The sequence below is a fragment of the Syngnathus typhle genome, linkage group LG21, assembly GCF_033458585.1.
Source record: "Syngnathus typhle isolate RoL2023-S1 ecotype Sweden linkage group LG21, RoL_Styp_1.0, whole genome shotgun sequence".
NCBI classification, from domain to species: domain Eukaryota; kingdom Metazoa; phylum Chordata; class Actinopteri; order Syngnathiformes; family Syngnathidae; genus Syngnathus; species Syngnathus typhle.
In genome coordinates, this window is record NC_083758.1 from 1719466 (window position 1) to 1863644 (window position 144179).

A 144179-nucleotide genomic window follows, 5' to 3' on the forward strand; every position below is an offset into this window, starting at 1 on the left:
CTTGTGTAGACCTTACACAACCAATCGACTATTTCTTCTAAATTTAGCTTTGAAATGTTGTTATTTAATCATTTTGCTTCATCCAATCCCAGAAAGCAAGTTCCTTCCATCTCTCAAATTTGGTTTCATCAGGGATAGGCATTAATGCAGTGTGGACCAGTTCCTGCCCACAAAAAATTGCTTGCCTTTCTTTTCTTCTTATTTTCTTTTCAAAATTGCTTTTGTTTTGCGGTGCAAATCAATTCTTTTGTGCACCTACATTAGCCAATTTCAACACATAACACTGACGGCACACAGACAACACAAAAACTTACAGCAGAGACACAGCTCACAAACGATACAAACAAACAACGCTGCGCAAACGTCATCCTCTATTTTGACGTTTCGGTTATACTTTTGTTTTCTCATCAGTGCCTTTTATCCTTCATGCAAATATTGTCACATCTTCCTCAAGCATCACCCTGCTTCAAATATTCAAACATTCTCTGAGAAACTCACACTTTCCTTGCTTCGCCCGCAGCCACAGCACCGCTCGTGCGAGGGGTGGGGGCGCAGCATCAATGTTGATTGGTCACAGGCTGGCCATTTCCTGCAACAACCATGATGCCGGCCCACCGCCCACACGAGCATAGCAAAGGCCCACGCGGACAGCCCCGCCCCGCGACAACGCGCGAGCGCAGGCACGCTTATCAGTTTCACCTTCTCAAAGGGCAGGCCAACTTTGCCGTTGCCCTCCCCTATCATGTTCACCTTCAACATCTTTCAGTCTTCTACACAACATTTGCTGTCTCATTCTCGTCCTATCAAGCCACCATTCTAGTCACTTTCTGCCACACACGTCTTATTTTCTCTACTGCCACACACTGCTCATCTTAGTTTCTCCAACAAACTTAAACACATCATCGTCCACTTCTCAATTTCCCTATTATTGCTCAACAGCCTCCAGAACATTCTCCATTACTGATTTCTTCCACAGAACACATCTCACTCGGACTCATACACACACCCATTCATGAGGATCCTCCGCGCGCACACGCACACACACACCAGCACAAAAGGATGACGCACAACATATAAGAACACATAGAAGCACTAAGAACATCTTTTTGCTCGTATTACTTGTCTGATTTATTCTCTATTTCACTTTTAGAAACTACGTGTAATTCTTTTCTATTTATTTAGCAAATTTTAACTTCAATGTTTCTTTATCTTACTTTATCCTTTTAACATAAATATCTCCTTATATTTAAGCTAATTTTCTCCTTAATTTTGGCAGCCAGGTTCCCACTTCATTACATGGAAACCTGATCTGATTTGATTTTGGCCTAGTCATAGTGTTTCTGTTAATTTGTGCAGTCACGTGCCATGTGACCGTTTTCTCCGCAATTCCAGCATTTTATTGGAGGTTGCACAACTTCTCTTCCTCGGCCTCTAAAGCCTCCTTTAGACATTGCTCGCCCTCTCTGGCCTTTCTGTCCTCTGCCTGCATTTTGGTAAAAAGTGTCACTATCCTGATCTACCAGAAAAGTGTGTTTTGAAGCTTTCATTTGTTTTCGTTTTTGTTTGTCTATTACTACTTTTTCCGCATGGAGGGCATGATTTATGTATTCCTCCCGCTATGATCTTTAGTTTTGAATTTGTAGCATGTGTTTTCTCTACGTGCTTCTCTACTTTCTCTAGACTTCTCCCTTCTTCTCTAACTCTGTAAATTTTGGTTTTCTCTTGCCTGCCTACTGTTAGGCCCAGTCTCATCATCTTCCTACCTGCAATACAGTGCTTTCTGAGCTCTCTCTCTTTCCCTCTCTTTCTCTCTCTCTCTTTCTCTCTCTCCCAAAACACTACATCATCAGATGCCTTCTTTAATTTCTTTAAGATTTATTTATGTTGTTTTGTTTATGGCACCTCTAAGTCCTAATAATTTGGTTGTCCCTCAAATTTATATTTTTTAACCCATTTATCGAAATCTTTTTTTTAATCGGTTGGGATCCTGCCTTTCAATTATTTTCCAATCTTTGCATTTTAGTTCATGTCGGGGTAGGGACTTTCGCTTACTATTTAAGAGGAGCGCTCAAATGAGATCACTCTCAGTCAAACCGTTCACAAGCATACCACGCGCGTTTTTTTTAAGAACAGAGGAGTCTGCCCCTCCTGCTGCGGAATTTAACTAACATAAAACGTTAGGGGGCTCCACATCCGCCCCTGCAGAATTTAACTGTTTCTAGTTGTACTTGATAGGGTCTAGAATTCTCAAGGTTTTTTTGTTTTGTTTTTTTTTAATAACAGAGGAGTCCGCCCCTCCTGCTGCAGAATTTAACTAGCTTGAAAGCTAGGGGGCTCCACATCCGCCCCTGCGGAATTTAACTGTTTCTATTTAATAGAATTAATATTCCTACTCACGGTCTGCTGATTCTCTTCCTCGGAAGATCTCGTCAACCCTCCCGGTGTCCAGCCGGACTGATCGAGACAGTCCCGTCAAAGGGCTTTTGTTTTACCTCGGCCGAGGATTGTCACCTGCGTCGAAGAGCCCGCTGCAACCGTTCAAGGCGTGTCGAGATCCCGGACGAGCCCCCAATTTCTGTCAGGTTTATTTCAATGACTGAATAACTATTAAGAGAAGAGCAACAGCAAACAAACCACAAGTGAGACAGAAATATTAAGTCTTTTCTCGCGAGGAGTGCAGTACAGATAGCTTAATACAATCTCTACACACACTAAATATCTGTAGGCACTCCCGCTCTTTTTATTTGGATTTGCCCTACCCACAGTGTGAGACAAGCCCCTAAAGAAAGGAGGGGGAAAGCATGTGGGCTTTGCCTCGTAAGGAAAAATCACTAGGTGTTTACATACTAATAAAGACATCTGGGAAGAGGAGTTTGAGTGGACTGGATACAGAAGAGAAAACCTTTGACCTCAAGTAAAAACATAGCAAGGGAAGTTTTACGACATTGTGTAGGATGCAACAAACTAAGTTATTTATTACTGGTTATATACATTCCAACCTAATCCTACGATCAAGATAGTTAGGAAACCCTGACTTTAATGGTCACTTGGAGGTTCATCTGGGGTGCAAGACAGCAATGAGGCATGTTGTCTAACAAAGTGGTCTTTGTTAGAAAGGAACTGTCCTTCCGTGGTACATCATAAAAACAGCAAGGCCAAACAGCAAGCATATAATGCAGTAATATTGCGGTAAGGCATTGATTAGAGAACGCATGATAACATATATATACATTTTTCTAACAATTCCCTCCTGTTTATCATAAGTTCTCAGAGACCATCTTATCACCTAAAAGCGGCCATTTCAAAAAAGATTTTCAGCCGTAAGAACACAATTCATAAGAACAAATTTACACCCGGGAGGAGATTGATCAATGTCAGAGTCGGGAAACAAACCGGACAGGTTTACCAGAGGAGCCTCAAATATGGAGCCATCACTAGAGCGACAACCCTCGTCAGTCGCAAAGTCGTTCCCTTGGAGCAACGAAAAAGTCTCAGCTGCTGGAGAGATAGCAGTTGTAATTAACCTGTTAATTAGAGACCGGAGACACGGAATACAACATCATCCACACAAGGTCAAAACAGCAGAAAAAAACGGCACGGGAGACTAGGACCGAGGAAACCAGGGTACGGTACTGTCTGAACACGTTTAGCCAGTCGTTCCAAACCTCCGTGTTCACTCCACTGCGTTCCTTCATTTTCCCATTCAAGGTCCTCAGGCCCTCAAGGGCCTGGGACAGGCTTCCATCAGCGGCAGTATTATTTGGAATGAATGTGCAGCATTGCTCACCAAACATGGCGCAGACACCACCCTCTTTTGAGAGTAGCATATCAAGGGCCATTCGGTTCTGGAAAGCCATGAGGGAAGTCGCGGCCAGTTGGGAGTAGACCGCCCTGAAACCCGCCTCGGTCCAATTTCCAAGCCTCTGCACGTTGTAATGGATGTAGTTGATCCTGTCGACATTTTTGTTAAGAGTACACCACCAACACAGGGTGGATTCAAAACCAGCTGCTATCTGATTCACCAGCTTACACTTATCCGGTACTCCTCTGGGAACACCAATTGCATCAATTTCGGTCAGATCATCGTCGGCTGTCAAATTCAAAGATATTTTGGTTTTTACCAGCTTTTTCTTTTTTCAGATCTTGGGATGTTGATACATATACAATTTAGCTTGACTACATTCTCTGAAAGCAATGGCTTCTTTTTTCTTTCTTCAATGGATATTACTATAAAGAATGCTCTGTCACACATTTCATAATCCAATATACGTGATAGATTTCACACAATCTTTGATCAATGGTGACGGTACAACATAAGGCAATGGTCACAAACCCATACATATGACATATTAAATTTTGTTTGTCTTTACAGCTTGTTTTGCCATTAGCAATCAATTGCTCCGTTTAGCAGTTTACTCTAATACTAGTTACCTGAAACAAATTATCCACATTCACTTTAGATATATTCATCCCATTCTTTAACATCTACAGCGGTTGTTGACAAAGTACACATATAAACATCATACTTTCATGGCAGTCCAGATCTGACACAGCAGATCATCCTGCAAAGGTCAAATTGATCTTTTAAATCGCTACAATGCAGCATAATTTTTTTTGGAGTGATCAATATAAGTTGTTCACTCATCTCTCCCCTACTCATTATGACTTAGTTCCCACAAATACCATATTGCTGAAGTTAACAAAGTGGCAACAAAGATAGCCACCTTACATGCAATAACGTCATTGTTCCATTTTCTTGTTCCCGGCATTTCTCTAAGAGGTAAGGCTCCCTTTGGGTCACTTTTTCCCGATTGAACGTCGTTACCTCAAAAGAAATTACCCTTTTGTAATTTCCAAGGACTACCTCAACTGACCTTTCTGCTATTTTAATGGCAGTTGATGTAATTATCAATATTCAATGTGGCCCTTCCCCCTTGGAAGAACACCAGCGTTTTGTTTTCAATGCTCTTAATGAGAACGTGCTTTGTTCTTTTTGACTTTAATATATTAATTATAAATATAAAATGTAAATGCCAAATTTAAATCATCCTTAGTTTTCCACTTGGTTTTAAAACATGGTAATCTATATTGTCGCCCAAACAATTTTTCACACGGGGTTAAACCCACAGTACTTGTAAAATGTATGTACAGCTTGACCAGGTCTAAACATTTTGTCCATGATCTTCCATTTTTCCCATGCACATTTTCACACTTTATACCAGTTCTGTCACGAGAATTAATTTTCAAAATCCCATATCTCGGTATTATTATTATTATTATTATTATTATTTTTACATAACGTTTTTGCCACTGTTAAGGCATTCAGTGTTTTTGTTGAAGCCAATTCAAACCATTTTGAGAATGCATCTATTATGACCAGGCATTATAACCCTGTGGATTGTGTTTAGCACATGTTAAACAAGCTCTACGATTTTTTTTAAAATTTTTATTTTATTTTCTTTTGTTTTGAAAATGTTTTGAATATGAATCAAATCCGTATGTTGTATAAAGCTGACTGACCTGCCCCACTATCCCTCCTCTTGAGCCATGCGACACACAACCATGGCTCAATATTGCTGCCCGCTTGTATAGGTTTTTTGGAGGATAGGTCAGTCCTCTGGTCATTTATAGATGCCATTCTCTACTCTTGCCCCTCTCTTTGTCCATGATTGAATTTCAATCTATGGACTTTGTCGGTGCACATCTTTAAAAATGTTTCAGTAATTCAATCCGCTTCTTGTGTGTATAAAATTTGAAGCGTCTTTTGCACTGCAGCTATGCGGTTCCGTCCGCAAGCTTGTTACCTCTTGACACCTTATCAGTCTCGTGCGTGCCCTGCACACGTGCACATAGCTATTTGTCGTGGCAATTGGACTGCTTCCACAACTAGCTTAGTTGTAGTTTCTTGTAGTTTCTTTTCAATCAGTTTCTCATCGTTTATCACAAGAATCTTAGTAATTTGAACAAAAGTCAAAAAGTATGTTTTATTTTACTCAATTGTACGATTTAGAGAATCCATATGTAGTAAAGCGTTGTATTACTACATATGATTTCATCTTCATTTAATTTTGACACACCTTTCAAAATGCTTCTCAGTGTCCCAGTGCACACATGCTTTGCGTGTGTAACTGGTTGTCTCAACCCGTGTTCCACATCCTAATCTTTCCTTCCTCAAAGTGTCAAACCAATCCACTAATTGGAAAAGATAAAAGTCAACAAATTAACCATCAGTAAATTAATATAATAGTTAATTGTTGTTGTTTCTTAACTGTAACTAACTCAATCACTCTCTTATCCTCAAATGTAAAAACTTGTGTAGACCTTACACAACCAATCGACTATTTCTTCTAAATTTAGCTTTGAAATGTTGTTATTTAATCATTTTGCTTCATCCAATCCCAGAAAGCAAGTTCCTTCCATCTCTCAAATTTGGTTTCATCAGGGATAGGCATTAATGCAGTGTGGACCAGTTCCTGCCCACAAAAAATTGCTTGCCTTTCTTTTCTTCTTATTTTCTTTTCAAAATTGCTTTTGTTTTGCGGTGCAAATCAATTCTTTTGTGCACCTACATTAGCCAATTTCAACACATAACACTGACGGCACACAGACAACACAAAAACTTACAGCAGAGACACAGCTCACAAACGATACAAACAAACAACGCTGCGCAAACGTCATCCTCTATTTTGACGTTTCGGTTATACTTTTGTTTTCTCATCAGTGCCTTTTATCCTTCATGCAAATATTGTCACATCTTCCTCAAGCATCACCCTGCTTCAAATATTCAAACATTCTCTGAGAAACTCACACTTTCCTTGCTTCGCCCGCAGCCACAGCACCGCTCGTGCGAGGGGTGGGGGCGCAGCATCAATGTTGATTGGTCACAGGCTGGCCATTTCCTGCAACAACCATGATGCCGGCCCACCGCCCACACGAGCATAGCAAAGGCCCACGCGGACAGCCCCGCCCCGCGACAACGCGCGAGCGCAGGCACGCTTATCAGTTTCACCTTCTCAAAGGGCAGGCCAACTTTGCCGTTGCCCTCCCCTATCATGTTCACCTTCAACATCTTTCAGTCTTCTACACAACATTTGCTGTCTCATTCTCGTCCTATCAAGCCACCATTCTAGTCACTTTCTGCCACACACGTCTTATTTTCTCTACTGCCACACACTGCTCATCTTAGTTTCTCCAACAAACTTAAACACATCATCGTCCACTTCTCAATTTCCCTATTATTGCTCAACAGCCTCCAGAACATTCTCCATTACTGATTTCTTCCACAGAACACATCTCACTCGGACTCATACACACACCCATTCATGAGGATCCTCCGCGCGCACACGCACACACACACCAGCACAAAAGGATGACGCACAACATATAAGAACACATAGAAGCACTAAGAACATCTTTTTGCTCGTATTACTTGTCTGATTTATTCTCTATTTCACTTTTAGAAACTACGTGTAATTCTTTTCTATTTATTTAGCAAATTTTAACTTCAATGTTTCTTTATCTTACTTTATCCTTTTAACATAAATATCTCCTTATATTTAAGCTAATTTTCTCCTTAATTTTGGCAGCCAGGTTCCCACTTCATTACATGGAAACCTGATCTGATTTGATTTTGGCCTAGTCATAGTGTTTCTGTTAATTTGTGCAGTCACGTGCCATGTGACCGTTTTCTCCGCAATTCCAGCATTTTATTGGAGGTTGCACAACTTCTCTTCCTCGGCCTCTAAAGCCTCCTTTAGACATTGCTCGCCCTCTCTGGCCTTTCTGTCCTCTGCCTGCATTTTGGTAAAAAGTGTCACTATCCTGATCTACCAGAAAAGTGTGTTTTGAAGCTTTCATTTGTTTTCGTTTTTGTTTGTCTATTACTACTTTTTCCGCATGGAGGGCATGATTTATGTATTCCTCCCGCTATGATCTTTAGTTTTGAATTTGTAGCATGTGTTTTCTCTACGTGCTTCTCTACTTTCTCTAGACTTCTCCCTTCTTCTCTAACTCTGTAAATTTTGGTTTTCTCTTGCCTGCCTACTGTTAGGCCCAGTCTCATCATCTTCCTACCTGCAATACAGTGCTTTCTGAGCTCTCTCTCTTTCCCTCTCTTTCTCTCTCTCTCTTTCTCTCTCTCCCAAAACACTACATCATCAGATGCCTTCTTTAATTTCTTTAAGATTTATTTATGTTGTTTTGTTTATGGCACCTCTAAGTCCTAATAATTTGGTTGTCCCTCAAATTTATATTTTTTAACCCATTTATCGAAATCTTTTTTTTAATCGGTTGGGATCCTGCCTTTCAATTATTTTCCAATCTTTGCATTTTAGTTCATGTCGGGGTAGGGACTTTCGCTTACTATTTAAGAGGAGCGCTCAAATGAGATCACTCTCAGTCAAACCGTTCACAAGCATACCACGCGCGTTTTTTTTAAGAACAGAGGAGTCTGCCCCTCCTGCTGCGGAATTTAACTAACATAAAACGTTAGGGGGCTCCACATCCGCCCCTGCAGAATTTAACTGTTTCTAGTTGTACTTGATAGGGTCTAGAATTCTCAAGGTTTTTTTGTTTTGTTTTTTTTTAATAACAGAGGAGTCCGCCCCTCCTGCTGCAGAATTTAACTAGCTTGAAAGCTAGGGGGCTCCACATCCGCCCCTGCGGAATTTAACTGTTTCTATTTAATAGAATTAATATTCCTACTCACGGTCTGCTGATTCTCTTCCTCGGAAGATCTCGTCAACCCTCCCGGTGTCCAGCCGGACTGATCGAGACAGTCCCGTCAAAGGGCTTTTGTTTTACCTCGGCCGAGGATTGTCACCTGCGTCGAAGAGCCCGCTGCAACCGTTCAAGGCGTGTCGAGATCCCGGACGAGCCCCCAATTTCTGTCAGGTTTATTTCAATGACTGAATAACTATTAAGAGAAGAGCAACAGCAAACAAACCACAAGTGAGACAGAAATATTAAGTCTTTTCTCGCGAGGAGTGCAGTACAGATAGCTTAATACAATCTCTACACACACTAAATATCTGTAGGCACTCCCGCTCTTTTTATTTGGATTTGCCCTACCCACAGTGTGAGACAAGCCCCTAAAGAAAGGAGGGGGAAAGCATGTGGGCTTTGCCTCGTAAGGAAAAATCACTAGGTGTTTACATACTAATAAAGACATCTGGGAAGAGGAGTTTGAGTGGACTGGATACAGAAGAGAAAACCTTTGACCTCAAGTAAAAACATAGCAAGGGAAGTTTTACGACATTGTGTAGGATGCAACAAACTAAGTTATTTATTACTGGTTATATACATTCCAACCTAATCCTACGATCAAGATAGTTAGGAAACCCTGACTTTAATGGTCACTTGGAGGTTCATCTGGGGTGCAAGACAGCAATGAGGCATGTTGTCTAACAAAGTGGTCTTTGTTAGAAAGGAACTGTCCTTCCGTGGTACATCATAAAAACAGCAAGGCCAAACAGCAAGCATATAATGCAGTAATATTGCGGTAAGGCATTGATTAGAGAACGCATGATAACATATATATACATTTTTCTAACAACTATCTTCCACTATCTGTCCTATTCACTCCCTCCTTCTGAGGCTTGGCAACGCCCATGCCTCACACCTTGACAAACTTTTTGGGAGGATGTGTTCTTTACTTCATATGATTCCATCATTTAATTTGACTTTCTTTCCAAAACGCTTCTCAATTTCCCAGTTCACACATCTTCTGCATGTGTTACTGGTTCTCCAGTTTTTCTCCAGTCAATCATCAATCCAAAAGCTATGTTTTTCATTCCAGCATTCAACTTACTCAAAACCACTCTTTCAGCAAAGTCGCTCTACCAATTCTCCATAGCAGTCGCCAACAGCTCCAACCATTCAACCTGTATTTTCCCATCATTCAAGGCAATCATTCATCAATGCTCATTTGCATCTCACACACAGTCTCCAAAAAGGAGTCTCTCCATCACATTGGTCTCAACTCATCCAAGCTCACCACACAACACTCATATACCACCCCCAACTCAAGGTTCCCGATAGAACAATCCACCAAAAAAAACTCAACTCATAAAAACCACTGGCAAATCAATCCGAAATTTTCTTTGCTTTTAGATTTAACAAACTCAATTTCTCAGATTTAGCTCGCATATAATTTTATAACACCATCAATCAATTATTCCCATTAAATGTAGCATTGCAATGTCTCAAATTCACAATTTTGCCTCTTCCAATTCCTGAAAGCATGCTCTGTCGCTTCTCCTTCAAATTTCTCATGAGGGCTCAACACTCAACATGCACCAGTGTGGATCAACTCCTGCTCGCAAACACATTTTTCTCTCCTTCTCTCATTTTTATCTTTCCAAATCGTTTCTGTTCTGCGGTGCAAATTGGATAGACCACAGTCTAACAAATTTCTTCACACTGAAAGTTTAGCCAATTTTCATCATTTTAACACACATGCACAGCTCTCGCGCGCGTAGGGCAGGTCCCAGCACCAATGATTCGCCACAGGCTGGCCATTTCCCGTGGTCGACCATGAGCCAGTCCCTCCCACGCACACAAGGACAGTACACTCCAATTTTTTTTATTTATCTTCAAGTTGCATTCATTTACCATTTGATTTGCAAATTCTAACTTCCGTGCACACACACAATTTGATCCCTGGTAATTTGTCGTTGGGCATACAAACAGCATTGTCATACTTCTTGCATGGACAGGAGCTCTAATAATCCAAAAAATGTTCCAATAATCAGACAATGACATGTTTTGCTGTCATATGGGCATCTATTCCTTCTTTCTCTGTATTAGCATGAGGGGTCAAAGGAGAGGAAGCTTGTCATGCTGTAAATGTGATTTTTCCTCTGCCTCTTCCTCTGCCCCTTGACTGGCACCGTTTTTTTTCTTCTAAAACACTCTATTGACCAGTGTCCACGTTTCCCACAGTTCCAACAGTTGTCAGAATCTGATGGGGGTTTTGAATTATATGGTGACCTTCGGCCTTGTTGGTCTCTCTCTCTTTCTCTCCCCTTTGGGAACTTTGGAAGAAGATCGTTGTATCTTCATTTAGATCATTATCATCATCTAGATGAAATACATCAGAACATTTGCCTTTTTGGATAACTTTTTCAGCATGCCTGTCCCACTGCATAGTTGTTGTATACAAGTTTTGCACACGAGCGGAATGGCTTTCTTGCTCTTCTGCTTGAGCTGCGGCTGGAGCCGTGGCCGGGACAGTGCGCCTGCGCACTGTGGCCTCATTGTCTTCCGGCCTGACAAACATAGTCGCAGCACTTTTCAACTTTCTGTCTTTTGGATTTATTCTCTTCTCTCTTGTGAAGCATTCAACCATATTTTAGCACAAATCAATTCTTTCTCTTTTCTTTTCTTTTTCAGTCCCTCTGACTTCCTATTCACACTCTCTTCCAAGACATCAACCACTATCTTCCACACTTCAACTTTCAACTTCCCTTCTACTCCATACTTTTTCTTCCACTTCGGCATGTATTGCATACAGTTAACAAATTTACTCGCCATGTACTTCTCATCTCCATCAAGAGCTAGGGATCTACTGTTTTTATTTGCCATCTTAATTTGGTATTTTAGGTTTATACAATTATTATTATTATTATTATTATTATTATTATTATTATTATTATTTTTCTGTGAGGATCCTCAATGCAAGTTTAAATTGACCTTTGAACAATTACTAGCCTGTATTATTTTCGTGGATCAATGCTAGAACTGCTATTTAGTCAATTTATCCTACCAATCACACTTTCTCAACCACACAAATTTCTTATCCCTGCCAACGCGAAGTCCTCTTTTAAAAATAAAAGAGCTGCTTCATCCGGATAGGGGACTCTACAACACCCCTTCCTTCCCTGGGAACTAAAGACAACCGTCCAGTTACCCAGCCCTGCCAACGCGAAGTCCTCTTTTTAAAAAATAAAAAGAGCTGCTTCATCCGGAGAGGGGACTCTACAACACCCCTTCCTTCCCTGGGAACTAAAGACAACCGTCCAGTTACCCAGCCCTGCCAACGCGAAGTTGTCCCCTTAGAACAGTGGTTGTCAAATCAGGGTACACGGAGGTACGTGAGATTTGACAAAAATATTTTGAAAACCACTGCTCCAGAAGAGCCACTTCATCCGGAGGGGGACTCTACAACACCCCCTCCTTCCTCAAGACTTCTTATCCTCTGTCTTGCCTATTTTTATTCCTGTGCACTTTTACGCGTTTCACAACAACACAATCACACAACTTTAGGGTTTTAACTTACTTGTCTCCTTGGTTCGCTGTTCAGCCGGGTCCCGCCAATCCACATCTGTCAGACGAAGGCAGACCTAAGATGCTGGCCCAGCGAAGAAGTTCTCTTCCCAGGACTTTCTTTTCCAGGTCCTCCTAATGGACGCTGGCTTGTCGACAATGCAGCACGTCTTCCTCCGTCAGTCAGATGGTGGGTATGAGGGTCCCGGGTTTCGGCACCAAAATGTTAGAGTGGTGCTCACTCTAACTTATTTTGCAAGAACCACTCGGAGACAAGTTAGTCGTTTTGGGCACCTGCAGGCGGAGAGTCCATTCGTCACTGTGCGTACAGCAATGATCGAATGACGTCTGACTCTCGCTTCCCACAAGACCATCTTTATTAAGAGAAAAAGGGTGGGGGTGACCATAGACTGAATAGACAAGTAAAAAAGGCCCTTGACCTCTAGATTAGCAGGGCAGGGGATGTTTTACGACATTGTGTAGGATGGAACAAGCTAGGTTATTTATTACTGGTTACACACCAACATAAGCATAAAACTAATCTACCAAGGTTATTCATTACTGGTTACATACATTCCAACATAATCATATGATCAAGATAGTTTTGGAAAACCCTGACATCTCCCTCCTGTTTTATCATACGATTATGTGAACCAGATCAATAAAACATAAGTAAGAAAATATAAAGAAGAATAGTAAAAACAATAATAAAAAAATCAATAAAAAAAACTGAGATGACAGCGAATGGGCTGGGGAGCGTGTAGGGTGAAACATGACAAAAACAACAAACAATGATAGCAACAACTCCCAGTGAAGATGAGGACTTTCCTCAATACTCCAGATTAAACTTATTGTGTGATCTAAAAACCTGCTGGCCGATGTTAATACGCAGGAAAAGTCTCACACGGTCCCTCTGCCTTAGGCGACCATAATGCTATCAATAAGAAAATATAAATAAAGCCATGATCCGTTCCGAATGAAGTAGGACCCGTCCAATGGTACAGCCATGTTGGCAGGAGAGCCCATACACCTTGAAATGGCTCTCCCATCCTGGCACACAGCGGTGATGTCCAAAGCTCCCATCCAGTTCCCTCCTGGAGAACAGTTGTCGTGAATGCATCCGTGGGTCTTGTTTTCTTGGATGAAACACGTGTAGTCCATTCCAGGTAGCGTCCTGGTTTAGGCCACTTGTGGCATCTGTCGTCCTCCAACAGTCACATTGGGATTAATCCAAAATAGTTTGATCCCAGATTCATTCCTGCGAGTCCAGGGCGGTAGGGGTAGCGTCACTGACTGACAGTACGGTGTTGATATCAATCTCCTCCCATGGATGCCATACATTTCGCTTCAGTGACATTCATTGCTCTGGCCTCCAAGTGAACTTGTGTGGAGCAAGGGGAGTTTTTGGAAACACAGATAACATCCCTCCTGTGTGTGCGCTCTCACAGCGACCTTCACATACCAGTACCAAGCGTTGGTTTCGTATGGGTTTCTGGGGTCTCATGACCAGTCCTCAAAGTTCTCATCGTGTGACCATCGTTTCCCACGGTCAACATTATCACTTGGTCTGTTCAGATGTGTCCATAGACCATAGCATGCTCCAACCACAACGCAGCAGAGGATCCACCCGGCATGTGGAGCCCCGTTGCTACTAAGATGACAGGAACACCGAGACATCCCCCCGCCTAGCGGAGTTGGGATCGTTGTTTGCAGACTTCGCCACCGTCCCAAAATGAGGGGTCCAGCACTCCTTGTAGCTTGCATTGGCTAAGGTGAATCCAGCCGGGTCGTTCAGCAATCTTCACTGCGGAGGGGGGTAGTCAGCAAGACTTGGAATGGTCCCTCCCACCATGGCTGGCCCAGTTCTTTCTTTTGATGACCTTGATGTAGACCCAGTCTCCTGGATTGATGGGGTTGTCGACCTGTGAGGAGGAAAGATCAGGCGGCAGTAAATTTGCATTTGACACATCCTCCAGCCTGAGGGCCCTGATCATGCTACCTATGTTCTTCATCTGCTTTTTGCAACTCCTGTAGTCAATTGTAATGCCCTTTTTAACGAGGCAGATAGGAGTGTTTGAAAGAAGAGTTTGAGCACTTCCTAATGATTCCTCCTAACCAAAGACCGTTTATGACAGGGGCTTTCCCATTTATTGCCTCCTGTCTTAAAGGAGATTCCCTTATCCATGCCGTCTTCTTCCTAACACTTTCGCACACACACAGGGTGTGCACATAAACGCACACACACCGAGCGCGCACCCAAGGCTCAGACAAACGACAACAGCCTGACACAACTTTACAGAGATTACGCACGAACACAGAACACAGAACACAGACAAAGGGATTCCATACATCTCACATGTAGCTCCTTTTGATAGAACCTCCTATTGGTAACTGTATAGCGGACTGTTCCGCATATAATCCCTTACTCAACTCCCTTGCTTCTACTTTTCCATGTCGGTGCAGTCGTAAGTGATCCCTACTGCAGTCATTGTCTTGTTGACTGTCGCCTTGTGCGACTCCTATGCATGATTGTGTGAAAGTCAAAAATTTAACGTATCCAACATTCTGACCACCCAAACTCCACCGTGGTGCAACGAATTTACTATTTTATTGAGTAGGTACATTGAGCAACCTAGCTTCCTCTTGACTGAATTCACTTTAGTCCAAATGTCCTATTCTAAAATGTATCTAACTCAATTGCTCAATTATTGCTGTTTTGGGGGTGGCGGCTGCACTGACTACAACTTGAAGGCCCTGCAGCGCATAGTGAACACTGCTGGTAAGATTGCTGGTGCTTCGCTCCCCTCCTTGAAGGACATTTACACCTCCCATCTCACCCGCAAGGCGACCACGATTGTGAGTGATGCGAGTCACCCCGCTCACTCTTTGTTCGAGCTTCTGCCCTCTGGGAAGAGGTACAGAAGCCTGCGCTCCCGCACCTCCAGACTCTCAAACAGCTTCATGCTCCAGGCTGTTAGGATCCTGAACTCGCTCCCCCGTTCTGCGTAGCGTCCTGTACTTTTACTGTCTGGACTGTCTGAATGCACACTGGCTCTTATTATTTATTATTTGTTATTTCTCTTATTTATTGTTTGTGCCTTTTTGTTTATGATGTTTTTTACTTTTGCGCTATGCTTGCTGGCTCCGTTATTTATTGTGTTATCTGTTTATTTATTATTTATTCATCACTCTTACTATTGATTGGTAGAATTTTTGCCTTCTTGTTTTTATATTGTGTCGCGTACATGTATGTCTATCGTGTTATGTGTCTCGTCACCGTGGGATAGAGAAAAACGTAATTTCGGTCTCTTTGTGTGTTGTGACATGTGGAGAGATTGACAATAAAGCTGACTTTGACTTTGACTTTGACTTATGCCTGATGAGCCAAAACATCAGATCTCGCTCTTGTTTCCTACCGTTTTAGCCTATTTGTCCTATCCAAATCTGTTCAGTCTCCGATTATGATGAGTTTCTCTGTAGCTCTACGCATTATTCAATTTTTTATCAAATCTCCTCAGTTCTGTCAAACCCAGTGCACAATGAAGCTCCTTTCCACTTTACCCCAAGCCCCACGAAGTTTCAGCACCGCCACAGCACGGAGTGCGATTTGGTCGTTGGACATTTCAAGTCCATATCTTTTGCCGCACCTCACCCTCTCAAGATGGTGTTCTTTTGTTGTTGAGTCAACCCATTCATCACTCTCGAATGAGTCCATTGTTCAAATGTCCATTTTTTCTTCAACATTGTGAGTTCCTCCACTTCTCACTGTCTTTTCTCGTCCCCGAGGATGTCGTCTTTTCTTCCCGAGTGTACTTGTCCCCCTACAAGTACAACAATAGTCTTTCTTTGTCCTTGCCAAAGGTCAAAGGTGCCTCAAAGCCAGGCACCGTTTTGTAGACGTCCATGGCTGCAGGCAGAGTCTCGGGATTGAGTTTTCAGGGATCCTGGCACTGAGAGTGACAGACTGGGACATCAAACTTGTAACCAAATGTAGCTGCTGCCATCAATTCGCTAGTAACGTTTGTTTACCAAACTTCAAATTCTCCTAGTAACAGCGATCTCGTCTTTATATTGTAAGTCCTGCAACTCATCCTATTTTCGAGCTACGTTCTGTCTATAGTTCCTATTTAATGAGACAGTACATTGTCTTCAGTATCATTATTTAAAATTAACTCAACGAGGTCTGCGTTCCACATCTAGCCCTGATCTATGTCTTGACCTCTCAAACGTTATTACCTGTGTCATGCTTGCTCAAAAATGTGACTTAGAATATGGTGTTGTGAATTTCCAATCTCCCTGATCAAATTGGATCCCGCTTCTTAGCTCTTCTTTCTCATGCTCCTGTTAGCCTGCAACTGTCCAAATTAATAATGTTGTTTTCTTTTAACTGTCTTTCTGTTGAACCTCTAAATCTCTCTTGTTGCTAACCTATCTGCACCAGGAAGGGTCTTAAAGAAAGGACCAACAGATTACTCCCAATATCTCCTCATTATTTATGAGTTAGCCTCCCTTTCCTCACTCGGGTGCATATCTTGTCAGTTGTTAATGGAAACCAGATGTCTCGTGCCAATGAGATCATGGACCAAGGCCCAAACAATCCCGCACGAACCTGACCCGAAACATGATCCGGTCACACTTAGGCTTACTAGTGAGATATACATTGCATGATACCAGAATAGAATTTTACCACAGTATGACACTAAATGTATTAGAAAATCCATATGTCGTAAAGGTTTGTATTATTACTATTGTCAGGTTTATTTCAATGACTGAATAACTATTAAGAGAAGAGCAACAGCAAACAAACCACAAGTGAGACAGAAATATTAAGTCTTTTCTCGCGAGGAGTGCAGTACAGATAGCTTAATACAATCTCTACACACACTAAATATCTGTAGGCACTCCCGCTCTTTTTATTTGGATTTGCCCTACCCACAGTGTGAGACAAGCCCCTAAAGAAAGGAGGGGGAAAGCATGTGGGCTTTGCCTCGTAAGGAAAAATCACTAGGTGTTTACATACTAATAAAGACATCTGGGAAGAGGAGTTTGAGTGGACTGGATACAGAAGAGAAAACCTTTGACCTCAAGTAAAAACATAGCAAGGGAAGTTTTACGACATTGTGTAGGATGCAACAAACTAAGTTATTTATTACTGGTTATATACATTCCAACCTAATCCTACGATCAAGATAGTTAGGAAACCCTGACTTTAATGGTCACTTGGAGGTTCATCTGGGGTGCAAGACAGCAATGAGGCATGTTGTCTAACAAAGTGGTCTTTGTTAGAAAGGAACTGTCCTTCCGTGGTACATCATAAAAACAGCAAGGCCAAACAGCAAGCATATAATGCAGTAATATTGCGGTAAGGCATTGATTAGAGAACGCATGATAACATATATATACATTTTTCTAACAATTCCCTCCTGTTTATCATAAGTTCTCAGAGACCATCTTATCACCTAAAAACGGCCATTTCAAAAAAGATTTTCAGCCGTAAGAACACAATTCATAAGAACAAATTTACACCCGGGAGGAGATTGATCAATGTCAGAGTCGGGAAACAAACCGGACAGGTTTACCAGAGGAGCCTCAAATATGGAGCCATCGCTAGAGCGACAACCCTCGTCAGTCGCAAAGTCGTTCCCTTGGAGCAACGAAAAAGTCTCAGCTGCTGGAGAGATAGCAGTTGTAATTAACCTGTTAATTAGAGACCGGAGACACGGAATACAACATCATCCACACAAGGTCAAAACAGCAGAAAAAAACGCCACGGGAGACTAGGACCGAGGAAACCAGGGTACGGTACTGTCTGAACACGTTTAGCCAGTCGTTCCAAACCTCCGTGTTCACTCCACTGCGTTCCTTCATTTTCCCATTCAAGGTCCTCAGGCCCTCAAGGGCCTGGGACAGGCTTCCATCAGCGGCAGTATTATTTGGAATGAATGTGCAGCATTGCTCACCAAACATGGCGCAGACACCACCCTCTTTTGAGAGTAGCATATCAAGGGCCATTCGGTTCTGGAAAGCCATGAGGGAAGTCGCGGCCAGTTGGGAGTAGACCGCCCTGAAACCCGCCTCGGTCCAATTTCCAAGCCTCTGCACGTTGTAATGGATGTAGTTGATCCTGTCGACATTTTTGTTAAGAGTACACCACCAACACAGGGTGGATTCAAAACCAGCTGCTATCTGATTCACCAGCTTACACTTATCCGGTACTCCTCTGGGAACACCAATTGCATCAATTTCGGTCAGATCATCGTCGGCTGTCAAATTCAAAGATATTTTGGTTTTTACCAGCTTTTTCTTTTTTCAGATCTTGGGATGTTGATACATATACAATTTAGCTTGACTACATTCTCTGAAAGCAATGGCTTCTTTTTTCTTTCTTCAATGGATATTACTATAAAGAATGCTCTGTCACACATTTCATAATCCAATATACGTGATAGATTTCACACAATCTTTGATCAATGGTGACGGTACAACATAAGGCAATGGTCACAAACCCATACATATGACATATTAAATTTTGTTTGTCTTTACAGCTTGTTTTGCCATTAGCAATCAATTGCTCCGTTTAGCAGTTTACTCTAATACTAGTTACCTGAAACAAATTATCCACATTCACTTTAGATATATTCATCCCATTCTTTAACATCTACAGCGGTTGTTGACAAAGTACACATATAAACATCATACTTTCATGGCAGTCCAGATCTGACACAGCAGATCATCCTGCAAAGGTCAAATTGATCTTTTAAATCGCTACAATGCAGCATAATTTTTTTTGGAGTGATCAATATAAGTTGTTCACTCATCTCTCCCCTACTCATTATGACTTAGTTCCCACAAATACCATATTGCTGAAGTTAACAAAGTGGCAACAAAGATAGCCACCTTACATGCAATAACGTCATTGTTCCATTTTCTTGTTCCCGGCATTTCTCTAAGAGGTAAGGCTCCCTTTGGGTCACTTTTTCCCGATTGAACGTTACCTCAAAAGAAATTACCCTTTTGTAATTTCCAAGGACTACCTCAACTGACCTTTCTGCTATTTTAATGGCAGTTGATGTAATTATCAATATTCAATGTGGCCCTTCCCCCTTGGAAGAACACCAGCGTTTTGTTTTCAATGCTCTTAATGAGAACGTGCTTTGTTCTTTTTGACTTTAATATATTAATTATAAATATAAAATGTAAATGCCAAATTTAAATCATCCTTAGTTTTCCACTTGGTTTTAAAACATGGTAATCTATATTGTCGCCCAAACAATTTTTCACACGGGGTTAAACCCACAGTACTTGTAAAATGTATGTACAGCTTGACCAGGTCTAAACATTTTGTCCATGATCTTCCATTTTTCCCATGCACATTTTCACACTTTATACCAGTTCTGTCACTAGAATTAATTTTCAAAATCCCATATCTCGGTATTATTATGATTATTATTATTATTATTTTTACATAACGTTTTTGCCACTGTTAAGGCATTCAGTGTTTTTGTTGAAGCCAATTCAAACCATTTTGAGAATGCATCTATTATGACCAGGCATTATAACCCTGTGGATTGTGTTTAGCACATGTTAAACAAGCTCTACGATTTTTTTTAAAATTTTTATTTTATTTTCTTTTGTTTTGAAAATGTTTTGAATATGAATCAAATCCGTATGTTGTATAAAGCTGACTGACCTGCCCCACTATCCCTCCTCTTGAGCCATGCGACACACAACCATGGCTCAATATTGCTGCCCGCTTGTATAGGTTTTTTGGAGGATAGGTCAGTCCTCTGGTCATTTATAGATGCCATTCTCTACTCTTGCCCCTCTCTTTGTCCATGATTGAATTTCAATCTATGGACTTTGTCGGTGCACATCTTTAAAAATGTTTCAGTAATTCAATCCGCTTCTTGTGTGTATAAAATTTGAAGCGTCTTTTGCACTGCAGCTATGCGGTTCCGTCCGCAAGCTTGTTACCTCTTGACACCTTATCAGTCTCGTGCGTGCCCTGCACACGTGCACATAGCTATTTGTCGTGGCAATTGGACTGCTTCCACAACTAGCTTAGTTGTAGTTTCTTGTAGTTTCTTTTCAATCAGTTTCTCATCGTTTATCACAAGAATCTTAGTAATTTGAACAAAAGTCAAAAAGTATGTTTTATTTTACTCAATTGTACGATTTAGAGAATCCATATGTAGTAAAGCGTTGTATTACTACATATGATTTCATCTTCATTTAATTTTGACACACCTTTCAAAATGCTTCTCAGTGTCCCAGTGCACACATGCTTTGCGTGTGTAACTGGTTGTCTCAACCCGTGTTCCACATCCTAATCTTTCCTTCCTCAAAGTGTCAAACCAATCCACTAATTGGAAAAGATTAAAGTCAACAAATTAACCATCAGTAAATTAATATAATAGTTAATTGTTGTTGTTTCTTAACTGTAACTAACTCAATCACTCTTTTATCCTCAAATGTAAAAACTTGTGTAGACCTTACACAACCAATCGACTATTTCTTCTAAATTTAGCTTTGAAATGTTGTTATTTAATCATTTTGCTTCATCCAATCCCAGAAAGCAAGTTCCTTCCATCTCTCAAATTTGGTTTCATCAGGGATAGGCATTAATGCAGTGTGGACCAGTTCCTGCCCACAAAAAATTGCTTGCCTTTCTTTTCTTCTTATTTTCTTTTCAAAATTGCTTTTGTTTTGCGGTGCAAATCAATTCTTTTGTGCACCTACATTAGCCAATTTCAACACATAACACTGACGGCACACAGACAACACAAAAACTTACAGCAGAGACACAGCTCACAAACGATACAAACAAATAACGCTGCGCAAACGTCATCCTCTATTTTGACGTTTCGGTTATACTTTTGTTTTCTCATCAGTGCCTTTTATCCTTCATGCAAATATTGTCACATCTTCCTCAAGCATCACCCTGCTTCAAATATTCAAACATTCTCTGAGAAACTCACACTTTCCTTGCTTCGCCCGCAGCCACAGCACCGCTCGTGCGAGGGGTGGGGGCGCAGCATCAATGTTGATTGGTCACAGGCTGGCCATTTCCTGCAACAACCATGATGCCGGCCCACCGCCCACACGAGCATAGCAAAGGCCCACGCGGACAGCCCCGCCCCGCGACAACGCGCGAGCGCAGGCACGCTTATCAGTTTCACCTTCTCAAAGGGCAGGCCAACTTTGCCGTTGCCCTCCCCTATCATGTTCACCTTCAACATCTTTCAGTCTTCTACACAACATTTGCTGTCTCATTCTCGTCCTATCAAGCCACCATTCTAGTCACTTTCTGCCACACACGTCTTATTTTCTCTACTGCCACACACTGCTCATCTTAGTTTCTCCAACAAACTTAAACACATCATCGTCCACTTCTCAATTTCCCTATTATTGCTCAACAGCCTCCAGAACATTCTCCATTACTGATTTCTTCCACAGAACACATCTCACTCGCACTCATACACACACCCATTCATGAGGATCCTCCGCGCGCACACGCACACACACACCAGCACAAAAGGATGACGCACAACATATAAGAACACATAGAAGCACTAAGAACATCTTTTTGCTCGTATTACTTGTCTGATTTATTCTCTATTTCACTTTTAGAAACTACGTGTAATTCTTTTCTATTTATTTAGCAAATTTTAACGTCAATGTTTCTTTATCTTACTTTATCCTTTTAACATAAATATCTCCTTATATTTAAGCTAATTTTCTCCTTAATTTTGGCAGCCAGGTTCCCACTTCATTACATGGAAACCTGATCTGATTTGATTTTGGCCTAGTCATAGTGTTTCTGTTAATTTGTGCAGTCACGTGCCATGTGACCGTTTTCTCCGCAATTCCAGCATTTTATTGGAGGTTGCACAACTTCTCTTCCTCGGCCTCTAAAGCCTCCTTTAGACATTGCTCGCCCTCTCTGGCCTTTCTGTCCTCTGCCTGCATTTTGGTAAAAAGTGTCACTATCCTGATCTACCAGAAAAGTGTGTTTTGAAGCTTTCATTTGTTTTCGTTTTTGTTTGTCTATTACTACTTTTTCCGCATGGAGGGCATGATTTATGTATTCCTCCCGCTATGATCTTTAGTTTTGAATTTGTAGCATGTGTTTTCTCTACGTGCTTCTCTACTTTCTCTAGACTTCTCCCTTCTTCTCTAACTCTGTAAATTTTGGTTTTCTCTTGCCTGCCTACTGTTAGGCCCAGTCTCATCATCTTCCTACCTGCAATACAGTGCTTTCTGAGCTCTCTCTCTTTCCCTCTCTTTCTCTCTTTCTCTTTCTCTCTCTCCCAAAACACTACATCATCAGATGCCTTCTTTAATTTCTTTAAGATTTATTTATGTTGTTTCGTTTATGGCACCTCTAAGTCCTAATAATTTGGTTGTCCCTCAAATTTATATTTTTTAACCCATTTATCGAAATCTTTTTTTTAATCGGTTGGGATCCTGCCTTTCAATTATTTTCCAATCTTTGCATTTTAGTTCATGTCGGGGTAGGGACTTTCGCTTACTATTTAAGAGGAGCGCTCAAATGAGATCACTCTCAGTCAAACCGTTCACAAGCATACCACGCGCGTTTTTTTTTAAGAACAGAGGAGTCTGCCCCTCCTGCTGCGGAATTTAACTAACATAAAACGTTAGGGGGCTCCACATCCGCCCCTGCAGAATTTAACTGTTTCTAGTTGTACTTGATAGGGTCTAGAATTCTCAAGGTTTTTTTTTTTTTTTTTTTTTAATAACAGAGGAGTCCGCCCCTCCTGCTGCAGAATTTAACTAGCTTGAAAGCTAGGGGGCTCCACATCCGCCCCTGCGGAATTTAACTGTTTCTATTTAATAGAATTAATATTCCTACTCACGGTCTGCTGATTCTCTTCCTCGGAAGATCTCGTCAACCCTCCCGGTGTCCAGCCGGACTGATCGAGACAGTCCCGTCAAAGGGCTTTTGTTTTACCTCGGCCGAGGATTGTCACCTGCGTCGAAGAGCCCGCTGGAACCGTTCAAGGCGTGTCGAGATCCCGGACGAGCCCCCAATTTCTGTCAGGTTTATTTCAATGACTGAATAACTATTAAGAGAAGAGCAACAGCAAACAAACCACAAGTGAGACAGAAATATTAAGTCTTTTCTCGCGAGGAGTGCAGTACAGATAGCTTAATACAATCTCTACACACACTAAATATCTGTAGGCACTCCCGCTCTTTTTATTTGGATTTGCCCTACCCACAGTGTGAGACAAGCCCCTAAAGAAAGGAGGGGGAAAGCATGTGGGCTTTGCCTCGTAAGGAAAAATCACTAGGTGTTTACATACTAATAAAGACATCTGGGAAGAGGAGTTTGAGTGGACTGGATACAGAAGAGAAAACCTTTGACCTCAAGTAAAAACATAGCAAGGGAAGTTTTACGACATTGTGTAGGATGCAACAAACTAAGTTATTTATTACTGGTTATATACATTCCAACCTAATCCTACGATCAAGATAGTTAGGAAACCCTGACTTTAATGGTCACTTGGAGGTTTATCTGGGGTGCAAGACAGCAATGAGGCATGTTGTCTAACAAAGTGGTCTTTGTTAGAAAGGAACTGTCCTTCCGTGGTACATCATAAAAACAGCAAGGCCAAACAGCAAGCATATAATGCAGTAATATTGCGGTAAGGCATTGATTAGAGAACGCATGATAACATATATATACATTTTTCTAACAACTATCTTCCACTATCTGTCCTATTCACTCCCTCCTTCTGAGGCTTGGCAACGCCCATGCCTCACACCTTGACAAACTTTTTGGGAGGATGTGTTCTTTACTACATATGATTCCATCATTTAATTTGACTTTCTTTCCAAAACGCTTCTCAATTTCCCAGTTCACACATCTTCTGCATGTGTTACTGGTTCTCCAGTTTTTCTCCAGTCAATCATCAATCCAAAAGCTATGTTTTTCATTCCAGCATTCAACTTACTCAAAACCACTCTTTCAGCAAAGTCGCTCTACCAATTCTCCATAGCAGTCGCCAACAGCTCCAACCATTCAACCTGTATTTTCCCATCATTCAAGGCAATCATTCATCAATGCTCATTTGCATCTCACACACAGTCTCCAAAAAGGAGTCTCTCCATCACATTGGTCTCAACTCATCCAAGCTCACCACACAACACTCATATACCACCCCCAACTCAAGGTTCCCGATAGAACAATCCACCAAAAAAAACTCAACTCATAAAAACCACTGGCAAATCAATCCGAAATTTTCTTTGCTTTTAGATTTAACAAACTCAATTTCTCAGATTTAGCTCGCATATAATTTTATAACACCATCAATCAATTATTCCCATTAAATGTAGCATTGCAATGTCTCAAATTCACAATTTTGCCTCTTCCAATTCCTGAAAGCATGCTCTGTCGCTTCTCCTTCAAATTTCTCATGAGGGCTCAACACTCAACATGCACCAGTGTGGATCAACTCCTGCTCGCAAACACATTTTTCTCTCCTTCTCTCATTTTTATCTTTCCAAATCGTTTCTGTTCTGCGGTGCAAATTGGATAGACCACAGTCTAACAAATTTCTTCACACTGAAAGTTTAGCCAATTTTCATCATTTTAACACACATGCACAGCTCTCGCGCGCGTAGGGCAGGTCCCAGCACCAATGATTCGCCACAGGCTGGCCATTTCCCGTGGTCGACCATGAGCCAGTCCCTCCCACGCACACAAGGACAGTACACTCCAATTTTTTTTATTTATCTTCAAGTTGCATTCATTTACCACTTGATTTGCAAATTCTAACTTCCGTGCACACACACAATTTGATCCCTGGTAATTTGTCGTTGGGCATACAAACAGCATTGTCATACTTCTTGCATGGACAGGAGCTCTAATAATCCAAAAAATGTTCCAATAATCAGACAATGACATGTTTTGCTGTCATATGGGCATCTATTCCTTCTTTCTCTGTATTAGCATGAGGGGTCAAAGGAGAGGAAGCTTGTCATGCTGTAAATGTGATTTTTCCTCTGCCTCTTCCTCTGCCCCTTGACTGGCACCGTTTTTTTTCTTCTAAAACACTCTATTGACCAGTGTCCACGTTTCCCACAGTTCCAACAGTTGTCAGAATCTGATGGGGGTTTTGAATTATATGGTGACCTTCGGCCTTGTTGGTCTCTCTCTCTTTCTCTCCCCTTTGGGAACTTTGGAAGAAGATCGTTGTATCTTCATTTAGATCATTATCATCATCTAGATGAAATACATCAGAACATTTGCCTTTTTGGATAACTTTTTCAGCATGCCTGTCCCACTGCATAGTTGTTGTATACAAGTTTTGCACACGAGCGGAATGGCTTTCTTGCTCTTCTGCTTGAGCTGCGGCTGGAGCCGTGGCCGGGACAGTGCGCCTGCGCACTGTGGCCTCATTGTCTTCCGGCCTGACAAACATCGTCGCAGCACTTTTCAACTTTCTGTCTTTTGGATTTATTCTCTTCTCTCTTGTGAAGCATTCAACCATATTTTAGCACAAATCAATTCTTTCTCTTTTCTTTTCTTTTTCAGTCCCTCTGACTTCCTATTCACACTCTCTTCCAAGACATCAACCACTATCTTCCACACTTCAACTTTCAACTTCCCTTCTACTCCATACTTTTTCTTCCACTTCGGCATGTATTGCATACAGTTAACAAATTTACTCGCCATGTACTTCTCATCTCCATCAAGAGCTAGGGATCTACTGTTTTTATTTGCCATCTTAATTTGGTATTTTAGGTTTATACAATTATTATTATTATTATTATTATTTTTATTATTTTTCTTTGAGGATCCTCAATGCAAGTTTAAATTGACCTTTGAACAATTACTAGCCTGTATTATTTTCGTGGATCATTGCTAGAACTGCTATTTAGTCAATTTATCCTACCAATCACACTTTCTCAACCACACAAATTTCTTATCCCTGCCAACGCGAAGTCCTCTTTTAAAAATAAAAGAGCTGCTTCATCCGGATAGGAGACTCTACAACACCCCTTCCTTCCCTAAGAACTAAAGACAACCGTCCAGTTACCCAGCCCTGCCAACGCGAAGTCCTCTTTTTAAAAAATAAAAAGAGCTGCTTCATCCGGAGAGGGGACTCTACAACACCCCTTCCTTCCCTGGGAACTAAAGACAACCGTCCAGTTACCCAGCCCTGCCAACGCGAAGTTGTCCCCTTAGAACAGTGGTTGTCAAATCAGGGTACACGGAGGTACGTGAGATTTGACAAAAATATTTTGAAAACCACTGCTCCAGAAGAGCCACTTCATCCGGAGGGGGACTCTACAACACCCCCTCCTTCCTCAAGACTTCTTATCCTCTGTCTTGCCTATTTTTATTCCTGTGCACTTTTACGCGTTTCACAACAACACAATCACACAACTTTAGGGTTTTAACTTACTTGTCTCCTTGGTTCGCTGTTCAGCCGGGTCCCGCCAATCCACATCTGTCAGACGAAGGCAGACCTAAGATGCTGGCCCAGCGAAGAAGTTCTCTTCCCAGGACTTTCTTTTCCAGGTCCTCCTAATGGACGCTGGCTTGTCGACAATGCAGCACGTCTTCCTCCGTCAGTCAGATGGTGTGTATGAGGGTCCCGGGTTTCGGCACCAAAATGTTAGAGTGGTGCTCACTCTAACTTATTTTGCAAGAACCACTCGGAGACAAGTTAGTCGTTTTGGGCACCTGCAGGCGGAGAGTCCATTCGTCACTGTGCGTACAGCAATGATCGAATGACGTCTGACTCTCGCTTCCCACAAGACCATCTTTATTAAGAGAAAAAGGGTGGGGGTGACCATAGACTGAATAGACAAGTAAAAAAGGCCCTTGACCTCTAGATTAGCAGGGCAGGGGATGTTTTACGACATTGCGTAGGATGGAACAAGCTAGGTTATTTATTACTGGTTACACACCAACATAAGCATAAAACTAATCTACCAAGGTTATTCATTACTGGTTACATACATTCCAACATAATCATATGATCAAGATAGTTTTGGAAAACCCTGACACTCACCTTATATCTTTATTAGGTAATGCACTCTGAATTTAATCAGGACCCGAACCGATGTCTTTAATCACTTTTATTCATGAAACAGAGGGCCATCAACTTGCCCCTCTGTCTGCATATTCATTTCCCTGAACGTCACTCCTTCACTACGTCATCACGTAGGCCCACAGTACAATATCAGTACATGACATCCCCCCTTTCCTTAGAAATAAACTGTACCATCACATACTAATATTGACCATGTAATTTACATCATCATCTTTTGCTAACCGAACATTGTATTGTCTAACTTTTCTGATGTAACCCATAAACATTTTTTTCTCTTAAACAGTGAACAATATATTCAGACACAACCCTTTACTTTTACTTTGTCACAAAGTCTTTGAACTTTGCTGGTATCTTTTTGACTCTCTGGGGCCTCATTTCAGGTTCCTGAGCTTCCTCTTGTGGTGTCTGGTTGCAACTGTCCACATTTCTGCTCAGTACATTTTCCTCCCCTTCAGTAAAAGTCTTCGGTGTGTCATGTCCTTCAGTATTCTCATATGATTGGTATTTCTTCACGTGAGTGGTATTCCGGTGGTAGCGAGCTCCAGTTGGGGATTCAATTACCACTTGACTTCCAGTTTTACTCACGACTCTATGTGGGGTTGGATTGAATGGTGTTGTGAATTTGTCCTGTTTGTCCTGTTGTACCAGTACTGTGTCTCCAATGTCCACATTTGAGTACTGGGCTCCTCGTCGTTCATCAGCATAAAGCTTTGCTTTCCCTTTTTGTTCAGCATCCCTGTCACGAACATCTAGAGCCGTTGTTTTGGACTCAGAGAGGTCAGGCAACTTTCCTCTCATTTTCCTGTTGAAAAGAAGTTCAGCTGGACTTTTCCCTGTCGTGGGGTGTTCAATGCTCCTGTAAATAGTTACATATTTCCTCAGTTCACGTTTCCAGTCCAGCCCTTCTGCCTGTGCAATCCTGATTCTCTTCATCAGTGATGCATTTTGACGTTCCACTTCTCCATTGGCTTGTGCCCATTTTGGTGGTGTTCTCACATGTTTGATTCCATTTGTTTCACAGTATTCCCTGAACAAGTCAGATTTGAACTGTGGTCCATTGTCCGATTTGATCGTCACTGGTAGTCCATGCCTACTGAAAATGTCCTCAATTCAGTCAATAACTCTGTCCGTGGTTGTAGACGTCATTATTTCATACTCATAGTAGCGACTGTAATAATCTACTAAAACAAATATAGACTGATTGTTTGGTAGTGGTCCTAACAGATCTACAGCCACGTCTTGCCATGGTCGATCTGGTAAGATTGTGTTCCTCAAAGGCTCAGGTGGATCTGGTCTGGCCACTATTTGACATCCATGACAAGCTTTACAGTATTTTTCCGCTGCCTTATCCATGCCAGGCCACCACACTTTTGTTCTGAGATGTTGTTTTGTCCCTACAATTCCTAAGTGTCCTTCATGAGCTAATGCAAGTGCTTTTGCTCTGAGTTTTTCTGGTAAAACTATGCGGCTTCCACGTAACACAATGTATCCAATCACACAGAGTTCATTTACAATGGGTGCATATTGTTTACATTTTTCGAAGTGTCCAATTTCAATTGCATTTCGCACCTCCGTCAGCTCTGGATCTACAGCAGAGGCTTCTTCTACCTCTCGTGTGGTAAGCGCCTTTGGTGTTGCATTAACTGCAATGAATCTCACATACTCTTCAGATTCATGTTCATGTATTCCTTTTGTCCCTGTGTCTGACAACAACCTAGATAAAGAATCAGCAATATTTTGTTTTCCTGCGATGTGCACCACCCGAAAGTCATAAGGTTGAAGTCTGAGGACCCATCGCTCTATACGAGCACATGGTTTGGATCTTTTACTGTATACGACTTCTAATGGCTTGTGGTCTGTGATTAAGTCAAACCTACGTCCGTACACATATGGATGTAGCCTTTCGCATGCCCAAACTAATGCTAGGGCCTCCCTTTCTGTTTGTGAGTATCTGCGTTCACAATCTGTCAGACTACGACTAACGTAGCACACTGGTACCTCCTCAGAATCTTGTTTTTGTACAAGCACTGCGCCTAACCCTACAGGACTTGCATCTGCGATTATTCTGGTAGGAGCCTCTTTGTCAAAATAAGCTAAAGTACCCGCCCCGGCTAGTTCAGTCTTTAAAGTCTGAAATGCTCGTTTTTGTTCTGGTCCAAACACAAATGTAGTCTCTTTCCTGGTCAATCTCCTCAGTGGTTCAGAGAGCGTTGCAAACTGGGGTATAAATCTACTGCTGAATCCTACCAGTCCTAGGAAACTTTTCACTTCAGCTGCCGTTTTTGGTTCTCTGGCATCCTTAACAGCTCTCACTCTCTCCTCAGTTGGTCCAATGCCTTTCTGGGTCAACAATATGCCCATGAAAACAAGTCTGTCCATGTTAATTTGGCATTTTTCCACATTCAGTGTTAATCCGCATTCTGAAAGTCTTTTCATGACTGCGTGCAGGCGCTTGTCATGTGTCACCTGGTCTGGAGCGTGGATGATCACGTCATCTGAGATGTTCTCCACACCCTCGATGCCTGCTAGTGCATTGGCTATCTCGTGCTGGTATTGCTCACTAGCGGACGAGACTCCAAATATCAGTCTTTTGTACCTGTAAACACCATTATGCACAGCAAACGTTGTTATTTCTCTGGACTCTGGGGTTAGCTCTAACTGATGGTAGCCCCATTTGAGATCAAGCTTACTGAATATTGCAGAACCATTCAGACCTTGCAGTATTTCATCCACTGTAGGGATGGGGGTATCTCTCCCTCACAATAGCCTCATTAGCTTTTCTCATGTCTAAACACATCCTAAGGTCTTTGTCATGTTTCTTTGGGAGAATCACTACCGGATTTACCCAGGGAGTAGGACCTTCAACCTTCTCCACAATGTCCATGTCCATCAGTTCCTTGATTTTCTTCTCGACTGCATCCCTCAAATGATAGGGTATCCGTCTCAGTGGTTGAGCGACTGGTTTCACATTTGGGTCTATGTACAGTGAGATTTGTTTGGTGTTTAATTTACCTACTCCTTTGAACACATTTGAATACTGTTGTTGCAGAATACTTTTAACATCTGTGATTGCTGCAACGTTTTCCCCTATTTTTAGTACTCCAAGCTTAATAGCTGTCATTTTACCAAGGAGTGGTTCACCATTACCTCTAATCACAATGAATTCAGCTTCTTCAGTCCTGTCACCTATCTCGATTACACATTTGAAAGCACCTTTGACAGATAGTGTCTGGGTTGAGGAATATGCATACATATTTCTCTGCTCTTTGGGCACATATGATTCACATTTTATGTTTTCAGCTTTTAGCTTCTCCCAAACATTTTCTCCCATGACATTACTCGTTGCCCCAGAATCTACTAACATTTTTAACTCAACTCCCCCTACACAAAATATTAGTCTTTCAGGCATTTCACAGTCTTTCACCATAAATGCATAGTCATTGTGCACAGTCTCTACAGCATTAACGTTTTGCTTCTTTTGTCCTTTGGTACGACACATTTTTGAGAAATGGTCCTTACCGTTGCATTTATGACATGTTTGTCCACGTGCTGGGCATTTGGGATCCTTACCCATGTGGTCAGTGTAGCCACACCTGTAGCACTGCTTCTCTGCTTTATTGTCATCACAATTCTTCAATTTACCTTTTGGCCTTGTGAACTTTCCTTTTTTCGTTGTGATACGACTGATCGTTTCCCCCTCTTTCTTGATACTGCTCCCATTCATTGCTGCTAGTTGCTCTTCCACTCGCTCACATTGCGATGCCAACTCCAACGTGCGAGCCAAAGTCAAACCAGGTCCATCCTCGAGAAGCTTTCTCTTCACGTATCCAGAACAGCATCTGCTCAGGATAGCGTCTCTAATTTGATTGTCCTTGTCTCCTTGAAAGTCACAGTCCTTCGCAGGCTGACGTAAACGTGTACCAAACTGTTGCACCGTTTCTCCCTGATTTTGGAACAACTTGTGGAAGGATTGGCGCGCGTACGCTGCATTCACTTGGGGAACAAAGTAGGAGTCAAGTGTCCTTACTGCTGCCGCGCAGTCGGTCACCTCACCCGTGTTTGGTAAAGTGAAGAAAACATCCTGCACGTCCTGTCCCGCCAAATGCAAAAGTAGAGCGCGTCTTCTTTGTTTAGTAGCATTGGTCGTATCCTCGTTCATTACCAGTCCTTTACCGTCAGCATACAACTCGAAAGATGTTAGCCATCGTGTCCATCTTGGCCCGAGAGTAGCTGGATCAGTGCAGCAAACAAACGGTTGTAGCTCCGACTTAGCCATGTTAGCTCAAACTTAAACTTGCTCACGAAAATCGTCGTCGTTATCTCCTCTTCCTTAGAAGGTGGACGTCATCCTCGTCGCCATTGTTGTGTGCTCACCTTATATCTTTATTAGGTAATGCACTCTGAATTTAATCAGGACCCGAACCGATGTCTTTAATCACTTTTATTCATGAAACAGAGGGCCATCAACTTGCCGCTCTGTCTGCATATTCATTTCCCTGAACGTCACTCCTTCACTACGTCATCACGTAGGCCCACAGTACAATATCAGTATATGACAGTTCATGACGGTTCATCTTAGGCGGCAGCAAGAATTTACGTAACTGTTCTAAAATATGGTCAAAATGTCTTTTTTTGCTTGAGATTTTCCTATCATTGTTCCAGGATCTTTTAGTACAATTCTTGTTCTCCAAATGTTAAGAAAATGTCATTTTCAAAACTCGTTCAGAAAAAGAAGTATATATATTTTTCTGCGGTAATGTTGGAGATTTTCAATAAATACAAATTCATACCGTTTTAGGGTTCTCAGGAGAAAAGAGGCACTGCATGATGGGCATGTTTTGACTTCATTTATCGGTTTATTATAGTTGCTGGCATCACCACTAGACGGCGACTCTAGGAAAAAGGAGGTGAACAAAGACGTGGAGGCAGTAGAAAAAGAAGCAAGGCATGATGGTCATGTTTCTGAATCTATTTTTTACTTAATTTAAAATGTTTTGGTTTTGAATGACTAAAGGTGTACTATGTTAACAGTTCTACGAATGCTGTCTCATCCACTGAATACGTGTGCTCACACTTTTGTACCAAATTAGCCTCTGACTGTAGATGGTGTGCGCGGTGGAAACGTCGGCCCCGGCCATGTATACAACTCATACTTACCTGGCAGGGGAGATACCATGATCAAGAAGGTGGTTCACCCAGGGTGAGGCTCAGCCATTGCACTCCGGTTGTGCTGACCCCTGCGAATTCCCCAAATGTGGGAATCTCGACTGCACAATTTCTGGTAGTGGGGGACTGCGTTCGCGCTCTCCCCTGATTCTCCTGTACAATACAAAATCCCTCACACGAAGCCAAATTTCATGGTTGCCACATACTGAGCGATGGTGCATCAAGCTGTGCTCTGCAACTGTGCACCTACTTGCCGAACTTCATTCAACAAATTAGTAATTGCAAAATAAAATGTAATTACTACGTTCCCGACCCGTTATTGATACGAACGTATATGATATAACTTTCATATAACCTGCTTTCTGGAATAGCCCCACGGATCATTTCCCGTTCTCCATTTACCTACACTATAAAGAAAAACTAATGGCCAAAAGGTACGTGGACCCAGACATACAACTGATTTTTGCACCCCCTACTCTACTGGTCAAATCAAGAGTAGTTTACATCACAGTCTGTTAGCTTCATTCTCACAGGATAAAGCAGAGGGTCAATGACGTCATTGATTCAAGTTCATGGCGGCTGGCAGCAAGGATATACGAAAAAATATGATCAAAATGTCTTTCTTTAAATCAGAAATTGTGCCAGAAATTTTTAGTACAATCCTTGTTCTCAAATTTTTAAGGGAATGTCATTTTCTAAACTTGCTCAGAAAAAGAAATATTTATCTTTCTGCGGTACTGTTGGAGATTTTCTATAAATACAAATTGGGTAGCACGTCCGCCTCACAGTTAGGAGGGTGCGGGTTCGATTACACCTCCGGCCCTCCCTGTGTGGAGTTTGCATGTTCTCCCCGGGCCCGCGTGGGTTTTCTCCGGGCACTCCGGTTTCCTCCCACATCCCAAAAACATGCTTGGTAGGCCGATTGAACACTCCAAATTGTCCCTAGGTGTGAGTGCGAGTGCAAATGGTTGTTTGTCTCTGTGTGCCCTGCGATTGGCTGGCAACCGGTTCAGGGTGTCCCCCGCCTACTGCCCGATGACGGCTGGGATAGGCTCCAGCACGCCCGCGACCCCAGTGGGGACTAAGCGGTACAGAAAATGGATGGATGGATGGACAAATTCATATGGTTCTCAGGTGAAAAGAGGCAATGCATGATGGGTATGTTTTTACTTCATTTCTTATGCTGCCACCACCACTAGATGGCAACTCTAAGAAAAAGGAGGTGAACAAAGGCGTGGAGGCAGTAGAAAGAGAAGCAAAGCATCAGTTTATGGGTATTTACGAGGGTATTTTTATATTAATACTTTAATAGCTAAATGGCTCCTATTATTGTTCCTTACATATAGTATAATTTGTGGAAAATATATTAATTTATTGCTCAATGCATAATCAATAGTTTTATATTTGAATGGGTGGATGTCACCAAAAGCTGTCCCTAAAGCTTAACCAATTTGGTCTGTAAACTTTAGCAGAATTAATAACTACAAGGCAGGACTATTAACTATTTCCCATTGACAAGTATAGGTGGCTCCGCTTTCGCAGAGCATCAAAAAATTGAGATGAACTCTCATTGTTCCTCCCCACGGAAATCTTTAGTAAAAGGCGATCGGTGAAATTGCAGCAACCATTCCTTCTAATACAAACAATAGACGTTCATAGATTTACTACATTTAGAAGGACTCAACCTAAATAGACAGTTTAAACGAGTATTTTGTGTTCATCAATGTGTTTTTTCCTTGAAACATTGTTGGCGCACAGGATTATGGATACCTGATATTTCAAACAGCGTCACCTATCGATTGGGCAACTATTTTGAGTGTGAGTTTTGAACGTATAAACAGTTGTATGTCTTGGTCCGTGTACTTTTGGTATGAGAGAAATGGAAATGATCCGATTTCCGTGTGTTATTTTCAAATGTGTAATTTCAGATTTTTATTCAACACAAATCGGGAAACAAAAGACGATCGTAATTTCCTCAAATGAGTGTTAAGAAATGCTGGCGTGGATTGGAATGCGATTCACCTCCACTGCGATGGTGGCGTTCGAGGGTTAATGTAAATTGCCACAGCAGGAAACAGGAAGTAGTTTGGCGAAGTGGGCCGCGTGTTTTTTTGCTGCGTGTTTTTTTCCCCGTCAAAATGTTCGTCAAACAGCTATCTTGCCTTCGGTCCCGAAATGTATCCAAAGATCCGATTGTTTTTGGCGAATGACCAATTCGTTTTGTTGGTCATTAAAAGCTATTCCCATCAGGAGCTCAGTTCATCGTTATTCTTTTGGGTCAACGTGAACCACGTGACACTAAACCTCCACGAACACACGAAAATCTGCAACCGATGCACAGGTTGAAAACAGCCCGGTGACGCATTATCATTCCAAACTCTTAATAGTTGAGGTTTGTTACGGTGGTCGGTACGTGGCATTAGTATGACTCAATATATTTAAACCGTAACTTGAATTGGTAGTCTCTTTATTTAAGTAGTTTTCTCAGACCAACTTTAAGTTATCGCTTCTCGGCCTTTTGGCTAAGATCAAGTGTAGTATCTGTTCTTATCAATTTAATATCTGACACGTCCCCTATCCGGGGAACATATATTAAATTGATTTTTGGAACTGGGAGATGGAATTAGGGGCTTGCTCTGTCCACTCCACGCATCGACCTGGTATTGCAGTACTTCCAGGAACGGTGCACCCCCCTCTGCTGGTCAAATAAAGGATAGTTAAGTCAGGAAGCCATTAGAATCGGTCCGCTTCATTCTCACAGGATAAAGCAGAAAGTCAATAACGTCTTGAAAGGGTTTGATTCAATCAAGTTCATGACCTTTATCTAAATGTGAATAGCAGAAGAATTCTATCCTTTACAACAAAATAGAAAACATATCGGCCCTACGATTGGCTGGCCACCAGTTTATGATGTCCAGTGGGGATGGGCGATACCGATGATTTTGGAATCGATCCGATACCAAGTATTTCCTACCCAAAATACCCGATATTCGATCCGATATCGATACCGGAAGTGTAATTTCCCGCCCAAAAAACGATTTAAATGCAGTGGCATTCTTGCTCTTGGAGAGTCATCTATTGAATTTTGTAGAAAAAAGTATTACGTCACGTGAATTATTAACCTTTTTAGACATTAGTGCATTAGTGGAATATGCATATTAATAGTATAACTTTAATAAAAAGGAGCTATTCTTTACTTTTCTCTCTCTCTCTCTCTCTCTCTCTCTCTCTCTCTCTCTGTTGTTGGGAAAAAGTTTTGTCTTTTAGTATAATCTAAAAAGAGACATGGTACCAACAGAGATGCAGGGCTTAATCGTCATGAGCAGCAAAACTATCAATTTGTAAAGCCACTGGATACTTACATTTAATATTGTAATACTTTAGTGTTGTTTATAGGAAGTGGAGTTACAAATAAAACGTATGGCGTTCGACCACAAATTGAAAAGGGGAAAACTTTATTTATAAATGACTGACTAAAGCGTAGTAATTATTGCTTCAAATAGCACATCAACCACAAATGCTTACAATTTTTGGTTAGCACCTGATACCTGGATATGTCTTGCCTTTCTGAAACGCTGCTTCTAAGGTACTTTGATACCTTAGCCTCGGTGTGGCTGCAGGGTTTTCCGTCGCTGCCTTAGTGTCTGCGGCACGTTTCAACTGCAGCTCTTCATGAACCGTGGGGTGAATTTTGCTTAAATGTTTTGTCAAGTTTGTGGTGTCGCCACAATATTTAATTGTTTTGTGACATATTTCACATTTTGCCTCGTTGTTATTAAGTAAAATATAATATCCCCAAACCAGACTTCTCTTGCGTTCGGACTGGGCCGCCGCCGTGGCCATGCTTGTTTGTGTTTGTTTGGATTGGAACGGGAGGCGGAGGAGGAGGGCTTGGCTTGTGAGAAAAGGGGGCGGGAGCAAAGCAGAGCAGGACACGCCGGTGCAGCAGGCGGAAGGAAAAGTAGTGCTAGCATGAGTGCAAGTCGTCAAATTGGAGCAGAAAAAAATGAGGAAAAATATAATTAAATAATTGTAAGTATCGATATTTTAGCTAGGGAGATCGATACTCAAAAATGAGCAGCCTGGATCGATATATCGATACTTTTGTATCGATCCGCCCATCCCTATGTGATAGGCTCCAGCACGCCTACTAACCCCGTGGGGAGAATCAGTACAGAAATTGGATGGATGGGCAATATAAAATATTCTCTCTGGTGTCTGCAAGCGTTATCAGTACTCACGGCGGGTGGATTCTGAAACGTGTCTGCAATGTAAAGTTGATTGTTTGGCTACCATAGGCATTTTTAAAAGCCTCTATGTCAGGGGTCACCAAACTACGGCCCGCGGGCCGGATACGGCCCGCGGGACCGATTAATCCGGCCCGCCAACCCTGAATAAATTGTATTATTAAACTTTTTTTTTCTTTTTTTTTTTGCTCATTTTGCCTGCAATGACTGCGTTTCCCCAGTAGATGGGGAAGCTCGCCTGCGCATTTACTACCGGAAGCCGTGTCAGAAAGCTCGGTGCACACTCACAAGTGCGTGTACTGACATGGCGCACTCGCGCTCTATTTGTATCAGTCCCGAATTTAGAGCGTGGGCTGTGACGACAGCATTCTTGTAATTTGCGCGCTGAGCTTTCAGATGCAGTTTTGCGCTAAAGCCACCCACAAACCTTCCCCTGGAATCCTTCCGTTAAAATGTCGCCCAAGTAAAGCAGGGTGAACACAGTGCCGAGCGTTTAAAAGTGTTGCCAATTTGGCTCGACGTACGCGACGTGACGTTCAGCCACATGAACGTCAACATCTACCCGTCACAGATCGAGGTAAACGGACCAACACCTCGGATCTCGCCTAAGAATTGCCACAACAAATTTTACTCCAGACTATGACGCACTATCAAACTAAAAACTAAAAAGACAGCGGTGTCTACAAGCCTACTGGAACCTACAAAAGGATTATAAGGAAGGAACACAAGAACTTTAAGAGACTGCTCATATGTGTCAGAGAGGTTCTGCTCTGACAACTGAGCTGAACTTTTATCTGTTAAGATTGTGCATGGCACAACAGAAAGTTAATGTTCCATGGTTTTTTTTCTATGAAGAACCCAGAGAGAGTTATTTAGTTATTATTTATTTCCTGTTTTTTCTGTGAAGAACTCAGAGAGGGTTTAGTTATTATTTATTTCATTAATAGTGTTATTATTTGTTTCCTGACTTTTTTTCTGTAAAGAACCTGGTAAGGGTTATTAAATAACCGTTATTTGGTTATGTGTGGCTTTCTGGAAAACAATAATTTTTTAAGCTCCCCTACGATCGTCACACTTTTTCTGTTACAAACTGCCACCGGCCCGCCATCAGAGAAGGGAAAGGTTATGTGGCCCTCACAGGAAAAAGTTTGGGGACCCCTGATGTAAAGTAAAGGTTTTAAAATTAACATAGAGGCTTTTAAAAATGCCTATGGTAGCCAAACAATCAACTTTACATTGCAGACACGTTTCAGAATCCACCCGCCGTGAGTACTGATAACGCTTGCAGACACCAGAGAGAATATTTTATATTGCCCATCCATCCAATTTCTGTACTGATTCTCCCCACGGGGTTAGTAGTAGGGGTGTAAATCGCGGGTTTTGTCACGATACGATATAATATCGATATAAAGAACTACGATACGATATTTGTCGATATCTTAAAGCCTGCTGCGATTCATTCACGATATATCGCGATATAGTGCTCTACGATCGATTTTTTTTTTTTAATAAAAAATATAGAACACTATCCTGATTTATAACAATTCATACGCAAAATCAACAAGGTACTGCAAACTCTTTATTTAGGAAATTACAAGAGTATTGTAGTATACAAATTCCTTACTTTAACACTGAACTTTGATGTCGTGTTTTTTTTTTAAATGTGTGGCGAGATTTGTGCTCCCTGAATATTTGATCACCGCATGGCAGGATTTACAAACTGCACGTGTCTTGGCCGTTGAGCCATCTTTTCTTTGGAATCCAAAGTGCTTCCAAACGAATGACTTGAAGCCTAAAGGGGAGCAAATTTCCTCGTCTTTTTGGACACTAGCCATAGCAGCAGCCCAGGAGCCGCGTACTAGTTGTCCCCTCCCCTTTCACGTGCGTGATCTGCTCACAACACAACAACGCCGGGCGCACTGCTCCCGAAAAGAGGAAGCAAGCAACAATGAACTGGATTTCAAAATAAAGTCGCGTCTAATGTCCGAGGTCAAACACGGCGATATAAATCGATGTTTACCTTTAGCATCGATGCCAATAAATCGCAGAGCATTATATCTATTAATCGATGTGTATCGATGTATCGTTACACCCCTAGTTAGTAGGCGTGCTGGCGCCTATCACATAGGGATGGGCGGATCGATACAAAAGTATCGATATATCGATCCAGGCTGCTCATTTTTGAGTATCGATCTCCCTAGCTAAAATATCGATACTTACAATTATTTAATTATATTTTTCCTCATTTTTCTCTGCTCCAATTTGACGACTTGCACTCATGCTAGCACTACTTTTCCTTCCGCCTGCTGCACCGGCGTGTCCTTCTCTGCTTTGCTCCCGCCCCCTTTTCTCACAAGCCAAGCCCTCCTCCTCCGCCTCCCGTTCCAATCCAAACAAACACAAACAAGCATGGCCACGGCGGCGGCCCAGTCCGAACGCAAGAGAAGTCTGGTTTGGGGATATTATATTTTACTTAATAACAACGAGGCAAAATGTGAAATATGTCACAAAACAATTAAATATTGTGGCAACACCACAAACCTGACAAAACATTTAAGCAAAATTCACCCCACGGTTCATGAAGAGCTGCAGTTGAAACGTGCCGCAGACACTAAGGCAGCGACGGAAAACCCTGCAGCCACACCGAGGCTAAGGTATCAAAGTACCTTAGAAGCAGCGTTTCAGAAAGGCAAGACATATCCAGGTATCAGGTGCTAACCAAAAATTGTAAGCATTTGTGGTTGATGTGCTATTTGAAGCAATAATTACTACGCTTTAGTCAGTCATTTATAAATAAAGTTTTCCCCTTTTCAATTTGTGGTCGAACGCCATACGTTTTATTTGTAACTCCACTTCCTATAAACAACACTAAAGTATTACAATATTAAATGTAAGTATCCAGTGGCTTTACAAATTGATAGTTTTGCTGCTCATGACGATTAAGCCCTGCATCTCTGTTGGTACCATGTCTCTTTTTAGATTATACTAAAAGACAAAACTTTTTCCCAACAACAGAGAGAGAGAGAGAGAGAGAGAGAGAGAGAGAGAGAGAGAGAGAGAGAGAGAGAGAGAAAAGTAAAGAATAGCTCCTTTTTATTAAAGTTATACTATTAATATGCATATTCCACTAATGCACTAATGTCTAAAAAGGTTAATAATTCACGTGACGTAATACTTTTTTCTACAAAATTCAATAGATGACTCTCCAAGAGCAAGAATGACACTGCATTTAAATCGTTTTTTGGGCGGGAAATTACACTTCCGGTATCGATATCGGATCGAATATCGGGTATTTTGGGTAGGAAATACTTGGTATCGGATCGATTCCAAAATCATTGGTATCGCCCATCCCCACTGGACATCATAAACTGGTGGCCAGCCAATCGTAGGGCCGATATGTTTTCTATTTTGTTGTAAAGGATAGAATTCTTCTGCTATTCACATTTAGATAAAGGTCATGAACTTGATTGAATCAAACACTTTCAAGACGTTATTGACTTTCTGCTTTATCCTGTGAGAATGAAGCGAACCGATTCTAATGGCTTCCTGACTTAACTATCCTTTATTTGACCAGCAGAGGGGGGTGCACCGTTCCTGGAAGTACTGCAATACCAGGTCGATGCGTGGAGTGGACGGAGCAAGCCCCTAATTCCATCTCCCAGTTCCAAAAATCAATTTAATATATGGTCCCCGGATAGGGGACGTATCAGATATTAAACTGATAAGAACAGATACTACACTTGATCTTAGCCAAAAGGCCGAGAAGCGATAACCTAAAGTTGGTCTGAGAAAACTACTTAAATAAAGAGACTACCAATTCAAGTTACGGTTTAAATATATTGAGTCATACTAATGCCACGTACCGACCACCGTAACAAACCTCAACTATTAAGAGTTTGGAATGATAATGCGTCACCGGGCTGTTTTCAACCTGTGCATCGGTTGCAGATTTTCGTGTGTTCGTGGAGGTTTAGTGTCACGTGGTTCACGTTGACCCAAAAGAATAACGATGAACTGAGCTCCTGATGGGAATAGCTTTTAATGACCAACAAAACGAATTGGTCATTCGCCAAAAACAATCGGATCTTTGGATACATTTCGGGACCGAAGGCAAGATAGCTGTTTGACGAACATTTTGACGGGAAAAAAAACACGCAGGAAAAAAACACGCGGCCCACTTCGCCAAACTACTTTCTGTTTCCTGCTGTGGCAATTTACATTAACCCTCGAACGCCACCATCGCAGTGGAGGTGAATCGCATTCCAATCCACGCCAGCATTTCTTAACACTCATTTGAGGAAATTACGATCGTCTTTTGTTTCCCGATTTGTGTTGAATAAAAATCTGAAATTACACATTTGAAAATAACACACAGAAATCGGATCATTTCCATTTCTCTCATACCAAAAGTACACGGACCAAGACATACAACTGTTTATACGTTCAAAACTCACACTCAAAATAGTTGCCCAATCGATAGGTGACGCTGTTTGAAATATCAGGTATCCATAATCCTGTGCGCCAACAATGTTTCAAGGAAAAAACACATTGATGAACACAAAATACTCGTTTAAACTGTCTATTTAGGTTGAGTCCTTCTAAATGTAGTAAATCTATGAACGTCTATTGTTTGTATTAGAAGGAATGGTTGCTGCAATTTCACCGATCGCCTTTTACTAAAGATTTCCGTGGGGAGGAACAATGAGAGTTCATCTCAATTTTTTGATGCTCTGCGAAAGCGGAGCCACCTATACTTGTCAATGGGAAATAGTTAATAGTCCTGCCTTGTAGTTATTAATTCTGCTAAAGTTTACAGACCAAATTGGTTAAGCTTTAGGGACAGCTTTTGGTGACATCCACCCATTCAAATATAAAACTATTGATTATGCATTGAGCAATAAATTAATATATTTTCCACAAATTATACTATATGTAAGGAACAATAATAGGAGCCATTTAGCTATTAAAGTATTAATATAAAAATACCCTCGTAAATACCCATAAACTGATGCTTTGCTTCTCTTTCTACTGCCTCCACGCCTTTGTTCACCTCCTTTTTCTTAGAGTTGCCATCTAGTGGTGGTGGCAGCATAAGAAATGAAGTAAAAACATACCCATCATGCATTGCCTCTTTTCACCTGAGAACCATATGAATTTGTATTTATAGAAAATCTCCAACAGTACCGCAGAAAGATATATATTTCTTTTTCTGAGCAAGTTTAGAAAATGACATTCTCTTAAAAATTTGAGAACAAGGATTGTACTAAAAATTTCTGGCACAATTTCTGATTTAAAGAAAGACATTTTGATCATATTTTTTCGTATATCCTTGCTGCCAGCCGCCATGAACTTGAATCAATGACGTCATTGACCCTCTGCTTTATCCTGTGAGAATGAAGCTAACGGACTGTGATGTAAACTACTCTTGATTTGACCAGTAGAGTAGGGGGTGCAAAAATCAGTTGTATGTCTGGGTCCACGTACCTTTTGGCCATTAGTTTTTCTTTATAGTGTAGGTAAATGGAGAACGGGAAATGATCCGTGGGGCTATTCCAGAAAGCAGGTTATATGAAAGTTATATCATATACGTTCGTATCAATAACGGGTCGGGAACGTAGTAAGTACATTTTATTTTGCAATTACTAATTTGTTGAATGAAGTTCGGCAAGTAGGTGCACAGTTGCAGAGCACAGCTTGATGCACCATCGCTCAGTATGTGGCGACCATGAAATTTGGCTTCGTGTGAGGGATTTTATATTGTACAGGAGAATCAGGGGAGAGCGCGAACGCAGTCCCCCACTACCAGAAATTGTGCAGTCAAGATTCCCACATTTGGGGAATTCGCAGGGGTCAGCACAACCGGAGTGCAATGGCTGAGCCTCACCCTGGGTGAACCATCTTCTTGATAATTGTATCTCCCCTGTCAGGTAAGTATGAGTCGTATACGTCGCCGGGGCCGACGTTTTCACCGCGCACACCATCTACAGTCAGAGGCTAATTTGGTACAAAAGTGTGAGCACACGTATTCAGTGGATGAGACAGCATTCGTAGAACTGTTAACATAGTACACCTTTAGTCATTCAAAACCAAAACATTTTAAATTAAGTAAAAAATAGATTCAGAAACATGACCATCATGGCTTGCTTCTTTTTCTACTGCCTCCACGTCTTTGTTCACCTCCTTTTTCCTAGAGTCGCCGTCTAGTGGTGATGCCAGCAACTATAATAAACCGATAAATGAAGTCAAAACATGCCCATCATGCAGTGCCTCTTTTCTCCTGAGAACCCTAAAACGGTATGAATTTGTATTTATTGAAAATCTCCAACATTACCGCAGAAAAATATATATACTTCTTTTTCTGAACGAGTTTTGAAAATGACATTTTCTTAACATTTGGAGAACAAGAATTGTACTAAAAGATCCTGGAACAATGATAGGAAAATCTCAAGCAAAAAAAGACATTTTGACCATATTTTAGAACAGTTACGTAAATTCTTGCTGCCGCCTAAGATGAACCGTCATGAACTGTCATGTACTGATATTGTACTGTGGGCCTACGTGATGACGTAGTGAAGGAGTGACGTTCAGGGAAATGAATATGCAGACAGAGCGGCAAGTTGATGGCCCTCTGTTTCATGAATAAAAGTGATTAAAGACATCGGTTCGGGTCCTGATTAAATTCAGAGTGCATTACCTAATAAAGATATAAGGTGAGCACACAACAATGGCGACGAGGATGACGTCCACCTTCTAAGGAAGAGGAGATAACGACGACGATTTTCGTGAGCAAGTTTAAGTTTGAGCTAACATGGCTAAGTCGGAGCTACAACCGTTTACTTGCTGCACTGATCCAGCTACTCTCGGGCCAAGATGGACACGATGGCTAACATCTTTCGAGTTGTATGCTGACGGTAAAGGACTGATAATGAACGAGGATACGACCAATGCTACTAAACAAAGAAGACGCGCTCTACTTTTGCATTTGGCGGGACAGGACGTGCAGGATGTTTTCTTCACTTTACCAAACACGGGTGAGGTGACCGACTGCGCGGCAGCAGTAAGGACACTTGACTCCTACTTTGTTCCCCAAGTGAATGCAGCGTACGCGCGCCAATCCTTCCACAAGTTGTTCCAAAATCAGGGAGAAACGGTGCAACAGTTTGGTACACGTTTACGTCAGGCTGCGAAGGACTGTGACTTTCAAGGAGACAAGGACAATCAAATTAGAGACGCTATCCTGAGCAGATGCTGTTCTGGATACGTGAAGAGAAAGCTTCTCGAGGATGGACCTGGTTTGACTTTGGCTCGCACGTTGGAGTTGGCATCGCAATGTGAGCGAGTGGAAGAGCAACTAGCAGCAATGAATGGGAGCAGTATCAAGAAAGAGGGGGAAACGATCAGTCGTATCACAACGAAAAAAGGAAAGTTCACAAGGCCAAAAGGTAAATTGAAGAATTGTGATGACAATAAAGCAGAGAAGCAGTGCTACAGGTGTGGCTACACTGACCACATGGGTAAGGATCCCAAATGCCCAGCACGTGGACAAACATGTCATAAATGCAACGGTAAGGACCATTTCTCAAAAATGTGTCGTACCAAAGGACAAAAGAAGCAAAGCGTTAATGCTGTAGAGACTGTGCACAATGACTATGCATTTATGGTGAAAGACTGTGAAATGCCTGAAAGACTAATATTTTGTGTAGGGGGAGTTGAGTTAAAAATGTTAGTAGATTCTGGGGCAACGAGTAATGTTATGGGAGAAAATGTTTGGGAGAAGCTAAAAGCTGAAAACATAAAATGTGAATCATATGTGCCCAAAGAGCAGAGAAATATGTATGCATATTCCTCAACCCAGACACTATCTGTCAAAGGTGCTTTCAAATGTGTAATCGAGATAGGTGACAGGACTGAAGAAGCTGAATTCATTGTGATTAGAGGTAATGGTGAACCACTCCTTGGTAAAATGACAGCTATTAAGCTTGGAGTACTAAAAATAGGGGAAAACGTTGCAGCAATCACAGATGTTAAAAGTATTCTGCAACAACAGTATTCAAATGTGTTCAAAGGAGTAGGTAAATTAAACACCAAACAAATCTCACTGTACATAGACCCAAATGTGAAACCAGTCGCTCAACCACTGAGACGGATACCCTATCATTTGAGGGATGCAGTCGAGAAGAAAATCAAGGAACTGATGGACATGGACATTGTGGAGAAGGTTGAAGGTCCTACTCCCTGGGTAAATCCGGTAGTGATTCTCCCAAAGAAACATGACAAAGACCTTAGGATGTGTTTAGACATGAGAAAAGCTAATGAGGCTATTGTGAGGGAGAGATACCCCCATCCCTACAGTGGATGAAATACTGCAAGGTCTGAATGGTTCTGCAATATTCAGTAAGCTTGATCTCAAATGGGGCTACCATCAGTTAGAGCTAACCCCAGAGTCCAGAGAAATAACAACGTTTGCTGTGCATAATGGTGTTTACAGGTACAAAAGACTGATATTTGGAGTCTCGTCCGCTAGTGAGCAATACCAGCACGAGATAGCCAATGCACTAGCAGGCATCGAGGGTGTGGAGAACATCTCAGATGACGTGATCATCCACGCTCCAGACCAGGTGACACATGACGAGCGCCTGCACGCAGTCATGAAAAGACTTTCAGAATGCGGATTAACACTGAATGTGGAAAAATGCCAATTTAACATGGACAGACTTGTTTTCATGGGCATATTGTTGACCCAGAAATGCATTGGACCAACTGAGGAGAGAGTGAGAGCTGTTAAGGATGCCAGAGAACCAAAAACGGCAGCTGAAGTGAGAAGTTTCCTAGGACTGGTAGGATTCAGCAGTAGATTTATACCCCAGTTTGCAACGCTCTCTGAACCACTGAGGAGATTGACCAGGAAAGAGACTACATTTGTGTTTGGACCAGAACAAAAACGAGCATTTCAGACTTTAAAGACTGAACTAGCCGGGGCAGGTACTTTAGCTTATTTTGACAAAGAGGCTCCTACCAGAATAATCACAGATGCAAGTCCTGTAGGGTTAGGCGCAGTGCTTGTACAAAAACAAGATTCTGAGGAGGTACCAGTGTGCTACGTTAGTCGTAGTCTGACAGATTGTGAACGCAAATACTCACAAACAGAAAGGGAGGCCCTAGCATTAGTTTGGGCATGCGAAAGGCTACATCCATATGTGTACGGACGTAGGTTTGACTTAATCACAGACCACAAGCCATTAGAAGTCGTATACAGTAAAAGATCCAAACCATGTGCTCGTATAGAGCGATGGGTCCTCAGACTTCAACCTTATGACTTTCGGGTGGTGCACATTGCAGGAAAACAAAATATTGCTGATTCTTTATCTAGGTTGTTGTCAGACACAGGGACAAAAGGAATACATGAACATGAATCTGAAGAGTATGTGAGATTCATTGCAGTTAATGCAACACCAAAGGCGCTTACCACACGAGAGGTAGAAGAAGCCTCTGCTGTAGATCCAGAGCTGACGGAGGTGCGAAATGCAATTGAAATTGGACACTTCGAAAAATGTAAACAATATGCACCCATTGTAAATGAACTCTGTGTGATTGGATACATTGTGTTACGTGGAAGCCGCATAGTTTTACCAGAAAAACTCAGAGCAAAAGCACTTGCATTAGCTCATGAAGGACACTTAGGAATTGTAGGGACAAAACAACATCTCAGAACAAAAGTGTGGTGGCCTGGCATGGATAAGGCAGCAGAAAAATACTGTAAAGCTTGTCATGGATGTCAAATAGTGGCCAGACCAGATCCACCTGAGCCTTTGAGGTACACAATCTTACCAGATCGACCATGGCAAGACGTGGCTGTAGATCTGTTAGGACCACTACCAAACAATCAGTCTATATTTGTTTTAGTAGATTATTACAGTCGCTACTATGAGTATGAAATAATGACGTCTACAACCACGGACAGAGTTATTGACTGAATTGAGGACATTTTCAGTAGGCATGGACTACCAGTGACGATCAAATCGGACAATGGACCACAGTTCAAATCTGACTTCTTCAGGGAATACTGTGAAACAAATGGAATCAAACATGTGAGAACACCACCAAAATGGGCACAAGCCAATGGAGAAGTGGAACGTCAAAATGCATCACTGATGAAGAGAATCAGGATTGCACAGGCAGAAGGGCTGGACTGGAAACGTGAACTGAGGAAATATGTAACTATTTACAGGAGCATTGAACACCCCACGACAGGGAAAAGTCCAGCTGAACTTCTTTTCAACAGGAAAATGAGAGGAAAGTTGCCTGACCTCTCTGAGTCCAAAACAACGGCTCTAGATGTTCGTGACAGGGATGCTGAACAAAAAGGGAAAGCAAAGCTTTATCCTGATGAACGACGAGGAGCCCAGTACTCAAATGTGGACATTGGAGACACAGTACTGGTACAACAGGACAAACAGGACAAATTCACAACACCATTCAATCCAACCCCACATAGAGTCGTGAGTAAAACTGGAAGTCAAGTGGTAATTGAATCCCCAACTGGAGCTCGCTACCACCGGAATACCACTCACGTGAAGAAATACCAATCATATGAGAATACTGAAGGACATGACACACCGAAGACTTTTACTGAAGGGGAGGAAAATGTACTGAGCAGAAATGTGGACAGTTGCAACCAGACACCACAAGAGGAAGCTCAGGAACCTGAAATGAGGCCCCAGAGAGTCAAAAAGATACCAGCAAAGTTCAAAGACTTTGTGACAAAGTAAAAGTAAAGGGTTGTGTCTGAATATATTGTTCACTGTTTAAGAGAAAAAAATGTTTATGGGTTACATAAGAAAAGTTAGACAATACAATGTTCGGTTAGCAAAAGATGATGATGTAAATTACATGGTCAATATTAGTATGTGATGGTACAGTTTATTTCTAAGGAAAGGGGGGATGTCATGTACTGATATTGTACTGTGGGCCTACGTGATGACGTAGTGAAGGAGTGACGTTCAGGGAAATGAATATGCAGACAGAGCGGCAAGTTGATGGCCCTCTGTTTCATGAATAAAAGTGATTAAAGACATCGGTTCGGGTCCTGATTAAATTCAGAGTGCATTACCTAATAAAGATATAAGGTGAGTGTCAGGGTTTTCCAAAACTATCTTGATCATATGATTATGTTGGAATGTATGTAACCAGTAATGAATAACCTTGGTAGATTAGTTTTATGCTTATGTTGGTGTGTAACCAGTAATAAATAACCTAGCTTGTTCCATCCTACACAATGTCGTAAAACATCCCCTGCCCTGCTAATCTAGAGGTCAAGGGCCTTTTTTACTTGTCTATTCAGTCTATGGTCACCCCCACTCTTTTTCTCTTAATAAAGATGGTCTTGTGGGAAGCGAGAGTCAGACGTCATTCGATCATTGCTGTACGCACAGTGACGAATGGACTCTCCGCCTGCAGGTGCCCAAAACGACTAACTTGTCTCCGAGTGGTTCTTGCAAAATAAGTTAGAGTGAGCACCACTCTAACAGTGAGCACACAACATGAACTTGAATCAAATCCGATCAAGACGTCGTTGACTTTCTGCTTCATCCTGTGAGAATGAAGCTAACGGATTGTGATGTAAACTACTTTTTATTTGCCCAGTAGAGGGGGGCGCACCGCTCCTGGAGGTACTGCAATACCAGGTCGATGCATAGAGTGGACGGAGCAAGCCCCTATACCATTTCCTGTTGCGAAAATCCAATATATACATGGTCCCCGGATAGGGAACGTATCAGATATTAATCTGATAAGAACAGATACTACACCTGGTCTTAGCCAAAAGGCCAAGAAGCGATGTACTGAAACTGGTCTGAGGAAACCACTTAAATAAAGAGACTGTGGTGTGCAAGGACTGGAGTCGGAGGCGGAGTGATAAATGACGGTGCCAACGGCAGTTGTTTTAATGACATTTATAATTAGCTTCTCTCAACCACGGGCCGACTCTTTTCCCTTCGAGATCCTAACACACACTCCTCAAACAGGAAACTCCCACACGTGTAAAACATCCCACCGGAACTCGGCAACGTGAACTTAGGTTCCGGGTGAATTATGTCAACCCACTACACAAGCCCCCCCAGAATTCACCCATAGTCAAAATCCCCGCGCCGGAAAGGAACGACAGCCCGACCACAGCGGGTGTAGGTGGCAGGGGCTGGCAGGGGGTCAAGGGTAGGGGGCGCCGCCGGAAAGACCGCTGGGCTGGACGGTCGCGTTGTCGGTCGGGCAGGTGGGAGCTCGGTCAGGTCGGAGGGGCGAGGCGCTGGGGGGCGTCCGCGGCGTGGGGCCTGCGCCAATTCCAACGTCCGGGAAACATCCACGTGGGCAGGCTTAATCCTATCAACCGAGATAGTCTCAGGCCTACCGCCGATGTCCACGACCATGCTCTTACTCCCGTGCTGCAAGACCTTAAAAGGCCCGTCGTAAGGCGGACGCAACGGCCCGCGGTGGGCGTCGTGGCGGATGAACACAAAACCCGCCGAGCGTAGGTTGGTGGGCACCCGGGAAACAGGGGTGCAGTGCCGTGACGTGGGGACAGGTGCGAACGTCCCGGCAACTTCCAGCAGGGCGGACCGCTGCCCTGCCGCCGACCAAGGCGTTGTGGCGTCTGGAATGAAGTCCCCTGGAACTCGTAGTACCTGGCCGTAGACGAGCTCAGCGGACGAGGACTGCAAGTCCTCCTTAGGGGCCGTCCTGAGGCCCAGCATGACCCAGGGAAGTCTGTCCACCCAGTTGCCATCCACCAGACTGGCGCGTAGAGCAGCCTTCATGGAGCGGTGGAACCGCTCGCACAGCCCGTTAGCCTGGGGGTGATAAGCGGTGGTGCGGTGCAGCTTGACGCCCAGGCCTCCAGCAACCACATTCCAGATCTCGGAAGTAAACTGTGCACCCCGGTCCGAGGAGAGGTCTGAAGGTGTTCCAAAGCGCGCGACCCATGTGCCAATAAACGCCCGGGCCACGTCAGCAGCCGAGGTTGAGGAGAGGGGGACGGCCTCAGGCCAACGGGTCGTCCTGTCCACCATGGTGAGGAGGTAGGTGAAACCATGGGAAGGGGGGAGCGGGCCCACAAGGTTGATGTTGACGTGGTCGAACCTCCTCTCGGGGACAGTGAACGGCTCCAACGGGGCCTTGGTATGGCGGTATACCTTCGCACGCTGACAAGCCACACACGAGTCGACCCAGGCCCGCACGTCCCTCTTCAACCCTTTCCAGACGAACTTCTGAGCCACCAGCCTCACGGACGCTTTTCTGCCAGGATGGGACAGGCCGTGTATCGCCTCAAAGACAGCCCGCTGCCAGCCGGCAGGGACAAGTGGTCTAGGCTGGCCGGTGGAGAGGTCGCACCACAGCCTGACTCCTGAGTCGCCAACCGCGACCACCTCCAGACGCAGCCCAGTGTCAGAGTCTTTGAGCGACTGGATCCCAGGATCTGAGGCTTGGTCAGCACTCATACTTGAGTAGTCGAGCCCCAGCTGAACCGTGTGGACGACCGCTCTAGAGAGGCAATCGGCGACCACGTTGGACTTGCCGGCGATGTGTCGGATATCTGTGGTGTACTCAGAGATAAATGACAGCTGACGCTGCTGGCGGGCGGACCAGGGCTCAGCCACCTTGGACATAGAGAACGTGAGGGGCTTGTGGTCGACGAAAACCGTAAACTCACGGCCTTCCAGGATGGAGCGGAAATGGCGGATCGCCAACCAGACGCCGAGTAGCTCCCTGTCGAATGTGCTGTATTTGCGCTCCCTAGGGACCAGCTGGCGGCTGAAAAAGGCGAGCGGTTGCCAGGCGCCACCAACCCACTGCTCAAATACAGCACCAACTGCGTAGTCAGATGCGTCGGTTGTGAGGGCGACCGGGGCTCCAGGCGACGGGTGGACCAACAAGGTGGCCTGGCACAGCGCAGCCTTAGTATCCTCGAAAGCTTTGATCCTCTCGGGGGTCCAGTCGATGTCCTGGTTGGGGGTCTTACCCTTAAGGGCCCCATACAGTGGGTGCATGATGTGGGCCGCCCGGCGTATGAATCGGTGGTAGAACGTAACCATCCCAAGGAACTCCCGGAGCCCCCGGGCCGAACGTGGGCGGGGAAAAGCGGAGACTGCTTCCACCTTTGTCGGCAAGGGGGTGGCCCCATTACTGCCGATGAGATGCCCAAGAAACTGGATCGACGGCACCCCGAAGACGCACTTCGCCGGGTTAATGATCAGGCCATGCTGGTCGAGCCTTGTGAAAAGGGCCCGCAGGTGTGCCGCATGCTCCTCCTCCGAGGAGCTGGCGACGAGGACATCGTCCAAGTAGACGAAGATGAAAGGCATGTCCCTAAGCGCAGAGTCCATCAACCGCTGGAAGGACTGGGCCGCGTTTTTCAGGCCGAAGGGCATCCTAAGAAACTCGAAAAGCCCGAAAGGAGTCACCACCGCCGTTTTAGGGATGTCAGCAAGGTGCACCGGGACTTGGTGATAACCCCGCACCAGGTCCACTTTGGAGAACAGGTGCTTCCCTGCTAGATGTATCGAAAAGTCCTGAACATGGGGGACCGGGTAGCGGTCGGGCGTGGTGGCATCATTGAGGCGGCGGTAGTCGCCACACGGGCGCCAACCACCGTCCAGCTTAGGCACCATGTGGAGTGGGGAGGCCCACGGGCTGTCAGAGCGGCGAACAATGCCAAGGCGTTCCATGCTGGCGAACTCGGCCCGAGCAATTGTCAGTCTCTCCGGGTTGAGCCGTCGGGCCCTACCGTAGATGGGGGGGCCTTTGGTCTCGATGTGGTGCTCGACCCCATGTTTAGCTGTGGTGGCGGCAAAAGTGGGCCGTGTAAGGCTGGGGAACTCTCCGAGGAGTTTCTGGTACATGTCGCCCTCGGAGAGCGAACTGGAGAGACCCACATAATTCCCCTCATCGCGGACACATGCGAAGGAGGAGAAGGTTAACGCGTCCACCAGGCGGCCGTTCTTAACATCCACGAGCAGTCCGTGGGCGCACAAAAAATCTGCGCCAAGCAGGGAGAAGGAGATGTCGGCAGTGACAAAGTCCCATGTGAAACGCTGACCCCCGAAACATATGTCCACAGTCCTTGTGCCATACGTCCTGATGGGGGTGTCGTTGGCGGATGTTAAGGGCGGGCCGTGCAACCCTCCAGCAGCGTCGTCCACTGTAGCCGTCAGGACGCTTCTCTGGGCGCCGGTGTCACAGAGGAATCTGCGACCAGAGAGGGAGTCCTCAACGAACAGCAGCCGGTTCTTTTTGCCTGCGGTCACGGCCACTCTTGAGCGCAGGCTTTGGCGTTTCCCGTCGTGTCGAAGTTGCAAGGGGAGCGGCACCTTTTAGCCTTGGCGCCAAAACGTGCATGGAAGTAGCACAAACCTGTGCTGGTGCGGCTGTCAGTTGCAGCGCGTCCTCTGCCAGGGGAAACGCCAGCGCTCGGGGACGTGTAGCTGCGTGTTGGGGCCAGCACACCAGGGGCGAAACGCTGGGTGGCCAAGTAGAAACGGTCCGCTTCCTCCGAAAGAGCACGCGGCTCCGTAATGGTCGTATTTGCGAGGGCCGTTTGGACGTGCGGCGGCATATGTCGCAGAAACAGTTCAATGAAAAGAAAATTCGGCTCTTCCCCACCCAGCAGGTTTAACATCATCTCCATGTGTTCAGAGGGTTTGCTGTCCCCCATGCCTTGAATAGCAAGCAGGCGCCGGGCTCGTTCGGATCGCGACAGTTCAAAAATCCTGAGGAGATAAGCCTTGAGCCCTGCATATTTATCCTGGGCCGGAGGGGAAGTGATGAAACTTACGGCTCTGGCTGCGGTGGAGCTTCCGAGTGCCGAGACAACGTGGTAGTAGCATGTGGCGTCATCCGTAATTCCCCGGAGGGCGAACTGAGCCTCCGCCTGTGCGAACCATGCACGTTGCTGCAGAAGTCTCCCAAAACTCAGGCAGCCTAAGGACGGCGGAATGCGCCATGCCGTCTCGCTCGGTATTCTGTTCAGTCCCGGAATCCTCAGCGGGACTGATGTCAGGGTCACCAGTGTGGTGTGCAAGGACTGGAGTCGGAGGCGGAGTGATAAATGACGGTGCCAACGGCAGTTGTTTTAATGACATTTATAATTAGCTTCTCTCAACCACGGGCCGACTCTTTTCCCTTCGAGATCCTAACACACACTCCTCAAACAGGAAACTCCCACACGTGTAAAACATCCCACCGGAACTCGGCAACGTGAACTTAGGTTCCGGGTGAATTATGTCAACCCACTACAAGACTACCAATTCAAGTTACGGTTTAAATATATCGACTCATACTAATGCTTCTTTTCCTGCGCATCACGTGATTCCCGTTTCTTTTTGTGGTCAGGTGCGGAAGTCAACGCTGCTGCCATCTAGCGGTGTAACGGCATATACGCTTTAACAAATAATAATCACTCGCAGGGCACACAGAGACGAAAAACCGTCCGCACTCGCACCTACGGGCAATTTGGAGCGCTCAATGGGCCTATCATGCATGTTTGGGGGAAATGGAAGGAAACCAGAGTGGAGAACGTGCACAATGCAAACAAACAGGTCAGGGAGTTGGAACCGAACGCACCAGAGCAAGCATGGACTCACAACGACACGTTTAGAGTGTAAACGTTTCCATAGAATTGCCAAACACCAAATACTTGTTCGAACTATACATCTTAGTTGAGTGTTAAGGCCTCCTAAATTTGGCAAATATATGAAGATCTATTTTTATTAAAAGGAAATGGTTGCTAGTGTGACACCGCCTGTTACTTTGGTGAGACCAGCAATGGGGTGGCCCGTTTGGACAAGCCGAAATCAGTTCACTCTTGTTTCTCTTCAGATCGTATAAATCTTTCGCCTTTTACTAAAGATTTCCGTGGGGAGGAACGACAAGAGTATATCTCAATTTTTTGATGCTCTGCGAAAGCGGAGCTTCCTGTACTTGTCAATGGAAAGTAATCAAAATTCCTGCTTTGTTGCCATTAATTCTGCCATAGCTTACAGGTAACATCCACCCATTCAATTATAAAACGATCTAATATGAGCAATAAATTAAAATATTTTCTACTAATTATACTATATGTAAGGGACAATAAACAATTTAGCCATTAAAATATTTATTATTAAAGTTAATTCAGATTTGTGTCGAAGTTGTAAAGATTTAAGCCGTGTAAATGAATACAGCCATAAGTACTTCAGTACAAAAGTACTTCAGAAATACATAACAGGCTTTTGTTAGTTGAACTAATACGACGATACTGTTAATCGACTGAGTTGAATATCAGGAGTACGCCACTACATTATCTTAATTTTTATTTAACCAATTTCAAAGAACTACTCTGATCATGTCCCTCCCCTCAATGCTCCACTAGGAAGCATAGAACGCTCATCAAAAGTGGAGAATCTATGATATAAACATCATTATTCTCCGCTAGCTTCACGCTCAGGAAGGAACATCATTTCTCATCATCGTAGTTGGCGAGACCGTTCATTTTAGAAACACATATCTCAAGTTAATAACTATAGAAATGATCCCTGAAAGTATAGTCTTAATTCATCAACGAGGGGCGGCGGGAAGTCATCTGCGAGTGTACCATTTTTACCCAGAGGGCAACCACGACTAGTAAAGGACTATGTTTAGATTGTAGGGGTGTAACGATACATCGATACACATAAATTAATCGATATTATGCTCTACGATTTATTGGCATTGATGCTAAAGGTAAACATCGATTTATATCGCCGTGTTTGACCTCGGACATTAGACGCGACTTTATTTTGAAATCCAGTTCATTGTTGCTTGCTTCCTCTTCCGGGAGCAGGGAGCAGTGCGCGGCGTTGTTGTGTTGTGAGCAGAGCAGGCACGTGAAAGGGGAGTCGACAACTAGTACGCGGCTCCTGGGCTGGTGCTATGGCTAGTGTCCAAAAAGACGAGGAAATTTGCTCCCCTTTAGGCTTCAAGTCATTCGTTTGGAAGCACTTTGGATTCCAAAGAAAAGATGGCTCAACGGACAAGACACGTGCAGTTTGTAAATCCTGCCATACGGTGATCAAATATTCAGGGAGCACAAATCTCGCCGCACATTTAAAGAAAAAACACGACATCAAAGTTAAGTGTTAAAGTAAGCAATTTGTATACTACAATACTCTTGTAATTTCCTAAATAAAGAGTTTGCAGTACCTTGTGGATTTTGCGTATGAATTGTTATAAATCAGGATATTGTTCTATATTTTTTATTAAAAAAAAAAATATCGATCGTAGAGCACTATATCGCGATATATCGTGATTGAATCGCAGCAGGCTTTAAGATATCGGCAAATATCGTATCGAAGTTCTTTATATCGATATTATATCGTATCGTGGCAAAACCCGCGATTTACACCCCTATTAGATTGTATTAGAAAGAGTGCCGACGTCATTAGGGTATTTGGCAACACAGCCATCATTGGCTGAGCGCTCGATCACGTACCCACGATCCTTTGCGTCAATGTTTAGAACAAGCAATTTTTTTAACACTTGTTGTGTTACAAGTATACTTGTTTAAATTGTCTAAATTGTAAGGCTTTAAAACTGACTGTGTATACTAGGCTTTTGTTTTAAACATGAAGGCTTTTATTTAAAAACGACCATGTAAAGTAAAGGTTTTAAAATTAACATAGAGGCTTTTAAAAATGCCTATGGTAGCCAAACAATCAACTTTACATTGCAGACACGTTTCAGAATCCACCCGCCGTGAGTACTGATAACGCTTGCAGACACCAGAGAGAATATTTTATATTGCCCATCCATCCAATTTCTGTACTGATTCTCCCCACGGGGTTAGTAGACGTGCTGGAGCCTATCACATAGGGATGGGCGGATCGATACAAAAGTATCGATATATCGATCCAGGCTGCTCATTTTTGAGTATCGATCTCCCTAGCTAAAATATCGATACTTACAATTATTTAATTATATTTTTCCTCATTTTTTTCTGCTCCAATTTGACGACTTGCACTCATGCTAGCACTACTTTTCCTTCCGCCTGCTGCACCGGCGTGTCCTGCTCTGCTTTGCTCCCGCCCCCTTTTCTCACAAGCCAAGCCCTCCTCCTCCGCCTCCCGTTCCAATCCAAACAAACACAAACAAGCATGGCCACGGCGGCGGCCCAGTCCGAACGCAAGAGAAGTCTGGTTTGGGGATATTATATTTTACTTAATAACAACGAGGCAAAATGTGAAATATGTCACAAAACAATTAAATATTATAATCAAAGTACCTTAGAAGCAGCGTTTCAGAAAGGCAAGACATATCCAGGTATCAGGTGCTAACCAAAAATTGTAAGCATTTGTGGTTGATGTGCTATTTGAAGCAATAATTACTACGCTTTAGTCAGTCATTTATAAATAAAGTTTTCCCCTTTTCAATTTGTGGTCGAACGCCATACGTTTTATTTGTAACTCCACTTCCTATAAACAACACTAAAGTATTACAATATTAAATGTAAGTATCCAGTGGCTTTACAAATTGATAGTTTTGCTGCTCATGACGATTAAGCCCTGCATCTCTGTTGGTACCATCTCCCTTTTTAGATTATACTAAAAGACAAAACTTTTTCCCAACAACAGAGAGAGAGAGAGAGAGAGAGAAAAGTAAAGAATAGCTCCTTTTTATTAAAGTTATACTATTAATATGCATATTCCACTAATGCACTAATGTCTAAAAAGGTTAATAATTTACGTGACGTAATACTTTTTTCTACAAAATTCAATAGATGACTCTCCAAGAGCAAGAATGCCACTGCATTTAAATCGTTTTTTGGGCGGGAAATTACACTTCCGGTATCGATATCGGATCGAATATCGGGTATTTTGGGTAGGAAATACTTGGTATCGGATCGATTCCAAAATCATTGGTATCGCCCATCCCCACTGGACATCATAAACTTTGTATTAGAAGGAATGGTTGCTGCAATTTCACCGATCGCCTTTTACTAAAGATTTCCGTGGGGAGGAACAATGAGAGTTCATCTCAATTTTTTGATGCTCTGCGAAAGCGGAGCCACCTATACTTGTCAATGGGAAATAGTTAATAGTCCTGCCTTGTAGTTATTAATTCTGCTAAAGTTTACAGACCAAATTGGTTAAGCTTTAGGGACAGCTTTTGGTGACATCCACCCATTCAAATATAAAACTATTGATTATGCATTGAGCAATAAATTAATATATTTTCCACAAATTATACTATATGTAAGGAACAATAATAGGAGCCATTTAGCTATTAAAGTATTAATATAAAAATACCCTCGTAAATACCCATAAACTGATGCTTTGCTTCTCTTTCTACTGCCTCCACGCCTTTGTTCACCTCCTTTTTCTTAGAGTTGCCATCTAGTGGTGGTGGCAGCATAAGAAATGAAGTAAAAACATACCCATCATGCATTGCCTCTTTTCACCTGAGAACCATATGAATTTGTATTTATAGAAAATCTCCAACAGTACCGCAGAAAGATATATATTTCTTTTTCTGAGCAAGAAAATGACATTCTCTTAAAAATTTGAGAACAAGGATTGTACTAAAAATTTCTGGCACAATTTCTGATTTAAAGAAAGACATTTTGATCATATTTTTTCGTATATCCTTGCTGCCAGCCGCCATGAACTTGAATCAATGACGTCATTGACCCTCTGCTTTATCCTGTGAGAATGAAGCTAACGGACTGTGATGTAAACTACTCTTGATTTGACCAGTAGAGTAGGGGGTGCAAAAATCAGTTGTATGTCTGGGTCCACGTACCTTTTGGCCATTAGTTTTTCTTTATAGTGTAGGTAAATGGAGAACGGGAAATTATCCGTGGGGCTATTCCAGAAAGCAGGTTATATGAAAGTTATATCATATACGTTCGTATCAATAACGGGTCGGGAACGTAGTAATTACATTTTATTTTGCAATTACTAATTTGTTGAATGAAGTTCGGCAAGTAGGTGCACAGTTGCAGAGCACAGCTTGATGCACCATCGCTCACCTTCTTGATCATGGTATCTCCCCTGCCAGGTAAGTATGAGTTGTATACGTCGCCGGGGCCGACGTTTTCACCGCGCACACCATCTACAGTCAGAGGCTAATTTGGTACAAAAGTGTGAGCACACGTATTCAGTGGATGAGACAGCATTCGTAGAACTGTTAACATAGTACACCTTTAGTCATTCAAAACCAAAACATTTTAAATTAAGTAAAAAATAGATTCAGAAACATGACCATCATGGCTTGCTTCTTTTTCTACTGCCTCCACGTCTTTGTTCACCTCCTTTTTCCTAGAGTCGCCGTCTAGTGGTGATGCCAGCAACTATAATAAACCGATAAATGAAGTCAAAACATGCCCATCATGCAGTGCCTCTTTTCTCCTGAGAACCCTAAAACGGTATGAATTTGTATTTATTGAAAATCTCCAACATTACCGCAGAAAAATATATATACTTCTTTTTCTGAACGAGTTTTGAAAATGACATTTTCTTAACATTTGGAGAACAAGAATTGTACTAAAAGATCCTGGAACAATGATAGGAAAATCTCAAGCAAAAAAATACATTTTGACCATATTTTAGAACAGTTACGTAAATTCTTGCTGCCGCCTAAGATGAACCGTCATGAACTGTCATGTACTGATATTGTACTGTGGGCCTACGTGATGACGTAGTGAAGGAGTGACGTTCAGGGAAATGAATATGCAGACAGAGCGGCAAGTTGATGGCCCTCTGTTTCATGAATAAAAGTGATTAAAGACATCGGTTCGGGTCCTGATTAAATTCAGAGTGCATTACCTAATAAAGATATAAGGTGAGCACACAACATGAACTTGAATCAAATCCGATCAAGACGTCGTTGACTTTCTGCTTCATCCTGTGAGAATGAAGCTAACGGATTGTGATGTAAACTACTTTTTATTTGCCCAGTAGAGGGGGGCGCACCGCTCCTGGAGGTACTGCAATACCAGGTCGATGCATAGAGTGGACGGAGCAAGCCCCTATACCATCTCCCTGTTGCGAAAATCCAATATATACATGGTCCCCGGATAGGGAACGTATCAGATATTAATCTGATAAGAACAGATACTACACCTGGTCTTAGCCAAAAGGCCGAGAAGCGATGTACTGAAACTGGTCTGAGGAAACCACTTAAATAAAGAGACTGTGGTGTGCAAGGACTGGAGTCGGAGGCGGAGTGATAAATGACGGTGCCAACGGCAGTTGTTTTAATGACATTTATAATTAGCTTCTCTCAACCACGGGCCGACTCTTTTCCCTTCGAGATCCTAACACACACTCCTCAAACAGGAAACTCCCACACGTGTAAAACATCCCACCGGAACTCGGCAACGTGAACTTAGGTTCCGGGTGAATTATGTCAACCCACTACACAAGCCCCCCCAGAATTCACCCATAGTCAAAATCCCCGCGCCGGAAAGGAACGACAGCCCGACCACAGCGGGTGTAGGTGGCAGGGGCTGGCAGGGGGTCAAGGGTAGGGGGCGCCGCCGGAAAGACCGCTGGGCTGGACGGTCGCGTTGTCGGTCGGGCAGGCGGGAGCTCGGTCAGGTCGGAGGGGCGAGGCGCTGGGGGGCGTCCGCGGCGTGGGGCCTGCGCCAATTCCAACGTCCGGGAAACATCCACGTGGGCAGGCTTAATCCTATCAACCGAGATAGTCTCAGGCCTACCGCCGATGTCCACGACCATGCTCTTACTCCCGTGCTGCAAGACCTTAAAAGGCCCGTCGTAAGGCGGACGCAACGGCCCGCGGTGGGCGTCGTGGCGGATGAACACAAAACCCGCCGAGCGTAGGTTGGTGGGCACCCGGGAAACAGGGGTGCAGTGCCGTGACGTGGGGACAGGTGCGAACGTCCCGGCAACTTCCAGCAGGGAGGACCGCTGCCCTGCCGCCGACCAAGGCGTTGTGGCGTCTGGAATGAAGTCCCCTGGAACTCGTAGTACCTGGCCGTAGACGAGCTCAGCGGACGAGGACTGCAAGTCCTCCTTGGGGGCCGTCCTGAGGCCCAGCATGACCCAGGGAAGTCTGTCCACCCAGTTGCCATCCACCAGACTGGCGCGTAGAGCAGCCTTCATGGAGCGGTGGAACCGCTCGCACAGCCCGTTAGCCTGGGGGTGATAAGCGGTGGTGCGGTGCAGCTTGACGCCCAGGCCTCCAGCAACCACATTCCAGATCTCGGAAGTAAACTGTGCACCCCGGTCCGAGGAGAGGTCTGAAGGTGTTCCAAAGCGCGCGACCCATGTGCCAATAAACGCCCGGGCCACGTCAGCAGCCGAGGTTGAGGAGAGGGGGACGGCCTCAGGCCAACGGGTCGTCCTGTCCACCATGGTGAGGAGGTAGGTGAAACCATGGGAAGGGGGGAGCGGGCCCACAAGGTCGATGTTGACGTGGTCGAACCTCCTCTCGGGGACAGTGAACGGCTCCAACGGGGCCTTGGTATGGCGGTATACCTTCGCACGCTGACAAGCCACACACGAGTCGACCCAGGCCCGCACGTCCCTCTTCAGCCCTTTCCAGACGAACTTCTGAGCCACCAGCCTCACGGACGCTTTTCTGCCAGGATGGGACAGGCCGTGTATCGCCTCAAAGACAGCCCGCTGCCAGCCGGCAGGGACAAGTGGTCTAGGCTGGCCGGTGGAGAGGTCGCACCACAGCCTGACTCCTGAGTCGCCAACCGCGACCACCTCCAGACGCAGCCCAGTGTCAGAGTCTTTGAGCGACTGGATCCCAGGATCTGAGGCTTGGTCAGCACTCATACTTGAGTAGTCGAGCCCCAGCTGAACCGTGTGGACGACCGCTCTAGAGAGGCAATCGGCGACCACGTTGGACTTGCCGGCGATGTGTCGGATATCTGTGGTGTACTCAGAGATAAATGACAGCTGACGCTGCTGGCGGGCGGACCACGGCTCAGCCACCTTGGACATAGAGAACGTGAGGGGCTTGTGGTCGACGAAAACCGTAAACTCACGGCCTTCCAGGATGGAGCGGAAATGGCGGATCGCCAACCAGACGCCGAGTAGCTCCCTGTCGAATGTGCTGTATTTGCGCTCCCTAGGGACCAGCTGGCGGCTGAAAAAGGCGAGCGGTTGCCAGGCGCCACCAACCCACTGCTCAAATACAGCACCAACTGCGTAGTCAGATGCGTCGGTTGTGAGGGCGACCGGGGCTCCAGGCGACGGGTGGACCAACAAGGTGGCCTGGCACAGCGCAGCCTTAGTATCCTCGAAAGCTTTGATCCTCTCGGGGGTCCAGTCGATGTCCTGGTTGGGGGTCTTACCCTTAAGGGCCCCATACAGTGGGTGCATGATGTGGGCCGCCCGGCGTATGAATCGGTGGTAGAACGTAACCATCCCAAGGAACTCCCGTAGCCCCCGGGCCGAACGTGGGCGGGGAAAAGCGGAGACTGCTTCCACCTTTGTCGGCAAGGGGGTGGCCCCATTACTGCCGATGAGATGCCCAAGAAACTGGATCGACGGCACCCCGAAGACGCACTTCGCCGGGTTAATGATCAGGCCATGCTGGTTGAGCCTTGTGAAAAGGGCCCGCAGGTGTGCCGCATGCTCCTCCTCCGAGGAGCTGGCGACGAGGACATCGTCCAAGTAGACGAAGATGAAAGGCATGTCCCTAAGCGCAGAGTCCATCAACCGCTGGAAGGACTGGGCCGCGTTTTTCAGGCCGAAGGGCATCCTAAGAAACTCGAAAAGCCCGAAAGGAGTCACCACCGCCGTTTTAGGGATGTCAGCAAGGTGCACCGGGACTTGGTGATAACCCCGCACCAGGTCCACTTTGGAGAACAGGTGCTTCCCTGCTAGATGTATCGAAAAGTCCTGAACATGGGGGACCGGGTAGCGGTCGGGCGTGGTGGCATCATTGAGGCGGCGGTAGTCGCCACACGGGCGCCAACCACCGTCCGGCTTAGGCACCATGTGGAGTGGGGAGGCCCACGGGCTGTCAGAGCGGCGAACAATGCCAAGGCGTTCCATGCTGGCGAACTCGGCCCGAGCAATTGTCAGTCTCTCCGGGTTGAGCCGTCGGGCCCTAGCGTAGATGGGGGGGCCTTTGGTCTCGATGTGGTGCTCGACCCCATGTTTAGCTGTGGTGGCGGCAAAAGTGGGCCGTGTAAGGCTGGGGAACTCTCCGAGGAGTTTCTGGTACATGTCGCCCTCGGAGAGCGAACTGGAGAGACCCACATAATTCCCCTCATCGCGGACACATGCGAAGGAGGAGAAGGTTAACGCGTCCACCAGGCGGCCGTTCTTAACATCCACGAGCAGTCCGTGGGCGCACAAAAAATCTGCGCCAAGCAGGGGGAAGGAGATGTCGGCAGTGACAAAGTCCCATGTGAAACGCTGACCCCCGAAACATATGTCCACAGTCCTTGTGCCATACGTCCTGATGGGAGTGTCGTTGGCGGATGTTAAGGGCGGGCCGTGCAACCCTCCAGCAGCGTCGTCCACTGTAGCCGTCAGGACGCTTCTCTGGGCGCCGGTGTCACAGAGGAATCTGCGACCAGAGAGGGAGTCCTCAACGAACAGCAGCCGGTTCTTTTTGCCTGCGGTCACGGCCACTACTGAGCGCAGGCTTTGGCGTTTCCCGTCGTGTCGAAGTTGCAAGGGGAGCGGCACCTTTTAGCCTTGGCGCCAAAACGTGCATGGAAGTAGCACAAACCTGTGCTGGTGCGGCTGTCAGTTGCAGCGCGTCCTCTGCCAGGGGAAACGCCAGCGCTCGGGGACGTGTAGCTGCGTGTTGGGGCCAGCACACCAGGGGCGAAACGCTGGGTGGCCAAGTAGAAACGGTCCGCTTCCTCCGAAAGAGCACGCGGCTCCGTAATGGTCGTATTTGCGAGGGCCGTTTGGACGTGCGGCGGCATATGTCGCAGAAACAGTTCAATGAAAAGAAAATTCGGCTCTTCCCCACCCAGCAGGTTTAACACCATCTCCATGTGTTCAGATGGTTTGCTGTCCCCCATGCCTTGAATAGCAAGCAGGCGCCGGGCTCGTTCGGATCGCGACAGTTCAAAAATCCTGAGGAGATAAGCCTTGAGCCCTGCATATTTATCCTGGGCCGGAGGGGAAGTGATGAAACTTACGGCTCTGGCTGCGGTGGAGCTTCCGAGTGCCGAGACAACGTGGTAGTAGCATGTGGCGTCATCCGTAATTCCCCGGAGGGCGAACTGAGCCTCCGCCTGTGCGAACCACGTTGCTGCAGAAGTCTCCCAAAACTCAGGCAGCCTAAGGACGGCGGAATGCGCCATGCCGTCTCGCTCGGTATTCTGTTCAGTCCCGGAATCCTCAGCGGGACTGATGTCAGGGTCACCAGTGTGGTGTGCAAGGACTGGAGTCGGAGGCGGAGTGATAAATGACGGTGCCAACGGCAGTTGTTTTAATGACATTTATAATTAGCTTCTCTCAACCACGGGCCGACTCTTTTCCCTTCGAGATCCTAACACACACTCCTCAAACAGGAAACTCCCACACGTGTAAAACATCCCACCGGAACTCGGCAACGTGAACTTAGGTTCCGGGTGAATTATGTCAACCCACTACAAGACTACCAATTCAAGTTACGGTTTAAATATATCGACTCATACTAATGCTTCTTTTCCTGCGCATCACGTGATTCCCGTTTCTTTTTGTGGTCAGGTGCGGAAGTCAACGCTGCTGCCATCTAGCGGTGTAACGGCATATACGCTTTAACAAATAATAATCACTCGCAGGGCACACAGAGACGAAAAACCGTCCGCACTCGCACCTACGAGCAATTTGGAGCGCTCAATGGGCCTATCATGCATGTTTGGGGGAAATGGAAGGAAACCAGAGTGGAGAACGTGCACAATGCAAACAAACAGGTCAGGGAGTTGGAACCGAACGCAGCAGAGCAAGCATGGACTCACAACGACACGTTTAGAGTGTAAACGTTTCCATAGAATTGGCAAACACCAAATACTTGTTCGAACTATACATCTTAGTTGAGTGTTAAGGCCTCCTAAATTTAGCAAATATATGAAGATCTATTTTTATTAAAAGGAAATGGTTGCTAGTGTGACACCGCCTGTTACTTTGGTGAGACCAGCAATGGGGTGGCCCGTTTGGACAAGCCGAAATCAGTTCACTCTTGTTTCTCTTCAGATCGTATAAATCTTTCGCCTTTTACTAAAGATTTCCGCGGCGAGGAACAACAAGAGTATATCTCAATTTTTTGATGCTCTGCGAAAGCGGAGCTTCCTGTACTTGTCAATGGAAAGTTATCAAAATTCCTGCTTTGTTGCCATTAATTCTGCCATAGCTTACAGGTAACATCCACCCATTCAAATATAAAACTATCTAATATGAGCAATAAATTAATATATTTTCTACTAATTATACTATACGTAAGGAACAATAAACGGAGCCATTTAGCCATTAATATATTTATTATTAAAGTTAATTTAGATTTGTGTCGAAGTTGTAAAGATTTAAGCCGTGTAAATGAATACAGCCATAAGTACTTCAGTACAAAAGTACTTCAGAAATACATAACAGGCTTTTGTTAGTTGAACTAATACGACGATACTGTTAATCGACTGAGTTGAATATCAGGAGTACGCCACTACATTAGCTTAATTTTTATTTAACCAATTTCAAAGAACTACTCTGATCATGTCCCTCCCCTCAATGCTCCACTAGGAAGCATAGAACGCTCATCAAAAGTGGAGAATCTATGATATAAACATCATTATTCTCCGCTAGCTTCACGCTCAGGAAGGAACATCAATTCTCATCATCGTAGTTGGCGAGACCGTTCACTTTAGAAACACATATCTCAAGTTAATAACTATAGAAACTATCCCTGAAAGTATAGTCTTAATTCATCAACGAGGGGCGGCGGGAAGTCATCTGCGAGTGTACCATTTTTACCCAGAGGGCAACCACGACTAGTAAAGGACTATGTTTAGATTGTAGGGGTGTAACAATACATCGATACACATCGATTAATCGATATTATGCTCTACGATTTATTGGCATCGATGCTAAAGGTAAACATCGATTTATATCGCCGTGTTTGACCTCGGACATTAGACGCGACTTTATTTTGAAATCCAGTTCATTGTTGCTTGCTTCCTCTTCCGGGAGCAGTGCGCGGCGTTGTTGTGTTGTGAGCAGAGCAGGCACGTGAAAGGGGAGTCGACAACTAGTACGCGGCTCCTGGGCTGGTGCTATGGCTAGTGTCCAAAAAGACGAGGAAATTCGCTCCCCTTTAGGCTTCAAGTCATTCGTTTGGAAGCACTTTGGATTCCAAAGAAAAGATGGCTCAACGGACAAGACACGTGCAGTTTGTAAATCCTGCCATGCGGTGATCAAATATTCAGGGAGCACAAATCTCGCCGCACATTTAAAGAAAAAACACGACATCAAAGTTAAGTGTTAAAGTAAGCAATTTGTATACTACAATACTCTTGTAATTTCCTAAATAAAGAGTTTGCAGTACCTTGTGGATTTTGCGTATGAATTGTTATAAATCAGGATATTGTTCTATATTTTTTATTAAAAAAAAAAATATCGATCGTAGAGCACTATATCGCGATATATCGTGATTGAATCGCAGCAGGCTTTAAGATATCGGAAAATATCGTATCGAAGTTCTTTATATCGATATTATATCGTATCGTGACAAAACCCGCGATTTACACCCCTATTAGATTGTATTAGAAAGAGTGCCGACGTCATTAGGGTATTTGGCAACACAGCCATCATTGGCTGAGCGCTCGATCACGTACCCACGATCCTTTGCGTCAATGTTTAGAACAAGCAATTTTTTTAACACTTGTTGTGTTACAAGTATACTTGTTTAAATTGTCTAAATTGTAAGGCTTTAAAACTGACTGTGTATACTAGGCTTTTGTTTTAAACATGAAGGCTTTTATTTAAAAACGACCATGTAAAGTAAAGGTTTTAAAATTAACATAGAGGCTTTTAAAAATGCCTATGGTAGCCAAACAATCAACTTTACATTGCAGACACGTTTCAGAATCCACCCGCCGTGAGTACTGATAACGCTTGCAGACACCAGAGAGAATATTTTATATTGCCCATCCATCCAATTTCTGTACTGATTCTCCCCACGGGGTTAGTAGTAGGGGTGTAAATCGCGGGTTTTGTCACGATACGATATAATATCGATATAAAGAACTACGATACGATATTTGTCGATATCTTAAAGCCTGCTGCGATTCATTCACGATATATCGCGATATAGTGCTCTACGATCGATTTTTTTTTTTTAATAAAAAATATAGAACACTATCCTGATTTATAACAATTCATACGCAAAATCAACAAGGTACTGCAAACTCTTTATTTAGGAAATTACAAGAGTATTGTAGTATACAAATTCCTTACTTTAACACTGAACTTTGATGTCGTGTTTTTTTTTTAAATGTGTGGCGAGATTTGTGCTCCCTGAATATTTGATCACCGCATGGCAGGATTTACAAACTGCACGTGTCTTGGCCGTTGAGCCATCTTTTCTTTGGAATCCAAAGTGCTTCCAAACGAATGACTTGAAGCCTAAAGGGGAGCAAATTTCCTCGTCTTTTTGGACACTAGCCATAGCAGCAGCCCAGGAGCCGCGTACTAGTTGTCCCCTCCCCTTTCACGTGCGTGATCTGCTCACAACACAACAACGCCGGGCGCACTGCTCCCGAAAAGAGGAAGCAAGCAACAATGAACTGGATTTCAAAATAAAGTCGCGTCTAATGTCCGAGGTCAAACACGGCGATATAAATCGATGTTTACCTTTAGCATCGATGCCAATAAATCGCAGAGCATTATATCGATTAATCGATGTGTATCGATGTATCGTTACACCCCTAGTTAGTAGGCGTGCTGGAGCCTATCACATAGGGATGGGCGGATCGATACAAAAGTATCGATATATCGATCCAGGCTGCTCATTTCTGAGTATCGATCTCCCTAGCTAAAATATCGATACTTACAATTATTTAATTATATTTTTCCTCATTTTTTTCTGCTCCAATTTGACGACTTGCACTCATGCTAGCACTACTTTTCCTTCCGCCTGCTGCACCGGCGTGTCCTGCTCTGCTTTGCTCCCGCCCCCTTTTCTCACAAGCCAAGCCCTCCTCCTCCGCCTCTCGTTCCAATCCAAACAAACACAAACAAGCATGGCCACGGCGGCGGCCCAGTCCGAACGCAAGAGAAGTCTGGTTTGGGGATATTATATTTTACTTAATAACAACGAGGCAAAATGTGAAATATGTCACAAAACAATTAAATATTGTGGCAACACCACAAACTTGACAAAACATTTAAGCAAAATTCACCCCACGGTTCATGAAGAGCTGCAGTTGAAACGTGCCGCAGACACTAAGGCAGCGACGGAAAACCCTGCAGCCACACCGAGGCTAAGGTATCAAAGTACCTTAGAAGCAGCGTTTCAGAAAGGCAAGACATATCCAGGTATCAGGTGCTAACCAAAAATTGTAAGCATTTGTGGTTGATGTGCTATTTGAAGCAATAATTACTACGCTTTAGTCAGTCATTTATAAATAAAGTTTTCCCCTTTTCAATTTGTGGTCGAACGCCATACGTTTTATTTGTAACTCCACTTCCTATAAACAACACTAAAGTATTACAATATTAAATGTAAGTATCCAGTGGCTTTACAAATTGATAGTTTTGCTGCTCATGACGATTAAGCCCTGCATCTCTGTTGGTACCATGTCTCTTTTTAGATTATACTAAAAGACAAAACTTTTTCCCAACAACAGAGAGAGAGAGAGAGAGAGAGAGAGAGAGAGAGAGAGAGAGAGAGAGAGAGAGAGAGAGAGAGAGAGAGAGAGAGAGAGAGAGAGAGAGAGAGAGAGAAAAGTAAAGAATAGCTCCTTTTTATTAAAGTTATACTATTAATATGCATATTCCACTAATGCACTAATGTCTAAAAAGGTTAATAATTCACGTGACGTAATACTTTTTTCTACAAAATTCAATAGATGACTCTCCAAGAGCAAGAATGACACTGCATTTAAATCGTTTTTTGGGCGGGAAATTACACTTCCAGTATCGATATCGGATCGAATATCGGGTATTTTGGGTAGGAAATACTTGGTATCGGATCGATTCCAAAATCATTGGTATCGCCCATCCCCACTGGACATCATAAACTGGTGGCCAGCCAATCGTAGGGCCGATATGTTTTCTATTTTGTTGTAAAGGATAGAATTCTTCTGCTATTCACATTTAGATAAAGGTCATGAACTTGATTGAATCAAACACTTTCAAGACGTTATTGACTTTCTGCTTTATCCTGTGAGAATGAAGCGAACCGATTCTAATGGCTTCCTGACTTAACTATCCTTTATTTGACCAGCAGAGGGGGGTGCACCGTTCCTGGAAGTACTGCAATACCAGGTCGATGCGTGGAGTGGACGGAGCAAGCCCCTAATTCCATCTCCCAGTTCCAAAAATCAATTTAATATATGGTCCCCGGATAGGGGACGTATCAGATATTAAACTGATAAGAACAGATACTACACTTGATCTTAGCCAAAAGGCCGAGAAGCGATAACCTAAAGTTGGTCTGAGAAAACTACTTAAATAAAGAGACTACCAATTCAAGTTACGGTTTAAATATATTGAGTCATACTAATGCCACGTACCGACCACCGTAACAAACCTCAACTATTAAGAGTTTGGAATGATAATGCGTCACCGGGCTGTTTTCAACCTGTGCATCGGTTGCAGATTTTCGTGTGTTCGTGGAGGTTTAGTGTCACGTGGTTCACGTTGACCCAAAAGAATAACGATGAACTGAGCTCCTGATGGGAATAGCTTTTAATGACCAACAAAACGAATTGGTCATTCGCCAAAAACAATCGGATCTTTGGATACATTTCGGGACCGAAGGCAAGATAGCTGTTTGACGAACATTTTGACGGGAAAAAAAACACGCAGGAAAAAAACACGCGGCCCACTTCGCCAAACTACTTTCTGTTTCCTGCTGTGGCAATTTACATTAACCCTCGAACGCCACCATCGCAGTGGAGGTGAATCGCATTCCAATCCACGCCAGCATTTCTTAACACTCATTTGAGGAAATTACGATCGTCTTTTGTTTCCCGATTTGTGTTGAATAAAAATCTGAAATTACACATTTGAAAATAACACACGGAAATCGGATCATTTCCATTTCTCTCATACCAAAAGTACACGGACCAAGACATACAACTGTTTATACGTTCAAAACTCACACTCAAAATAGTTGCCCAATCGATAGGTGACGCTGTTTGAAATATCAGGTATCCATAATCCTGTGCGCCAACAATGTTTCAAGGAAAAAACACATTGATGAACACAAAATACTCGTTTAAACTGTCTATTTAGGTTGAGTCCTTCTAAATGTAGTAAATCTATGAACGTCTATTGTTTGTATTAGAAGGAATGGTTGCTGCAATTTCACCGATCGCCTTTTACTAAAGATTTCCGTGGGGAGGAACAATGAGAGTTCATCTCAATTTTTTGATGCTCTGCGAAAGCGGAGCCACCTTTACTTGTCAATGGGAAATAGTTAATAGTCCTGCCTTGTAGTTATTAATTCTGCTAAAGTTTACAGACCAAATTGGTTAAGCTTTAGGGACAGCTTTTGGTGACATCCACCCATTCAAATATAAAACTATTGATTATGCATTGAGCAATAAATTAATATATTTTCCACAAATTATACTATATGTAAGGAACAATAATAGGAGCCATTTAGCTATTAAAGTATTAATATAAAAATACCCTCGTAAATACCCATAAACTGATGCTTTGCTTCTCTTTCTACTGCCTCCACGCCTTTGTTCACCTCCTTTTTCTTAGAGTTGCCATCTAGTGGTGGTGGCAGCATAAGAAATGAAGTAAAAACATACCCATCATGCATTGCCTCTTTTCACCTGAGAACCATATGAATTTGTATTTATAGAAAATCTCCAACAGTACCGAAGAAAGATATATATTTCTTTTTCTGAGCAAGTTTAGAAAATGACATTCTCTTAAAAATTTGAGAACAAGGATTGTACTAAAAATTTCTGGCACAATTTCTGATTTAAAGAAAGACATTTTGATCATATTTTTTCGTATATCCTTGCTGCCAGCCGCCATGAACTTGAATCAATGACGTCATTGACCCTCTGCTTTATCCTGTGAGAATGAAGCTAACGGACTGTGATGTAAACTACTCTTGATTTGACCAGTAGAGTAGGGGGTGCAAAAATCAGTTGTATGTCTGGGTCCACGTACCTTTTGGCCATTAGTTTTTCTTTATAGTGTAGGTAAATGGAGAACGGGAAATGATCCGTGGGGCTATTCCAGAAAGCAGGTTATATGAAAGTTATATCATATACGTTCGTATCAATAACGGGTCGGGAACGTAGTAAGTACATTTTATTTTGCAATTACTAATTTGTTGAATGAAGTTCGGCAAGTAGGTGCACAGTTGCAGAGCACAGCTTGATGCACCATCGCTCAGTATGTGGCGACCATGAAATTTGGCTTCGTGTGAGGGATTTTATATTGTACAGGAGAATCAGGGGAGAGCGCGAACGCAGTCCCCCACTACCAGAAATTGTGCAGTCGAGATTCCCACATTTTGGGGAATTCGCAGGGGTCAGCACAACCGGAGTGCAATGGCTGAGCCTCACCCTGGGTGAACCATCTTCTTGATAATTGTATCTCCCCTGCCAGGTAAGTATGAGTCGTATACGTCGCCGGGGCCGACGTTTTCACCGCGCACACCATCTACAGTCAGAGGCTAATTTGGTACAAAAGTGTGAGCACACGTATTCAGTGGATGAGACAGCATTCGTAGAACTGTTAACATAGTACACCTTTAGTCATTCAAAACCAAAACATTTTAAATTAAGTAAAAAATAGATTCAGAAACATGACCATCATGCCTTGCTTCTTTTTCTACTGCCTCCACGTCTTTGTTCACCTCCTTTTTCCTAGAGTCGCCGTCTAGTGGTGATGCCAGCAACTATAATAAACCGATAAATGAAGTCAAAACATGCCCATCATGCAGTGCCTCTTTTCTCCTGAGAACCCTAAAACGGTATGAATTTGTATTTATTGAAAATCTCCAACATTACCGCAGAAAAATATATATACTTCTTTTTCTGAACGAGTTTTGAAAATGACATTTTCTTAACATTTGGAGAACAAGAATTGTACTAAAAGATCCTGGAACAATGATAGGGAAATCTCAAGCAAAAAAAGACATTTTGACCATATTTTAGAACAGTTACGTAAATTCTTGCTGCCGCCTAAGATGAACCGTCATGAACTGTCATGTACTGATATTGTACTGTGGGCCTACGTGATGACGTAGTGAAGGAGTGACGTTCAGGGAAATGAATATGCAGACAGAGCGGCAAGTTGATGGCCCTCTGTTTCATGAATAAAAGTGATTAAAGACATCGGTTCGGGTCCTGATTAAATTCAGAGTGCATTACCTAATAAAGATATAAGGTGAGCACACAACAATGGCGACGAGGATGACGTCCACCTTCTAAGGAAGAGGAGATAACGACGACGATTTTCGTGAGCAAGTTTAAGTTTGAGCTAACATGGCTAAGTCGGAGCTACAACCGTTTGCTTGCTGCACTGATCCAGCTACTCTCGGGCCAAGATGGACACGATGGCTAACATCTTTCGAGTTGTATGCTGACGGTAAAGGACTGATAATGAACGAGGATACGACCAATGCTACTAAACAAAGAAGACGCGCTCTACTTTTGCATTTGGCGGGACAGGACGTGCAGGATGTTTTCTTCACTTTACCAAACACGGGTGAGGTGACCGACTGCGCGGCAGCAGTAAGGACACTTGACTCCTACTTTGTTCCCCAAGTGAATGCAGCGTACGCGCGCCAATCCTTCCACAAGTTGTTCCAAAATCAGGGAGAAACGGTGCAACAGTTTGGTACACGTTTACGTCAGGCTGCGAAGGACTGTGACTTTCAAGGAGACAAGGACAATCAAATTAGAGACGCTATCCTGAGCAGATGCTGTTCTGGATACGTGAAGAGAAAGCTTCTCGAGGATGGACCTGGTTTGACTTTGGCTCGCACGTTGGAGTTGGCATCGCAATGTGAGCGAGTGGAAGAGCAACTAGCAGCAATGAATGGGAGCAGTATCAAGAAAGAGGGGGAAACGATCAGTCGTATCACAACGAAAAAAGGAAAGTTCACAAGGCCAAAAGGTAAATTGAAGAATTGTGATGACAATAAAGCAGAGAAGCAGTGCTACAGGTGTGGCTACACTGACCACATGGGTAAGGATCCCAAATGCCCAGCACGTGGACAAACATGTCATAAATGCAACGGTAAGGACCATTTCTCAAAAATGTGTCGTACCAAAGGACAAAAGAAGCAAAACGTTAATGCTGTAGAGACTGTGCACAATGACTACGCATTTATGGTGAAAGACTGTGAAATGCCTGAAAGACTAATATTTTGTGTAGGGGGAGTTGAGTTAAAAATGTTAGTAGATTCTGGGGCAACGAGTAATGTCATGGGAGAAAATGTTTGGGAGAAGCTAAAAGCTGAAAACATAAAATGTGAATCATATGTGCCCAAAGAGCAGAGAAATATGTATGCATATTCCTCAACCCAGACACTATCTGTCAAAGGTGCTTTCAAATGTGTAATCGAGATAGGTGACAGGACTGAAGAAGCTGAATTCATTGTGATTAGAGGTAATGGTGAACCACTCCTTGGTAAAATGACAGCTATTAAGCTTGGAGTACTAAAAATAGGGGAAAACGTTGCAGCAATCACAGATGTTAAAAGTATTCTGCAACAACAGTATTCAAATGTGTTCAAAGGAGTAGGTAAATTAAACACCAAACAAATCTCACTGTACATAGACCCAAATGTGAAACCAGTCGCTCAACCACTGAGACGGATACCCTATCATTTGAGGGATGCAGTCGAGAAGAAAATCAAGGAACTGATGGACATGGACATTGTGGAGAAGGTTGAAGGTCCTACTCCCTGGGTAAATCCGGTAGTGATTCTCCCAAAGAAACATGACAAAGACCTTAGGATGTGTTTAGACATGAGAAAAGCTAATGAGGCTATTGTGAGGGAGAGATACCCCCATCCCTACAGTGGATGAAATACTGCAAGGTCTGAATGGTTCTGCAATATTCAGTAAGCTTGATCTCAAATGGGGCTACCATCAGTTAGAGCTAACCCCAGAGTCCAGAGAAATAACAACGTTTGCTGTGCATAATGGTGTTTACAGGTACAAAAGACTGATATTTGGAGTCTCGTCCGCTAGTGAGCAATACCAGCACGAGATAGCCAATGCACTAGCAGGCATCGAGGGTGTGGAGAACATCTCAGATGACGTGATCATCCACGCTCCAGACCAGGTGACACATGACGAGCGCCTGCACGCAGTCATGAAAAGACTTTCAGAATGCGGATTAACACTGAATGTGGAAAAATGCCAATTTAACATGGACAGACTTGTTTTCATGGGCATATTGTTGACCCAGAAATGCATTGGACCAACTGAGGAGAGAGTGAGAGCTGTTAAGGATGCCAGAGAACCAAAAACGGCAGCTGAAGTGAGAAGTTTCCTAGGACTGGTAGGATTCAGCAGTAGATTTATACCCCAGTTTGCAACGCTCTCTGAACCACTGAGGAGATTGACCAGGAAAGAGACTACATTTGTGTTTGGACCAGAACAAAAACGAGCATTTCAGACTTTAAAGACTGAACTAGCCGGGGCAGGTACTTTAGCTTATTTTGACAAAGAGGCTCCTACCGGAATAATCACAGATGCAAGTCCTGTAGGGTTAGGCGCAGTGCTTGTACAAAAACAAGATTCTGAGGAGGTACCAGTGTGCTACGTTAGTCGTAGTCTGACAGATTGTGAACGCAAATACTCACAAACAGAAAGGGAGGCCCTAGCATTAGTTTGGGCATGCGAAAGGCTACATCCATATGTGTACGGACGTAGGTTTGACTTAATCACAGACCACAAGCCATTAGAAGTCGTATACAGTAAAAGATCCAAACCATGTGCTCGTATAGAGCGATGGGTCCTCAGACTTCAACCTTATGACTTTCGGGTGGTGCACATTGCAGGAAAACAAAATATTGCTGATTCTTTATCTAGGTTGTTGTCAGACACAGGGACAAAAGGAATACATGAACATGAATCTGAAGAGTATGTGAGATTCATTGCAGTTAATGCAACACCAAAGGCGCTTACCACACGAGAGGTAGAAGAAGCCTCTGCTGTAGATCCAGAGCTGACGGAGGTGCGAAATGCAATTGAAATTGGACACTTCGAAAAATGTAAACAATATGCACCCATTGTAAATGAACTCTGTGTGATTGGATACATTGTGTTACGTGGAAGCCGCATAGTTTTACCAGAAAAACTCAGAGCAAAAGCACTTGCATTAGCTCATGAAGGACACTTAGGAATTGTAGGGACAAAACAACATCTCAGAACAAAAGTGTGGTGGCCTGGCATGGATAAGGCAGCGGAAAAATACTGTAAAGCTTGTCATGGATGTCAAATAGTGGCCAGACCAGATCCACCTGAGCCTTTGAGGAACACAATCTTACCAGATCGACCATGGCAAGACGTGGCTGTAGATCTGTTAGGACCACTACCAAACAATCAGTCTATATTTGTTTTAGTAGATTATTACAGTCGCTACTATGAGTATGAAATAATGACGTCTACAACCACGGACAGAGTTATTGACTGAATTGAGGACATTTTCAGTAGGCATGGACTACCAGTGACGATCAAATCGGACAATGGACCACAGTTCAAATCTGACTTCTTCAGGGAATACTGTGAAACAAATGGAATCAAACATGTGAGAACACCACCAAAATGGGCACAAGCCAATGGAGAAGTGGAACGTCAAAATGCATCACTGATGAAGAGAATCAGGATTGCACAGGCAGAAGGGCTGGACTGGAAACGTGAACTGAGGAAATATGTAACTATTTACAGGAGCATTGAACACCCCACGACAGGGAAAAGTCCAGCTGAACTTCTTTTCAACAGGAAAATGAGAGGAAAGTTGCCTGACCTCTCTGAGTCCAAAACAACGGCTCTAGATGTTCGTGACAGGGATGCTGAACAAAAAGGGAAAGCAAAGCTTTATCCTGATGAACGACGAGGAGCCCAGTACTCAAATGTGGACATTGGAGACACAGTACTGGTACAACAGGACAAACAGGACAAATTCACAACACCATTCAATCCAACCCCACATAGAGTCGTGAGTAAAACTGGAAGTCAAGTGGTAATTGAATCCCCAACTGGAGCTCGCTACCACCGGAATACCACTCACGTGAAGAAATACCAATCATATGAGAATACTGAAGGACATGACACACCGAAGACTTTTACTGAAGGGGAGGAAAATGTACTGAGCAGAAATGTGGACAGTTGCAACCAGACACCACAAGAGGAAGCTCAGGAACCTGAAATGAGGCCCCAGAGAGTCAAAAAGATACCAGCAAAGTTCAAAGACTTTGTGACAAAGTAAAAGTAAAGGGTTGTGTCTGAATATATTGTTCACTGTTTAAGAGAAAAAAATGTTTATGGGTTACATAAGAAAAGTTAGACAATACAATGTTGGGTTAGCAAAAGATGATGATGTAAATTACATGGTCAATATTAGTATGTGATGGTACAGTTTATTTCTAAGGAAAGGGGGGATGTCATGTACTGATATTGTACTGTGGGCCTACGTGATGACGTAGTGAAGGAGTGACGTTCAGGGAAATGAATATGCAGACAGAGCGGCAAGTTGATGGCCCTCTGTTTCATGAATAAAAGTGATTAAAGACATCGGTTCGGGTCCTGATTAAATTCAGAGTGCATTACCTAATAAAGATATAAGGTGAGTGTCAGGGTTTTCCAAAACTATCTTGATCATATGATTATGTTGGAATGTATGTAACCAGTAATGAATAACCTTGGTAGATTAGTTTTATGCTTATGTTGGTGTGTAACCAGTAATAAATAACCTAGCTTGTTCCATCCTACACAATGTCGTAAAACATCCCCTGCCCTGCTAATCTAGAGGTCAAGGGCCTTTTTTACTTGTCTATTCAGTCTATGGTCACCCCCACCCTTTTTCTCTTAATAAAGATGGTCTTGTGGGAAGCGAGAGTCAGACGTCATTCGATCATTGCTGTACGCACAGTGACGAATGGACTCTCCGCCTGCAGGTGCCCAAAACGACTAACTTGTCTCCGAGTGGTTCTTGCAAAATAAGTTAGAGTGAGCACCACTCTAACAGTGAGCACACAACATGAACTTGAATCAAATCCGATCAAGACGTCGTTGACTTTCTGCTTCATCCTGTGAGAATGAAGCTAACGGATTGTGATGTAAACTACTTTTTATTTGCCCAGTAGAGGGGGGCGCACCGCTCCTGGAGGTACTGCAATACCAGGTCGATGCATAGAGTGGACGGAGCAAGCCCCTATACCATCTCCCTGTTGCGAAAATCCAATATATACATGGTCCCCGGATAGGGAACGTATCAGATATTAATCTGATAAGAACAGATACTACACCTGGTCTTAGCCAAAAGGCCGAGAAGCGATGTACTGAAACTGGTCTGAGGAAACCACTTAAATAAAGAGACTGTGGTGTGCAAGGACTGGAGTCGGAGGCGGAGTGATAAATGACGGTGCCAACGGCAGTTGTTTTAATGACATTTATAATTAGCTTCTCTCAACCACGGGCCGACTCTTTTCCCTTCGAGATCCTAACACACACTCCTCAAACAGGAAACTCCCACACGTGTAAAACATCCCACCGGAACTCGGCAACGTGAACTTAGGTTCCGGGTGAATTATGTCAACCCACTACACAAGCCCCCCCAGAATTCACCCATAGTCAAAATCCCCGCGCCGGAAAGGAACGACAGCCCGACCACAGCGGGTGTAGGTGGCAGGGGCTGGCAGGGGGTCAAGGGTAGGGGGCGCCGCCGGAAAGACCGCTGGGCTGGACGGTCGCGTTGTCGGTCGGGCAGGTGGGAGCTCGGTCAGGTCGGAGGGGCGAGGCGCTGGGGGGCGTCCGCGGCGTGGGGCCTGCGCCAATTCCAACGTCCGGGAAACATCCACGTGGGCAGGCTTAATCCTATCAACCAAGATAGTCTCAGGCCTACCGCCGATGTCCACGACCATGCTCTTACTCCCGTGCTGCAAGACCTTAAAAGGCCCGTCGTAAGGCGGACGCAACGGCCCGCGGTGGGCGTCGTGGCGGATGAACACAAAACCCGCCGAGCGTAGGTTGGTGGGCACCCGGGAAACAGGGGTGCAGTGCCGTGACGTGGGGACAGGTGCGAACGTCCCGGCAACTTCCAGCAGGGAGGACCGCTGCCCTGCCGCCGACCAAGGCGTTGTGGCGTCTGGAATGAAGTCCCCTGGAACTCGTAGTACCTGGCCGTAGACGAGCTCAGCGGACGAGGACTGCAAGTCCTCCTTAGGGGCCGTCCTGAGGCCCAGCATGACCCAGGGAAGTCTGTCCACCCAGTTGCCATCCACCAGACTGGCGCGTAGAGCAGCCTTCATGGAGCGGTGGAACCGCTCGCACAGCCCGTTAGCCTGGGGGTGATAAGCGGTGGTGCGGTGCAGCTTGACGCCCAGGCCTCCAGCAACCACATTCCAGATCTCGGAAGTAAACTGTGCACCCCGGTCCGAGGAGAGGTCTGAAGGTGTTCCAAAGCGCGCGACCCATGTGCCAATAAACGCCCGGGCCACGTCAGCAGCCGAGGTTGAGGAGAGGGGGACGGCCTCAGGCCAACGGGTCGTCCTGTCCACCATGGTGAGGAGGTAGGTGAAACCATGGGAAGGGGGGAGCGGGCCCACAAGGTCGATGTTGACGTGGTCGAACCTCCTCTCGGGGACAGTGAACGGCTCCAACGGGGCCTTGGTATGGCGGTATACCTTCGCACGCTGACAAGCCACACACGAGTCGACCCAGGCCCGCACGTCCCTCTTCAGCCCTTTCCAGACGAACTTCTGAGCCACCAGCCTCACGGACGCTTTTCTGCCAGGATGGGACAGGCCGTGTATCGCCTCAAAGACAGCCCGCTGCCAGCCGGCAGGGACAAGTGGTCTAGGCTGGCCGGTGGAGAGGTCGCACCACAGCCTGACTCCTGAGTCGCCAACCGCGACCACCTCCAGACGCAGCCCAGTGTCAGAGTCTTTGAGCGACTGGATCCCAGGATCTGAGGCTTGGTCAGCACTCATACTTGAGTAGTCGAGCCCCAGCTGAACCGTGTGGACGACCGCTCTAGAGAGGCAATCGGCGACCACGTTGGACTTGCCGGCGATGTGTCGGATATCTGTGGTGTACTCAGAGATAAATGACAGCTGACGCTGCTGGCGGGCGGACCACGGCTCAGCCACCTTGGACATAGAGAACGTGAGGGGCTTGTGGTCGACGAAAACCGTAAACTCACGGCCTTCCAGGATGGAGCGGAAATGGCGGATCGCCAACCAGACGCCGAGTAGCTCCCTGTCGAATGTGCTGTATTTGCGCTCCCTAGGGACCAGCTGGCGGCTGAAAAAGGCGAGCGGTTGCCAGGCGCCACCAACCCACTGCTCAAATACAGCACCAACTGCGTAGTCAGATGCGTCGGTTGTGAGGGCGACCGGGGCTCCAGGCGACGGGTGGACCAACAAGGTGGCCTGGCACAGCGCAGCCTTAGTATCCTCGAAAGCTTTGATCCTCTCGGGGGCCCAGTCGATGTCCTGGTTGGGGGTCTTACCCTTAAGGGCCCCATACAGTGGGTGCATGATGTGGGCCGCCCGGCGTATGAATCGGTGGTAGAACGTAACCATCCCAAGGAACTCCCGGAGCCCCCGGGCCGAACGTGGGCGGGGAAAAGCGGAGACTGCTTCCACCTTTGTCGGCAAGGGGGTGGCCCCATTACTGCCGATGAGATGCCCAAGAAACTGGATCGACGGCACCCCGAAGACGCACTTCGCCGGGTTAATGATCAGGCCATGCTGGTCGAGCCTTGTGAAAAGGGCCCGCAGGTGTGCCGCATGCTCCTCCTCCGAGGAGCTGGCGACGAGGACATCGTCCAAGTAGACGAAGATGAAAGGCATGTCCCTAAGCGCAGAGTCCATCAACCGCTGGAAGGACTGGGCCGCGTTTTTCAGGCCGAAGGGCATCCTAAGAAACTCGAAAAGCCCGAAAGGAGTCACCACCGCCGTTTTAGGGATGTCAGCAAGGTGCACCGGGACTTGGTGATAACCCCGCACCAGGTCCACTTTGGAGAACAGGTGCTTCCCTGCTAGATGTATCGAAAAGTCCTGAACATGGGGGACCGGGTAGCGGTCGGGCGTGGTGGCATCATTGAGGCGGCGGTAGTCGCCACACGGGCGCCAACCACCGTCCAGCTTAGGCACCATGTGGAGTGGGGAGGCCCACGGGCTGTCAGAGCGGCGAACAATGCCAAGGCGTTCCATGCTGGCGAACTCGGCCCGAGCAATTGTCAGTCTCTCCGGGTTGAGCCGTCGGGCCCTAGCGTAGATGGGGGGGCCTTTGGTCTCGATGTGGTGCTCGACCCCATGTTTAGCTGTGGTGGCGGCAAAAGTGGGCCGTGTAAGGCTGGGGAACTCTCCGAGGAGTTTCTGGTACATGTCGCCCTCGGAGAGCGAACTGGAGAGACCCACATAATTCCCCTCATCGCGGACACATGCGAAGGAGGAGAAGGTTAACGCGTCCACCAGGCGGCCGTTCTTAACATCCACGAGCAGTCCGTGGGCGCACAAAAAATCTGCGCCAAGCAGGGAGAAGGAGATGTCGGCAGTGACAAAGTCCCATGTGAAACGCTGACTCCCGAAACATATGTCCACAGTCCTTGTGCCATACGTCCTGATGGGGGTGTCGTTGGCGGATGTTAAGGGCGGGCCGTGCAACCCTCCAGCAGCGTCGTCCACTGTAGCCGTCAGGACGCTTCTCTGGGCGCCGGTGTCACAGAGGAATCTGCGACCAGAGAGGGAGTCCTCAACGAACAGCAGCCGGTTCTTTTTGCCTGCGGTCACGGCCACTACTGAGCGCAGGCTTTGGCGTTTCCCGTCGTGTCGAAGTTGCAAGGGGAGCGGCACCTTTTAGCCTTGGCGCCAAAACGTGCATGGAAGTAGCACAAACCTGTGCTGGTGCGGCTGTCAGTTGCAGCGCGTCCTCTGCCAGGGGAAACGCCAGCGCTCGGGGACGTGTAGCTGCGTGTTGGGGCCAGCACACCAGGGGCGAAACGCTGGGTGGCCAAGTAGAAACGGTCCGCTTCCTCCGAAAGAGCACGCGGCTCCGTAATGGTCGTATTTGCGAGGGCCGTTTGGACGTGCGGCGGCATATGTCGCAGAAACAGTTCAATGAAAAGAAAATTCGGCTCTTCCCCACCCAGCAGGTTTAACATCATCTCCATGTGTTCAGAGGGTTTGCTGTCCCCCATGCCTTGAATAGCAAGCAGGCGCCGGGCTCGTTCGGATCGCGACAGTTCAAAAATCCTGAGGAGATAAGCCTTGAGCCCTGCATATTTATCCTGGGCCGGAGGGGAAGTGATGAAACTTACGGCTCTGGCTGCGGTGGAGCTTCCGAGTGCCGAGACAACGTGGTAGTAGCATGTGGCGTCATCCGTAATTCCCCGGAGGGCGAACTGAGCCTCCGCCTGTGCGAACCATGCACGTTGCTGCAGAAGTCTCCCAAAACTCAGGCAGCCTAAGGACGGCGGAATGCGCCATGCCGTCTCGCTCGGTATTCTGTTCAGTCCCGGAATCCTCAGCGGGACTGATGTCAGGGTCACCAGTGTGGTGTGCAAGGACTGGAGTCGGAGGCGGAGTGATAAATGACGGTGCCAACGGCAGTTGTTTTAATGACATTTATAATTAGCTTCTCTCAACCACGGGCCGACTCTTTTCCCTTCGAGATCCTAACACACACTCCTCAAACAGGAAACTCCCACACGTGTAAAACATCCCACCGGAACTCGGCAACGTGAACTTAGGTTCCGGGTGAATTATGTCAACCCACTACAAGACTACCAATTCAAGTTACGGTTTAAATATATCGACTCATACTAATGCTTCTTTTCCTGCGCATCACGTGATTCCCGTTTCTTTTTGTGGTCAGGTGCGGAAGTCAACGCTGCTGCCATCTAGCGGTGTAACGGCATATACGCTTTAACAAATAATAATCACTCGCAGGGCACACAGAGACGAAAAACCGTCCGCACTCGCACCTACGGGCAATTTGGAGCGCTCAATGGGCCTATCATGCATGTTTGGGGGAAATGGAAGGAAACCAGAGTGGAGAACGTGCACAATGCAAACAAACAGGTCAGGGAGTTGGAACCGAACGCAGCAGAGCAAGCATGGACTCACAACGACACGTTTAGAGTGTAAACGTTTCCATAGAATTGCCAAACACCAAATACTTGTTCGAACTATACATCTTAGTTGAGTGTTAAGGCCTCCTAAATTTGGCAAATATATGAAGATCTATTTTTATTAAAAGGAAATGGTTGCTAGTGTGACACCGCCTGTTACTTTGGTGAGACCAGCCCGTTTGGACAAGCCGAAATCAGTTCACTCTTGTTTCTCTTCAGATCGTATAAATCTTTCGCCTTTTACTAAAGATTTCCGTGGGGAGGAACAACAAGAGTATATCTCAATTTTTTGATGCTCTGCGAAAGCGGAGCTTCCTGTACTTGTCAATGGAAAGTAATCAAAATTCCTGCTTTGTTGCCATTAATTCTGCCATAGCTTACAGGTAACATCCACCCATTCAAATATAAAACTATCTAATATGAGCAATAAATTAAAATATTTTCTACTAATTATACTATATGTAAGGGACAATAAACAATTTAGCCATTAAAATATTTATTATTAAAGTTAATTCAGATTTGTGTCGAAGTTGTAAAGATTTAAGCCGTGTAAATGAATACAGCCATAAGTACTTCAGTACAAAAGTACTTCAGAAATACATAACAGGCTTTTGTTAGTTGAACTAATACGACGATACTGTTAATCGACTGAGTTGAATATCAGGAGTACGCCACTACATTATCTTAATTTTTATTTAACCAATTTCAAAGAACTACTCTGATCATGTCCCTCCCCTCAATGCTCCACTAGGAAGCATAGAACGCTCATCAAAAGTGGAGAATCTATGATATAAACATCATTATTCTCCGCTAGCTTCACGCTCAGGAAGGAACATCATTTCTCATCATCATAGTTGGCGAGACCGTTCATTTTAGAAACACATATCTCAAGTTAATAACTATAGAAATGATCCCTGAAAGTATAGTCTTAATTCATCAACGAGGGGCGGCGGGAAGTCATCTGCGAGTGTACCATTTTTACCCAGAGGGCAACCACGACTAGTAAAGGACTATGTTTAGATTGTAGGGGTGTAACGATACATCGATACACATCGATTAATCGATATTATGCTCTACGATTTATTGGCATCGATGCTAAAGGTAAACATCGATTTATATCGCCGTGTTTGACCTCGGACATTAGACGCGACTTTATTTTGAAATCCAGTTCATTGTTGCTTGCTTCCTCTTCCGGGAGCAGGGAGCAGTGCGCGGCGTTGTTGTGTTGTGAGCAGAGCAGGCACGTGAAAGGGGAGTCGACAACTAGTACGCGGCTCCTGGGCTGGTGCTATGGCTAGTGTCCAAAAAGACGAGGAAATTTGCTCCCCTTTAGGCTTCAAGTCATTCGTTTGGAAGCACTTTGGATTCCAAAGAAAAGATGGCTCAACGGACAAGACACGTGCAGTTTGTAAATCCTGCCATACGGTGATCAAATATTCAGGGAGCACAAATCTCGCCGCACATTTAAAGAAAAAACACGACATCAAAGTTAAGTGTTAAAGTAAGCAATTTGTATACTACAATACTCTTGTAATTTCCTAAATAAAGAGTTTGCAGTACCTTGTGGATTTTGCGTATGAATTGTTATAAATCAGGATATTGTTCTATATTTTTTATTAAAAAAAAAAATATCGATCGTAGAGCACTATATCGCGATATATCGTGATTGAATCGCAGCAGGCTTTAAGATATCGGCAAATATCGTATCGAAGTTCTTTATATCGATATTATATCGTATCGTGACAAAACCCGCGATTTACACCCCTATTAGATTGTATTAGAAAGAGTGCCGACGTCATTAGGGTATTTGGCAACACAGCCATCATTGGCTGAGCGCTCGATCACGTACCCACGATCCTTTGCGTCAATGTTTAGAACAAGCAATTTTTTTAACACTTGTTGTGTTACAAGTATACTTGTTTAAATTGTCTAAATTGTAAGGCTTTAAAACTGACTGTGTATACTAGGCTTTTGTTTTAAACATGAAGGCTTTTATTTAAAAACGACCATGTAAAGTAAAGGTTTTAAAATTAACATAGAGGCTTTTAAAAATGCCTATGGTAGCCAAACAATCAACTTTACATTGCAGACACGTTTCAGAATCCACCCGCCGTGAGTACTGATAACGCTTGCAGACACCAGAGAGAATATTTTATATTGCCCATCCATCCAATTTCTGTACTGATTCTCCCCACGGGGTTAGTAGACGTGCTGGAGCCTATCACATAGGGATGGGCGGATCGATACAAAAGTATCGATATATCGATCCAGGCTGCTCATTTTTGAGTATCGATCTCCCTAGCTAAAATATCGATACTTACAATTATTTAATTATATTTTTCCTCATTTTTTTCTGCTCCAATTTGACGACTTGCACTCATGCTAGCACTACTTTTCCTTCCGCCTGCTGCACCGGCGTGTCCTGCTCTGCTTTGCTCCCGCCCCCTTTTCTCACAAGCCAAGCCCTCCTCCTCCGCCTCCCGTTCCAATCCAAACAAACACAAACAAGCATGGCCACGGCGGCGGCCCAGTCCGAACGCAAGAGAAGTCTGGTTTGGGGATATTATATTTTACTTAATAACAACGAGGCAAAATGTGAAATATGTCACAAAACAATTAAATATTGTGGCGACACCACAAACTTGACAAAACATTTAAGCAAAATTCACCCCACGGTTCATGAAGAGCTGCAGTTGAAACGTGCCGCAGACACTAAGGCAGCGACGGAAAACCCTGCAGCCACACCGAGGCTAAGGTATCAAAGTACCTTAGAAGCAGCGTTTCAGAAAGGCAAGACATATCCAGGTATCAGGTGCTAACCAAAAATTGTAAGCATTTGTGGTTGATGTGCTATTTGAAGCAATAATTACTACGCTTTAGTCAGTCATTTATAAATAAAGTTTTCCCCTTTTCAATTTGTGGTCGAACGCCATACGTTTTATTTGTAACTCCACTTCCTATAAACAACACTAAAGTATTACAATATTAAATGTAAGTATCCAGTGGCTTTACAAATTGATAGTTTTGCTGCTCATGACGATTAAGCCCTGCATCTCTGTTGGTACCATGTCTCTTTTTAGATTATACTAAAAGACAAAACTTTTTCCCAACAACAGAGAGAGAGAGAGAGAGAGAGAGAGAGAGAGAGAAAAAAGTAAAGAATAGCTCCTTTTTATTAAAGTTATATTATTAATATGCATATTCCACTAATGCACTAATGTCTAAAAAGGTTAATAATTCACGTGACGTAATACTTTTTTCTACAAAATTCAATAGATGACTCTCCAAGAGCAAGAATGACACTGCATTTAAATCGTTTTTTGGGCGGGAAATTACACTTCCAGTATCGATATCGGATCGAATATCGGGTATTTTGGGTAGGAAATACTTGGTATCGGATCGATTCCAAAATCATTGGTATCGCCCATCCCCACTGGACATCATAAACTGGTGGCCAGCCAATCGTAGGGCCGATATGTTTTCTATTTTGTTGTAAAGGATAGAATTCTTCTGCTATTCACATTTAGATAAAGGTCATGAACTTGATTGAATCAAACCCTTTCAAGACGTTATTGACTTTCTGCTTTATCCTGTGAGAATGAAGCGAACCGATTCTAATGGCTTCCTGACTTAACTATCCTTTATTTGACCAGCAGAGGGGGGTGCACCGTTCCTGGAAGTACTGCAATACCAGGTCGATGCGTGGAGTGGACGGAGCAAGCCCCTAATTCCATCTCCCAGTTCCAAAAATCAATTTAATATATGGTCGGGGACGTATCAGATATTAAACTGATAAGAACAGATACTACACTTGATCTTAGCCAAAAGGCCGAGAAGCGATAACCTAAAGTTGGTCTGAGAAAACTACTTAAATAAAGAGACTACCAATTCAAGTTACGGTTTAAATATATTGAGTCATACTAATGCCACGTACCGACCACCGTAACAAACCTCAACTATTAAGAGTTTGGAATGATAATGCGTCACCGGGCTGTTTTCAACCTGTGCATCGGTTGCAGATTTTTGTGTGTTCGTGGAGGTTTAGTGTCACGTGGTTCACGTTGACCCAATAGAATAACGATGAACTGAGCTCCTGATGGGAATAGCTTTTAATGACCAACAAAACGAATTGGTCATTCGCCAAAAACAATCGGATCTTTGGATACATTTCGGGACCGAAGGCAAGATAGCTGTTTGACGAACATTTTGACGGGAAAAAAAACACGCAGCAAAAAAACACGCGGCCCACTTCGCCAAACTACTTCCTGTTTCCTGCTGTGGCAATTTACATTAACCCTCGAACGCCACCATCGCAGTGGAGGTGAATCGCATTCCAATCCACGCCAGCATTTCTTAACACTCATTTGAGGAAATTACCGTTTTTTTCCGTGTATAGTGCGCCCCCATGTATAGTACGCACCCCTAAGAATGGCATGCTGATGCTGGAAAAAAGCTTGTACCCATGTATAATACGCACCCAATTTTTATGAATTCTTTTTAAAAATTTTTTTTTTTTTTTTTTTAAGTCCCAATGATCGTCACACACGCAGGGAGGCAATGGGTCCCATTTTTATAGTCTTTGGTATGGTCTTAACTAGGCTGGATGTAATTTTTTTTGTTGGCGTTGATTTCTCCGACTGCCCGTAAACGCACCACCGCGCTCCGTGCGCATGGAGCGTGTTTGAAGTGAACAGCAGAGAAGAAAGGAACAAGGCAAAGTGTTGTGAAATAAAATATTACCTGTAATACGGATTTAGGTAGAGAACTGAACTCTCGCTCTTTATATAGCTGACGTGTCTTGCTCATCCGTTCTGCGCATCTGTAATGGCGGCCTCCGTATGATATCCGGTTTGCGTGTGTGCGAGAGCGAGAGAGAGCGCGCGAGAGAACGCTCAACCGTAGCGCGCCGCCGACCGCCCAACTGCACCGGGCTGGTCGATTATTGTGACAGAGCCGTCGCTGAAATTTAGAAGATATTTTTAAAGTCCTGATGTACTTTCTAAAATTTAAGTGGACCTCAGTGCGCACTGCGCAGGGAGCTTAATTTGGTGCGGTCGCGCAACCGCAGCGCGCCGGGCGCTCACTGTCGCATTGCTTAAAGAGCGCCTTTGTGTTTTAGGATGAACAGCAGAGACCAAAGGAACAAGGCAAAGTGTTGTGAAATAAAATATTACCTGTAATACGCATTTTGTTATTTGCTGATTGAAACTGCTAATTAAACTGTGAATTGAAACTAATAGGAAGAAAACAACTCTCGCTCTTTATATAGCTGACGTGTCTTGCGCATCCGTTCTGTGCATTTTATTTCACAACACTTTGCCTTTCTTCTCTGCTGTTCACTTCAAACACGCTCCATGCGACCGCAATGCTCTCGTATCAGACGCTTGCTCGATCACCTGCTCGTTTGCTGTCCCGTGCGCGCACGAAGCGCGGTGGTGCGTTTACGGGCAGTCGGAGAAATCATCGCCAACAAAAAAAATTACATCCAGCCTAGTTAAGACCATACCAAAGACTATAAAAATGGGACCCATTGCCTCCCTGCGTGTGTGACGATCATTGAGACTTAAAAAAAAAAAAAAAAAAAATTTTAAAAAAAAAAAAATTTTTTTTTTTTTTTTGTACCCATGTATAATGCGCACCCCAGATTTTAGGACAATAAATTAGTTAAATTTTGCGCACTATACACGGAAAAAAACGGTACGATCGTCTTTTGTTTCCCGATTTGTGTTGAATAAAAATCTGAAATTACACATTTGAAAATAACACACGGAAATCGGATCATTTCCATTTCTCTCATACCAAAAGTACACGGACCAAGACATACAACTGTTTATACGTTCAAAACTCACACTCAAAATAGTTGCCCAATCGATAGGTGACGCTGTTTGAAATATCAGGTATCCATAATCCTGTGCGCCAACAATGTTTCAAGGAAAAAACACATTGATGAACACAAAATACTCGTTTAAACTGTCTATTTAGGTTGAGTCCTTCTAAATGTAGTAAATCTATGAACGTCTATTGTTTGTATTAGAAGGAATGGTTGCTGCAATTTCACCGATCGCCTTTTACTAAAGATTTCCGTGGGGAGGAACAATGAGAGTTCATCTCAATTTTTTGATGCTCTGCGAAAGCGGAGCCACCTATACTTGTCAATGGGAAATAGTTAATAGTCCTGCCTTGTAGTTATTAATTCTGCTAAAGTTTACAGACCAAATTGGTTAAGCTTTAGGGACAGCTTTTGGTGACATCCACCCATTCAAATATAAAACTATTGATTATGCATTGAGCAATAAATTAATATATTTTCCACAAATTATACTATATGTAAGGAACAATAATAGGAGCCATTTAGCTATTAAAGTATTAATATAAAAATACCCTCGTAAATACCCATAAACTGATGCTTTGCTTCTCTTTCTACTGCCTCCACGCCTTTGTTCACCTCCTTTTTCTTAGAGTTGCCATCTAGTGGTGGTGGCAGCATAAGAAATGAAGTAAAAACATACCCATCATGCATTGCCTCTTTTCACCTGAGAACCATATGAATTTGTATTTATAGAAAATCTCCAACAGTACCGCAGAAAGATATATATTTCTTTTTCTGAGCAAGTTTAGAAAATGACATTCTCTTAAAAATTTGAGAACAAGGATTGTACTAAAAATTTCTGGCACAATTTCTGATTTAAAGAAAGACATTTTGATCATATTTTTTCGTATATCCTTGCTGCCAGCCGCCATGAACTTGAATCAATGACGTCATTGACCCTCTGCTTTATCCTGTGAGAATGAAGCTAACGGACTGTGATGTAAACTACTCTTGATTTGACCAGTAGAGTAGGGGGTGCAAAAATCAGTTGTATGTCTGGGTCCACGTACCTTTTGGCCATTAGTTTTTCTTTATAGTGTAGGTAAATGGAGAACGGGAAATGATCCGTGGGGCTATTCCAGAAAGCAGGTTATATGAAAGTTATATCATATACGTTCGTATCAATAACGGGTCGGGAACGTAGTAATTACATTTTATTTTGCAATTACTAATTTGTTGAATGAAGTTCGGCAAGTAGGTGCACAGTTGCAGAGCACAGCTTGATGCACCATCGCTCAGTATGTGGCGACCATGAAATTTGGCTTCGTGTGAGGGATTTTATATTGTACAGGAGAATCAGGGGAGAGCGCGAACGCAGTCCCCCACTACCAGAAATTGTGCAGTCGAGATTCCCACATTTGGGGAATTCGCAGGGGTCAGCACAACCGGAGTGCAATGGCTGAGCCTCACCCTGGGTGAACCATCTTCTTGATAATTGTATCTCCCCTGCCAGGTAAGTATGAGTTGTATACGTCGCCGGGGCCGACGTTTTCACCGCGCACACCATCTACAGTCAGAGGCTAATTTGGTACAAAAGTGTGAGCACACGTATTCAGTGGATGAGACAGCATTCGTAGAACTGTTAACATAGTACACCTTTAGTCATTCAAAACCAAAACATTTTAAATTAAGTAAAAAATAGATTCAGAAACATGACCATCATGCCTTGCTTCTTTTTCTACTGCCTCCACGTCTTTGTTCACCTCCTTTTTCCTAGAGTCGCCGTCTAGTGGTGATGCCAGCAACTATAATAAACCGATAAATGAAGTCAAAACATGCCCATCATGCAGTGCCTCTTTTCTCCTGAGAACCCTAAAACGGTATGAATTTGTATTTATTGAAAATCTCCAACATTACCGCAGAAAAATATATATACTTCTTTTTCTGAACGAGTTTTGAAAATGACATTTTCTTAACATTTGGAGAACAAGAATTGTACTAAAAGATCCTGGAACAATGATAGGAAAATCTCAAGCAAAAAAAGACATTTTGACCATATTTTAGAACAGTTACGTAAATTCTTGCTGCCGCCTAAGATGAACCGTCATGAACTGTCATGTACTGATATTGTACTGTGGGCCTACGTGATGACGTAGTGAAGGAGTGACGTTCAGGGAAATGAATATGCAGACAGAGCGGCAAGTTGATGGCCCTCTGTTTCATGAATAAAAGTGATTAAAGACATCGGTTCGGGTCCTGATTAAATTCAGAGTGCATTACCTAATAAAGATATAAGGTGAGCACACAACAATGGCGACGAGGATGACGTCCACCTTCTAAGGAAGAGGAGATAACGACGACGATTTTCGTGAGCAAGTTTAAGTTTGAGCTAACATGGCTAAGTCGGAGCTACAACCGTTTGCTTGCTGCACTGATCCAGCTACTCTCGGGCCAAGATGGACACGATGGCTAACATCTTTCGAGTTGTATGCTGACGGTAAAGGACTGATAATGAACGAGGATACGACCAATGCTACTAAACAAAGAAGACGCGCTCTACTTTTGCATTTGGCGGGACAGGACGTGCAGGATGTTTTCTTCACTTTACCAAACACGGGTGAGGTGACCGACTGCGCGGCAGCAGTAAGGACACTTGACTCCTACTTTGTTCCCCAAGTGAATGCAGCGTACGCGCGCCAATCCTTCCACAAGTTGTTCCAAAATCAGGGAGAAACGGTGCAACAGTTTGGTACACGTTTACGTCAGGCTGCGAAGGACTGTGACTTTCAAGGAGACAAGGACAATCAAATTAGAGACGCTATCCTGAGCAGATGCTGTTCTGGATACGTGAAGAGAAAGCTTCTCGAGGATGGACCTGGTTTGACTTTGGCTCGCACGTTGGAGTTGGCATCGCAATGTGAGCGAGTGGAAGAGCAACTAGCAGCAATGAATGGGAGCAGTATCAAGAAAGAGGGGGAAACGATCAGTCGTATCACAACGAAAAAAGGAAAGTTCACAAGGCCAAAAGGTAAATTGAAGAATTGTGATGACAATAAAGCAGAGAAGCAGTGCTACAGGTGTGGCTACACTGACCACATGGGTAAGGATCCCAAATGCCCAGCACGTGGACAAACATGTCATAAATGCAACGGTAAGGACCATTTCTCAAAAATGTGTCGTACCAAAGGACAAAAGAAGCAAAGCGTTAATGCTGTAGAGACTGTGCACAATGACTATGCATTTATGGTGAAAGACTGTGAAATGCCTGAAAGACTAATATTTTGTGTAGGGGGAGTTGAGTTAAAAATGTTAGTAGATTCTGGGGCAACGAGTAATGTCATGGGAGAAAATGTTTGGGAGAAGCTAAAAGCTGAAAACATAAAATGTGAATCATATGTGCCCAAAGAGCAGAGAAATATGTATGCATATTCCTCAACCCAGACACTATCTGTCAAAGGTGCTTTCAAATGTGTAATCGAGATAGGTGACAGGACTGAAGAAGCTGAATTCATTGTGATTAGAGGTAATGGTGAACCACTCCTTGGTAAAATGACAGCTATTAAGCTTGGAGTACTAAAAATAGGGGAAAACGTTGCAGCAATCACAGATGTTAAAAGTATTCTGCAACAACAGTATTCAAATGTGTTCAAAGGAGTAGGTAAATTAAACACCAAACAAATCTCACTGTACATAGACCCAAATGTGAAACCAGTCGCTCAACCACTGAGACGGATACCCTATCATTTGAGGGATGCAGTCGAGAAGAAAATCAAGGAACTGATGGACATGGACATTGTGGAGAAGGTTGAAGGTCCTACTCCCTGGGTAAATCCGGTAGTGATTCTCCCAAAGAAACATGACAAAGACCTTAGGATGTGTTTAGACATGAGAAAAGCTAATGAGGCTATTGTGAGGGAGAGATACCCCCATCCCTACAGTGGATGAAATACTGCAAGGTCTGAATGGTTCTGCAATATTCAGTAAGCTTGATCTCAAATGGGGCTACCATCAGTTAGAGCTAACCCCAGAGTCCAGAGAAATAACAACGTTTGCTGTGCATAATGGTGTTTACAGGTACAAAAGACTGATATTTGGAGTCTCGTCCGCTAGTGAGCAATACCAGCACGAGATAGCCAATGCACTAGCAGGCATCGAGGGTGTGGAGAACATCTCAGATGACGTGATCATCCACGCTCCAGACCAGGTGACACATGACAAGCGCCTGCACGCAGTCATGAAAAGACTTTCAGAATGCGGATTAACACTGAATGTGGAAAAATGCCAATTTAACATGGACAGACTTGTTTTCATGGGCATATTGTTGACCCAGAAAGGCATTGGACCAACTGAGGAGAGAGTGAGAGCTGTTAAGGATGCCAGAGAACCAAAAACGGCAGCTGAAGTGAGAAGTTTCCTAGGACTGGTAGGATTCAGCAGTAGATTTATACCCCAGTTTGCAACGCTCTCTGAACCACTGAGGAGATTGACCAGGAAAGAGACTACATTTGTGTTTGGACCAGAACAAAAACGAGCATTTCAGACTTTAAAGACTGAACTAGCCGGGGCGGGTACTTTAGCTTATTTTGACAAAGAGGCTCCTACCAGAATAATCGCAGATGCAAGTCCTGTAGGGTTAGGCGCAGTGCTTGTACAAAAACAAGATTCTGAGGAGGTACCAGTGTGCTACGTTAGTCGTAGTCTGACAGATTGTGAACGCAGATACTCACAAACAGAAAGGGAGGCCCTAGCATTAGTTTGGGCATGCGAAAGGCTACATCCATATGTGTACGGACGTAGGTTTGACTTAATCACAGACCACAAGCCATTAGAAGTCGTATACAGTAAAAGATCCAAACCATGTGCTCATATAGAGCGATGGGTCCTCAGACTTCAACCTTATGACTTTCGGGTGGTGCACATCGCAGGAAAACAAAATATTGCTGATTCTTTATCTAGGTTGTTGTCAGACACAGGGACAAAAGGAATACATGAACATGAATCTGAAGAGTATGTGAGATTCATTGCAGTTAATGCAACACCAAAGGCGCTTACCACACGAGAGGTAGAAGAAGCCTCTGCTGTAGATCCAGAGCTGACGGAGGTGCGAAATGCAATTGAAATTGGACACTTCGAAAAATGTAAACAATATGCACCCATTGTAAATGAATTCTGTGTGATTGGATACATTGTGTTACGTGGAAGCCGCATAGTTTTACCAGAAAAGCTCAGAGCAAAAGCACTTGCATAAGCTCATGAAGGACACTTAGGAATTGTAGGGACAAAACAACATCTCAGAACAAAAGTGTGGTGGCCTGGCATGGATAAGGCAGCGGAAAAATACTGTAAAGCTTGTCATGGATGTCAAATAGTGGCCAGACCAGATCCACCTGAGCCTTTGAGGAACACAATCTTACCAGATCGACCATGGCAAGACGTGGCTGTAGATCTGTTAGGACCACTACCAAACAATCAGTCTATATTTGTTTTAGTAGATTATTACAGTCGCTACTATGAGTATGAAATAATGACGTCTACAACCACGGACAGAGTTATTGACTGAATTGAGGACATTTTCAGTAGGCACGGACTACCAGTGACGATCAAATCGGACAATGGACCACAGTTCAAATCTGACTTCTTCAGGGAATACTGTGAAACAAATGGAATCAAACATGTGAGAACACCACCAAAATGGGCACAAGCCAATGGAGAAGTGGAACGTCAAAATGCATCACTGATGAAGAGAATCAGGATTGCACAGGCAGAAGGGCTGGACTGGAAACGTGAACTGAGGAAATATGTAACTATTTACAGGAGCATTGAACACCCCACGACAGGGAAAAGTCCAGCTGAACTTCTTTTCAACAGGAAAATGAGAGGAAAGTTGCCTGACCTCTCTGAGTCCAAAACAACGGCTCTAGATGTTCGTGACAGGGATGCTGAACAAAAAGGGAAAGCAAAGCTTTATCCTGATGAACGACGAGGAGCCCAGTACTCAAATGTGGACATTGGAGACACAGTACTGGTACAACAGGACAAACAGGACAAATTCACAACACCATTCAATCCAACCCCACATAGAGTCGTGAGTAAAACTGGAAGTCAAGTGGTAATTGAATCCCCAACTGGAGCTCGCTACCACCGGAATACCACTCACGTGAAGAAATACCAATCATATGAGAATACTGAAGGACATGACACACCGAAGACTTTTACTGAAGGGGAGGAAAATGTACTGAGCAGAAATGTGGACAGTTGCAACCAGACACCACAAGAGGAAGCTCAGGAACCTGAAATGAGGCCCCAGAGAGTCAAAAAGATACCAGCAAAGTTCAAAGACTTTGTGACAAAGTAAAAGTAAAGGGTTGTGTCTGAATATATTGTTCACTGTTTAAGAGAAAAAAATGTTTATGGGTTACATAAGAAAAGTTAGACAATACAATGTTCGGTTAGCAAAAGATGATGATGTAAATTACATGGTCAATATTAGTATGTGATGGTACAGTTTATTTCTAAGGAAAGGGGGGATGTCATGTACTGATATTGTACTGTGGGCCTACGTGATGACGTAGTGAAGGAGTGACGTTCAGGGAAATGAATATGCAGACAGAGCGGCAAGTTGATGGCCCTCTGTTTCATGAATAAAAGTGATTAAAGACATCGGTTCGGGTCCTGATTAAATTCAGAGTGCATTACCTAATAAAGATATAAGGTGAGTGTCAGGGTTTTCCAAAACTATCTTGATCATATGATTATGTTGGAATGTATGTAACCAGTAATGAATAACCTTGGTAGATTAGTTTTATGCTTATGTTGGTGTGTAACCAGTAATAAATAACCTAGCTTGTTCCATCCTACACAATGTCGTAAAACATCCCCTGCCCTGCTAATCTAGAGGTCAAGGGCCTTTTTTACTTGTCTATTCAGTCTATGGTCACCCCCACTCTTTTTCTCTTAATAAAGATGGTCTTGTGGGAAGCGAGAGTCAGACGTCATTCGATCATTGCTGTACGCACAGTGACGAATGGACTCTCCGCCTGCAGGTGCCCAAAACGACTAACTTGTCTCCGAGTGGTTCTTGCAAAATAAGTTAGAGTGAGCACCACTCTAACAGTGAGCACACAACATGAACTTGAATCAAATCCGATCAAGACGTCGTTGACTTTCTGCTTCATCCTGTGAGAATGAAGCTAACGGATTGTGATGTAAACTACTTTTTATTTGCCCAGTAGAGGGGGGTGCACCGCTCCTGGAGGTACTGCAATACCAGGTCGATGCATAGAGTGGACGGAGCAAGCCCCTATACCATCTCCCTGTTGCGAAAATCCAATATATACATGGTCCCCGGATAGGGAACGTATCAGTTATTAATCTGATAAGAACAGATACTACACCTGGTCTTAGCCAAAAGGCCGAGAAGCGATGTACTGAAACTGGTCTGAGGAAACCACTTAAATAAAGAGACTGTGGTGTGCAAGGACTGGAGTCGGAGGCGGAGTGATAAATGACGGTGCCAACGGCAGTTGTTTTAATGACATTTATAATTAGCTTCTCTCAACCACGGGCCGACTCTTTTCCCTTCGAGATCCTAACACACACTCCTCAAACAGGAAACTCCCACACGTGTAAAACATCCCACCGGAACTCGGCAACGTGAACTTAGGTTCCGGGTGAATTATGTCAACCCACTACACAAGCCCCCCCAGAATTCACCCATAGTCAAAATCCCCGCGCCGGAAAGGAACGACAGCCCGACCACAGCGGGTGTAGGTGGCAGGGGCTGGCAGGGGGTCAAGGGTAGGGGGCGCCGCCGGAAAGACCGCTGGGCTGGACGGTCGCGTTGTCGGTCGGGCAGGTGGGAGCTCGGTCAGGTCGGAGGGGCGAGGCGCTGGGGGGCGTCCGCGGCGTGGGGCCTGCGCCAATTCCAACGTCCGGGAAACATCCACGTGGGCAGGCTTAATCCTATCAACCAAGATAGTCTCAGGCCTACCGCCGATGTCCACGACCATGCTCTTACTCCCGTGCTGCAAGACCTTAAAAGGCCCGTCGTAAGGCGGCCGCAACGGCCCGCGGTGGGCGTCGTGGCGGATGAACACAAAACCCGCCGAGCGTAGGTTGGTGGGCACCCGGGAAACAGGGGTGCAGTGCCGTGACGTGGGGACAGGTGCGAACGTCCCGGCAACTTCCAGCAGGGCGGACCGCTGCCCTGCCGCCGACCAAGGCGTTGTGGCGTCTGGAATGAAGTCCCCTGGAACTCGTAGTACCTGGCCGTAGACGAGCTCAGCGGACGAGGACTGCAAGTCCTCCTTAGGGGCCGTCCTGAGGCCCAGCATGACCCAGGGAAGTCTGTCCACCCAGTTGCCATCCACCAGACTGGCGCGTAGAGCAGCCTTCATGGAGCGGTGGAACCGCTCGCACAGCCCGTTAGCCTGGGGGTGATAAGCGGTGGTGCGGTGCAGCTTGACGCCCAGGCCTCCAGCAACCACATTCCAGATCTCGGAAGTAAACTGTGCACCCCGGTCCGAGGAGAGGTCTGAAGGTGTTCCAAAGCGCGCGACCCATGTGCCAATAAACGCCCGGGCCACGTCAGCAGCCGAGGTTGAGGAGAGGGGGACGGCCTCAGGCCAACGGGTCGTCCTGTCCACCATGGTGAGGAGGTAGGTGAAACCATGGGAAGGGGGGAGCGGGCCCACAAGGTCGATGTTGACGTGGTCGAACCTCCTCTCGGGGACAGTGAACGGCTCCAACGGGGCCTTGGTATGGCGGTATACCTTCGCACGCTGACAAGCCACACACGAGTCGACCCAGGCCCGCACGTCCCTCTTCAGCCCTTTCCAGACGAACTTCTGAGCCACCAGCCTCACGGACGCTTTTCTGCCAGGATGGGACAGGCCGTGTATCGCCTCAAAGACAGCCCGCTGCCAGCCGGCAGGGACAAGTGGTCTAGGCTGGCCGGTGGAGAGGTCGCACCACAGCCTGACTCCTGAGTCGCCAACCGCGACCACCTCCAGACGCAGCCCAGTGTCAGAGTCTTTGAGCGACTGGATCCCAGGATCTGAGGCTTGGTCAGCACTCATACTTGAGTAGTCGAGCCCCAGCTGAACCGTGTGGACGACCGCTCTAGAGAGGCAATCGGCGACCATGTTGGACTTGCCGGCGATGTGTCGGATATCTGTGGTGTACTCAGAGATAAATGACAGCTGACGCTGCTGGCGGGCGGACCAGGGCTCAGCCACCTTGGACATAGAGAACGTGAGGGGCTTGTGGTCGACGAAAACCGTAAACTCACGGCCTTCCAGGATGGAGCGGAAATGGCGGATCGCCAACCAGACGCCGAGTAGCTCCCTGTCGAATGTGCTGTATTTGCGCTCCCTAGGGACCAGCTGGCGGCTGAAAAAGGCGAGCGGTTGCCAGGCGCCACCAACCCACTGCTCAAATACAGCACCAACTGCGTAGTCAGATGCGTCGGTTGTGAGGGCGACCGGGGCTCCAGGCGACGGGTGGACCAACAAGGTGGCCTGGCACAGCGCAGCCTTAGTATCCTCGAAAGCTTTGATCCTCTCGGGGGTCCAGTCGATGTCCTGGTTGGGGGTCTTACCCTTAAGGGCCCCATACAGTGGGTGCATGATGTGGGCCGCCCGGCGTATGAATCGGTGGTAGAACGTAACCATCCCAAGGAACTCCCGGAGCCCCCGGGCCGAACGTGGGCGGGGAAAAGCGGAGACTGCTTCCACCTTTGTCGGCAAGGGGGTGGCCCCATTACTGCCGATGAGATGCCCAAGAAACTGGATCGACGGCACCCCGAAGACGCACTTCGCCGGGTTAATGATCAGGCCATGCTGGTCGAGCCTTGTGAAAAGGGCCCGCAGGTGTGCCGCATGCTCCTCCTCCGAGGAGCTGGCGACGAGGACATCGTCCAAGTAGACGAAGATGAAAGGCATGTCCCTAAGCGCAGAGTCCATCAACCGCTGGAAGGACTGGGCCGCGTTTTTCAGGCCGAAGGGCATCCTAAGAAACTCGAAAAGCCCGAAAGGAGTCACCACCGCCGTTTTAGGGATGTCAGCAAGGTGCACCGGGACTTGGTGATAACCCCGCACCAGGTCCACTTTGGAGAACAGGTGCTTCCCTGCTAGATGTATCGAAAAGTCCTGAACATGGGGGACCGGGTAGCGGTCGGGCGTGGTGGCATCATTGAGGCGGCGGTAGTCGCCACACGGGCGCCAACCACCGTCCAGCTTAGGCACCATGTGGAGTGGGGAGGCCCACGGGCTGTCAGAGCGGCGAACAATGCCAAGGCGTTCCATGCTGGCGAACTCGGCCCGAGCAATTGTCAGTCTCTCCGGGTTGAGCCGTCGGGCCCTAGCGTAGATGGGGGGGCCTTTGGTCTCGATGTGGTGCTCGACCCCATGTTTAGCTGTGGTGGCGGCAAAAGTGGGCCGTGTAAGGCTGGGGAACTCTCCGAGGAGTTTCTGGTACATGTCGCCCTCGGAGAGCGAACTGGAGAGACCCACATAATTCCCCTCATCGCGGACACATGCGAAGGAGGAGAAGGTTAACGCGTCCACCAGGCGGCCGTTCTTAACATCCACGAGCAGTCCGTGGGCGCACAAAAAATCTGCGCCAAGCAGGGGGAAGGAGATGTCGGCAGTGACAAAGTCCCATGTGAAACGCTGACCCCCGAAACATATGTCCACAGTCCTTGTGCCATACGTCCTGATGGGGGTGTCGTTGGCGGATGTTAAGGGCGGGCCGTGCAACCCTCCAGCAGCGTCGTCCACTGTAGCCGTCAGGACGCTTCTCTGGGCGCCGGTGTCACAGAGGAATCTGCGACCAGAGAGGGAGTCCTCAACGAACAGCAGCCGGTTCTTTTTGCCTGCGGTCACGGCCACTACTGAGCGCAGGCTTTGGCGTTTCCCGTCGTGTCGAAGTTGCAAGGGGAGCGGCACCTTTTAGCCTTGGCGCCAAAACGTGCATGGAAGTAGCACAAACCTGTGCTGGTGCGGCTGTCAGTTGCAGCGCGTCCTCTGCCAGGGGAAACGCCAGCGCTCGGGGACGTGTAGCTGCGTGTTGGGGCCAGCACACCAGGGGCGAAACGCTGGGTGGCCAAGTAGAAACGGTCCGCTTCCTCCGAAAGAGCACGCGGCTCCGTAATGGTCGTATTTGCGAGGGCCGTTTGGACGTGCGGCGGCATATGTCGCAGAAACAGTTCAATGAAAAGAAAATTCGGCTCTTCCCCACCCAGCAGGTTTAACATCATCTCCATGTGTTCAGAGGGTTTGCTGTCCCCCATGCCTTGAATAGCAAGCAGGCGCCGGGCTCGTTCGGATCGCGACAGTTCAAAAATCCTGAGGAGATAAGCCTTGAGCCCTGCATATTTATCCTGGGCCGGAGGGGAAGTGATGAAACTTACGGCTCTGGCTGCGGTGGAGCTTCCGAGTGCCGAGACAACGTGGTAGTAGCATGTGGCGTCATCCGTAATTCCCCGGAGGGCGAACTGAGCCTCCGCCTGTGCGAACCATGCACGTTGCTGCAGAAGTCTCCCAAAACTCAGGCAGCCTAAGGACGGCGGAATGCGCCATGCCGTCTCGCTCGGTATTCTGTTCAGTCCCGGAATCCTCAGCGGGACTGATGTCAGGGTCACCAGTGTGGTGTGCAAGGACTGGAGTCGGAGGCGGAGTGATAAATGACGGTGCCAACGGCAGTTGTTTTAATGACATTTATAATTAGCTTCTCTCAACCACGGGCCGACTCTTTTCCCTTCGAGATCCTAACACACACTCCTCAAACAGGAAACTCCCACACGTGTAAAACATCCCACCGGAACTCGGCAACGTGAACTTAGGTTCCGGGTGAATTATGTCAACCCACTACAAGACTACCAATTCAAGTTACGGTTTAAATATATCGACTCATACTAATGCTTCTTTTCCTGCGCATCACGTGATTCCCGTTTCTTTTTGTGGTCAGGTGCGGAAGTCAACGCTGCTGCCATCTAGCGGTGTAACGGCATATACGCTTTAACAAATAATAATCACTCGCAGGGCACACAGAGACGAAAAACCGTCCGCACTCGCACCTACGGGCAATTTGGAGCGCTCAATGGGCCTATCATGCATGTTTGGGGGAAATGGAAGGAAACCAGAGTGGAGAACGTGCACAATGCAAACAAACAGGTCAGGGAGTTGGAACCGAACGCAGCAGAGCAAGCATGGACTCACAACGACACGTTTAGAGTGTAAACGTTTCCATAGAATTGCCAAACACCAAATACTTGTTCGAACTATACATCTTAGTTGAGTGTTAAGGCCTCCTAAATTTGGCAAATATATGAAGATCTATTTTTATTAAAAGGAAATGGTTGCTAGTGTGACACCGCCTGTTACTTTGGTGAGACCAGCCCGTTTGGACAAGCCGAAATCAGTTCACTCTTGTTTCTCTTCAGATCGTATAAATCTTTCGCCTTTTACTAAAGATTTCCGTGGGGAGGAACAACAAGAGTATATCTCAATTTTTTGATGCTCTGCGAAAGCGGAGCTTCCTGTACTTGTCAATGGAAAGTAATCAAAATTCCTGCTTTGTTGCCATTAATTCTGCCATAGCTTACAGGTAACATCCACCCATTCAAATATAAAACTATCTAATATGAGCAATAAATTAAAATATTTTCTACTAATTATACTATATGTAAGGGACAATAAACAATTTAGCCATTAAAATATTTATTATTAAAGTTAATTCAGATTTGTGTCGAAGTTGTAAAGATTTAAGCCGTGTAAATGAATACAGCCATAAGTACTTCAGTACAAAAGTACTTCAGAAATACATAACAGGCTTTTGTTAGTTGAACTAATACGACGATACTGTTAATCGACTGAGTTGAATATCAGGAGTACGCCACTACATTATCTTAATTTTTATTTAACCAATTTCAAAGAACTACTCTGATCATGTCCCTCCCCTCAATGCTCCACTAGGAAGCATAGAACGCTCATCAAAAGTGGAGAATCTATGATATAAACATCATTATTCTCCGCTAGCTTCACGCTCAGGAAGGAACATCATTTCTCATCATCATAGTTGGCGAGACCGTTCATTTTAGAAACACATATCTCAAGTTAATAACTATAGAAATGATCCCTGAAAGTATAGTCTTAATTCATCAACGAGGGGCGGCGGGAAGTCATCTGCGAGTGTACCATTTTTACCCAGAGGGCAACCACGACTAGTAAAGGACTATGTTTAGATTGTAGGGGTGTAACGATACATCGATACACATCGATTAATCGATATTATGCTCTACGATTTATTGGCATCGATGCTAAAGGTAAACATCGATTTATATCGCCGTGTTTGACCTCGGACATTAGACGCGACTTTATTTTGAAATCCAGTTCATTGTTGCTTGCTTCCTCTTCCGGGAGCAGGGAGCAGTGCGCGGCGTTGTTGTGTTGTGAGCAGAGCAGGCACGTGAAAGGGGAGTCGACAACTAGTACGCGGCTCCTGGGCTGGTGCTATGGCTAGTGTCCAAAAAGACGAGGAAATTTGCTCCCCTTTAGGCTTCAAGTCATTCGTTTGGAAGCACTTTGGATTCCAAAGAAAAGATGGCTCAACGGACAAGACACGTGCAGTTTGTAAATCCTGCCATACGGTGATCAAATATTCAGGGAGCACAAATCTCGCCGCACATTTAAAGAAAAAACACGACATCAAAGTTAAGTGTTAAAGTAAGCAATTTGTATACTACAATACTCTTGTAATTTCCTAAATAAAGAGTTTGCAGTACCTTGTGGATTTTGCGTATGAATTGTTATAAATCAGGATATTGTTCTATATTTTTTATTAAAAAAAAAAATATCGATCGTAGAGCACTATATCGCGATATATCGTGATTGAATCGCAGCAGGCTTTAAGATATCGGCAAATATCGTATCGAAGTTCTTTATATCGATATTATATCGTATCGTGACAAAACCCGCGATTTACACCCCTATTAGATTGTATTAGAAAGAGTGCCGACGTCATTAGGGTATTTGGCAACACAGCCATCATTGGCTGAGCGCTCGATCACGTACCCACGATCCTTTGCGTCAATGTTTAGAACAAGCAATTTTTTTAACACTTGTTGTGTTACAAGTATACTTGTTTAAATTGTCTAAATTGTAAGGCTTTAAAACTGACTGTGTATACTAGGCTTTTGTTTTAAACATGAAGGCTTTTATTTAAAAACGACCATGTAAAGTAAAGGTTTTAAAATTAACATAGAGGCTTTTAAAAATGCCTATGGTAGCCAAACAATCAACTTTACATTGCAGACACGTTTCAGAATCCACCCGCCGTGAGTACTGATAACGCTTGCAGACACCAGAGAGAATATTTTATATTGCCCATCCATCCAATTTCTGTACTGATTCTCCCCACGGGGTTAGTAGACGTGCTGGAGCCTATCACATAGGGATGGGCGGATCGATACAAAAGTATCGATATATCGATCCAGGCTGCTCATTTTTGAGTATCGATCTCCCTAGCTAAAATATCGATACTTACAATTATTTAATTATATTTTTCCTCATTTTTTTCTGCTCCAATTTGACGACTTGCACTCATGCTAGCACTACTTTTCCTTCCGCCTGCTGCACCGGCGTGTCCTGCTCTGCTTTGCTCCCGCCCCCTTTTCTCACAAGCCAAGCCCTCCTCCTCCGCCTCCCGTTCCAATCCAAACAAACACAAACAAGCATGGCCACGGCGGCGGCCCAGTCCGAACGCAAGAGAAGTCTGGTTTGGGGATATTATATTTTACTTAATAACAACGAGGCAAAATGTGAAATATGTCACAAAACAATTAAATATTGTGGCGACACCACAAACTTGACAAAACATTTAAGCAAAATTCACCCCACGGTTCATGAAGAGCTGCAGTTGAAACGTGCCGCAGACACTAAGGCAGCGACGGAAAACCCTGCAGCCACACCGAGGCTAAGGTATCAAAGTACCTTAGAAGCAGCGTTTCAGAAAGGCAAGACATATCCAGGTATCAGGTGCTAACCAAAAATTGTAAGCATTTGTGGTTGATGTGCTATTTGAAGCAATAATTACTACGCTTTAGTCAGTCATTTATAAATAAAGTTTTCCCCTTTTCAATTTGTGGTCGAACGCCATACGTTTTATTTGTAACTCCACTTCCTATAAACAACACTAAAGTATTACAATATTAAATGTAAGTATCCAGTGGCTTTACAAATTGATAGTTTTGCTGCTCATGACGATTAAGCCCTGCATCTCTGTTGGTACCATGTCTCTTTTTAGATTATACTAAAAGACAAAACTTTTTCCCAACAACAGAGAGAGAGAGAGAGAGAGAGAGAGAGAGAGAGAAAAAAGTAAAGAATAGCTCCTTTTTATTAAAGTTATATTATTAATATGCATATTCCACTAATGCACTAATGTCTAAAAAGGTTAATAATTCACGTGACGTAATACTTTTTTCTACAAAATTCAATAGATGACTCTCCAAGAGCAAGAATGACACTGCATTTAAATCGTTTTTTGGGCGGGAAATTACACTTCCAGTATCGATATCGGATCGAATATCGGGTATTTTGGGTAGGAAATACTTGGTATCGGATCGATTCCAAAATCATTGGTATCGCCCATCCCCACTGGACATCATAAACTGGTGGCCAGCCAATCGTAGGGCCGATATGTTTTCTATTTTGTTGTAAAGGATAGAATTCTTCTGCTATTCACATTTAGATAAAGGTCATGAACTTGATTGAATCAAACCCTTTCAAGACGTTATTGACTTTCTGCTTTATCCTGTGAGAATGAAGCGAACCGATTCTAATGGCTTCCTGACTTAACTATCCTTTATTTGACCAGCAGAGGGGGGTGCACCGTTCCTGGAAGTACTGCAATACCAGGTCGATGCGTGGAGTGGACGGAGCAAGCCCCTAATTCCATCTCCCAGTTCCAAAAATCAATTTAATATATGGTCGGGGACGTATCAGATATTAAACTGATAAGAACAGATACTACACTTGATCTTAGCCAAAAGGCCGAGAAGCGATAACCTAAAGTTGGTCTGAGAAAACTACTTAAATAAAGAGACTACCAATTCAAGTTACGGTTTAAATATATTGAGTCATACTAATGCCACGTACCGACCACCGTAACAAACCTCAACTATTAAGAGTTTGGAATGATAATGCGTCACCGGGCTGTTTTCAACCTGTGCATCGGTTGCAGATTTTTGTGTGTTCGTGGAGGTTTAGTGTCACGTGGTTCACGTTGACCCAATAGAATAACGATGAACTGAGCTCCTGATGGGAATAGCTTTTAATGACCAACAAAACGAATTGGTCATTCGCCAAAAACAATCGGATCTTTGGATACATTTCGGGACCGAAGGCAAGATAGCTGTTTGACGAACATTTTGACGGGAAAAAAAACACGCAGCAAAAAAACACGCGGCCCACTTCGCCAAACTACTTCCTGTTTCCTGCTGTGGCAATTTACATTAACCCTCGAACGCCACCATCGCAGTGGAGGTGAATCGCATTCCAATCCACGCCAGCATTTCTTAACACTCATTTGAGGAAATTACCGTTTTTTTCCGTGTATAGTGCGCCCCCATGTATAGTACGCACCCCTAAGAATGGCATGCTGATGCTGGAAAAAAGCTTGTACCCATGTATAATACGCACCCAATTTTTATGAATTCTTTTTAAAAATTTTTTTTTTTTTTTTTTTAAGTCCCAATGATCGTCACACACGCAGGGAGGCAATGGGTCCCATTTTTATAGTCTTTGGTATGGTCTTAACTAGGCTGGATGTAATTTTTTTTGTTGGCGTTGATTTCTCCGACTGCCCGTAAACGCACCACCGCGCTCCGTGCGCATGGAGCGTGTTTGAAGTGAACAGCAGAGAAGAAAGGAACAAGGCAAAGTGTTGTGAAATAAAATATTACCTGTAATACGGATTTAGGTAGAGAACTGAACTCTCGCTCTTTATATAGCTGACGTGTCTTGCTCATCCGTTCTGCGCATCTGTAATGGCGGCCTCCGTATGATATCCGGTTTGCGTGTGTGCGAGAGCGAGAGAGAGCGCGCGAGAGAACGCTCAACCGTAGCGCGCCGCCGACCGCCCAACTGCACCGGGCTGGTCGATTATTGTGACAGAGCCGTCGCTGAAATTTAGAAGATATTTTTAAAGTCCTGATGTACTTTCTAAAATTTAAGTGGACCTCAGTGCGCACTGCGCAGGGAGCTTAATTTGGTGCGGTCGCGCAACCGCAGCGCGCCGGGCGCTCACTGTCGCATTGCTTAAAGAGCGCCTTTGTGTTTTAGGATGAACAGCAGAGACCAAAGGAACAAGGCAAAGTGTTGTGAAATAAAATATTACCTGTAATACGCATTTTGTTATTTGCTGATTGAAACTGCTAATTAAACTGTGAATTGAAACTAATAGGAAGAAAACAACTCTCGCTCTTTATATAGCTGACGTGTCTTGCGCATCCGTTCTGTGCATTTTATTTCACAACACTTTGCCTTTCTTCTCTGCTGTTCACTTCAAACACGCTCCATGCGACCGCAATGCTCTCGTATCAGACGCTTGCTCGATCACCTGCTCGTTTGCTGTCCCGTGCGCGCACGAAGCGCGGTGGTGCGTTTACGGGCAGTCGGAGAAATCATCGCCAACAAAAAAAATTACATCCAGCCTAGTTAAGACCATACCAAAGACTATAAAAATGGGACCCATTGCCTCCCTGCGTGTGTGACGATCATTGAGACTTAAAAAAAAAAAAAAAAAAAATTTTAAAAAAAAAAAAATTTTTTTTTTTTTTTTGTACCCATGTATAATGCGCACCCCAGATTTTAGGACAATAAATTAGTTAAATTTTGCGCACTATACACGGAAAAAAACGGTACGATCGTCTTTTGTTTCCCGATTTGTGTTGAATAAAAATCTGAAATTACACATTTGAAAATAACACACGGAAATCGGATCATTTCCATTTCTCTCATACCAAAAGTACACGGACCAAGACATACAACTGTTTATACGTTCAAAACTCACACTCAAAATAGTTGCCCAATCGATAGGTGACGCTGTTTGAAATATCAGGTATCCATAATCCTGTGCGCCAACAATGTTTCAAGGAAAAAACACATTGATGAACACAAAATACTCGTTTAAACTGTCTATTTAGGTTGAGTCCTTCTAAATGTAGTAAATCTATGAACGTCTATTGTTTGTATTAGAAGGAATGGTTGCTGCAATTTCACCGATCGCCTTTTACTAAAGATTTCCGTGGGGAGGAACAATGAGAGTTCATCTCAATTTTTTGATGCTCTGCGAAAGCGGAGCCACCTATACTTGTCAATGGGAAATAGTTAATAGTCCTGCCTTGTAGTTATTAATTCTGCTAAAGTTTACAGACCAAATTGGTTAAGCTTTAGGGACAGCTTTTGGTGACATCCACCCATTCAAATATAAAACTATTGATTATGCATTGAGCAATAAATTAATATATTTTCCACAAATTATACTATATGTAAGGAACAATAATAGGAGCCATTTAGCTATTAAAGTATTAATATAAAAATACCCTCGTAAATACCCATAAACTGATGCTTTGCTTCTCTTTCTACTGCCTCCACGCCTTTGTTCACCTCCTTTTTCTTAGAGTTGCCATCTAGTGGTGGTGGCAGCATAAGAAATGAAGTAAAAACATACCCATCATGCATTGCCTCTTTTCACCTGAGAACCATATGAATTTGTATTTATAGAAAATCTCCAACAGTACCGCAGAAAGATATATATTTCTTTTTCTGAGCAAGTTTAGAAAATGACATTCTCTTAAAAATTTGAGAACAAGGATTGTACTAAAAATTTCTGGCACAATTTCTGATTTAAAGAAAGACATTTTGATCATATTTTTTCGTATATCCTTGCTGCCAGCCGCCATGAACTTGAATCAATGACGTCATTGACCCTCTGCTTTATCCTGTGAGAATGAAGCTAACGGACTGTGATGTAAACTACTCTTGATTTGACCAGTAGAGTAGGGGGTGCAAAAATCAGTTGTATGTCTGGGTCCACGTACCTTTTGGCCATTAGTTTTTCTTTATAGTGTAGGTAAATGGAGAACGGGAAATGATCCGTGGGGCTATTCCAGAAAGCAGGTTATATGAAAGTTATATCATATACGTTCGTATCAATAACGGGTCGGGAACGTAGTAATTACATTTTATTTTGCAATTACTAATTTGTTGAATGAAGTTCGGCAAGTAGGTGCACAGTTGCAGAGCACAGCTTGATGCACCATCGCTCAGTATGTGGCGACCATGAAATTTGGCTTCGTGTGAGGGATTTTATATTGTACAGGAGAATCAGGGGAGAGCGCGAACGCAGTCCCCCACTACCAGAAATTGTGCAGTCGAGATTCCCACATTTGGGGAATTCGCAGGGGTCAGCACAACCGGAGTGCAATGGCTGAGCCTCACCCTGGGTGAACCATCTTCTTGATAATTGTATCTCCCCTGCCAGGTAAGTATGAGTTGTATACGTCGCCGGGGCCGACGTTTTCACCGCGCACACCATCTACAGTCAGAGGCTAATTTGGTACAAAAGTGTGAGCACACGTATTCAGTGGATGAGACAGCATTCGTAGAACTGTTAACATAGTACACCTTTAGTCATTCAAAACCAAAACATTTTAAATTAAGTAAAAAATAGATTCAGAAACATGACCATCATGCCTTGCTTCTTTTTCTACTGCCTCCACGTCTTTGTTCACCTCCTTTTTCCTAGAGTCGCCGTCTAGTGGTGATGCCAGCAACTATAATAAACCGATAAATGAAGTCAAAACATGCCCATCATGCAGTGCCTCTTTTCTCCTGAGAACCCTAAAACGGTATGAATTTGTATTTATTGAAAATCTCCAACATTACCGCAGAAAAATATATATACTTCTTTTTCTGAACGAGTTTTGAAAATGACATTTTCTTAACATTTGGAGAACAAGAATTGTACTAAAAGATCCTGGAACAATGATAGGAAAATCTCAAGCAAAAAAAGACATTTTGACCATATTTTAGAACAGTTACGTAAATTCTTGCTGCCGCCTAAGATGAACCGTCATGAACTGTCATGTACTGATATTGTACTGTGGGCCTACGTGATGACGTAGTGAAGGAGTGACGTTCAGGGAAATGAATATGCAGACAGAGCGGCAAGTTGATGGCCCTCTGTTTCATGAATAAAAGTGATTAAAGACATCGGTTCGGGTCCTGATTAAATTCAGAGTGCATTACCTAATAAAGATATAAGGTGAGCACACAACAATGGCGACGAGGATGACGTCCACCTTCTAAGGAAGAGGAGATAACGACGACGATTTTCGTGAGCAAGTTTAAGTTTGAGCTAACATGGCTAAGTCGGAGCTACAACCGTTTGCTTGCTGCACTGATCCAGCTACTCTCGGGCCAAGATGGACACGATGGCTAACATCTTTCGAGTTGTATGCTGACGGTAAAGGACTGATAATGAACGAGGATACGACCAATGCTACTAAACAAAGAAGACGCGCTCTACTTTTGCATTTGGCGGGACAGGACGTGCAGGATGTTTTCTTCACTTTACCAAACACGGGTGAGGTGACCGACTGCGCGGCAGCAGTAAGGACACTTGACTCCTACTTTGTTCCCCAAGTGAATGCAGCGTACGCGCGCCAATCCTTCCACAAGTTGTTCCAAAATCAGGGAGAAACGGTGCAACAGTTTGGTACACGTTTACGTCAGGCTGCGAAGGACTGTGACTTTCAAGGAGACAAGGACAATCAAATTAGAGACGCTATCCTGAGCAGATGCTGTTCTGGATACGTGAAGAGAAAGCTTCTCGAGGATGGACCTGGTTTGACTTTGGCTCGCACGTTGGAGTTGGCATCGCAATGTGAGCGAGTGGAAGAGCAACTAGCAGCAATGAATGGGAGCAGTATCAAGAAAGAGGGGGAAACGATCAGTCGTATCACAACGAAAAAAGGAAAGTTCACAAGGCCAAAAGGTAAATTGAAGAATTGTGATGACAATAAAGCAGAGAAGCAGTGCTACAGGTGTGGCTACACTGACCACATGGGTAAGGATCCCAAATGCCCAGCACGTGGACAAACATGTCATAAATGCAACGGTAAGGACCATTTCTCAAAAATGTGTCGTACCAAAGGACAAAAGAAGCAAAGCGTTAATGCTGTAGAGACTGTGCACAATGACTATGCATTTATGGTGAAAGACTGTGAAATGCCTGAAAGACTAATATTTTGTGTAGGGGGAGTTGAGTTAAAAATGTTAGTAGATTCTGGGGCAACGAGTAATGTCATGGGAGAAAATGTTTGGGAGAAGCTAAAAGCTGAAAACATAAAATGTGAATCATATGTGCCCAAAGAGCAGAGAAATATGTATGCATATTCCTCAACCCAGACACTATCTGTCAAAGGTGCTTTCAAATGTGTAATCGAGATAGGTGACAGGACTGAAGAAGCTGAATTCATTGTGATTAGAGGTAATGGTGAACCACTCCTTGGTAAAATGACAGCTATTAAGCTTGGAGTACTAAAAATAGGGGAAAACGTTGCAGCAATCACAGATGTTAAAAGTATTCTGCAACAACAGTATTCAAATGTGTTCAAAGGAGTAGGTAAATTAAACACCAAACAAATCTCACTGTACATAGACCCAAATGTGAAACCAGTCGCTCAACCACTGAGACGGATACCCTATCATTTGAGGGATGCAGTCGAGAAGAAAATCAAGGAACTGATGGACATGGACATTGTGGAGAAGGTTGAAGGTCCTACTCCCTGGGTAAATCCGGTAGTGATTCTCCCAAAGAAACATGACAAAGACCTTAGGATGTGTTTAGACATGAGAAAAGCTAATGAGGCTATTGTGAGGGAGAGATACCCCCATCCCTACAGTGGATGAAATACTGCAAGGTCTGAATGGTTCTGCAATATTCAGTAAGCTTGATCTCAAATGGGGCTACCATCAGTTAGAGCTAACCCCAGAGTCCAGAGAAATAACAACGTTTGCTGTGCATAATGGTGTTTACAGGTACAAAAGACTGATATTTGGAGTCTCGTCCGCTAGTGAGCAATACCAGCACGAGATAGCCAATGCACTAGCAGGCATCGAGGGTGTGGAGAACATCTCAGATGACGTGATCATCCACGCTCCAGACCAGGTGACACATGACAAGCGCCTGCACGCAGTCATGAAAAGACTTTCAGAATGCGGATTAACACTGAATGTGGAAAAATGCCAATTTAACATGGACAGACTTGTTTTCATGGGCATATTGTTGACCCAGAAAGGCATTGGACCAACTGAGGAGAGAGTGAGAGCTGTTAAGGATGCCAGAGAACCAAAAACGGCAGCTGAAGTGAGAAGTTTCCTAGGACTGGTAGGATTCAGCAGTAGATTTATACCCCAGTTTGCAACGCTCTCTGAACCACTGAGGAGATTGACCAGGAAAGAGACTACATTTGTGTTTGGACCAGAACAAAAACGAGCATTTCAGACTTTAAAGACTGAACTAGCCGGGGCGGGTACTTTAGCTTATTTTGACAAAGAGGCTCCTACCAGAATAATCGCAGATGCAAGTCCTGTAGGGTTAGGCGCAGTGCTTGTACAAAAACAAGATTCTGAGGAGGTACCAGTGTGCTACGTTAGTCGTAGTCTGACAGATTGTGAACGCAGATACTCACAAACAGAAAGGGAGGCCCTAGCATTAGTTTGGGCATGCGAAAGGCTACATCCATATGTGTACGGACGTAGGTTTGACTTAATCACAGACCACAAGCCATTAGAAGTCGTATACAGTAAAAGATCCAAACCATGTGCTCATATAGAGCGATGGGTCCTCAGACTTCAACCTTATGACTTTCGGGTGGTGCACATCGCAGGAAAACAAAATATTGCTGATTCTTTATCTAGGTTGTTGTCAGACACAGGGACAAAAGGAATACATGAACATGAATCTGAAGAGTATGTGAGATTCATTGCAGTTAATGCAACACCAAAGGCGCTTACCACACGAGAGGTAGAAGAAGCCTCTGCTGTAGATCCAGAGCTGACGGAGGTGCGAAATGCAATTGAAATTGGACACTTCGAAAAATGTAAACAATATGCACCCATTGTAAATGAATTCTGTGTGATTGGATACATTGTGTTACGTGGAAGCCGCATAGTTTTACCAGAAAAGCTCAGAGCAAAAGCACTTGCATAAGCTCATGAAGGACACTTAGGAATTGTAGGGACAAAACAACATCTCAGAACAAAAGTGTGGTGGCCTGGCATGGATAAGGCAGCGGAAAAATACTGTAAAGCTTGTCATGGATGTCAAATAGTGGCCAGACCAGATCCACCTGAGCCTTTGAGGAACACAATCTTACCAGATCGACCATGGCAAGACGTGGCTGTAGATCTGTTAGGACCACTACCAAACAATCAGTCTATATTTGTTTTAGTAGATTATTACAGTCGCTACTATGAGTATGAAATAATGACGTCTACAACCACGGACAGAGTTATTGACTGAATTGAGGACATTTTCAGTAGGCACGGACTACCAGTGACGATCAAATCGGACAATGGACCACAGTTCAAATCTGACTTCTTCAGGGAATACTGTGAAACAAATGGAATCAAACATGTGAGAACACCACCAAAATGGGCACAAGCCAATGGAGAAGTGGAACGTCAAAATGCATCACTGATGAAGAGAATCAGGATTGCACAGGCAGAAGGGCTGGACTGGAAACGTGAACTGAGGAAATATGTAACTATTTACAGGAGCATTGAACACCCCACGACAGGGAAAAGTCCAGCTGAACTTCTTTTCAACAGGAAAATGAGAGGAAAGTTGCCTGACCTCTCTGAGTCCAAAACAACGGCTCTAGATGTTCGTGACAGGGATGCTGAACAAAAAGGGAAAGCAAAGCTTTATCCTGATGAACGACGAGGAGCCCAGTACTCAAATGTGGACATTGGAGACACAGTACTGGTACAACAGGACAAACAGGACAAATTCACAACACCATTCAATCCAACCCCACATAGAGTCGTGAGTAAAACTGGAAGTCAAGTGGTAATTGAATCCCCAACTGGAGCTCGCTACCACCGGAATACCACTCACGTGAAGAAATACCAATCATATGAGAATACTGAAGGACATGACACACCGAAGACTTTTACTGAAGGGGAGGAAAATGTACTGAGCAGAAATGTGGACAGTTGCAACCAGACACCACAAGAGGAAGCTCAGGAACCTGAAATGAGGCCCCAGAGAGTCAAAAAGATACCAGCAAAGTTCAAAGACTTTGTGACAAAGTAAAAGTAAAGGGTTGTGTCTGAATATATTGTTCACTGTTTAAGAGAAAAAAATGTTTATGGGTTACATAAGAAAAGTTAGACAATACAATGTTCGGTTAGCAAAAGATGATGATGTAAATTACATGGTCAATATTAGTATGTGATGGTACAGTTTATTTCTAAGGAAAGGGGGGATGTCATGTACTGATATTGTACTGTGGGCCTACGTGATGACGTAGTGAAGGAGTGACGTTCAGGGAAATGAATATGCAGACAGAGCGGCAAGTTGATGGCCCTCTGTTTCATGAATAAAAGTGATTAAAGACATCGGTTCGGGTCCTGATTAAATTCAGAGTGCATTACCTAATAAAGATATAAGGTGAGTGTCAGGGTTTTCCAAAACTATCTTGATCATATGATTATGTTGGAATGTATGTAACCAGTAATGAATAACCTTGGTAGATTAGTTTTATGCTTATGTTGGTGTGTAACCAGTAATAAATAACCTAGCTTGTTCCATCCTACACAATGTCGTAAAACATCCCCTGCCCTGCTAATCTAGAGGTCAAGGGCCTTTTTTACTTGTCTATTCAGTCTATGGTCACCCCCACCCTTTTTCTCTTAATAAAGATGGTCTTGTGGGAAGCGAGAGTCAGACGTCATTCGATCATTGCTGTACGCACAGTGACGAATGGACTCTCCGCCTGCAGGTGCCCAAAACGACTAACTTGTCTCCGAGTGGTTCTTGCAAAATAAGTTAGAGTGAGCACCACTCTAACATTTTGGTGCCGAAACCCGGGACCCTCATACCCACCATCTGACTGACGGAGGAAGACGTGCTTCATTGTCGACAAGCCAGCGTCCATTAGGAGGACCTGGAAAAGAAAGTCCTGGGAAGAGAACTTCTTCGCTGGGCCAGCATCTTAGGTCTGCCTTCGTCTGACAGATGTGGATTGGCGGGACCCGGCTGAACAGCGAACCAAGGAGACAAGTAAGTTAAAACCCTAAAGTTGTGTGATTGTGTTGTTGTGAAACGCGTAAAAGTGCACAGGAATAAAAATAGGCAAGACAGAGGATAAGAAGTCTTGAGGAAGGAGGGGGTGTTGTAGAGTCCCCCTCCGGATGAAGTGGCTCTTCTGGAGCAGTGGTTTTCAAAATATTTTTGTCAAATCTCACGTACCTCCGTGTACCCTGATTTGACAACCACTGTTCTAAGGGGACAACTTCGCGTTGGCAGGGCTGGGTAACTGGACGGTTGTCTTTAGTTCCCAGGGAAGGAAGGGGTGTTGTAGAGTCCCCTCTCCGGATGAAGCAGCTCTTTTTATTTTTTAAAAAGAGGACTTCGCGTTGGCAGGGCTGGGTAACTGGACGGTTGTCTTTAGTTCCCAGGGAAGGAAGGGGTGTTGTAGAGTCCCCTATCCGGATGAAGCAGCTCTTTTATTTTTAAAAGAGGACTTCGCGTTGGCAGGGATAAGAAATTTGTGTGGTTGAGAAAGTGTGATTGGTAGGATAAATTGACTAAATAGCAGTTCTAGCATTGATCCACGAAAATAATACAGGCTAGTAATTGTTCAAAGGTCAATTTAAACTTGCATTGAGGATCCTCAAAGAAAAATAATAAAAATAATAATAACTGTGTGGAGTTTGCATGTTCTCCCCGGGCCCGCGTGGGTTTTCTCCGGGCACTCCGGTTTCCTCCCACATCCCAAAAACATGCTTGGTAGGCCGATTGAACACTCCAAATTGTCCCTAGGTGTGAGTGCGAGTGCAAATGGTTGTTTGTCTCTGTGTGCCCTGCGATTGGCTGGCAACTGGTTCAGGGTGTCCCCCGCCTACTGCCCGATGACGGCTGGGATAGGCTCCAGCACGCCCGCGACCCCAGTGGGGACTAAGCGGTACAGAAAATGGATGGATGGATAATAATAATAATAATAATTGTATAAACCTAAAATACCAAATTAAGATGGCAAATAAAAACAGTAGATCCCTAGCTCTTGATGGAGATGAGAAGTACATGGCGAGTAAATTTGTTAACTGTATGCAATACATGCCGAAGTGGAAGAAAAAGTATGGAGTAGAAGGGAAGTTGAAAGTTGAAGTGTGGAAGATAGTGGTTGATGTCTTGGAAGAGAGTGTGAATAGGAAGTCAGAGGGACTGAAAAAGAAAAGAAAAGAGAAAGAATTGATTTGTGCTAAAATATGGTTGAATGCTTCACAAGAGAGAAGAGAATAAATCCAAAAGACAGAAAGTTGAAAAGTGCTGCGACTATGTTTGTCAGGCCGGAAGACAATGAGGCCACAGTGCGCAGGCGCACTGTCCCGGCCACGGCTCCAGCCGCAGCTCAAGCAGAAGAGCAAGAAAGCCATTCCGCTCGTGTGCAAAACTTGTATACAACAACTATGCAGTGGGACAGGCATGCTGAAAAAGTTATCCAAAAAGGCAAATGTTCTGATGTATTTCATCTAGATGATGATAATGATCTAAATGAAGATACAACGATCTTCTTCCAAAGTTCCCAAAGGGGAGAGAAAGAGAGAGAGACCAACAAGGCCGAAGGTCACCATATAATTCAAAACTCCCATCAGATTCTGACAACTGTTGGAACTGTGGGAAACGTGGACACTGGTCAATAGAGTGTTTTAGAAGAAAAAAAACGGTGCCAGTCAAGGGGCAGAGGAAGAGGCAGAGGAAAAATCACATTTACAGCATGACAAGCTTCCTCTCCTTTGACCCCTCATGCTAATACAGAGAAAGAAGGAATAGATGCCCATATGACAGCAAAACATGTCATTGTCTGATTATTGGAACATTTTTTGGATTATTAGAGCTCCTGTCCATGCAAGAAGTATGACAATGCTGTTTGTATGCCCAACGACAAATTACCAGGGATCAAATTGTGTGTGTGCACGGAAGTTAGAATTTGCAAATCAAGTGGTAAATGAATGCAACTTGAAGATAAATAAAAAAAATTGGAGTGTACTGTCCTTGTGTGCGTGGGAGGGACTGGCTCATGGTCGACCACGGGAAATGGCCAGCCTGTGGCGAATCATTGGTGCTGGGACCTGCCCTACGCGCGCGAGAGCTGTGCATGTGTGTTAAAATGATGAAAATTGGCTAAACTTTCAGTGTGAAGAAATTTGTTAGACTGTGGTCTATCCAATTTGCACCGCAGAACAGAAACGATTTGGAAAGATAAAAATGAGAGAAGGAGAGAAAAATGTGTTTGCGAGCAGGAGTTGATCCACACTGGTGCATGTTGAGTGTTGAGCCCTCATGAGAAATTTGAAGGAGAAGCGACAGAGCATGCTTTCAGGAATTGGAAGAGGCAAAATTGTGGATTTGAGACATTGCAATGCTACATTTAATGGGAATAATTGATTGATGGTGTTATAAAATTATATGCGAGCTAAATCTGAGAAATTGAGTTTGTTAAATCTAAAAGCAAAGAAAATTTCGGATTGATTTGCCAGTGGTTTTTATGAGTTGAGTTTTTTTTGGTGGATTGTTCTATCGGGAACCTTGAGTTGGGGGTGGTATATGAGTGTTGTGTGGTGAGCTTGGATGAGTTGAGACCAATGTGATGGAGAGACTCCTTTTTGGAGACTGTGTGTGAGATGCAAATGAGCATTGATGAATGATTGCCTTGAATGATGGGAAAATACAGGTTGAATGGTTGGAGCTGTTGGCGACTGCTATGGAGAATTGGTAGAGCGACTTTGCTGAAAGAGTGGTTTTGAGTAAGTTGAATGCTGGAATGAAAAACATAGCTTTTGGATTGATGATTGACTGGAGAAAAACTGGAGAACCAGTAACACATGCAGAAGATGTGTGAACTGGGAAATTGAGAAGCGTTTTGGAAAGAAAGTCAAATTAAATGATGGAATCATATGTAGTAAAGAACACATCCTCCCAAAAAGTTTGTCAAGGTGTGAGGCATGGGCGTTGCCAAGCCTCAGAAGGAGGGAGTGAATAGGACAGATAGTGGAAGATAGTAATAATACAAACCTTTACGACATATGGATTTTCTAATACATTTAGTGTCATACTGTGGTAAAATTCTATTCTGGTATCATGCAATGTATATCTCACTAGTAAGCCTAAGTGTGACCGGATCATGTTTCGGGTCAGGTTCGTGCGGGATTGTTTGGGCCTTGGTCCATGATCTCATTGGCACGAGACATCTGGTTTCCATTAACAACTGACAAGATATGCACCCGAGTGAGGAAAGGGAGGCTAACTCATAAATAATGAGGAGATATTGGGAGTAATCTGTTGGTCCTTTCTTTAAGACCCTTCCTGGTGCAGATAGGTTAGCAACAAGAGAGATTTAGAGGTTCAACAGAAAGACAGTTAAAAGAAAACAACATTATTAATTTGGACAGTTGCAGGCTAACAGGAGCATGAGAAAGAAGAGCTAAGAAGCGGGATCCAATTTGATCAGGGAGATTGGAAATTCACAACACCATATTCTAAGTCACATTTTTGAGCAAGCATGACACAGGTAATAACGTTTGAGAGGTCAAGACATAGATCAGGGCTAGATGTGGAACGCAGACCTCGTTGAGTTAATTTTAAATAATGATACTGAAGACAATGTACTGTCTCATTAAATAGGAACTATAGACAGAACGTAGCTCGAAAATAGGATGAGTTGCAGGACTTACAATATAAAGACGAGATCGCTGTTACTAGGAGAATTTGAAGTTTGGTAAACAAACGTTACTAGCGAATTGATGGCAGCAGCTACATTTGGTTACAAGTTTGATGTCCCAGTCTGTCACTCTCAGTGCCAGGATCCCTGAAAATTCAATCCCGAGACTCTGCCTGCAGCCATGGACGTCTACAAAACGGTGCCTGGCTTTGAGGCACCTTTGACCTTTGGCAAGGACAAAGAAAGACTATTGTTGTACTTGTAGGGGGACAAGTACACTCGGGAAGAAAAGACGACATCCTCGGGGACGAGAAAAGACAGTGAGAAGTGGAGGAACTCACAATGTTGAAGAAAAAATGGACATTTGAACAATGGACTCATTCGAGAGTGATGGATGGGTTGACTCAACAACAAAAGAACACCATCTTGAGAGGGTGAGGTGCGGCAAAAGATATGGACTTGAAATGTCCAACGACCAAATCGCACTCCGTGCTGTGGCGGTGCTGAAACTTCGTGGGGCTTGGGGTAAAGTGGAAAGGAGCTTCATTGTGCACTGGGTTTGACAGAACTGAGGAGATTTGATAAAAAATTGAATAATGCGTAGAGCTACAGAGAAACTCATCATAATCGGAGACTGAACAGATTTGGATAGGACAAATAGGGTAAAACGGTAGGAAACAAGAGCGAGATCTGATGTTTTGGCTCATCAGGCATAAGTCAAAGTCAAAGTCAAAGTCAGCTTTATTGTCAATCTCTCCACATGTCACAACACACAAAGAGACCGAAATTACGTTTTTCTCTATCCCACGGTGACGAGACACATAACACGATAGACATACATGTACGCGACACAATATAAAAACAAGAAGGCAAAAATTCTACCAATCAATAGTAAGAGTGATGAATAAATAATAAATAAACAGATAACACAATAAATAACGGAGCCAGCAAGCATAGCGCAAAAGTAAAAAACATCATAAACAAAAAGGCACAAACAATAAATAAGAGTAATAACAAATAATAAATAATAAGAGCCAGTGTGCATTCAGACAGTCCAGACAGTAAAAGTACAGGACGCTACGCAGAACGGGGGAGCGAGTTCAGGATCCTAACAGCCTGGAGCATGAAGCTGTTTGAGAGTCTGGAGGTGCGGGAGCGCAGGCTTCTGTACCTCTTCCCAGAGGGCAGAAGCTCGAACAAAGAGTGAGCGGGGTGACTCGCATCACTCACAATCGTGGTCGCCTTGCGGGTGAGATGGGAGGTGTAAATGTCCTTCAAGGAGGGGAGCGAAGCACCAGCAATCTTACCAGCAGTGTTCACTATGCGCTGCAGGGCCTTCAAGTTGTAGTCAGTGCAGCCGCCACCCCCAAAACAGCAATAATTGAGCAATTGAGTTAGATACATTTTAGAATAGGACATTTGGACTAAAGTGAATTCAGTCAAGAGGAAGCTAGGTTGCTCAATGTACCTACTCAATAAAATAGTAAATTCGTTGCACCACGGTGGAGTTTGGGTGGTCAGAATGTTGGATACGTTAAATTTTTGACTTTCACACAATCATGCATAGGAGTCGCACAAGGCGACAGTCAACAAGACAATGACTGCAGTAGGGATCACTTACGACTGCACCGACATGGAAAAGTAGAAGCAAGGGAGTTGAGTAAGGGATTATATGCGGAACAGTCCGCTATACAGTTACCAATAGGAGGTTCTATCAAAAGGAGCTACATGTGAGATGTATGGAATCCCTTTGTCTGTGTTCTGTGTTCTGTGTTCGTGCGTAATCTCTGTAAAGTTGTGTCAGGCTGTTGTCGTTTGTCTGAGCCTTGGGTGCGCGCTCGGTGTGTGTGCGTTTATGTGCACACCCTGTGTGTGTGCGAAAGTGTTAGGAAGAAGACGGCATGGATAAGGGAATCTCCTTTAAGACAGGAGGCAATAAATGGGAAAGCCCCTGTCATAAACGGTCTTTGGTTAGGAGGAATCATTAGGAAGTGCTCAAACTCTTCTTTCAAACACTCCTATCTGCCTCGTTAAAAAGGGCATTACAATTGACTACAGGAGTTGCAAAAAGCAGATGAAGAACATAGGTAGCATGATCAGGGCCCTCAGGCTGGAGGATGTGTCAAATGCAAATTTACTGCCGCCTGATCTTTCCTCCTCACAGGTCGACAACCCCATCAATCCAGGAGACTGGGTCTACATCAAGGTCATCAAAAGAAAGAACTGGGCCAGCCATGGTGGGAGGGACCATTCCAAGTCTTGCTGACTACCCCCCTCCGCAGTGAAGATTGCTGAACGACCCGGCTGGATTCACCTTAGCCAATGCAAGCTACAAGGAGTGCTGGACCCCTCATTTTGGGACGGTGGCGAAGTCTGCAAACAACGATCCCAACTCCGCTAGGCGGGGGGATGTCTCGGTGTTCCTGTCATCTTAGTAGCAACGGGGCTCCACATGCCGGGTGGATCCTCTGCTGCGTTGTGGTTGGAGCATGCTATGGTCTATGGACACATCTGAACAGACCAAGTGATAATGTTGACCGTGGGAAACGATGGTCACACGATGAGAACTTTGAGGACTGGTCATGAGACCCCAGAAACCCATACGAAACCAACGCTTGGTACTGGTATGTGAAGGTCGCTGTGAGAGCGCACACACAGGAGGGATGTTATCTGTGTTTCCAAAAACTCCCCTTGCTCCACACAAGTTCACTTGGAGGCCAGAGCAATGAATGTCACTGAAGCGAAATGTATGGCATCCATGGGAGGAGATTGATATCAACACCGTACTGTCAGTCAGTGACGCTACCCCTACCGCCCTGGACTCGCAGGAATGAATCTGGGATCAAACTATTTTGGATTAATCCCAATGTGACTGTTGGAGGACGACAGATGCCACAAGTGGCCTAAACCAGGACGCTACCTGGAATGGACTACACGTGTTTCATCCAAGAAAACAAGACCCACGGATGCATTCACGACAACTGTTCTCCAGGAGGGAACTGGATGGGAGCTTTGGACATCACCGCTGTGTGCCAGGATGGGAGAGCCATTTCAAGGTGTATGGGCTCTCCTGCCAACATGGCTGTACCATTGGACGGGTCCTACTTCATTCGGAACGGATCATGGCTTTATTTATATTTTCTTATTGATAGCATTATGGTCGCCTAAGGCAGAGGGACCGTGTGAGACTTTTCCTGCGTATTAACATCGGCCAGCAGGTTTTTAGATCACACAATAAGTTTAATCTGGAGTATTGAGGAAAGTCCTCATCTTCACTGGGAGTTGTTGCTATCATTGTTTGTTGTTTTTGTCATGTTTCACCCTACACGCTCCCCAGCCCATTCGCTGTCATCTCAGTTTTTTTATTGTTTTTTTTATTATTGTCTTTACTATTCTTCTTTATATTTTCTTACTTATGTTTTATTGATCTGGTTCACATAATCGTATGATAAAACAGGAGGGAGATGTCAGGGTTTTCCAAAACTATCTTGATCATATGATTATGTTGGAATGTATGTAACCAGTAATGAATAACCTTGGTAGATTAGTTTTATGCTTATGTTGGTGTGTAACCAGTAATAAATAACCTAGCTTGTTCCATCCTACACAATGTCGTAAAACATCCCCTGCCCTGCTAATCTAGAGGTCAAGGGCCTTTTTTACTTGTCTATTCAGTCTATGGTCACCCCCACCCTTTTTCTCTTAATAAAGATGGTCTTGTGGGAAGCGAGAGTCAGACGTCATTCGATCATTGCTGTACGCACAGTGACGAATGGACTCTCCGCCTGCAGGTGCCCAAAACGACTAACTTGTCTCCGAGTGGTTCTTGCAAAATAAGTTAGAGTGAGCACCACTCTAACAGTGAGCACACAACATGAACTTGAATCAAATCCGATCAAGACGTCGTTGACTTTCTGCTTCATCCTGTGAGAATGAAGCTAACGGATTGTGATGTAAACTACTTTTTATTTGCCCAGTAGAGGGGGGCGCACCGCTCCTGGAGGTACTGCAATACCAGGTCGATGCATAGAGTGGACGGAGCAAGCCCCTATACCATCTCCCTGTTGCGAAAATCCAATATATACATGGTCCCCGGATAGGGAACGTATCAGATATTAATCTGATAAGAACAGATACTACACCTGGTCTTAGCCAAAAGGCCGAGAAGCGATGTACTGAAACTGGTCTGAGGAAACCACTTAAATAAAGAGACTGTGGTGTGCAAGGACTGGAGTCGGAGGCGGAGTGATAAATGACGGTGCCAACGGCAGTTGTTTTAATGACATTTATAATTAGCTTCTCTCAACCACGGGCCGACTCTTTTCCCTTCGAGATCCTAACACACACTCCTCAAACAGGAAACTCCCACACGTGTAAAACATCCCACCGGAACTCGGCAACGTGAACTTAGGTTCCGGGTGAATTATGTCAACCCACTACACAAGCCCCCCCAGAATTCACCCATAGTCAAAATCCCCGCGCCGGAAAGGAACGACAGCCCGACCACAGCGGGTGTAGGTGGCAGGGGCTGGCAGGGGGTCAAGGGTAGGGGGCGCCGCCGGAAAGACCGCTGGGCTGGACGGTCGCGTTGTCGGTCGGAAAGGCGGGAGCTCGGTCAGGTCGGAGGGGCGAGGCGCTGGGGGGCGTCCGCGGCGTGGGGCCTGCGCCAATTCCAACGTCCGGGAAACATCCACGTGGGCAGGCTTAATCCTATCAACCGAGATAGTCTCAGGCCTACCGCCGATGTCCACGACCATGCTCTTACTCCCGTGCTGCAAGACCTTAAAAGGCCTGTCGTAAGGCGGACGCAACGGCCCGCGGTGGGCGTCGTGGCGGATGAACACAAAACCCGCCGAGCGTAGGTTGGTGGGCACCCGGGAAACAGGGGTGCAGTGCCGTGACGTGGGGACAGGTGCGAACGTCCCGGCAACTTCCAGCAGGGAGGACCGCTGCCCTGCCGCCGACCAAGGCGTTGTGGCGTCTGGAATGAAGTCCCCTGGAACTCGTAGTACCTGGCCGTAGACGAGCTCAGCGGACGAGGACTGCAAGTCCTCCTTGGGGGCCGTCCTGAGGCCCAGCATGACCCAGGGAAGTCTGTCCACCCAGTTGCCATCCACCAGACTGGCGCGTAGAGCAGCCTTCATGGAGCGGTGGAACCGCTCGCACAGCCCGTTAGCCTGGGGGTGATAAGCGGTGGTGCGGTGCAGCTTGACACCCAGGCCTCCAGCAACCACATTCCAGATCTCGGAAGTAAACTGTGCACCCCGGTCCGAGGAGAGGTCTGAAGGTGTTCCAAAGCGCGCGACCCATGTGCCAATAAACGCCCGGGCCACGTCAGCAGCCGAGGTTGAGGAGAGGGGGACGGCCTCAGGCCAACGGGTCGTCCTGTCCACCATGGTGAGGAGGTAGGTGAAACCATGGGAAGGGGGGAGCGGGCCCACAAGGTCGATGTTGACGTGGTCGAACCTCCTCTCGGGGACAGTGAACGGCTCCAACGGGGCCTTGGTATGGCGGTGCACCTTCGCACGCTGACAAGCCACACACGAGTCGACCCAGGCCCGCACGTCCCTCTTCAGCCCTTTCCAGACGAACTTCTGAGCCACCAGCCTCACGGACGCTTTTCTGCCAGGATGGGACAGGCCGTGTATCGCCTCAAAGACAGCCCGCTGCCAGCCGGCAGGGACAAGTGGTCTAGGCTGGCCGGTGGAGAGGCCGCACCACAGCCTGATTCCTGAGTCGCCAACCGCGACCACCTCCAGACGCAGCCCAGTGTCAGAGTCTTTGAGCGACTGGATCCCAGGATCTGAGGCTTGGTCAGCACTCATACTTGAGTAGTCGAGCCCCAGCTGAACCGTGTGGACGACCGCTCTAGAGAGGCAATCGGCGACCACGTTGGACTTGCCGGCGATGTGTCGGATATCTGTGGTGTACTCAGAGATAAATGACAGCTGACGCTGCTGGCGGGCGGACCACGGCTCAGCCACCTTGGACATAGAGAACGTGAGGGGCTTGTGGTCGACGAAAACCGTAAACTCACGGCCTTCCAGGATGGAGCGGAAATGGCGGATCGCCAACCAGACGCCGAGTAGCTCCCTGTCGAATGTGCTGTATTTGCGCTCCCTAGGGACCAGCTGGCGGCTGAAAAAGGCGAGCGGTTGCCAGGCGCCACCAACCCACTGCTCAAATACAGCACCAACTGCGTAGTCAGATGCGTCGGTTGTGAGGGCGACCGGGGCTCCAGGCGACGGGTGGACCAACAAGGTGGCCTGGCACAGCGCAGCCTTAGTATCCTCGAAAGCTTTGATCCTCTCGGGGGTCCAGTCGATGTCCTGGTTGGGGGTCTTACCCTTAAGGGCCCCATACAGTGGGTGCATGATGTGGGCCGCCCGGCGTATGAATCGGTGGTAGAACGTAACCATCCCAAGGAACTCCCGTAGCCCCCGGGCCGAACGTGGGCGGGGAAAAGCGGAGACTGCTTCCACCTTTGTCGGCAAGGGGGTGGCCCCATTACTGCCGATGAGATGCCCAAGAAACTGGATCGACGGCACCCCGAAGACGCACTTCGCCGGGTTAATGATCAGGCCATGCTGGTCGAGCCTTGTGAAAAGGGCCCGCAGGTGTGCCGCATGCTCCTCCTCCGAGGAGCTGGCGACGAGGACATCGTCCAAGTAGACGAAGATGAAAGGCATGTCCCTAAGCGCAGAGTCCATCAACCGCTGGAAGGACTGGGCCGCGTTTTTCAGGCCGAAGGGCATCCTAAGAAACTCGAAAAGCCCGAAAGGAGTCACCACCGCCGTTTTAGGGATGTCAGCAAGGTGCACCGGGACTTGGTGATAACCCCGCACCAGGTCCACTTTGGAGAACAGGTGCTTCCCTGCTAGATGTATCGAAAAGTCCTGAACATGGGGGACCGGGTAGCGGTCGGGCGTGGTGGCATCATTGAGGCGGCGGTAGTCGCCACACGGGCGCCAACCACCGTCCGGCTTAGGCACCATGTGGAGTGGGGAGGCCCACGGGCTGTCAGAGCGGCGAACAATGCCAAGGCGTTCCATGCTGGCGAACTCGGCCCGAGCAATTGTCAGTCTCTCCGGGTTGAGCCGTCGGGCCCTAGCGTAGATGGGGGGGCCTTTGGTCTCGATGTGGTGCTCGACCCCATGTTTAGCTGTGGTGGCGGCAAAAGTGGGCCGTGTAAGGCTGGGGAACTCTCCGAGGAGTTTCTGGTACATGTCGCCCTCGGAGAGCGAACTGGAGAGACCCACATAATTCCCCTCATCGCGGACACATGCGAAGGAGGAGAAGGTTAACGCGTCCACCAGGCGGCCGTTCTTAACATCCACGAGCAGTCCGTGGGCGCACAAAAAATCTGCGCCAAGCAGGGGGAAGGAGATGTCGGCAGTGACAAAGTCCCATGTGAAACGCTGACCCCCGAAACATATGTCCACAGTCCTTGTGCCATACGTCCTGATGGGAGTGTCGTTGGCGGATGTTAAGGGCGGGCCGTGCAACCCTCCAGCAGCGTCGTCCACTGTAGCCGTCAGGACGCTTCTCTGGGCGCCGGTGTCACAGAGGAATCTGCGACCAGAGAGGGAGTCCTCAACGAACAGCAGCCGGTTCTTTTTGCCTGCGGTCACGGCCACTACTGAGCGCAGGCTTTGGCGTTTCCCGTCGTGTCGAAGTTGCAAGGGGAGCGGCACCTTTTAGCCTTGGCGCCAAAACGTGCATGGAAGTAGCACAAACCTGTGCTGGTGCGGCTGTCAGTTGCAGCGCGTCCTCTGCCAGGGGAAACGCCAGCGCTCGGGGACGTGTAGCTGCGTGTTGGGGCCAGCACACCAGGGGCGAAACGCTGGGTGGCCAAGTAGAAACGGTCCGCTTCCTCCGAAAGAGCACGCGGCTCCGTAATGGTCGTATTTGCGAGGGCCGTTTGGACGTGCGGCGGCATATGTCGCAGAAACAGTTCAATGAAAAGAAAATTCGGCTCTTCCCCACCCAGCAGGTTTAACATCATCTCCATGTGTTCAGAGGGTTTGCTGTCCCCCATGCCTTGAATAGCAAGCAGGCGCCGGGCTCGTTCGGATCGCGACAGTTCAAAAATCCTGAGGAGATAAGCCTTGAGCCCTGCATATTTATCCTGGGCCGGAGGGGAAGTGATGAAACTTACGGCTCTGGCTGCGGTGGAGCTTCCGAGTGCCGAGACAACGTGGTAGTAGCATGTGGCGTCATCCGTAATTCCCCGGAGGGCGAACTGAGCCTCCGCCTGTGCGAACCACGTTGCTGCAGAAGTCTCCCAAAACTCAGGCAGCCTAAGGACGGCGGAATGCGCCATGCCGTCTCGCTCGGTATTCTGTTCAGTCCCGGAATCCTCAGCGGGACTGATGTCAGGGTCACCAGTGTGGTGTGCAAGGACTGGAGTCGGAGGCGGAGTGATAAATGACGGTGCCAACGGCAGTTGTTTTAATGACATTTATAATTAGCTTCTCTCAACCACGGGCCGACTCTTTTCCCTTCGAGATCCTAACACACACTCCTCAAACAGGAAACTCCCACACGTGTAAAACATCCCACCGGAACTCGGCAACGTGAACTTAGGTTCCGGGTGAATTATGTCAACCCACTACAAGACTACCAATTCAAGTTACGGTTTAAATATATCGACTCATACTAATGCTTCTTTTCCTGCGCATCACGTGATTCCCGTTTCTTTTTGTGGTCAGGTGCGGAAGTCAACGCTGCTGCCATCTAGCGGTGTAACGGCATATACGCTTTAACAAATAATAATCACTCGCAGGGCACACAGAGACGAAAAACCGTCCGCACTCGCACCTACGAGCAATTTGGAGCGCTCAATGGGCCTATCATGCATGTTTGGGGGAAATGGAAGGAAACCAGAGTGGAGAACGTGCACAATGCAAACAAACAGGTCAGGGAGTTGGAACCGAACGCAGCAGAGCAAGCATGGACTCACAACGACACGTTTAGAGTGTAAACGTTTCCATAGAATTGCCAAACACCAAATACTTGTTCGAACTATACATCTTAGTTGAGTGTTAAGGCCTCCTAAATTTAGCAAATATATGAAGATCTATTTTTATTAAAAGGAAATGGTTGCTAGTGTGACACCGCCTGTTACGATACGATATAATATCGATATAAAGAACTACGATACGATATTTGTCGATATCTTAAAGCCTGCTGCGATTCATTCACGATATATCGCGATATAGTGCTCTACGATCGATTTTTTTTTTTTAATAAAAAATATAGAACACTATCCTGATTTATAACAATTCATACGCAAAATCAACAAGGTACTGCAAACTCTTTATTTAGGAAATTACAAGAGTATTGTAGTATACAAATTCCTTACTTTAACACTGAACTTTGATGTCGTGTTTTTTTTTTAAATGTGTGGCGAGATTTGTGCTCCCTGAATATTTGATCACCGCATGGCAGGATTTACAAACTGCACGTGTCTTGGCCGTTGAGCCATCTTTTCTTTGGAATCCAAAGTGCTTCCAAACGAATGACTTGAAGCCTAAAGGGGAGCAAATTTCCTCGTCTTTTTGGACACTAGCCATAGCAGCAGCCCAGGAGCCGCGTACTAGTTGTCCCCTCCCCTTTCACGTGCGTGATCTGCTCACAACACAACAACGCCGGGCGCACTGCTCCCGAAAAGAGGAAGCAAGCAACAATGAACTGGATTTCAAAATAAAGTCGCGTCTAATGTCCGAGGTCAAACACGGCGATATAAATCGATGTTTACCTTTAGAATCGATGCCAATAAATCGCAGAGCATTATATCGATTAATCGATGTGTATCGATGTATCGTTACACCCCTAGTTAGTAGGCGTGCTGGAGCCTATCACATAGGGATGGGCGGATCGATACAAAAGTATCGATATATCGATCCAGGCTGCTCATTTTTGAGTATCGATCTCCCTAGCTAAAATATCGATACTTACAATTATTTAATTATATTTTTCCTCATTTTTTTCTGCTCCAATTTGACGACTTGCACTCATGCTAGCACTACTTTTCCTTCCGCCTGCTGCACCGGCGTGTCCTGCTCTGCTTTGCTCCCGCCCCCTTTTCTCACAAGCCAAGCCCTCCTCCTCCGCCTCCCGTTCCAATCCAAACAAACACAAACAAGCATGGCCACGGCGGCGGCCCAGTCCGAACGCAAGAGAAGTCTGGTTTGGGGATATTATATTTTACTTAATAACAACGAGGCAAAATGTGAAATATGTCACAAAACAATTAAATATTGTGGCAACACCACAAACCTGACAAAACATTTAAGCAAAATTCACCCCACGGTTCATGAAGAGCTGCAGTTGAAACGTGCCGCAGACACTAAGGCAGCGACGGAAAACCCTGCAGCCACACCGAGGCTAAGGTATCAAAGTACCTTAGAAGCAGCGTTTCAGAAAGGCAAGACATATCCAGGTATCAGGTGCTAACCAAAAATTGTAAGCATTTGTGGTTGATGTGCTATTTGAAGCAATAATTACTACGCTTTAGTCAGTCATTTATAAATAAAGTTTTCCCCTTTTCAATAGGTGGTCGAACGCCATACGTTTTATTTGTAACTCCACTTCCTATAAACAACACTAAAGTATTACAATATTAAATGTAAGTATCCAGTGGCTTTACAAATTGATAGTTTTGCTGCTCATGACGATTAAGCCCTGCATCTCTGTTGGTACCATGTCTCTTTTTAGATTATACTAAAAGACAAAACTTTTTCCCAACAACAGAGAGAGAGAGAGAGAGAGAGAGAGAGAGAGAGAGAGAGAGAGAGAAAAGTAAAGAATAGCTCCTTTTTATTAAAGTTATACTATTAATATGCATATTCCACTAATGCACTAATGTCTAAAAAGGTTAATAATTCACGTGACGTAATACTTTTTTCTACAAAATTCAATAGATGACTCTCCAAGAGCAAGAATGACACTGCATTTAAATCGTTTTTGGGCGGGAAATTACACTTCCGGTATCGATATCGGATCGAATATCGGGTATTTTGGGTAGGAAATACTTGGTATCGGATCGATTCCAAAATCATTGGTATCGCCCATCCCCACTGGACATCATAAACTGGTGGCCAGCCAATCGTAGGGCCGATATGTTTTCTATTTTGTTGTAAAGGATAGAATTCTTCTGCTATTCACATTTAGATAAAGGTCATGAACTTGATTGAATCAAACACTTTCAAGACGTTATTGACTTTCTGCTTTATCCTGTGAGAATGAAGCGAACCGATTCTAATGGCTTCCTGACTTAACTATCCTTTATTTGACCAGCAGAGGGGGGTGCACCGTTCCTGGAAGTACTGCAATACCAGGTCGATGCGTGGAGTGGACGGAGCAAGCCCCTAATTCCATCTCCCAGTTCCAAAATTCAATTTAATATATGGTCCCCGGATAGGGGACGTATCAGATATTAAACTGATAAGAACAGATACTACACTTGATCTTAGCCAAAAGGCCGAGAAGCGATAACCTAAAGTTGGTCTGAGAAAACTACTTAAATAAAGAGACTACCAATTCAAGTTACGGTTTAAATATATTGAGTCATACTAATGCAGTGCTTCTCAATTATTTTCTGTTACGCCCCCCCCTAGCAAGAAGAAAACTATTCGCGCCCCCCCTCCCCACCGTGACTATCCTAACTTGTCTTGTAAGTCGTAAAATGTTGCACTGTCGCAAACGTGACAGAAGTAACAATGAGAGCGCCACTGCCCCCTGCTGTAGTAAACGCGCAATTACACTTTATTCTAGTACTGCCAAAAAAAAAGCCTGTTCCCCAGGGTCACACGCGCCCCCCCAGGAATAGCACCGCGCCCCCCAAGGGGGGCGCGCCCCACTATTTGAGAAGCACTGTACTAATGCCACGTACCGACCACCGTAACAAACCTCAACTATTAAGAGTTTGGAATGATAATGCGTCACCGGGCTGTTTTCAACCTGTGCATCGGTTGCAGATTTTCGTGTGTTCGTGGAGGTTTAGTGTCACGTGGTTCACGTTGACCCAAAAGAATAACGATGAACTGAGCTCCTGATGGGAATAGCTTTTAATGACCAACAAAACGAATTGGTCATTCGCCAAAAACAATCGGATCTTTGGATACATTTCGGGACCGAAGGCAAGATAGCTGTTTGACGAACATTTTGACGGGAAAAAAAACACGCAGGAAAAAAACACGCGGCCCACTTCGCCAAACTACTTTCTGTTTCCTGCTGTGGCAATTTACATTAACCCTCGAACGCCACCATCGCAGTGGAGGTGAATCGCATTCCAATCCACGCCAGCATTTCTTAACACTCATTTGAGGAAATTACGATCGTCTTTTGTTTCCCGATTTGTGTTGAATAAAAATCTGAAATTACACATTTGAAAATAACACACGGAAATCGGATCATTTCCATTTCTCTCATACCAAAAGTACACGGACCAAGACATACAACTGTTTATACGTTCAAAACTCACACTCAAAATAGTTGCCCAATCGATAGGTGACGCTGTTTGAAATATCAGGTATCCATAATCCTGTGCGCCAACAATGTTTCAAGGAAAAAACACATTGATGAACACAAAATACTCGTTTAAACTGTCTATTTAGGTTGAGTCCTTCTAAATGTAGTAAATCTATGAACGTCTATTGTTTGTATTAGAAGGAATGGTTGCTGCAATTTCACCGATCGCCTTTTACTAAAGATTTCCGTGGGGAGGAACAATGAGAGTTCATCTCAATTTTTTGATGCTCTGCGAAAGCGGAGCCACCTATACTTGTCAATGGGAAATAGTTAATAGTCCTGCCTTGTAGTTATTAATTCTGCTAAAGTTTACAGACCAAATTGGTTAAGCTTTAGGGACAGCTTTTGGTGACATCCACCCATTCAAATATAAAACTATTGATTATGCATTGAGCAATAAATTAATATATTTTCCACAAATTATACTATATGTAAGGAACAATAATAGGAGCCATTTAGCTATTAAAGTATTAATATAAAAATACCCTCGTAAATACCCATAAACTGATGCTTTGCTTCTCTTTCTACTGCCTCCACGCCTTTGTTCACCTCCTTTTTCTTAGAGTTGCCATCTAGTGGTGGTGGCAGCATAAGAAATGAAGTAAAAACATACCCATCATGCATTGCCTCTTTTCACCTGAGAACCATATGAATTTGTATTTATAGAAAATCTCCAACAGTACCGCAGAAAGATATATATTTCTTTTTCTGAGCAAGTTTAGAAAATGACATTCTCTTAAAAATTTGAGAACAAGGATTGTACTAAAAATTTCTGGCACAATTTCTGATTTAAAGAAAGACATTTTGATCATATTTTTTCGTATATCCTTGCTGCCAGCCGCCATGAACTTGAATCAATGACGTCATTGACCCTCTGCTTTATCCTGTGAGAATGAAGCTAACGGACTGTGATGTAAACTACTCTTGATTTGACCAGTAGAGTAGGGGGTGCAAAAATCAGTTGTATGTCTGGGTCCACGTACCTTTTGGCCATTAGTTTTTCTTTATAGTGTAGGTAAATGGAGAACGGGAAATTATCCGTGGGGCTATTCCAGAAAGCAGGTTATATGAAAGTTATATCATATACGTTCGTATCAATAACGGGTCGGGAACGTAGTAATTACATTTTATTTTGCAATTACTAATTTGTTGAATGAAGTTCGGCAAGTAGGTGCACAGTTGCAGAGCACAGCTTGATGCACCATCGCTCAGTATGTGGCGACCATGAAATTTGGCTTCGTGTGAGGGATTTTGTATTGTACAGGAGAATCAGGGGAGAGCGCGAACGCAGTCCCCCACTACCAGAAATTGTGCAGTCGAGATTCCCACATTTGGGGAATTCGCAGGGGTCAGCACAACCGGAGTGCAATGGCTGAGCCTCACCCTGGGTGAACCACCTTCTTGATCATGGTATCTCCCCTGCCAGGTAAGTATGAGTTGTATACGTCGCCGGGGCCGACGTTTTCACCGCGCACACCATCTACAGTCAGAGGCTAATTTGGTACAAAAGTGTGAGCACACGTATTCAGTGGATGAGACAGCATTCGTAGAACTGTTAACATAGTACACCTTTAGTCATTCAAAACCAAAACATTTTAAATTAAGTAAAAAATAGATTCAGAAACATGACCATCATGGCTTGCTTCTTTTTCTACTGCCTCCACGTCTTTGTTCACCTCCTTTTTCCTAGAGTCGCCGTCTAGTGGTGATGCCAGCAACTATAATAAACCGATAAATGAAGTCAAAACATGCCCATCATGCAGTGCCTCTTTTCTCCTGAGAACCCTAAAACGGTATGAATTTGTATTTATTGAAAATCTCCAACATTACCGCAGAAAAATATATATACTTCTTTTTCTGAACGAATTTTGAAAATGACATTTTCTTAACATTTGGAGAACAAGAATTGTACTAAAAGATCCTGGAACAATGATAGGAAAATCTCAAGCAAAAAAAGACATTTTGACCATATTTTAGAACAGTTACGTAAATTCTTGCTGCCGCCTAAGATGAACCGTCATGAACTGTCATGTACTGATATTGTACTGTGGGCCTACGTGATGACGTAGTGAAGGAGTGACGTTCAGGGAAATGAATATGCAGACAGAGCGGCAAGTTGATGGCCCTCTGTTTCATGAATAAAAGTGATTAAAGACATCGGTTCGGGTCCTGATTAAATTCAGAGTGCATTACCTAATAAAGATATAAGGTGAGCACACAACAATGGCGACGAGGATGACGTCCACCTTCTAAGGAAGAGGAGATAACGACGACGATTTTCGTGAGCAAGTTTAAGTTTGAGCTAACATGGCTAAGTCGGAGCTACAACCGTTTGCTTGCTGCACTGATCCAGCTACTCTCGGGCCAAGATGGACACGATGGCTAACATCTTTCGAGTTGTATGCTGACGGTAAAGGACTGATAATGAACGAGGATACGACCAATGCTACTAAACAAAGAAGACGCGCTCTACTTTTGCATTTGGCGGGACAGGACGTGCAGGATGTTTTCTTCACTTTACCAAACACGGGTGAGGTGACCGACTGCGCGGCAGCAGTAAGGACACTTGACTCCTACTTTGTTCCCCAAGTGAATGCAGCGTACGCGCGCCAATCCTTCCACAAGTTGTTCCAAAATCAGGGAGAAACGGTGCAACAGTTTGGTACACGTTTACGTCAGGCTGCGAAGGACTGTGACTTTCAAGGAGACAAGGACAATCAAATTAGAGACGCTATCCTGAGCAGATGCTGTTCTGGATACGTGAAGAGAAAGCTTCTCGAGGATGGACCTGGTTTGACTTTGGCTCGCACGTTGGAGTTGGCATCGCAATGTGAGCGAGTGGAAGAGCAACTAGCAGCAATGAATGGGAGCAGTATCAAGAAAGAGGGGGAAACGATCAGTCGTATCACAACGAAAAAAGGAAAGTTCACAAGGCCAAAAGGTAAATTGAAGAATTGTGATGACAATAAAGCAGAGAAGCAGTGCTACAGGTGTGGCTACACTGACCACATGGGTAAGGATCCCAAATGCCCAGCACGTGGACAAACATGTCATAAATGCAACGGTAAGGACCATTTCTCAAAAATGTGTCGTACCAAAGGACAAAAGAAGCAAAGCGTTAATGCTGTAGAGACTGTGCACAATGACTATGCATTTATGGTGAAAGACTGTGAAATGCCTGAAAGACTAATATTTTGTGTAGGGGGAGTTGAGTTAAAAATGTTAGTAGATTCTGGGGCAACGAGTAATGTCATGGGAGAAAATGTTTGGGAGAAGCTAAAAGCTGAAAACATAAAATGTGAATCATATGTGCCCAAAGAGCAGAGAAATATGTATGCATATTCCTCAACCCAGACACTATCTGTCAAAGGTGCTTTCAAATGTGTAATCGAGATAGGTGACAGGACTGAAGAAGCTGAATTCATTGTGATTAGAGGTAATGGTGAACCACTCCTTGGTAAAATGACAGCTATTAAGCTTGGAGTACTAAAAATAGGGGAAAACGTTGCAGCAATCACAGATGTTAAAAGTATTCTGCAACAACAGTATTCAAATGTGTTCAAAGGAGTAGGTAAATTAAACACCAAACAAATCTCACTGTACATAGACCCAAATGTGAAACCAGTCGCTCAACCACTGAGACGGATACCCTATCATTTGAGGGATGCAGTGGAGAAGAAAATCAAGGAACTGATGGACATGGACATTGTGGAGAAGGTTGAAGGTCCTACTCCCTGGGTAAATCCGGTAGTGATTCTCCCAAAGAAACATGACAAAGACCTTAGGATGTGTTTAGACATGAGAAAAGCTAATGAGGCTATTGTGAGGGAGAGATACCCCCATCCCTACAGTGGATGAAATACTGCAAGGTCTGAATGGTTCTGCAATATTCAGTAAGCTTGATCTCAAATGGGGCTACCATCAGTTAGAGCTAACCCCAGAGTCCAGAGAAATAACAACGTTTGCTGTGCATAATGGTGTTTACAGGTACAAAAGACTGATATTTGGAGTCTCGTCCGCTAGTGAGCAATACCAGCACGAGATAGCCAATGCACTAGCAGGCATCGAGGGTGTGGAGAACATCTCAGATGACGTGATCATCCACGCTCCAGACCAGGTGACACATGACGAGCGCCTGCACGCAGTCATGAAAAGACTTTCAGAATGCGGATTAACACTGAATGTGGAAAAATGCCAATTTAACATGGACAGACTTGTTTTCATGGGCATATTGTTGACCCAGAAATGCATTGGACCAACTGAGGAGAGAGTGAGAGCTGTTAAGGATGCCAGAGAACCAAAAACGGCAGCTGAAGTGAGAAGTTTCCTAGGACTGGTAGGATTCAGCAGTAGATTTATACCCCAGTTTGCAACGCTCTCTGAACCACTGAGGAGATTGACCAGGAAAGAGACTACATTTGTGTTTGGACCAGAACAAAAACGAGCATTTCAGACTTTAAAGACTGAACTAGCCGGGGCAGGTACTTTAGCTTATTTTGACAAAGAGGCTCCTACCAGAATAATCGCAGATGCAAGTCCTGTAGGGTTAGGCGCAGTGCTTGTACAAAAACAAGATTCTGAGGAGGTACCAGTGTGCTACGTTAGTCGTAGTCTGACAGATTGTGAACGCAGATACTCACAAACAGAAAGGGAGGCCCTAGCATTAGTTTGGGCATGCGAAAGGCTACATCCATATGTGTACGGACGTAGGTTTGACTTAATCACAGACCACAAGCCATTAGAAGTCGTATACAGTAAAAGATCCAAACCATGTGCTCGTATAGAGCGATGGGTCCTCAGACTTCAACCTTATGACTTTCGGGTGGTGCACATTGCAGGAAAACAAAATATTGCTGATTCTTTATCTAGGTTGTTGTCAGACACAGGGACAAAAGGAATACATGAACATGAATCTGAAGAGTATGTGAGATTCATTGCAGTTAATGCAACACCAAAGGCGCTTACCACACGAGAGGTAGAAGAAGCCTCTGCTGTAGATCCAGAGCTGACGGAGGTGCGAAATGCAATTGAAATTGGACACTTCGAAAAATGTAAACAATATGCACCCATTGTAAATGAACTCTGTGTGATTGGATACATTGTGTTACGTGGAAGCCGCATAGTTTTACCAGAAAAACTCAGAGCAAAAGCACTTGCATTAGCTCATGAAGGACACTTAGGAATTGTAGGGACAAAACAACATCTCAGAACAAAAGTGTGGTGGCCTGGCATGGATAAGGCAGCGGAAAAATACTGTAAAGCTTGTCATGGATGTCAAATAGTGGCCAGACCAGATCCACCTGAGCCTTTGAGGAACACAATCTTACCAGATCGACCATGGCAAGACGTGGCTGTAGATCTGTTAGGACCAGTACCAAACAGTCAGTCTATATTTGTTTTAGTAGATTATTACAGTCGCTACTATGAGTATGAAATAATGACGTCTACAACCACGGACAGAGTTATTGACTGAATTGAGGACATTTTCAGTAGGCATGGACTACCAGTGACGATCAAATCGGACAATGGACCACAGTTCAAATCTGACTTCTTCAGGGAATACTGTGAAACAAATGGAATCAAACATGTGAGAACACCACCAAAATGGGCACAAGCCAATGGAGAAGTGGAACGTCAAAATGCATCACTGATGAAGAGAATCAGGATTGCACAGGCAGAAGGGCTGGACTGGAAACGTGAACTGAGGAAATATGTAACTATTTACAGGAGCATTGAACACCCCACGACAGGGAAAAGTCCAGCTGAACTTCTTTTCAACAGGAAAATGAGAGGAAAGTTGCCTGACCTCTCTGAGTCCAAAACAACGGCTCTAGATGTTCGTGACAGGGATGCTGAACAAAAAGGGAAAGCAAAGCTTTATCCTGATGAACGACGAGGAGCCCAGTACTCAAATGTGGACATTGGAGACACAGTACTGGTACAACAGGACAAACAGGACAAATTCACAACACCATTCAATCCAACCCCACATAGAGTCGTGAGTAAAACTGGAAGTCAAGTGGTAATTGAATCCCCAACTGGAGCTCGCTACCACCGGAATACCACTCACGTGAAGAAATACCAATCATATGAGAATACTGAAGGACATGACACACCGAAGACTTTTACTGAAGGGGAGGAAAATGTACTGAGCAGAAATGTGGACAGTTGCAACCAGACACCACAAGAGGAAGCTCAGGAACCTGAAATGAGGCCCCAGAGAGTCAAAAAGATACCAGCAAAGTTCAAAGACTTTGTGACAAAGTAAAAGTAAAGGGTTGTGTCTGAATATATTGTTCACTGTTTAAGAGAAAAAAATGTTTATGGGTTACATAAGAAAAGTTAGACAATACAATGTTCGGTTAGCAAAAGATGATGATGTAAATTACATGGTCAATATTAGTATGTGATGGTACAGTTTATTTCTAAGGAAAGGGGGGATGTCATGTACTGATATTGTACTGTGGGCCTACGTGATGACGTAGTGAAGGAGTGACGTTCAGGGAAATGAATATGCAGACAGAGCGGCAAGTTGATGGCCCTCTGTTTCATGAATAAAAGTGATTAAAGACATCGGTTCGGGTCCTGATTAAATTCAGAGTGCATTACCTAATAAAGATATAAGGTGAGTGTCAGGGTTTTCCAAAACTATCTTGATCATATGATTATGTTGGAATGTATGTAACCAGTAATGAATAACCTTGGTAGATTAGTTTTATGCTTATGTTGGTGTGTAACCAGTAATAAATAACCTAGCTTGTTCCATCCTACACAATGTCGTAAAACATCCCCTGCCCTGCTAATCTAGAGGTCAAGGGCCTTTTTTACTTGTCTATTCAGTCTATGGTCACCCCCACTCTTTTTCTCTTAATAAAGATGGTCTTGTGGGAAGCGAGAGTCAGACGTCATTCGATCATTGCTGTACGCACAGTGACGAATGGACTCTCCGCCTGCAGGTGCCCAAAACGACTAACTTGTCTCCGAGTGGTTCTTGCAAAATAAGTTAGAGTGAGCACCACTCTAACAGTGAGCACACAACATGAACTTGAATCAAATCCGATCAAGACGTCGTTGACTTTCTGCTTCATCCTGTGAGAATGAAGCTAACGGATTGTGATGTAAACTACTTTTTATTTGCCCAGTAGAGGGGGGCGCACCGCTCCTGGAGGTACTGCAATACCAGGTCGATGCATAGAGTGGACGGAGCAAGCCCCTATACCATCTCCCTGTTGCGAAAATCCAATATATACATGGTCCCCGGATAGGGAACGTATCAGTTATTAATCTGATAAGAACAGATACTACACCTGGTCTTAGCCAAAAGGCCGAGAAGCGATGTACTGAAACTGGTCTGAGGAAACCACTTAAATAAAGAGACTGTGGTGTGCAAGGACTGGAGTCGGAGGCGGAGTGATAAATGACGGTGCCAACGGCAGTTGTTTTAATGACATTTATAATTAGCTTCTCTCAACCACGGGCCGACTCTTTTCCCTTCGAGATCCTAACACACACTCCTCAAACAGGAAACTCCCACACGTGTAAAACATCCCACCGGAACTCGGCAACGTGAACTTAGGTTCCGGGTGAATTATGTCAACCCACTACACAAGCCCCCCCAGAATTCACCCATAGTCAAAATCCCCGCGCCGGAAAGGAACGACAGCCCGACCACAGCGGGTGTAGGTGGCAGGGGCTGGCAGGGGGTCAAGGGTAGGGGGCGCCGCCGGAAAGACCGCTGGGCTGGACGGTCGCGTTGTCGGTCGGGCAGGTGGGAGCTCGGTCAGGTCGGAGGGGCGAGGCGCTGGGGGGCGTCCGCGGCGTGGGGCCTGCGCCAATTCCAACGTCCGGGAAACATCCACGTGGGCAGGCTTAATCCTATCAACCAAGATAGTCTCAGGCCTACCGCCGATGTCCACGACCATGCTCTTACTCCCGTGCTGCAAGACCTTAAAAGGCCCGTCGTAAGGCGGCCGCAACGGCCCGCGGTGGGCGTCGTGGCGGATGAACACAAAACCCGCCGAGCGTAGGTTGGTGGGCACCCGGGAAACAGGGGTGCAGTGCCGTGACGTGGGGACAGGTGCGAACGTCCCGGCAACTTCCAGCAGGGCGGACCGCTGCCCTGCCGCCGACCAAGGCGTTGTGGCGTCTGGAATGAAGTCCCCTGGAACTCGTAGTACCTGGCCGTAGACGAGCTCAGCGGACGAGGACTGCAAGTCCTCCTTAGGGGCCGTCCTGAGGCCCAGCATGACCCAGGGAAGTCTGTCCACCCAGTTGCCATCCACCAGACTGGCGCGTAGAGCAGCCTTCATGGAGCGGTGGAACCGCTCGCACAGCCCGTTAGCCTGGGGGTGATAAGCGGTGGTGCGGTGCAGCTTGACGCCCAGGCCTCCAGCAACCACATTCCAGATCTCGGAAGTAAACTGTGCACCCCGGTCCGAGGAGAGGTCTGAAGGTGTTCCAAAGCGCGCGACCCATGTGCCAATAAACGCCCGGGCCACGTCAGCAGCCGAGGTTGAGGAGAGGGGGACGGCCTCAGGCCAACGGGTCGTCCTGTCCACCATGGTGAGGAGGTAGGTGAAACCATGGGAAGGGGGGAGCGGGCCCACAAGGTCGATGTTGACGTGGTCGAACCTCCTCTCGGGGACAGTGAACGGCTCCAACGGGGCCTTGGTATGGCGGTATACCTTCGCACGCTGACAAGCCACACACGAGTCGACCCAGGCCCGCACGTCCCTCTTCAGCCCTTTCCAGACGAACTTCTGAGCCACCAGCCTCACGGACGCTTTTCTGCCAGGATGGGACAGGCCGTGTATCGCCTCAAAGACAGCCCGCTGCCAGCCGGCAGGGACAAGTGGTCTAGGCTGGCCGGTGGAGAGGTCGCACCACAGCCTGACTCCTGAGTCGCCAACCGCGACCACCTCCAGACGCAGCCCAGTGTCAGAGTCTTTGAGCGACTGGATCCCAGGATCTGAGGCTTGGTCAGCACTCATACTTGAGTAGTCGAGCCCCAGCTGAACCGTGTGGACGACCGCTCTAGAGAGGCAATCGGCGACCATGTTGGACTTGCCGGCGATGTGTCGGATATCTGTGGTGTACTCAGAGATAAATGACAGCTGACGCTGCTGGCGGGCGGACCAGGGCTCAGCCACCTTGGACATAGAGAACGTGAGGGGCTTGTGGTCGACGAAAACCGTAAACTCACGGCCTTCCAGGATGGAGCGGAAATGGCGGATCGCCAACCAGACGCCGAGTAGCTCCCTGTCGAATGTGCTGTATTTGCGCTCCCTAGGGACCAGCTGGCGGCTGAAAAAGGCGAGCGGTTGCCAGGCGCCACCAACCCACTGCTCAAATACAGCACCAACTGCGTAGTCAGATGCGTCGGTTGTGAGGGCGACCGGGGCTCCAGGCGACGGGTGGACCAACAAGGTGGCCTGGCACAGCGCAGCCTTAGTATCCTCGAAAGCTTTGATCCTCTCGGGGGTCCAGTCGATGTCCTGGTTGGGGGTCTTACCCTTAAGGGCCCCATACAGTGGGTGCATGATGTGGGCCGCCCGGCGTATGAATCGGTGGTAGAACGTAACCATCCCAAGGAACTCCCGGAGCCCCCGGGCCGAACGTGGGCGGGGAAAAGCGGAGACTGCTTCCACCTTTGTCGGCAAGGGGGTGGCCCCATTACTGCCGATGAGATGCCCAAGAAACTGGATCGACGGCACCCCGAAGACGCACTTCGCCGGGTTAATGATCAGGCCATGCTGGTCGAGCCTTGTGAAAAGGGCCCGCAGGTGTGCCGCATGCTCCTCCTCCGAGGAGCTGGCGACGAGGACATCGTCCAAGTAGACGAAGATGAAAGGCATGTCCCTAAGCGCAGAGTCCATCAACCGCTGGAAGGACTGGGCCGCGTTTTTCAGGCCGAAGGGCATCCTAAGAAACTCGAAAAGCCCGAAAGGAGTCACCACCGCCGTTTTAGGGATGTCAGCAAGGTGCACCGGGACTTGGTGATAACCCCGCACCAGGTCCACTTTGGAGAACAGGTGCTTCCCTGCTAGATGTATCGAAAAGTCCTGAACATGGGGGACCGGGTAGCGGTCGGGCGTGGTGGCATCATTGAGGCGGCGGTAGTCGCCACACGGGCGCCAACCACCGTCCAGCTTAGGCACCATGTGGAGTGGGGAGGCCCACGGGCTGTCAGAGCGGCGAACAATGCCAAGGCGTTCCATGCTGGCGAACTCGGCCCGAGCAATTGTCAGTCTCTCCGGGTTGAGCCGTCGGGCCCTAGCGTAGATGGGGGGGCCTTTGGTCTCGATGTGGTGCTCGACCCCATGTTTAGCTGTGGTGGCGGCAAAAGTGGGCCGTGTAAGGCTGGGGAACTCTCCGAGGAGTTTCTGGTACATGTCGCCCTCGGAGAGCGAACTGGAGAGACCCACATAATTCCCCTCATCGCGGACACATGCGAAGGAGGAGAAGGTTAACGCGTCCACCAGGCGGCCGTTCTTAACATCCACGAGCAGTCCGTGGGCGCACAAAAAATCTGCGCCAAGCAGGGGGAAGGAGATGTCGGCAGTGACAAAGTCCCATGTGAAACGCTGACCCCCGAAACATATGTCCACAGTCCTTGTGCCATACGTCCTGATGGGGGTGTCGTTGGCGGATGTTAAGGGCGGGCCGTGCAACCCTCCAGCAGCGTCGTCCACTGTAGCCGTCAGGACGCTTCTCTGGGCGCCGGTGTCACAGAGGAATCTGCGACCAGAGAGGGAGTCCTCAACGAACAGCAGCCGGTTCTTTTTGCCTGCGGTCACGGCCACTACTGAGCGCAGGCTTTGGCGTTTCCCGTCGTGTCGAAGTTGCAAGGGGAGCGGCACCTTTTAGCCTTGGCGCCAAAACGTGCATGGAAGTAGCACAAACCTGTGCTGGTGCGGCTGTCAGTTGCAGCGCGTCCTCTGCCAGGGGAAACGCCAGCGCTCGGGGACGTGTAGCTGCGTGTTGGGGCCAGCACACCAGGGGCGAAACGCTGGGTGGCCAAGTAGAAACGGTCCGCTTCCTCCGAAAGAGCACGCGGCTCCGTAATGGTCGTATTTGCGAGGGCCGTTTGGACGTGCGGCGGCATATGTCGCAGAAACAGTTCAATGAAAAGAAAATTCGGCTCTTCCCCACCCAGCAGGTTTAACATCATCTCCATGTGTTCAGAGGGTTTGCTGTCCCCCATGCCTTGAATAGCAAGCAGGCGCCGGGCTCGTTCGGATCGCGACAGTTCAAAAATCCTGAGGAGATAAGCCTTGAGCCCTGCATATTTATCCTGGGCCGGAGGGGAAGTGATGAAACTTACGGCTCTGGCTGCGGTGGAGCTTCCGAGTGCCGAGACAACGTGGTAGTAGCATGTGGCGTCATCCGTAATTCCCCGGAGGGCGAACTGAGCCTCCGCCTGTGCGAACCATGCACGTTGCTGCAGAAGTCTCCCAAAACTCAGGCAGCCTAAGGACGGCGGAATGCGCCATGCCGTCTCGCTCGGTATTCTGTTCAGTCCCGGAATCCTCAGCGGGACTGATGTCAGGGTCACCAGTGTGGTGTGCAAGGACTGGAGTCGGAGGCGGAGTGATAAATGACGGTGCCAACGGCAGTTGTTTTAATGACATTTATAATTAGCTTCTCTCAACCACGGGCCGACTCTTTTCCCTTCGAGATCCTAACACACACTCCTCAAACAGGAAACTCCCACACGTGTAAAACATCCCACCGGAACTCGGCAACGTGAACTTAGGTTCCGGGTGAATTATGTCAACCCACTACAAGACTACCAATTCAAGTTACGGTTTAAATATATCGACTCATACTAATGCTTCTTTTCCTGCGCATCACGTGATTCCCGTTTCTTTTTGTGGTCAGGTGCGGAAGTCAACGCTGCTGCCATCTAGCGGTGTAACGGCATATACGCTTTAACAAATAATAATCACTCGCAGGGCACACAGAGACGAAAAACCGTCCGCACTCGCACCTACGGGCAATTTGGAGCGCTCAATGGGCCTATCATGCATGTTTGGGGGAAATGGAAGGAAACCAGAGTGGAGAACGTGCACAATGCAAACAAACAGGTCAGGGAGTTGGAACCGAACGCACCAGAGCAAGCATGGACTCACAACGACACGTTTAGAGTGTAAACGTTTCCATAGAATTGCCAAACACCAAATACTTGTTCGAACTATACATCTTAGTTGAGTGTTAAGGCCTCCTAAATTTGGCAAATATATGAAGATCTATTTTTATTAAAAGGAAATGGTTGCTAGTGTGACACCGCCTGTTACTTTGGTGAGACCAGCAATGGGGTGGCCCGTTTGGACAAGCCGAAATCAGTTCACTCTTGTTTCTCTTCAGATCGTATAAATCTTTCGCCTTTTACTAAAGATTTCCGTGGGGAGGAACGACAAGAGTATATCTCAATTTTTTTGATGCTCTGCGAAAGCGGAGCTTCCTGTACTTGTCAATGGAAAGTAATCAAAATTCCTGCTTTGTTGCCATTAATTCTGCCATAGCTTACAGGTAACATCCACCCATTCAATTATAAAACGATCTAATATGAGCAATAAATTAAAATATTTTCTACTAATTATACTATATGTAAGGGACAATAAACAATTTAGCCATTAAAATATTTATTATTAAAGTTAATTCAGATTTGTGTCGAAGTTGTAAAGATTTAAGCCGTGTAAATGAATACAGCCATAAGTACTTCAGTACAAAAGTACTTCAGAAATACATAACAGGCTTTTGTTAGTTGAACTAATACGACGATACTGTTAATCGACTGAGTTGAATATCAGGAGTACGCCACTACATTATCTTAATTTTTATTTAACCAATTTCAAAGAACTACTCTGATCATGTCCCTCCCCTCAATGCTCCACTAGGAAGCATAGAACGCTCATCAAAAGTGGAGAATCTATGATATAAACATCATTATTCTCCGCTAGCTTCACGCTCAGGAAGGAACATCATTTCTCATCATCGTAGTTGGCGAGACCGTTCATTTTAGAAACACATATCTCAAGTTAATAACTATAGAAATGATCCCTGAAAGTATAGTCTTAATTCATCAACGAGGGGCGGCGGGAAGTCATCTGCGAGTGTACCATTTTTACCCAGAGGGCAACCACGACTAGTAAAGGACTATGTTTAGATTGTAGGGGTGTAACGATACATCGATACACATAAATTAATCGATATTATGCTCTACGATTTATTGGCATTGATGCTAAAGGTAAACATCGATTTATATCGCCGTGTTTGACCTCGGACATTAAACGCGACTTTATTTTGAAATCCAGTTCATTGTTGCTTGCTTCCTCTTCCGGGAGCAGGGAGCAGTGCGCGGCGTTGTTGTGTTGTGAGCAGAGCAGGCACGTGAAAGGGGAGTCGACAACTAGTACGCGGCTCCTGGGCTGGTGCTATGGCTAGTGTCCAAAAAGACGAGGAAATTTGCTCCCCTTTAGGCTTCAAGTCATTCGTTTGGAAGCACTTTGGATTCCAAAGAAAAGATGGCTCAACGGACAAGACACGTGCAGTTTGTAAATCCTGCCATACGGTGATCAAATATTCAGGGAGCACAAATCTCGCCGCACATTTAAAGAAAAAACACGACATCAAAGTTAAGTGTTAAAGTAAGCAATTTGTATACTACAATACTCTTGTAATTTCCTAAATAAAGAGTTTGCAGTACCTTGTGGATTTTGCGTATGAATTGTTATAAATCAGGATATTGTTCTATATTTTTTATTAAAAAAAAAAATATCGATCGTAGAGCACTATATCGCGATATATCGTGATTGAATCGCAGCAGGCTTTAAGATATCGGCAAATATCGTATCGAAGTTCTTTATATCGATATTATATCGTATCGTGGCAAAACCCGCGATTTACACCCCTATTAGATTGTATTAGAAAGAGTGCCGACGTCATTAGGGTATTTGGCAACACAGCCATCATTGGCTGAGCGCTCGATCACGTACCCACGATCCTTTGCGTCAATGTTTAGAACAAGCAATTTTTTTAACACTTGTTGTGTTACAAGTATACTTGTTTAAATTGTCTAAATTGTAAGGCTTTAAAACTGACTGTGTATACTAGGCTTTTGTTTTAAACATGAAGGCTTTTATTTAAAAACGACCATGTAAAGTAAAGGTTTTAAAATTAACATAGAGGCTTTTAAAAATGCCTATGGTAGCCAAACAATCAACTTTACATTGCAGACACGTTTCAGAATCCACCCGCCGTGAGTACTGATAACGCTTGCAGACACCAGAGAGAATATTTTATATTGCCCATCCATCCAATTTCTGTACTGATTCTCCCCACGGGGTTAGTAGACGTGCTGGAGCCTATCACATAGGGATGGGCGGATCGATACAAAAGTATCGATATATCGATCCAGGCTGCTCATTTTTGAGTATCGATCTCCCTAGCTAAAATATCGATACTTACAATTATTTAATTATATTTTTCCTCATTTTTTTCTGCTCCAATTTGACGACTTGCACTCATGCTAGCACTACTTTTCCTTCCGCCTGCTGCACCGGCGTGTCCTGCTCTGCTTTGCTCCCGCCCCCTTTTCTCACAAGCCAAGCCCTCCTCCTCCGCCTCCCGTTCCAATCCAAACAAACACAAACAAGCATGGCCACGGCGGCGGCCCAGTCCGAACGCAAGAGAAGTCTGGTTTGGGGATATTATATTTTACTTAATAACAACGAGGCAAAATGTGAAATATGTCACAAAACAATTAAATATTGTGGCGACACCACAAACTTGACAAAACATTTAAGCAAAATTCACCCCACGGTTCATGAAGAGCTGCAGTTGAAACGTGCCGCAGACACTAAGGCAGCGACGGAAAACCCTGCAGCCACACCGAGGCTAAGGTATCAAAGTACCTTAGAAGCAGCGTTTCAGAAAGGCAAGACATATCCAGGTATCAGGTGCTAACCAAAAATTGTAAGCATTTGTGGTTGATGTGCTATTTGAAGCAATAATTACTACGCTTTAGTCAGTCATTTATAAATAAAGTTTTCCCCTTTTCAATTTGTGGTCGAACGCCATACGTTTTATTTGTAACTCCACTTCCTATAAACAACACTAAAGTATAAAGGGAAATGTACTTTCGGCAGTTTGCAAACACATTTGATTAAGGCTCCGTTAGACACATATAACCATATCAATATAATTTCTAGTAGTAGTGTGGTTGCTTAATAAGTGGAAAGGAATGTGCAGGCTACATGAATTTGTTTTCTTCAAAGTATTGTGGAACAGGAGGTCCAGAAAGGGAGCATATCTCAAGGCCGATGGGAACGCGGAAAACAACTCGTCTTTGTGGTCCAGACACCTGTGCTGAGCAAGGGAAAACCCAAACGAGGAGGAGATGACCACAGACCATCGACCAATCACCACACAATCTTTTGCATGTTTGAATATTCATATTGTGTTTCTTTAAAACTGGGCAACCCGGAAGAATGTGTCGTCTTTCTGGTCACGAAGGCACACGAGTTTTTGTGTTAAGGACCCAAGACCCAGGCGCCTGTATTAGCTTGC

The 144179-nt window shown here is 45.0% G+C and overlaps 28 non-coding genes across 28 annotated transcripts; 7 read left to right on the forward strand and 21 right to left on the reverse strand.

The window, feature by feature from the left end:
• Nucleotides 1-32502: 32502 nt before the first annotated feature.
• Nucleotides 32503-32666, forward strand: LOC133145942 (U1 spliceosomal RNA). Its single transcript, XR_009711186.1, has one exon. It is a non-coding gene; the product is annotated as a U1 spliceosomal RNA (small nuclear RNA).
• Nucleotides 32667-35021: 2355 nt separating this feature from the next.
• LOC133145809 (U2 spliceosomal RNA) lies at nucleotides 35022-35213 on the forward strand. The gene has a single exon (XR_009711059.1). It is a non-coding gene; the product is annotated as a U2 spliceosomal RNA (small nuclear RNA).
• Nucleotides 35214-40344: 5131 nt separating this feature from the next.
• Nucleotides 40345-40536, reverse strand: LOC133145757 (U2 spliceosomal RNA). The gene has a single exon (XR_009711007.1). It is a non-coding gene; the product is annotated as a U2 spliceosomal RNA (small nuclear RNA).
• A 2001-nt stretch (nucleotides 40537-42537) lies between these two features.
• Nucleotides 42538-42701, reverse strand: LOC133145732 (U1 spliceosomal RNA). The gene has a single exon (XR_009710983.1). It is a non-coding gene; the product is annotated as a U1 spliceosomal RNA (small nuclear RNA).
• Nucleotides 42702-48413: 5712 nt separating this feature from the next.
• Nucleotides 48414-48603, reverse strand: LOC133145889 (U2 spliceosomal RNA). Its single transcript, XR_009711136.1, has one exon. It is a non-coding gene; the product is annotated as a U2 spliceosomal RNA (small nuclear RNA).
• A 5009-nt stretch (nucleotides 48604-53612) lies between these two features.
• LOC133145990 (U5 spliceosomal RNA) lies at nucleotides 53613-53726 on the forward strand. Its single transcript, XR_009711231.1, has one exon. It is a non-coding gene; the product is annotated as a U5 spliceosomal RNA (small nuclear RNA).
• A 399-nt stretch (nucleotides 53727-54125) lies between these two features.
• On the reverse strand, nucleotides 54126-54343 carry LOC133145894 (small nucleolar RNA U3). Its single transcript, XR_009711140.1, has one exon. It is a non-coding gene; the product is annotated as a small nucleolar RNA U3 (small nucleolar RNA).
• A 4386-nt stretch (nucleotides 54344-58729) lies between these two features.
• Nucleotides 58730-58920, reverse strand: LOC133145877 (U2 spliceosomal RNA). Its single transcript, XR_009711125.1, has one exon. It is a non-coding gene; the product is annotated as a U2 spliceosomal RNA (small nuclear RNA).
• Nucleotides 58921-63925: 5005 nt separating this feature from the next.
• On the forward strand, nucleotides 63926-64039 carry LOC133146013 (U5 spliceosomal RNA). Its single transcript, XR_009711254.1, has one exon. It is a non-coding gene; the product is annotated as a U5 spliceosomal RNA (small nuclear RNA).
• A 404-nt stretch (nucleotides 64040-64443) lies between these two features.
• Nucleotides 64444-64661, reverse strand: LOC133145938 (small nucleolar RNA U3). Its single transcript, XR_009711182.1, has one exon. It is a non-coding gene; the product is annotated as a small nucleolar RNA U3 (small nucleolar RNA).
• Nucleotides 64662-68189: 3528 nt separating this feature from the next.
• Nucleotides 68190-68381, reverse strand: LOC133145758 (U2 spliceosomal RNA). Its single transcript, XR_009711008.1, has one exon. It is a non-coding gene; the product is annotated as a U2 spliceosomal RNA (small nuclear RNA).
• Nucleotides 68382-70382: 2001 nt separating this feature from the next.
• On the reverse strand, nucleotides 70383-70547 carry LOC133145723 (U1 spliceosomal RNA). Its single transcript, XR_009710975.1, has one exon. It is a non-coding gene; the product is annotated as a U1 spliceosomal RNA (small nuclear RNA).
• Nucleotides 70548-76259: 5712 nt separating this feature from the next.
• LOC133145878 (U2 spliceosomal RNA) lies at nucleotides 76260-76450 on the reverse strand. The gene has a single exon (XR_009711126.1). It is a non-coding gene; the product is annotated as a U2 spliceosomal RNA (small nuclear RNA).
• A 4998-nt stretch (nucleotides 76451-81448) lies between these two features.
• Nucleotides 81449-81562, forward strand: LOC133145964 (U5 spliceosomal RNA). Its single transcript, XR_009711205.1, has one exon. It is a non-coding gene; the product is annotated as a U5 spliceosomal RNA (small nuclear RNA).
• A 399-nt stretch (nucleotides 81563-81961) lies between these two features.
• LOC133145905 (small nucleolar RNA U3) lies at nucleotides 81962-82179 on the reverse strand. Its single transcript, XR_009711150.1, has one exon. It is a non-coding gene; the product is annotated as a small nucleolar RNA U3 (small nucleolar RNA).
• Nucleotides 82180-84906: 2727 nt separating this feature from the next.
• LOC133145811 (U2 spliceosomal RNA) lies at nucleotides 84907-85090 on the reverse strand. Its single transcript, XR_009711061.1, has one exon. It is a non-coding gene; the product is annotated as a U2 spliceosomal RNA (small nuclear RNA).
• A 3325-nt stretch (nucleotides 85091-88415) lies between these two features.
• Nucleotides 88416-88579, reverse strand: LOC133145720 (U1 spliceosomal RNA). Its single transcript, XR_009710972.1, has one exon. It is a non-coding gene; the product is annotated as a U1 spliceosomal RNA (small nuclear RNA).
• A 5712-nt stretch (nucleotides 88580-94291) lies between these two features.
• Nucleotides 94292-94482, reverse strand: LOC133145814 (U2 spliceosomal RNA). Its single transcript, XR_009711065.1, has one exon. It is a non-coding gene; the product is annotated as a U2 spliceosomal RNA (small nuclear RNA).
• A 4998-nt stretch (nucleotides 94483-99480) lies between these two features.
• On the forward strand, nucleotides 99481-99594 carry LOC133145965 (U5 spliceosomal RNA). The gene has a single exon (XR_009711206.1). It is a non-coding gene; the product is annotated as a U5 spliceosomal RNA (small nuclear RNA).
• Nucleotides 99595-99993: 399 nt separating this feature from the next.
• LOC133145906 (small nucleolar RNA U3) lies at nucleotides 99994-100211 on the reverse strand. The gene has a single exon (XR_009711151.1). It is a non-coding gene; the product is annotated as a small nucleolar RNA U3 (small nucleolar RNA).
• A 2727-nt stretch (nucleotides 100212-102938) lies between these two features.
• Nucleotides 102939-103122, reverse strand: LOC133145812 (U2 spliceosomal RNA). Its single transcript, XR_009711063.1, has one exon. It is a non-coding gene; the product is annotated as a U2 spliceosomal RNA (small nuclear RNA).
• A 3325-nt stretch (nucleotides 103123-106447) lies between these two features.
• On the reverse strand, nucleotides 106448-106611 carry LOC133145722 (U1 spliceosomal RNA). Its single transcript, XR_009710974.1, has one exon. It is a non-coding gene; the product is annotated as a U1 spliceosomal RNA (small nuclear RNA).
• Nucleotides 106612-120056: 13445 nt separating this feature from the next.
• LOC133145879 (U2 spliceosomal RNA) lies at nucleotides 120057-120247 on the reverse strand. Its single transcript, XR_009711127.1, has one exon. It is a non-coding gene; the product is annotated as a U2 spliceosomal RNA (small nuclear RNA).
• A 7133-nt stretch (nucleotides 120248-127380) lies between these two features.
• Nucleotides 127381-127572, reverse strand: LOC133145777 (U2 spliceosomal RNA). Its single transcript, XR_009711026.1, has one exon. It is a non-coding gene; the product is annotated as a U2 spliceosomal RNA (small nuclear RNA).
• Nucleotides 127573-129879: 2307 nt separating this feature from the next.
• Nucleotides 129880-130043, reverse strand: LOC133145955 (U1 spliceosomal RNA). Its single transcript, XR_009711197.1, has one exon. It is a non-coding gene; the product is annotated as a U1 spliceosomal RNA (small nuclear RNA).
• A 5712-nt stretch (nucleotides 130044-135755) lies between these two features.
• LOC133145880 (U2 spliceosomal RNA) lies at nucleotides 135756-135946 on the reverse strand. Its single transcript, XR_009711128.1, has one exon. It is a non-coding gene; the product is annotated as a U2 spliceosomal RNA (small nuclear RNA).
• Nucleotides 135947-140955: 5009 nt separating this feature from the next.
• On the forward strand, nucleotides 140956-141070 carry LOC133145991 (U5 spliceosomal RNA). Its single transcript, XR_009711232.1, has one exon. It is a non-coding gene; the product is annotated as a U5 spliceosomal RNA (small nuclear RNA).
• Nucleotides 141071-141469: 399 nt separating this feature from the next.
• Nucleotides 141470-141687, reverse strand: LOC133145896 (small nucleolar RNA U3). Its single transcript, XR_009711142.1, has one exon. It is a non-coding gene; the product is annotated as a small nucleolar RNA U3 (small nucleolar RNA).
• Between the last annotated feature and the right edge of the window lie 2492 nt (nucleotides 141688-144179).